The sequence below is a fragment of the Zosterops lateralis genome (assembly GCF_965231275.1).
Source record: "Zosterops lateralis genome assembly, chromosome: 2".
Lineage (NCBI taxonomy): Eukaryota > Metazoa > Chordata > Aves > Passeriformes > Zosteropidae > Zosterops > Zosterops lateralis.
The window spans coordinates 74,740,103-74,862,270 of record NC_139763.1 but is presented as its reverse complement, the minus strand read 5'-3'; the positions used below and the strand labels follow the sequence as shown (position 1 = coordinate 74,862,270).

At 41.7% G+C, this 122,168-nt stretch overlaps 2 protein-coding genes across 6 annotated transcripts; one reads left to right on the top strand and one right to left on the bottom strand.

Annotated features, from left to right (window-relative positions):
* Positions 1-41,886: 41,886 nt before the first annotated feature.
* Positions 41,887-84,311, top strand: ELMOD1 (ELMO domain containing 1). Of its 5 annotated transcripts, XM_083855148.1 has the most exons (13): positions 41,893-41,977; positions 43,204-43,295; positions 57,489-57,583; positions 66,800-66,945; positions 67,097-67,125; positions 68,315-68,412; positions 73,198-73,327; positions 76,362-76,495; positions 77,705-77,773; positions 78,072-78,095; positions 80,113-80,163; positions 81,648-81,781; positions 82,594-84,310. In XM_083855148.1, exons 3-13 carry the CDS (start codon positions 57,567-57,569, stop codon positions 82,764-82,766), a joined length of 1,005 nt encoding a protein of 334 aa, XP_083711274.1. In that variant the 5' UTR covers positions 41,893-41,977; positions 43,204-43,295; positions 57,489-57,566; the 3' UTR covers positions 82,767-84,310. The 5 variants fall into 5 exon arrangements, with proteins under 5 accessions (XP_083711273.1, XP_083711277.1, XP_083711274.1 ...); XM_083855147.1 differs by lacking the exon at positions 43,204-43,295 and having other exon boundaries at positions 41,887-41,977; XM_083855151.1 differs by lacking the exons at positions 43,204-43,295; positions 78,072-78,095 and having other exon boundaries at positions 41,887-41,977; positions 82,594-84,309.
* Positions 84,312-103,019: 18,708 nt separating this feature from the next.
* SLN (sarcolipin) lies at positions 103,020-104,847 on the bottom strand. The gene is made up of 2 exons (XM_083881695.1): positions 104,736-104,847; positions 103,020-103,669 (listed from the first exon to the last, which is right to left on the bottom strand). The coding sequence occupies exon 2, from the start codon at positions 103,560-103,562 to the stop codon at positions 103,467-103,469; it is 96 nt and encodes a 31-aa protein (XP_083737821.1). The 5' UTR covers positions 103,563-103,669; positions 104,736-104,847; the 3' UTR covers positions 103,020-103,466.
* Positions 104,848-122,168: the final 17,321 nt, after the last annotated feature.

Genomic DNA, 122,168 nt, shown 5'->3' with positions numbered 1-122,168 from the left:
TTCTTCATAGGCTAACCAAGCTTCATGCTATGCCCCTAGACATAACTCTTCTCTCTTCTTTATCCAAAATGCTGGAATTTGGGAATGCCTACTTTTTGTTTAGCTGACAAATATTCTACTTCTAACTGCATCTTATTACCTAAAGCCTAACACTTTTTTTCTCTCTCTCTATTTAAGTACCAAACTGATTTTTATTTTTCCTCCCTCAGCCTCCTGTGGGTATGTAACCTTTCTCAGCATCAATGATGTGTGGGATTCCCAGGCAGGTGGTATTTAAGGTGACTGATGAGCCTGTAAAGCTGTAGACTCAAGCCAGCTCCTCAAATTTTTCCCAGATGCACACTCTGGAGAAATCTATCCATGGCTGTGCTTACCCAGAAGAAAACAACAAAAAATCCAACCAACCAAAAAATGACACCAAAAATATCCTTTCCCTTGGAATGTACACCATACTCCATGACAGGGACACAGCTATTCCATGTACAGAAGGTACAAGTGCACTAAGCATGTGAGACTGACAGGGCATATCCACCAGCCTGCAATATTTGGGAGGTAGGACATACTTGGTCAGAAGAATGGTTCCACTTATTTTCCTTCACCACAATCTGTGCTATTAAATCACAGACTCTGTCCTTGACCCACACAGTGGATAACAAAATTTTGTGATAGCACAGATCTTCTGCCTAAGTTTTCTTATATTTAAAGTATTAATATTTTACCTACCTAGTAAGAGTATAGCATAGAGCTTGTTAACATTTGTGAACACTAAGCTTTAGTATCATCTGCTCTTCTTGTAAACCAGAATGAATGGAGAAAGAACAACCAGGCTGCATCAACAGCTGCTGTCTCTATTAAAATATTCTCCAAGGCTCTCAGCCCTGGAAACCACCCAACCCTGAAAGCTACTGAAAAGATGATCCTAATGATACCAGTTTGTAATTCATTACCAATTTGTTCTGACATGTGGAAAATACCTGCCCAAAGATTGTTTAAGTGTCCACATTCCAGATTCTGTGCGCTCTCCATTCTACGTACACGTCCATGTGTGTTCTCTGGGGGAGAACAAACTCACTGTGAGGGTTTTTTTCAAGTATCTCTGTATGATTAGCATTGGTCAAGAATTTTTCATGCATATTGTAATAGGTTTTCCTCTGATAACAAATCAAGGTTTTTTTTCTATAAACAACATTCTCACATAGGAAATTTCCACCATTTAAAAGGAAAACAGTTAAAGGCTGTTAGGGGGTTAATACAAGCTTATTTCAAACCAGAACTGTTATGCCCTTCACGATTTAAGCCCAGAAGCTTCAACTGTGCATTCTCCTCCCATGCTAGACAAGATGGGTACAGGCTCCTCCTACAGATACCACAGTGCTTACTGACAAGTAAAAATACATCTCCATTAACAACATTATCACTGACTAACCCACAAAAGAGTTCACAGAAGTGAGCATTCAAACACATTTACCTTTGATGTTAATATAATCTCTGATTTAAAGTGCTTTTGCAGAAAACTCACTAGTTCTTTTAAAAAATCCCTTTTTTATAATTTTAATATTTTGGTTTTAAATGTCAGCAAATATTCTAGTTTGCTATTAAGTCTTAACAGTTTTCTTAAGAAAAAAGAAGGTTTATATCAGAAAATCTTGGCTCTGGCTCTATCTTTTAATTGATAATGAGGAAGGATGTCTTCTAAAGCAGAGTATCATGCTCCCATTTAGTCACAGGTGAAAAATAAAATCTTACTGACTTTCCTCAGGAACAAATTACATTATTTGCCATGCTGTTAGTTATTTTACCTTGGCCACGTTCCCAGAGAGAATCAAGGCATTTGTCAGTCCCTGGGAATCAACTTCATGGGATAACAAGTAAACACTTCTATTTCCTTCAACAAATAAGAGGTTACTGGTCCGTAGGTGGAAAGACAATCTTACTCCCTTTTATAGCAAAGCAAGCCAAACCATGCTTTAGCCTAATGTGATCACACTGGATTTACATTAATTTCAAACCCAATTAAAAGGGAATCGCAAGAAGATAGGATTTGCTGTATCAAATCTCTTGGTATAAGAAACTGCAGTTTAAGAATCATGACAAATAGGATATATTTCAGGATAGCAGTTTGTTACAGAAATAAGAAGAAATCTCTTAGCACAAAATCCAGCTCAAAATCACCCGTGACTACTCCTGTAGAGAAGTACTATAATAAAGATAAGATTAATTGTTTTAGGATAGCATTCATGTAATGGTTCAGTATTTGGACAAATATGTGTTGACCTAAATTCAGAATGTGCAACTGCTGCTGCTTGCAATAATAAAACTCTCCATAAAAAAACCTCTGCAATGCCAAGGGCTTATATTTTTCAGGAAGAAGGCAAGGCTGGCTCTGTGCTGCATGTCATTTTTATTCTGCGTTTGTGCTGCTCAATGCTAGATTTCATATTTCTTTCTAAAAAAGAAAAACAGAAAAGCCACAACTTTTAGAAGTTTGTTAGCAATTGCATAAGAGTGAAAGAGACATGAGAAGTCTGGGTCCTGTTAAAATCAGTGGCATTTTCAAATTCTGGTGATCAAAATGCTTGTATTCTCAAGAGACTTAAAATGTCAAGTAGTATCAGTATGCTTTCTGATTTCTAAGCTTTAGCCTACATTCTGTTCATACCTCCAAACTTTTTCAAGCTTTTTCCACAAATACAAGATTTTAGAGTACTTTTTTTTCCCCTTTCCTTTAATAAAAAAGCTGCACCTTTCCTGAAATCTCAAGACTCAGTGTACTGGCACTTTAAAAATACACTAAATAGCATAAATCTTGCAGAAAAAATGTAATATTTGGCAACACCATGTTTCTGGCAGAAATACATGATTATTGGCAGGTTCAGTTCCACTGTTGCCAGGTGTGATCCTCTTGTGGAGCAAGCTTCTTTAGCACGATGACACAGCTTTTTCTGAGCAGGGAGATTCCAGTTCCCTACTGGGACAGCTATAGATTTTGTCATCTACAGAACCAAATTGCTCAGGGAATGTTTAGGATTGGACAGGGGTTAGCTAAACTGAGCACTTCTGCTGTGCCATGAGATTGCACTAGTGAAGCTCAAGACTGTTTATTAGAGACAGGGAGGAATAGCTTTAGCTTCTATTATCAGACACACTGCAAAAGCATGTCTACACTGCTGGGTGGCCATTAATATTGCACTTGAAATGGGAGCACAATCTATAAGCCCCAATAAACATAAAATCTTTGATCCTCTTCTGGTGAATCTTCAGAAAATTCCTGTGAACTTTCAGACATAAGACAGAAATTACGGTAATTATGATGTACATGCTGCAAGTCCAAAGGTATTTCATTATATGAACTGCCGGTGCAAAGAATCAGCTTTTGAGAGGTTCCTGCAATGTGTGGACGCAGATGTCAAAAACCAGATAATTTCTTGATTTCATTAAGGAAGACCCCAAGAGATATAAATTCCCTAGACATAACTACTGGAAAGCATAATATTTGAAGTTAATTCAAAAATTCCCAGTGAAGCTCCTACTAGCTTTTTCTGCTCAAATAAAACCTCTCAGTGAATGGCTCTCAGCCTTCAAAGTCTCACATGCACCAATACTAAACAAACCATACATTGCATTAAATTGTTTTGTTCTCCGTTTTCATTTTCTCTTGCCATAAACAATCTTGGCAACTTAGGGCTTTAAATCTTTCCAATGCCATGCAAGCTTTAAAGAAAAGATAATTCTCTACTGAATGGGAATTGTTGCTTTCACTGCCACTGTGACTCTATCTCTGCAGTTCAGGCAAAGTTTAGGTGACACCTTTCACCAGTTTACTACATGTTCTGAAGTGTCACAAAAATAATATGGAGTACTGAAAGAACCATCACAAAATATTGATTTCCCTCTAAATCAACACATGGTGTAGTTTAGCCTTGAAGGCAATGTTGTTAAAAAGAGTCTCACAAAATGTTTGTTTTCTCTGACACAAAGACTGAAAATTGTCAACCCTTCAAAATCTGCATGCACCTTACATTCTTTTCTGTCTCTTTATGAGACAGAAAATTTGTTAATGTTGTGTATTGCATTTTGACCTTACCCACCTGGCTTTGTTTCATTGGTCTTGTAACTTGTGTCCACCCCCGAGATTTTGGGGGAACAAAAACCCCCTGTAACCGAGGCCGGGGGTCACTCCCCAGAGGCACAGGCCTGGAACCAGGGACTGCCCCTGAGTTACCCGAATAAAACCTTTCTCCCTGAGCCTCCGGAGTGTCCCCTCTTTCGAACCACGGCCGAGACAGCCAAGGCAAAGGGGCTGCGGAGCCAAAGACCCACGCAAAGGTACTGTTGGGCGTATCAGAGCTAGCAGGGTGGCCCAGCCGACGCTGAGCTGACCTGAGAGACAGATACGCGAAGCAACAACAGCGTACAGATTTGGTGAGCTGAAGGAGTCCCTGCAATGCAGTGGAGCAGCCGAGCATGTCTGTGTTCAGATTTCCTTCTTAGATGGCCAACTCATAGTTCAAATGGCTTGGCTTCTCCTGTGTACCATCAGTCATGAGCTGTTCAAGCACCACTGGCTCATCAGAACACCAGGTTCCTGGAACAAAAGCAACTGTCCACTCAAGACTTTTTGCCTCAAGCTTACCTTCCCTCCCCCATTACATGGTTGCTTTTTTATTGTTTTGTTTCAGCCTCCTCTCTGGCTATTCCGAATTAGAAGTCACTCTTGCAAAATTAGCAAGAGGAGAACTACCAATCTGGCAGTGTCAAGACAATGGAGCAGCAGGGTAACTTCACTGATCTGTTGGGTTTCTTTATTGAAGAGCTTAAAACAGGTTCTTATGAATTAAGGTAATAGATCAAGGTATTCTTTTTTTAAAAATTGCTTTTTAAAAAGTTTGTCACAGTTTTTAAGAACTGTCAGCCAGATTTAAGGAAAAGTTACCTATAAGAGGGTATGAACACTCACTGACTGAGGTTTCCACTACACCCCTGGAGTGTTACAAGTTTTATCTTGGTCATTCCTAACAGATGAATGTGAATCACATCACCCCTGTGAATTTGGTGGGTTTTTTTTGAAAACTGTCCCTGGATTCTTTGCTATCACTGTTTTTCTTGTATACCAGTCTATTTTAAATCGTTAAAACCACATGAAAAGACATTTCCAAGGAATTTATCATATTCCATTCTTGCAGTTTGTAATTCCCAAAAGTTTACTGTAGTAAAGCATGTAATGTTAATGAAAACCACTGTTTCTGGTTTTGGATTTCTAAGCAAAACCTTGTTTATGGTAATGCAAATTAAAATAAACTTTTAAATAGATGTACTCCTTCAGTAAGTGAATCACAGAACTGAATTGATACAGCTCTATTGAAATTCAAGGCGTTATTTTATTTATGTGACCCAAGAACCTTACCTTAACCAAAAATTTCAAACCATATTATCTTTTTAATTCCTCTTACCACCTAAAAATGATATCAGAAGACAAGTAAACAGAGTGAAGTTGAGTAGAAAAATTTCTGAGTTAGTGAAGAGCTGGCATGTATTAAAGACATTGTACAAGAAAGTCTGGATCACCTCCTACCTGAAGTCTACATATTTATCACTATTGTGAATATGAAATTGTGCTGCACCCTTGTAAGCCTTCCCTGTAAATTGAAATTAGAGATTTCAGCTCGTTGTTTTTTAAATGCAGCTATAGTATTTACAGGACTAAGTTGCCACAAAGATGAAGTATTTTGGAATCATCACAAAATGTTTTTGTACACAGCTATATGGATGTGCCTGAAGCATGTATGGTTTGAACTTCAGTGTTATTTTTACACACTTCCATATAATGAAGAGTGTCGGGGTTGTATAAACAACTATCTAATGAAATATTCTTGGCTGAAAAATAACTTTAGAGCATGTAAAAAACATCGTGCTCCTATGCCGGATGGTGAAATCTATGTCATATAATACTCTATTTAACTGTGTGTTATATTGCAGCTTTGAATAACCTGGCGTGCGGGAGGCTGGTTGAAGCCCATCATCCATAAATACAAAACCAGTTATTTTGGGGAAGTGTTATGGGAAAAACTATTGAATGTTTCTCAAAACATAAAGGTTAAAACTGTCAGTTATTTGCAACAGGTTGACAGTATCATTAGAACTCTATAGTGATGTCTTAGAGATATTTTGGCAGTATATCAAAGAGTGAAGAAATAGTGATTGAATATGCAGATTTTTGGAAACTGTCTACAGCCTAAGCTGCTGTATTGAAAACAACTTCAATGTGCCTGCCAGCATTTAAAAAAGAAGTATTGTGAAGAACTAAACTGCAGTCATTGATGAAACAGTCTGAAGTAGTTACAGGGTGTTGCAGCATTACAGAGCAAACTTGTGCAGTTTAAAGATTTCAGACTCTCTAGTTGCAGTGGACATCAAATACAGCATTACAGCAAAGTACACTTTACAGACCTTCGATCATATGTACTTCAAAATGGTGCTGACTTATCGCTTGATATTAAGGATTCCATACCCTGAAAGAGAATTAAAATTTTTTTAAAAAACTGAAATAGGTCAACTTTTGGAATGTTTCTAGTTGTAGTATACTCTAGTAATTCATCAAAGTGGAAGAATAATAATAGTTTGCAATTCTGGATGGAGCTATAAAAACAAAATATAACTTTGTTCGTTATTACAGTGTTTTTATCTCCATATTAAATTTTGGATATATTTCTACCTATTATTTATAATGGAGGTGGATCAAAACTTTAATGCGGACCCATGGAATACTCCAGTATGTGCATGCAGTATGCTATTTCTTTGACCAGACAATCCTTTTTATGCATCAGGCTGGAAGGACACTTCCCAAACTTGCAGTTTAACACTATTTGAAATGTTCTTTGACAAGCTGTGGTTCTAGTAGACATCATCATTTAGCACTATGGTATTTAACTCTTCTTGTGGGTATATGAGCAAGTTATTAAGCTTGCAGCCATGCTATTTCTAGAAAGTTTTTTGCTTACCTAAACCTTCCAAGTGAAAAAACAATTTAGGAGAGTAGAAGAAAGAACTTTTACTGTGTGGTTCAAGCCATTTTTTCAGCCTTTTTGTTTGAGAATGAAATGCTTATGCTGTACTTAGTTCCCCGAAGAAGTGTCTTATGTACTCTATGGTATTTGATTCTCTCATTTCAGGAGTAAAGACTTCAATATAGGAAGGTAACCTCAGTTAGAAACAGACCTTTGCCACATCCTTCGCAGTATTAAAACAGGAACCATAGTAATGGCTTACTTTTGATTTGAAATAGTATGCATAGTCAAATGACTACAGAAATAACTGAAGAAATTAAGTCAAGTCAATGCTATATTAAATGAAATTAACACCACTTGTAATAAAATTTATAAATTAACTTCATTGTTTTGTTTTCTTCAATCAAAAGACTAAAACTTTTATTTTTCATGGCATTTAAAATCATATTTATGAAGAATTTTTTAATTTTCATTCTTTTCATTCCCTTTTTTATTTCTTTTTCCTTTGTAAATGATCTGGAGGCTGGAGTCGAATGTATATTAAGGAAGTTTGCTGATGATACTAAATTAGGAGGAGCTATGGATTCCCTCAAGGGTAAAGTGGCCTTGTGGAGAGGTCTGGATAGAATAGAGAATTGAGCAATGATATCATCTAGTGGGTGGTATTTCTACCTGTATCAGGGTGGTTGGAATTAGATGACATATAAGTTCCCTTCCAGCCCAAACCATTCTGTGATTCTGCGATTCTATTATTCTATTATTCTATGACCAGCTGAAATTCAACAAGAGAAAATGCCAGATTCTGCACCTTGTATACAGATTCTGTACCTTCTGTCCATTCAGTTTGGGGGATGACAGGCTGGAGAGCAGCTCCGCTGCAAGGAGCAGATCCTTTCAACCTGTGATAGTCTGATTGATACTAGGTCTAGTTTCCTTTTCTTGTTAAAGAATACATATTTACTTGGAGAAACTCTATCCTGTGCTGAGCAGGAAAGGTGACTACATTAAGCTTAGAAATAGATTTTTAGCTCCTGGCTGCTTCCCCCTCCCTCCCTCCTCTCCCTGCCCTTCCATTTCTGATAATACTTAGCTAGATGTAGGTAAATAATTGCAACACTGAGGAAGAGAATTCAGTGTTTGAGCTAGAAAATTCAGCTTCTTTCTACATTCTGTTCACTGCTGTATAATCTGATATATTCTTGTTGTAACAGATAGGTGAAAATGATTTGAGTCCCAAAAAATATTATGGCCAGTGATATTAGCTTAGCCAACTCATATCAGGAGTTTTACCCCATAAAATTGACATTATTCAGTGAATTATCTTCATTGTTTTGTCTCGGGGTTTAGTCCGGTTGTTTCCACCCGAGATTCCAAGGCTGGCTGGTGGTTCGTGTGGGCACGAAGGGAGTGATTTTCCCTCTTGACCTCTGAAGGATTTAGGGTCTGTTGTCTGACTCTGTGTCTCTGTGTTCTGTGCTGAGCTCGGTGCTCGGTGTTCGGCGCGAGAATGATGAGGAGTCTCAAGGTCTTGCTTTTCTGGTTTCTCGCGTTGTTTATTAGTTCTTATCTTACAATTCTCTGTGTCCGGCCATGGTGTTCACAGCAGCTCGGACACAAGGCGACTCCCCCCGTGATGGGAGGTCGCTACCTCTTATACAGATAACTACGTACCCATTGTTTACAATTCTGTGCCAATGCCTATCACCTATACTAACACGGTCATTTCTACTTTGATCCAATCCATTGAAACTATTTTGTGCCCACGTCACTGCAGAAGATGGATGCCAAGGGAGAAGAAGAAGAACCCAGGGCACTGCCCTAAAATCACCATCTTGTCCCTTTGCATCTACATTCTAAAAATCCATAACTACAAAATCTTCTGCACAGTGATAACTACACTACTCTCAGTAACACCTTTGTGACTTGCAATTCTTCTCTCTGTTGGATGTTTTTCTCATGGACCAAAATCAAAGCCTGTGTCTTCCTGGGCTCTGTGCCAGGCAAATCCCCCTGCACAGACCCCAGACCCTCTTTTTTGGGTCCCAGGCCTCTCTACCGAGGTCTGTGACTTCCCAGGGCGCCCAGAGGGATGCCCTGGACTCCAACAGTTTTGTTATCAAAATTTTTTATTATTTGAATAGATATTAAGAATTGGTCTTTCCAGAAGTGGTAAACAGTATGTTGTTTACATGTGCAGTGACTCAACAGTAGTCAGCAAGTGATGATTTGTTACCATATGCATATGCGATTAATAGTTGTGAATTTTGATCCAATCTTAAAACACAACTTATGAGTTTGTGAATATTCTGAAGGCGAAGACCTCAGGCAGGATTCATCTTACTTGGCTTTAGGCATTTGCAGTGGGGATGTCTGCCCTTAGCTCCGTTTCTGTTCAACTGAGAGAAATACATGCATCTGTTGCATAGTTCATCTGATCAAATTTAGCTGATCCCTCTAAAATGAGATGAGTTGTACTGTAGAAGTTGTAATTGCTTCCCATGTTCTCTAAAAGGGAATCTACACAGACGATCTGAGATGCACTGTCTGCACTAAAATGCAAATAGAAACTCTCCTACATCTCCCACTACAAAGCTCATCAGTTTGCCCTTTCAGTTCACAAACACTGAGAGAGAGACTATCTCCTCCAATTCAGGCTTCCCTCATTAATTTTCTCTTAGATGGTTCAAAGCCACAACTTGGAAACTGCCTCATACATGGAGATGCTAACACTTCAGTGATGAACACACCTTATAGATCAGTTTTTAGTCTTTGGCCTGTGTCTGATGAAGATGTCTCTATAGTTCTGCTGGAGAAGAATAAATATTTTTGAAGATATTTCTAGGCTATGAGGATGGAGTGTACTTGATCTGTCCAAAAGTATGTGAGGTAGTAGCATTTAAATCCACAGAAACTCTGCCCTTTTTATTCATGTGCTGATACGCTGGAAGTTGCTAGCACGCAACTGTGGGAAGACAGAGATAGTGCCAAAGGCAATCCTGCCTCTGATACATTGCAGCTGTGTTAATTACCAAGAGTGGGAACAGCCTTGCCCTCACAGCTGGGTGTGATAAAAGAGCGAGTTAGTTGGTAGAGAGTCAGTTGGAGTCTGCTGGTCGAGGTGTGAGGAGGAAGGGACAGGAGGTGGTGTGAGGGACAGAGAAGGTCAGCCACTGTATGAGGGACAGACAGGGTCAGGTGGCTGAGCCAGGGACAGGAAGCAGCGAGCTGGGACTGAAGAAGGAGAGAAAGAACTAAAGCTACGTGGAGCCGCCCATAGGATTGCTCCATAGAAAAGGTATGAAAGATGTCCAGATAACAAGGTGCTGATACTTGAAACCCTCTGATGTTTTTATTGAAACACTCTGAGTGCATGGCCATCTTGGCTCTGACACACAACCTTTTATTTCTCTTATTTCAATTGTACTGAGTCTGTCTGGGAAGGAGTTAACTTTCCTCATAGCAGCACTTACACTGCTGTGCTTTGTGCTAGTTACCAACTAGAACAATGTTGGTAACACTCTGGTGTTTTGGAGACTGCTGAGCAGTGTTGCACATAGCAACATGCATGCTGTCTCTCCTAACTTGCCCTCCAATGGCCCGTAGGCTGAGGGTGAGCAAGGCTGAGAGGGAACACAGCTGGAACAGCTGACCCAAGCTGACCAGAGAAGTGCTCCTTATCACACAACATCGTGCCCAGAATGAAGCATTAAGAGAAAGAATGAATAGATGGGGAATTTAAGTAAGGCATTTGTCATTAAGGTATTTGTCTTCTGGAGCAACTGCTATGCATATTGAGGCCCTGCTTCCCAGGAAGTGACTGGGGAAACAGAGAATTAATCTCTTTCTCCTTTGCTTCTCAGCACTGCTTTTTCTTTACTTTGTTAAGCTGCATTTCCCTCAAGGTTTTTTTTTTTTCTCCTTCATCCTGCTGAGAAGGTGGAGGGATAGAGTAGTTTGGTGAACACCTGGAATCCCATCAAGATCAACTTACTGCAGAATCCAGAAATTGTTATAAAATTTTCAGAGAGAAGAGGATGATTTTGCTAGGAAAAGAAAATATTAGCTGCAAATTGTTTATTCAACTTTAATTTTCAGATGAAACAGGAATTAATCTTTTAAGCTCACACAAATTTTAACCTGTCTTGAAGACATGGACACTCAAAAGTTTGTTCTTTTTAAATATCTATATTTAATTAATAATCATTTTTTACATATATATCATAAATGGCTAGCTTTTTATTTGAAACTATGCCCAAAGTTTCTTTCTAGTGAAAAAGTGAAAGATTATTTTTCATATGTTAAAATAAACTGAAATTGATGACCCCAAGACATATAAATGGAAGCGGAACAGAAAACCTAGTTCTGAAAGTTGCTTCATAAATAATTCATGTCTTTTCTAGAAATAGTCCATGAGCTTTTTATGACATTTTGCAAGCCCTAAAGTTTTTATTATCACAAGTTCTATACTGCTGCAGTTGTAAACTACTTCTGCAAATATATAAAACATACAGTTGGAAGAGCAGTAAAATCTGGCATTTTTGCCCCACAATGCACATTTTCTTATTTTTAGGTTGTATGCTCAGGCATTTTTAATTAGCTGAAACATTCAACATGGCACCTGATATATTTGCTAACTAAGTAATTAGGAAAAAACACAAACCAAACAAAAACAACAACAAAAAAACCCTAGCCAAAACTCAAAAAAAAAAGGTAGCCTGCATCTTGAGAAAGGATTAGAGCTGATAGATTTTCACTAAGAATTCACAAGAATTAATAAATTCAATTTTTTTTATTCTTTCTCATTATGTAGCCTATCTAAAGTCATGGCATAATTTTGGGGACTGATTGCCCACTTTGTGTTTTACGTCTTTCCATTGATTGTGATGATTCAAAGCTTAGTTTTTGTTTCACAGTTATAACTGAGAAGATAAATACTTTCTGACATATATGACACAGTACTCATATCAATTTAAAATGAAATGACAAAAAAAGCTTCACACAAGAATTCATTGTCTCTCAGTAATTTAACTAGAGAAATCTTGCCAGAGTATTTTCAGAAATCAAACTTATAGGAGGGGAAGAGAAAATTCATGATGTTGAGATTTTTGTTATTTTCTATTTTTGATTGTTGTTGTTTCTGTTGTTTTTAAAGAAAGCTTTTCTTCCCCCTTTATTTCCAAGTTCTGGCTTACAGGAGAAAAGTTAAAAAAAAAAAAATACCCCAGAAATATTAGTGCTTTTTAGAAGCAGTAGTAATAACATGAAACATCATACTCACTTTTGATACATGCAAAACTGGGAATTCCACTTAATCAGGGTTTCAAATTTAAATTGAACAATACTGGGGCACATGTGCAAGTCACATGAAGATTCAGGAACAATACTTCAATGTCTTTCCAAATACGTTTAACTTGGCAATCTAGTTTTTGCATGTTCAAACTTACAGAAGATGTCCCGTATTTTCAGATAGAAAGTTATAATTTTTTTTTTTTCATAGTCTTGTCAGAGAGTAAGCCAAACTTTCCACTTTAAGAGAGTAAGATGGAATTGTGTAGTCAATAAACAAGGAAAAAAAAAAGGAAGGAAAAAATAGTTCTATGAAAAAACAGATTTTTATCCTATATTTTCCTTATATAAGGTTGTGTCCTAGATCTCAAAGTCAGTCTTCACTGGGTTATGTAGCGGCAGCCTTGTTTTTGTAGTTTCTTTTTACAGTCTCCCTTTACTTCTATTTCAATTATATTTTTTTTATCTCCCCTTTGCCCAATCCCTTCTGCTTTGACAATATTTCACTTCAGAGCATTCAGGTTTTTTTTTTATTTTTGACTTATACATAGAGACAATTGAGACATGCGCAGTCTGCCATTATCAGAGTAATGTCTATCATTTTTAATAGTGAAACACAAAGAGAATTTTTGAATCAATCTTGGACCTCAGTTCACTCATATCTTTTAAACATATTCTTATATTCATCTTTATTAAGTAAAACAAAATAACCAAATGCTAAGGTGCTGCTGGTTTCACAAGAGATTGAGTACACACCCCAAACAAAAGGTAAAACTAATGCTTAAACTTCTGCATTATGATATTAACAGAATCACATGAGCACAGAATTGCTAGGGTTGGAAGACAATTCTGGAGCACACTCACTCAAACCCTCTCTGCCAGGGCAGGGTCTCCTAGAGAAGGGGCCATAGGAATGTGCTCAAGTGGGTTTTGCACGTCCAGAGAAGAGAGACTATTGCCTCCCTGGGCAGCCTTTCCAAGCTTTGCCATCCTCAATGTAAAAAAGTTCTTCCTTGGGTCGAGGTGAAACTCCCTCTGTTTCAGTTCATGGCCATTGCTCCTCATCCTGTCTCTGGGCACCACTGAAAAGAGTCTGGCATGATATTTTTGGCACACACTTTTGAGATATATATGTTTTATTTTGTTGTTGTCCTAGGGTGACTATGATGCCGGTATCCCCAGTCGTCTGTTCTGTGTGTGCTGTGTGTTCTGTACCTTTAAGACTGGTTCTGAGAGTGAGAAGGGAAAGAAGAAGCGTGCGGTTTGTTTTGAAAAACTGTTCGCTCCTCTGCATCCTCTCTTCATCCTTGGACTGTGTGTTCATCAGATGCACGGGCAGTGGCCAGAGAGCTTTTTTTCCCTTTTAGTTAGTCTAGCTAGCTGGGGCAAAAAGCTTCCTGGATTTTTTTTTTTTTTTTTTTTTATCCCTCTCTCCTTTTTCTTAGGACTGTTTAGATCTGCTCTGGACTGAAAAAACCCAGAGGAGCACCAGGAGCTGCACCTGTGGCCCACCGGGGCCTGGACCTTGGCGTTTTCCAGTGCCAAAGGGACGGGAACTGATAAGAGGCTGAGAGAGCTGAGTTAACTCACGGCAAGGACTTCTCTCAGTTTTGCCATCTCTCTTTGGAGCAGCGAGAGGTTTTATTGTTTCATATTATTTATTTCTTATGCTTGTGGGCAGTTTGTTTGTTAAATAAATAGTTTTTTCCACTTTTCTCTGAGGAAGTTCTTTCCCAGACTGGCTTGGGGGGACAGGCCATTTGGTTTTGCTCTCCAGAGGAACCCCATTAGGAGGTTTCCTCCCAAATTTGCCCTAAGCCAGGACGGTTGTGCATAGAACAAGAGTTGACATGTTAGATGGTGAAAGCAGGAAAAATGGAAGGTGACAAGAATGGGAATCAGTATGTATGCCATTCGGGTTCATAGACATGCTAGATTAAAAAAAAAAAATCACGAACAAAGAGTAGAAATTGCAGTAAAATCTGTAAATGAGAAAGAAATACAAAGATCAAAGCAATATGAGCCTTCAAGTGTAGAAACATGTAGAGCATATTGTGTTTTAGTTGGAGATACTGGGAAGTGAATATAGAGAAAAGATGGGAAAACTGTGAATGAGGAGAATAAAGCAGACTGAACCAATGTGTATTTTTAATTCCTTCCACCTGACAGTCCAAGCTCAGCATAGGCAAAATATGATCAAATCCTCACTCTTAGTAAGTATTCACACCATCCTGCAGAGAGACCTGGCAAATTAGAGAACAGGACAATCACCAATCATATGAAGTTCAACAAGGGAAAATGCCAGATTCCGCACCTGGGATGAAGCAACTCTGGATGTACAGACTGGGGAATGCGATGCTGGAAAGGAGTGCTGCTGAAAGGGACCTGGGAGTTCTGGTCAGCGGAAAGTTGAAGGTAAGTCAGCAGTGCCCTGGCAGCCAGGAGGACCAAGCCTGTCTTGGGGGGCATCAGGCCCAGCATGGCCAGGCAGGCAAGGGAGGGGATTGTCCTACTCTGCTCTGAGCTGAGGGAGCCTCACCTCAAGCACTGTGTGCAGGTTTTGGTGTCACAGTATAAGAAAGACATTAAACTATTAGACAGCATCCGAAGGAGGGCAGCAAACATGGTAAAGGGCCTTGAGGAAAAGCTGTATGACAAGAGGGTGAGGTCACTTGGTCTGTTCAGCCTGGAAAAGAGGAGACAGAGCAGAGACCTCATTGCAATCTCCAACTTCCTCGTGAAGAGAAGAGGAGGGGCAGACGCTGATATCTTGTCTGTGGTGACCAGTGACAGGACTTGAGGGAATGGCCTGAAGCTGTGTCAGAGGAGGTTTAGACTAGATATTAGAAGAAAGTTCTTTACTGTGGGGGTGGCTGGGCACTGGAACAGGCTCCCCAGGGAAGTGTCACAGCACCAAGCCTGACAGAGCTCAAGACGTGTTTGGACAATGCTCTCAGGCACATGGTGTGACTCTTGGGGATGTTGCTGTGCAGGGCCGGGAGTTGGACTTCGATGATTCTTCCAACTCAGTTTTTTCTGTGATTCTGTGACTGAGAGCTACATGGTCTAATTTCATACTCTTCAATGTGAAGAACTGTCAGGAGATTACTTTATAGGTTGTCTGCCTCGCCCTCTTGATAATTCCTCAGGCTAAACTTCTACGCTTTCTCATAATATTCAATATCAGAGCAGCTGATTCAGAACATCTATAGAGACATCTTACTACTCTCCCAAAAGAAGCTCCGAACCATTAAAGTCTCCTTTACCATATATGGGAACAAAAAAGATGACACATTTGCAGATACAGAAAAACAGGGCTTCTCCTCTTCATTATTATAATCAAAGTGATTGTTTGTGCTTCCCTTTTGGCTTGGTATAGTCACTATTACCTCTTCCACTTCTAAGCAAAAAAATTAGTAGTCATTTTCTGATCATAGATGTATTGGAAAAATACAAGGAAATTTTTTATCAACTCCCAATTACTGAGCTAGAGAGAATGAATGATACTTATCCACAAATGGCATCTCCAGAAGACTTTTTCTGTACTATCTCATTGGTAATGCAAATAATGATAAAATCAGTGCTCTTTCTCCTTGCTTTAAAATAAGTGACATTTAATCATGTGGCTATGGTATTGACCTGAGAGTTTATGGCTAATTTAGGTATTTCCAGGGTATATACTCCATTAGCTGACATTAGTTCTGAAATATTATTGCTTTGTACCTGATCTTCTGGAATTAATTTTGTTTGAAGAGTGAAAATTTGTTTAAATTCATTCAGTCTGACTTTTCTGTTCTTTTGCTCTTTACCTTTCTTATCAGCGTTTTACCATCAGAAAGTTTATTGTTACTGTGTTTTCTTCCTTGACAACAGTGAAAATGTATTTACTGCTCTGGAACCCAGGGAAACCACCCACTGATGAAGATTTTGCATGGGTGTCCATTGTGGAGACAGCAGCCAGTTCTCAAAACTTTTTCACACGATGAATACTGTATTTTTACTTTGAAATAGTTTTTAAGTAAGTAAAATGTTCTCTACTAAGCTTTATCAATGCCTTTAAAGGTCTTAGTGTATCTTTGCTATATGAGAAGCTTTTAATGCTTCTGAAAAATACAATATTATGGAAATCCCTCCAAAAATAAAATTTCAAGAGATGAGACAGAAAGCAAAGAATGAGTCTAAATAGCAGGTAGCAGTAAAAATAGACTGGATCTGAAAAAGAAAAATATTATTGAAAGCTAAATTAATATATTTTACAGTGATCTAGAGAGGAAAGGGTTAAGTAATGTCCAGGAAGAAGACAAGAACAGAGGGTCAATATCACGGTATATTCCAGGCAACTTACAGAGTAGCCTGAAAAAAAGATGGTCTTTTTTAATATATGATATTTATCCTCTGGAAAATATGTTCAAGTTTTCTTCCACAGAAATTAAGGTGCAGAAAGAGTCTGCAAGGACTTGTCTTTCCCTGTTGTGAAGCCAGTATCCCTATGGGACAAATACTGAAGAACTAAAAAAGCAACCCTAATTCTGGTGGTAAGATGTTTATTTCCACATGCTATAGAAAGAGCAGACAAGTGTATATAAGAAAGCAAGAACAAGCGAAATCATAGAAGGCAACGAGATCATGTTTATCCGAATGCTTTTAACAAAGCAGGAGTCCCCAAATACTAATATTTTAATTTTCACTGATGTCCTGGGTTGCAGTGTAGGATGTACACAAAGTATTTATTCCATCACCATCTTCATGAACTGTTGAAGCCAGGTGGGCTAGTGTTTTCCCAAGCCCCCTGCCTTTTCTGCTAATGACTTTTGGGGTGTCTCCTGCTAATGGCCCATGAGTCACAGGTAACTCCCTCCAGGGGTTATCTCTGTTAATGGGCCATCAAGGACCCACTTCACAACTCCTCGTCCGTTGTCCTCATCTGTCAGAGTCTGTCCGAGGATGTGTTATGCCTCACAACTGTCTCCGATGGTTGAAGACCAAGACCCCCGGAGAGACTGGGGAGAGCCCCTGGCCTGGCTGAGGTGGGGCGCCTGCCGAGGACTGATACGCATCTCCACGAGAACAGAATGCAACAACAATAGTAGCTCGTTACAGTGGACTGAGCTGGTTATACTGACCGTGCTAGAAGGGTACAGCTTGCCGCTTGTTCCTGAGCACCCAACTTTGACGCAGGTGCCTGCCTTGGCCCTGTGCCCTCTTTGGCTCCATTCCACTCGCCTTGGTCCTCTTCCTGACCAGCCTATAAAGACTCTGAGGATCCCGTGCACCCTGTGTGTACACCCCACTGGAGAAGATTGCGTCTATGGGCATCTCTACGTCTTGAGGACCTCCGACTCTCCACGTGGTAGCTATAATCCCCCTTCCCCTCTTTCTCTATCTTTCTCACTAGTCTCTATTTTCTCTCCCTACTATCGCATTGTGGGCACTAAATAAAAGTGCATTTTTTTGTTTAAGCAAACTGGTTTGTCCCCTGTTGTGTCTTTTGCGCTTTGAGATCTCCAAAACGAACCATCAGGTTCCCCGCATATGTTTGCGGACCCTGACATTAAATTGGCGTCACGGACAGGATCTAGATAGACTGTGGAGTTGCGGGTTTTATATAGTTTGTAGAAGGGGAAGGACCCTCGTCTCAGCCGCACCTAGCACGCCACTTCGGTGAGCGCTGTTAGAAAGCAAGGGGGGCGAGGGAAAATTCCCGCAAACTGTATACACCCAGGCTAATGAGCACTCCCTGTCATCAGGATATTTCAGAAACGATCTCACTGTGCAAAAGATGGGACTCTGTGTGTTTTGAGCTGCTTGGTGTAGTTGAGGAGACAACAGGTTTTTTTGTGAAGAAGTGCCTCCCAAGCAGCTGGGTCTCTTCTCCCATTCCAGGGAAGCGAAGGGAAACACAGTATTAGCTGTGCCATTGTTTGTAACTTTAAGAATACCTCCCTGAGAGTGGTTTTGTCCCTTCACAAAAAAATGAGTGAAAATTCTAGTACAAAAGATAAGGATATTCTTTTTGCTTTGTTAACAAAGCATGGTGCTAGACCTTCTCCAGCCGGAGAAGAGTGGGCACAAGATAATTGGTTTAAGTGTGAAAACATTGTAGATAGAATATATTCTTTGCAACATGATGCTAAGTATAAACTGGGCAGAAATAAAACCATTCTTTGCTCAGTTTTGGGGGCCTGCCTTTCGGCAGCCATAGAAACCCATTTTAAATGGGTAAGTGAAGAGAGGGCAGAAATAGAATCCCTGCAAAAACAATTGGAACAGGGAAGAAATCGAGAGGGAGAAATAATAGAATCCCTGCAAGATTTGGTAGAAGCTTTGCAAAAACAATTAGAACAGGAAAGAAGTCAGAACTATTTGCTGGAGATTTCCCTTGCAGAAGAGCGTAGCAAAAATTCAAAACTTGTAGATTCACCAAAGGAAACAGGAGGAAAGGAGACATACAACATTAAACAGATATACCCTCAGAATTAGTACGCATGCAAAATTGTGGGGAACTCTGTTGCTCCAACTTGAGACCTCTTGTCAAAACAGAATTTAGTTATATAAATGCAGAGGTTCATAACCACCAAAGAAACACCAAACACAGCCACTGAATTAGCTAAATTAAAGAAAGAATACTCCCGACTTCCTAGCGAATCAGAGACGGAGTATGTCTTTAGAGTTTCACTTACTGGGGGTGACCAAATTAAATTAAGTGAACAAGAAGCAAGTGGCTATTGGGGACAAGGAGTTTTCTTAACAACAGGGAATACACATGCTCCATGGTCCCTGACACAGCGTGCAGCTCACTGGGCAGGGGGACTAAGCCCCCTTGAAAGGGGCGACCCTCTGGCAATAGTCGGCACCCCGGACCAACTCCTAGAGAACATTCACAAAGCTGCATGCTTGCAAATGATACATGAAAGAAAATTGATCTCCGACTATGAGTCACCCATGCAACAGCCTGTCAGACCCGAGATTATGACCCCCCTAATTCGAGGTTTGCTGGAGTCTCTTAAACCAACAGTAATTCTTTTTCAAAAAACAATAGCATCTATCACCCCGGTAGACAGGCTTGAAAGATTTCTTGGACACACAAGTGATCAAACCGGTTCCACTGACTCCACTGACTTCTCACCTTTTGCTACTCCTAGCACACAATCTAACAGCAGTCATAGCAGTGGAAAATACGGACCAGTGAAGCACTCAGAGGACAAACCCGAAAAACCCAGAGAAGTCAGGCACACTGCTTCTCCTAAGGAAAAACCAGAAAAGGGAGAACAAATCTCTAACCGGCAGCAGTTGTGGTTGCTAGGGCTGAAAAGGGGACTACCTCGAGAAGTAATGGACAGATTGCCTTATGATAAATTGGTTAAAATTGCTGCTTTTTGAAGCAACTGTCCATCAAGCCCTTGGCCCTATTCATCCTACAGATCCTTTTCAGGTAGAATGGGGATTTGCCACCTCAGGATTGTCGTTATATATATGGCAAAGGGGTCCTGAAGGCCCGATCAGATCTGTCAGCTTTTACTCCCGTGGTTTTAAAGATGCTGAAAAGAGGTACACAACTTGGGAGAAAGGCTTGTTTGTGGTTAGCTTAGCTCTCATAGAAGTGGAGAAAATTGCACAGCAACAACCAATTGTTTTGAGAGACCCCTCCAAAGCTAAGTCATTCACTGCTGGGACCCCCCCACCTGCCGGGGTGGCCCAGAGGGCCTCAGTAAGACAGTGGTCTGCTCAGATTGAACATTATTGTAACATCTTCTCAATGACTGAAGGAGCTGTGAAAAATCTAGCACTACAAGAAGCAGAAAACTTGGATAGCACCCAAGACAAACCTGCCTCAGCCATCACCCCTCCCTTTTCCCCCAAACAGCCAGCAAATCCTTGGTTTACTGATCCTTCTGCCTTTTGCCTGACAGCTCCGAGCATAATTCCCTCACTATGGGGACCAAGGGATTCCAACAATCCAGCACGTCACCCTGGACAGTCTGTTTTGGTGGACCTCCCTACTGTAGGGGAAGTACCACTAGTGCAGAAAACCCCTCTGAATAAATATACATGGGCAGCCTTTGATGCTCTAGGGAAAGAGCATCGAATAAATACAGGATGGGCAATTTTCATCATTCTAACCTTCTGCCTCCTCGTGGCAGATTCTGTTGTGCTTACTTTCCACAGGAGAACTCCGAGGGACATGAAGGCCATATAAACCATGATAAATATTTTAAACAGAAATTTTAAATAGCATTGATTTAGAAATATTAATGAATAAATTGGTTGCCACAATTAGAGATTTGACCAAATTACAACAATTATTATAATTGTCCTTATTGGCTTTGAGGACACTTTAGTGATTGCTATTAAACATATTACCAAATTGTGAAAAGATAAATGTGAATGATAGCAAATTGGTAATTGATACACCTGATGCTACACAAAACAATATTTATTTGGCCCTTAGCTGCATCCAGGCACAGCTTTGGATGCAAATGGTTGTTGCCTTAATTATAAGGCAAGAAGAAGAAAGAATTCTTCCTACTGAAATTTGGAAAATAATTTGGAACAGTTCAAATTATTTTCAAAGAGAATTCCAATCCTGGTGGAAATTAGTGAACTTTACCTATAACCCCAATACAAACACAGTTACAGCCTTTGTGTTAACAGTAGGTAATGCTTCAGTGCATTTGATATTCCTTATCATTGCATTAGGTATAAACCATGATGGAGCTATTCTCTGTCCTTCCGAGCATAGAGAATGGGCCCGTCAAACTGGTGAGAAATGGCAAACTGTCAGTTTAGAATCTTGTGTTGTTAGGGAGCAGCAAGGTTTCATTTGTGAAAGTAATGCAATCATAGCTCAGGACATTTGTTTGGACACTGAGCAAAATATTTGTCATTTTGAAGTACATCCTAAGGAAGCTCCTGGAACAGTGCTGGTGTATATAGGCAATGGGTGTGCATGCTTTAGGACTGTCTGTGATGTGGTAGTTGTAGAAAATGTAGTGGTAGATACTAAAAATCACTCTAATTTTTGTGTCTGTAATTTTACCACAATTACAGGATGTGACTTCTCTTATAAAGCCCCAGTCACGTCCTACCATCTTTTACAATCCAATTTCACACTGATTCACCAGATAATGCCTGCCCGCATTGGAATGAACCTGACCTTAGTTAAGCAATTGTTGCTTCACCAGGACTTAAAAAAATTTTTGAAAAATATCAAGGAAAATGGACAGAAAACTTTGGTAACAGTCCATCATGATGTGAAGGAAATACATCGTGTTATGGAAAGGGTAAAAAAGGATGCTGAATACAGGTGGTGGGATACCCTTTTTGGGTGGTCACCTACTGCTACAGGTATCCTGAACAAAGTGTGTCATCCTATTGTTGTCCTTCTGATTTTGGTTTTGTTTGGCCTTGTTTTATCAATCATTTTATACATCCTAAATTGGAAAATGATGAAGCAGTTGACACATTTGGCATCTATAATGAGAACATATGGTTTAGTTAACATCCCTTTTGCAAAGGACACTCCTAAAGATACTGACGTAAAATACACTACCCAGACAGCGAAAGTTAAGCCCGTAACAGCAGTTTGATTAGAAATGGTTTGTTGTTTTGATTAATATTGCTTTATCTTAGTCATGTTAATTAAAAATTAAGGTTTGTTTTGTTTTGTTTTCTTTTTTGTTTGTTTAGAAATTATTATCATTTCAAAAAAATGAAAGAATTTTGTGAAAGAAATTGTTTTAAATTAAGTATTTGATTGAAAATTGTAATTGTTGATTTTAATAGATAGTATTATGTTAATTATTTAGTATTTTGAGTTAATATTTTGAAAAATTGTTATATTAATTATTTGGTGATTTATGTTGATTATTTTGAAAAAAAATTAAAATTGTTAAATCAATTTTTTTTTTTTTAATTTTTGTTTCATTTTTTGCTTCTATTCCCTTTCCGTATTTTTCCTTCTTACTCTGTCTCTGTCTCTCTCTCTCTCACTCTCTATCTCTCCTACACCCTCTCTATTGTCTCTGTTTTTCTGGGATATGCTGCCAATGTGGATGAGTCCTGAAGACTTCACGAGTCACGAGACTCATCCTCATCCTCATCCTCATCCTCATCCTCATCCTCATCCTCATCCCCATCCCCATCCCCATCCCCATCCCCATCCCCATCCCCATCCCCATCCCCATCCCCATCCCCATCCCCATCCCCATCCCCATCCCCATCCCCATCCCCATCCCCATCCCCATCCCCATCCCCATCCCCATCCCCATCCCCATCCCCATCCCCATCCCCATCCCCATCCCCATCCCCATCCCCATCCCCATCCCCATCCCCATCCCCATCCCCATCCCCATCCCCATCCCCATCCCCATCCCCATCCCCATCCCCATCCTCTGCAGACATTGATCAGAACCTTCAGAAACTTGATTTATTTGGAACTGTTATTACAGATTGAACAAAATGTGTGAGACCTTTCAGGCATCAGTGGTACAATAGCAGTGGAATGCATGAGGTGATTCGGTGAGTCTTTTATGTTTCTCTCTTATTGTTGTTATATCACCTCACTCTCTCTTTACAATAATATGTTTTCCAAGATAAAATACTCTTCATTATTACATATAATTCATTATGGATAATCACAGAAGAGAATGATAAAATAATAAGCCATATCTATGTGTTCTATTGTAATTTAAACATAAAGTTGCCTTGTGAAATCTACTAGTTACCAGAAGTGGCCCATGCATTTTTATAGTATTAAAAAACCACCCTAACAAATTATTTCATCTTCAATGAAATTCACTGTATCTGGTTACCTATAAATTCCTGTTATTTGTTTTCTAGAAACATACTGATATCCTCAGGCTTATCCGTTTGTAACGGTCCATTGTCAATGTCTATAACTGTTCTCTTGTCAGTTTTAATTTTGCCTCCTTCTGGCCCGTTCCTCTGGTGTGCCTTTGTGACATCTGGTCCAGCTGATAATCCGTGATCAGGAAGAAGCTCTTCAAAGGGTTATGAGACACTGAAGGAGGGCATCAGAAGCTGGAAGTGCTCAAGGCTGGCTGGGATGGGGCCCTGAGCCACCTGATCTAGCATCGTGGAGAGGTTGGAACTGATTTTTAAGGACCTTTCTGAGCCAAACCACTCTATCTTCCTGTCATCATATTCCTTGGGTTCCTATCTTTTCTTCCAATCTTTCCTTCATGTCCTGTCCAATATTAAACCGCTCTCAAACCCAGTATACCATTCACCTCCCAGTATACCCTACCCTAACTGGAGACTTCTTGAATGGCCAAAAAACACTGTAGAAAGTGTGGATATTTTGCAGCTTTGCCACGGTTGGACAGCTGGAACAAAGGGGTTCATCTTGTTCACTTGTATGCCCTCCATGAAAGCAGAGATTATCGCATGGAAACATATGCTGCTTAAGAGCCATGTTTCCTCATTGCTTTTTTTTCCTTTGGCAAATACTGTGTTTAGTGAGTTAGCTCTGGTATTATCTGCAGGAATAGGAGTTATTTCCATTAGGACTAAAGATTGGCTCACTAGAATCTTTTTCTCACCTTTGAACTATATGTTTGCCACACTGTAAGCAATGTCACATAAGGAATACTACAGGTGCCTTTCTTCCTTCTGCCCCTCCCTCCCTCCCTGTCCTAAACAGCTGTAAAGACAGACTCCATCTCTGATTGTCAGAGAGGACTGCCAGACTCACTAGCTGGACCGATGTATATACTATCAATGTATCAGTCAAGGCTGCTGACCCACCCGGATTTAAAAAAAGGAAACTATAATTCATGAAGATAACATTTTATTTTCTAATTCTGCAAAACAGTTTCTTTCTGTTTATTGACAGGTATGACAACTTAATATAGATTCATAGGAGGTGATAAACCCTTCATTGCGTTTCTGTAATTATTTAAAAGTTGCTTTGCTCACTTTCAGACTAGGGAGATACTCCTTACAAAACCTATGCTGAAATGAAACCAAAGGCTTTGTTGGAACTTGAATCCATTTAACGGTGTGTATATATATATAGCTATAGTGTTTTTGGTGCTATTTACTAATTCTTTATGTAGCTGTGGTGAGGGTGGTTGGAATGCTATATAACAGCCATTGAAACTTTTAAAATTGGGATTTTGAAGCCCAGACACATTTACTGGATCAAGAGTTCAGACAGGCCGCTGACTAAACCAATGCACATTATTTAATTGATTCCCTATTTAGCTGAGCACTTCGATGGAAAATTTCTCCTTATCTTTTTGTATGGTGAAACCATGTTCAGACTTATTAACCATATTCAAATTAAAAAGTCTGTAGTCCTTCTACATTTCCCATATTTAATCATAAATGGTTTTCTAGGAGAAAAGAGTAGTTTTTTTCCTACAAGCCAGACCAGAAACAAATCAAAGGAAGCTGAATTTATACATCTTTAAAGACAGAACATTTTGTGTTGTAGCTGGTGTTTTTTTACTGTAACTGTGTTCAAAACTGGGCTGGGCACCCTGAGGCAAGCAGAAGAAAGAGATTTCATTAGTTGATACTTTAGCTGATAGTCTCTAAGAGGCCAAATAAATTTTACATTATTTGTGAAGTCTTGATACCAGCCTGAATTAAGAAAAGGGCTTATTTGCAGACTTGTAAAGTCCTTTCTCATGAGGAGATAAATGATGCTTCTTGTGTGCATATAAATTCTAAGTATCTATTTGAAATGAAGAAAAAGCTCACCTATCAGTGTTTGCTGAATAACGTCTCCTTTTTCATGAATGATATGTGCAAATCACCATTATGATCAGATGTTGTTAAAATTTTGGAGTTTTTTTAAGACCAGCTTCCATTGATTCTCAAAAATTGTAAGGATTTGTAGTAGATCTTACCTTTATTTTACGGATGCACAATGGTAAATTTTAATATCAATATATTTATATTAAAATTTAGTATTTTTAATCCTAATTTTTATAGAAATTCAGAGTATTGAGCTACTTGGTATGTTATTCAGGAGTGGCAAATACCTGATAAAGGATTTTTTTTTTCTTTGTTCCTGCTGTTCTCTTGTCTACAATTTGAGCAACATATGAATGAAAGACAGGAAGGCACTTCAAGATATTATCTAACAGAAGCCCAGGCAGTAATTCTGGATCACTACAGTCACTGTCAGAGACGTTTGACTTATCTGGGCCTTAAAAACGTCTTGTAAAGAAGATTGAGATTGGCTCTACCAGTAGTACTTCAGTACCCTTTCCATCATATAGTTTTTTCCTGTAGTTTTCCATAAGCCTTCACTACTATCTGTCATCAGAACACAGGTGTTGTCAGCCTGTGCTCAGAAAAAGTATGGATTGACTCCTCATGCTCCAATATCTCTTTGAAAACAGTATGAGCATGGGAATGAGATTTTCAGCCAGAATAATAGAGTTCATATCCAGATAGCCTTATGAGGGATTCACCTGTCTAAGCATATCTGTCTAGTATCATTATTGATACCCTAATAGTTCTCAGGCACCTGTAGACATCTGAAAGATAAAACACAGACCTTGGGGAAGACCTGTGGCTTTCTTGGTGGCAGCTAGAGACCAGCTGGGATGCAATAAGGTGCACAAAATGTATAAGAAATCAATTTTTTGAGAACTGAGTCTTGCCTAAAATATCTAAAAATATCTCCCTGTGGGGCTGGGAATCCAGTTTAATGGAGCTTAGAGATGTGTCTGTCACGAGGCTGGTCTACGCTGGGTGCATTGGTGATCTTCACTAATTATAGTGCACATCTACATGCTGAGGTCACATGTAGGTACAACTATTGAATTCTGTGTGATTGTACTGAATTGAACTGGAAAGCCAATATTTAGAACCCGATGAAAGGGCTTTCATAGGCTCTGCCTATGAGAGATTATGAACATGGATGTATGTTTTCTGAGAAAAAACACATAAATAATACCAATAGAAATCACAACTATTCCAATGAAGTTTTTTGTCCATCATCTGACATAAGAGATGTAAGTTTAAATGATTGCTACAAATCACCTGAAATGAAAAACATTGAGGTGAAAATAATATCCCTAAAGCCCGGTCTGTATGTGCTACTGAACAACTGGTGCCTAAAGAAAAAATTGAATTATACAAAATAACAGGTTATTTTGTCTTGACTATGGTAACTGTTACAAAACTGCTCTAATAATATTACAACAATCCTCTCCTACTCTCCTGAGCAAATGTAATTGTCATTTCAAGGTAGAAGAGATACCTACTGTAATAAGCAGGTGCTTATTTTGTGTCTTCTACAGTAAGAGAGTCCTGTTTTTCAGGAGAAAAAAATCCGGAGGGGAAAAAAAGAAAGAATAAAAAAACCCAGAACAAAACAAAAAAAACCCAAACCAAATCAAACCAAACCCCCCAAATAAACAAACAAAACACCCCGCCTTCCCCCAAACAAACAACAACAAAAAACCCAGCAAAAATTCAACTGAGGTTCTTTAGAAACTGCCTGGAATAAATAATAAAGAAAATCCTCGTAATTTTATGAAGCTTTTGCAGTTTAATACACTCAATTGTTCTTAAATTACATGGAAGTGTGTATTGAAGGGCTCTAAATAACACATAATAATTTAAGATGTAATTGATGCAGGACTGTTTGTGCTTGACTGATAAGGGAATTACAGGATTGATAAATTTACAGGACACGTGCTCTTTAAGCGAAACACATCTTATGGGAAAAAAAAAAAGACTTTATGGTTAAAAGAGCCCTAAACAAAACAAAACAATTATTAAGCCTAGTAAAAGCAGTTTTGCTCCACTAAATAATATGAAAACTAATAACCCCACCTACTCCACTTTATCTGAGGTGTGAAATATTACTGTAGACTTAACTCCAGACATGTACAACCATTACCTGCCCTGAAGGAGTGGCTAGAGATGTGAGGAAACTGAGATCTGTCTGTGAGTAACTATGCTTAGCAACTAATAATTACTAGTCTTCACACTTACAAATCAATTAAAAATCTGTAATGACTGCAAGCTAGAGAGATAAAGATGTCAGGAGGTTTTTAGCACTAGAAGTTCTTACTGTAATCATTCTCAATAAATTTGACATTACATGGATGACTATATATGAAATTCTCTTTGATATCTGATACAGGTAAATCTTGGATACCTTCAATATATGCTTTTCATATTTAAAGGCATCTCAAGGCTAGCTAACTTCACAGAATTCAGTTCAATAATTTTAGACAATTTTCACAATTTTTTAAGTTTTTCACAATTTTTAAAGTTTTTAAAAGTACTGTTTTTTATAAAGTTTCTAAAAGCATTACTTGAATTACTATCAAGAACATTGGAAAGACATGAGAAGATTATTTTTGTTGAAGTCCTTGGAGTCACTAAAATAAATAAATAAATAAATAAATTTTTAAAAGCTCAAAAGAGTGAGAAGGGAATCAGAAACACAGCAAGCTGGTCAAGATCACATCTTAGGACAATGACAAAATGTTGCCTAGGCCAGGGACTTGCAGACCCTCATACTGACTGTGAAATCAGTGGATGAAACAAGACATTTTGGCCTCATACTACAAGTAGCATCAGAAGATGCTGAAAGACTGACTGCTTCTAAGCACTAATTCTACACCCACAGGTACCTTTTCATTTACAAAATTCTTTTTCTTCTACTTTTCTATTATAAGAGCCACTGTTTCTTGTCTCTTGTAGAATATCAGTTACTAAACACTCTTAGAAGCAACAGGTTTTTATTCAAGCCATATCATATATTAATTGACTTTCTCACATTGCTTGTCAATAAGTTCTAATTTCCAGTGCAAAGAAGAGAAACAATATAAAATGTTTTCACTGAAAGAATGAAACTTCTTCCAAATTACGGTAGTATAATCAAAAACCTAGCCTTGGGTGTTACCTTGGGGTCAAACAGGACACACAGACCAGCCTCTCTCAGTTTCTGTACTTTTCAATTAACAGAGTGCAAAAATGTAGGTCTTGCTCTTGTCAGTACTATGCAGGCACTGAGGTTTGTCTTACATAATGAGAATGAGTGGCCTGCTCCATACAGTTTAGAAATTAAAGAACACAAGGCAAGAAATAGAAAAAAATATGGTTTTGTAACAGTTAAAAGAAAAAGGAACAAAAATACAAAATCAAAGTAATTCCATGAATTTGGAATTATTTTTAGCTGCACAGATTTTTGGCAGAAGAAAATGAGCCAACCAGCTAAGCCCTCATTTCATCAGTTAGAAAGAATACAAGCTAATTGTCCTCAAGCATACACTAGTCCCGAGACAGTGATGGGTCACAGCACTTTGGTCTGACTATGAGGTGCCTCGAAGGCCAGCAGCTCCCCCTGGGAGATATGAAATAGACTTGTAGCTTTGGCCTGGTAATTAGAAAGCAGGTGTAGATGCCACCATTGATACCAATAGTAATACTTGAGGCAAGTAGAAAGACTCAAATATTATGGTAGAGGGTGTTTAAAACCTTTATAAGTAGTCAAAGACTTCTTGATGTCCTCAAGCTTGCAAACTTGAGTAGGACAAGTGACACTGCACTCCTACACAGCTAATTGGAGTGTACCAAATTAATTACATGTGTGCTTTAGAACGGCATAAATAAATCTCACATCACTACTGATGTTAAAAGTAATTACTCATGTTATTTAATACTTCTAAAGTATCTAGTTCAGGACACTGGTAAAAACTGGCATGACTGCTCTCAAAAATAAAAGGAACGTAAACTACTGTAATAAGAAAAATAGAGACCAAAACAAGAGTTAGGAAGTGTGGGGGTGCTGAAATTGTCTCATAGGTTTTTTAGTTGTAAGTTTGATGTGATTTGGACTTTAACCCTAGCCAGGTAAAGTTCTTGTCTTGGATTGTTCTTATCAGAAGTTGATAAGAGTTACTAAGGCAACCTAATCCTCTGCCCAGAGTTTCGGTCATCCTATTGTATTCTCCCCCCCATGTCCATCATCCCCCAGGCCCCAAAACCTTCAGGAGAGGTGTCTGACAGTGATTGGCGGGTCTCCCAGGACCACATCCCAAATTCACCTGATTTGTTAATGTTGTGTATTGCATTTTGGCCTTACCCACCTGGCTTTGTTTCATTGGTCTTGTGCCCACCCCGGAGATTTTGGGGGAACAAAAACCCCCTGGAAACGAGGCCGGGGGTCACTCCCCAGAGGCACAGGCCTGGAACCTGGGGCTGCCCCTGAGTTACCCGAATAAAACCTTTCTCCCTGAGCCTCCAGAGTGTCCCCTCTTTCAAACCACGGCCGAGACAGCCAAGGCAAAGGGGCTGCGGAGCCAAAGACCCACGCAAAGGTACTGTTGGGCGTATCAGAGCTAGCAGGGTGGCCCAGCCGACGCTGAGCTGACCTGAGAGACAGATACGCGAAGCAACAGATTGGCGCGCCAACTGTGGGGCCTGCAGACGCCTTTTGACCCGCTGTGCCGTGGGGGCTGACACGGAGGCCCGAGGAAGACTCGGACCCTGTGACCCAGAGACCTTCTGAGAGGACGTCGCCTTGTCGTGTCCCGAGGCCTTCAGCATTTCACGGAGCCACTGGGGTTGCTAAAAAGCACCCCTGGTGGAAGAAGGGAACAGCTCCTGCCCAGAGGAGTCCCCTTCTGGCTTGTGGTTGCCCCAGCAACGTCTCCAGTGTCCCGAGGGCTTGGTGAGTATTGTTCCTCTAAGGGAGGGGAGAATACCCACCACAGAGGCTTGGGGAAGCCTCAGGGAACCCTAGGAGGGACGGGACAGGGGGGGACCGGGGGTCCGCCCTTGAGGAAGCCCTTACCCCTAGGAAAGGACGCCCACAGGGATTTGGAGGGTGGTTTTGCTGGGAAGGGGTGGTGGAAAAGGATAACAGCTAGTCAGAATGGGAAACGGACTAAACACCACCCAGAAAGAGGTTTTTGAAAGTTTAATTGGAGTTTTAATTGTTGCCAAAGTTAAATACTCAAAAAAGGAACTGAAAAAATTTATTAGGTATTTGTTTTTGCATTTTCCGAATGTTAATTCGGACCAAGTGAACAGCATTTGGTTTTGGGAAAATGCTTCTAAAAAGTTGGAGCAGTTAGGGAAGTCAGGAGATGTCCTAGCTTCAAAATTTGCATTCTGGCTGTGGCAGATAAAGGCTGCTTTAAAAGAGATCACAGGAATGCAAGATAACAAAGTTGCATTCTTTCAGAGCATTCCCTCAGTCCCTTCCCCCCATCCCCCTCCCCCTGCCTCTCCCGAGTCCCCCCAGCCCCCCCGGTCCCATCCCCCGGCCTCCCCGAAATCTCCCAAACCCCCCAGGTCTCCCCTTCTCCCCTCCTCCAGGTCACCCAAGCCCCCCAAGTCCCCTAAAACCCCCAAACCACCCCCAGGTATTTTAAAAAATGCTCCGGCCCCCCAGGGGTCCCCCTCTCCGAGCATTTTGAGAATTCCTGGATCCCCCGCCCCCCGCAGCCACGGCCAGGCTGTTCGGGGCTCCCGGGGCAGTCTGGCTGGCCAGAACGCCCAAACCCCCCCGACTACCCCCCCGATTTCCCCAGCCAACAAACCCAGAGTCCGTTTCTCATTCGCCGAGGAGGAAAAACAGTCCCCAACCCGCCCGGTTGGGTCCGGCAGCGAGGGCGGCTGTGGGAAACCGCCAAAGGGAGACACGGAGGGTCCCCCCTCTTCAGAAAACAAAGGAAAATGCCCCGGTAATGGCGGCAGCCACGAGGTGCAGCCATTGCCTCTTTATGCCCTTCCCACCTCGTCTTCTTGTTCCCAGAATCCCTTTCACCCCCTTCCCCCGCCCCTTCTCCCGCCCCTTTCCCCGCCCCTTTCCCCGCCCCTTCCCCCGCCCCTTCTCCCGCCCCTTTCCCCGCCCCTTCCCCCGCCCCTTCCCCCGCCCCTTCCCCCGCCCCTTCCCCCGCCCCTTCCCCCGCCCCTTCCCCCGCCCCTTCCCCCGCCCCTTTCCCCGCCCCTTCCCCCGCCCCTTTCCCCGCCCCTTCCCCCGCCCCTTCCCCCGCCCCTTCCCCCGCCCCTTCTCCCGCCCCCGCAGAGCCAGGGGTGGGGTTTACCCGTCTCCTACTGTGAGGGCACCGCCCCAACTCCGCCCAGAACCTTCCCCCTGCCCGCCCCACCCCCAGAATAGGCGGCTCCTGCTCCGGGACGGGCGGGGGAGGCTCCTTACCCGCTCCACCCCCTTTTCCCTCAGCCCACTTTCCCAGAGCCGAGCTATCCCGAGCCACGTGGTCCCGGGGAAGCCCTGCACCCCCCACCACCCCTGCCTAACCCGGTCCCGCTCCTGGGACCGGGAGGGGATCACAGCACAGCCCGAACAGCGTGGGGCTCGCCGCTGCCCCCGGCGCTGCCAGTCCCCCCTCCCCTGCCGGAGCTGCGACCGCCGCTCCCGGAGCTGGGAGCGCCCGCTGCCTGGGCTGCTGCCCCTCCCCCCCCCGGCGCCGCGGCCGCCCGCTCCCCCCCCGCCCCCGAACGCCGGCGCTGCCGCTGCTTTTGCCGGTTTCTCGGAGCCGTGGCCGGGTGGAGCAGAGCCGCGTGGCCCCCCTCCCCCTCCCCCCGCCGCGGCAGCACCCCACGGCGCTGTGGAGCCCCTTCCCCACCCCCCGCGGCACGGCCGGGGCGCCCCTGCCCCAGCCCGCCCCCCTGCAGCCCCCGCGCGGCGTGGACGGGGTTTCTGTTCCCCCCCTAATGCCGTGCGGCGTGGCCCCTACCCCGGCGCCGCCCCCCCACCAGCTGCTGCCGATGCCGATCGGAACATGGGCCCCACAGCCCCCTCCCACGGGGGGAGCCCCGCCGGCACCGCCCCCGCCCTACCCCCCACTCGGGAACACGGTGTCCCCAACTGCACCTCCTTTGGGGAATGCTTTTCCAAGCTTCCAACGGCCACAGCCGCCCGTGCCACAGGCAGGCTGGGAGCCACCCCCAGCTTACAACTGGGAATCTGAGACGTGCTGCAAAGCGGCAGCTGTCCCAGGACCCGCAGCTGAGGCTGCGGCTGGGGTCCGAGAGGGAGAGAAGCAGGAGCTCGGGGGTGCAAACACAGGCGGGGTGCCCACAGTTACTCCGGTGACATACCGAAGGAGCAGGGGGCAGGGAACCACGGTAGCCACCTGGAAAGCGTTGTCACAGATGCTTGTTAAAGACCTCATGAAGGCATTAAAGGAGTATGGGCGAAATAGCCCTTACTTTGAAGGCATGTTGTTTACTTCCTTTGGTGGAATCACAGTTGTCCCTTCTGATTTGAGGCAGATTTTCAAGTGCCTCTCAAGCAAAATGGAGTTTGAGCTATGGGAGGTCACTTGGGGAAAACTGCTGAAAGCTGCACTGCCAGGTTTGCTGGAGGATCCAACCACAGCGACTGACAATGCGGGCAATCCTATTACCCTAAACCACCTCTTAGGTGAAGGTGATTGGAAAGCAGCCTCAGATCAGGCCACTAACATTCCCCAAAATGTCCTAGAGTTTGTAGCTAATCAAGCATGCAAAGCCTTTCTGAAAATGCAACCAGATGGCCCCTCACAATATTACTTAGACATTTTTCAGGAACCACAAGAACCCTATGTCAAGTTTGTGGAGCGAGTTGCATCAGCTGTGGAACAGCAGTTTGCTGGAGAAGAGGGACAGAAACAAGTGATTCAGCAGTTGGCTTTCTCTCATGCGAACGAGGAGTGCACTGCTGTAATAAATCTGATACCCAGAGAACCAGGCTCGACACCTCCTCTCAAGGAGATGCTGCAAGCCGTGAGTGCCGTCGTCCCACGCTGCAGAAAACCAGCCCTTAGAGAGGGAAAATCACGCCAGAAAATCACCGCTGCTGCTGTGGAGACACCTAAAACACCAGAACCACACAAGAAGAACGCTCCTGCACGAGCTAACAGCCAGTGTTTTCTGTGTGGAAAAAGCGGTCACTGGATCAATCAGTGTCCAATGAAGGGACAATTTGACAATTTCTTAAAACAGCAAAGGGAACATGAGGGGAGGGAGAACAAAAGGAACACCAGGGGGTCAAAAAACTGATTGGGGAGCGCGGGACTGCCCAGCGTGAGGACCCCAATCGGGCAGCCCAAATAACCCAAAAAGAAAAAAGGTCACCTAAATCAGATTTGTCTCTCTCTTCACAGGACCTGACAAAACAAGGGAAACCGAGGCACATAGTATTGCCTGAGCCATCAGGATCCTTGACAACAAAGGACAGGTATGAGCCCTTTCGGCTCCAGTTGGCTGAGCCTCTTCACCTGCAGGACAGTCAGTGGCAAACAGCCATGGTCTCAAAGGAACCCGGCACGTGGCACATGGTGGAGACAAAATTTGTGGTCATTGGGGACTGTAAGTTCACCCCCTCAGACATACAGATCGCCCCTGGGACAATCACAACTGACCCAGAGAGATTTGTTGTGTGGCTCCGCAGTGAAAACCCACCCACCTTCCTACCAAAAGGGCAAATTATTGCCCAGGCCATCCCTGCAGTACAAGGACTTGCAGTAAAAGCAAGTCCAGAGGAAAGTGCCACAGAGAGTGGCAAAGGAGAAAGCGACAAAGACACCACTGTCGCTGTGGTAAAAAAGATAGGCTCAAACAGGCCAAAAGATTTCTGTAAGCTTTCTATGGGTGGGGAATCCAAACTCCTTCAAGGAGCTTGGGACACAGCTGCTGATGTGACGGTCGTCCCAGAAAGGATGTGGCCATCACATTGGGAACTGCAGGACATTGCCAAACATGTAAATGGTATTGGAGGCTTGCAATTAGCCAAGCAGTCAAAAAAGGCAGTGACAATTGAAGGGCCAAACGGGCAAATGCCCACGCTATGCCCATTCGTTTTGGATTTTGACGAACCTCTGTGGGGAAGAGATTTGATGTCCCAATGGGGAGTCACAATTAACATTCCTGACCCTCCAAAGGTTTTTCGGGCAGTGGTCACTGAGGAGCGCCCTATACAGAAACTGAATTGGCTGTCAGATGAACCAGTCTGGATAGAGCAGTGGCCACTTTCTAAACAAAAGTTAAAGGCGCTCAATGAGCTTGTGGAAGAACAGCTGAAAAAGGGCCACATTGAAGAGACCACTTCACCGTGGAACTCTCCAGTGTTTGTCATTCAGAAAGCCGATAAGACCAGGTGGAGGCTCCTACACGACCTCCGCAAAATTAATGAGGTAATTGAGGACATGGGATCCCTGCAACCAGGTTTTGAACTACAGGAATCCAAAATTCAAAAGACGCCACCCTGGAAATACCTAGGGCTGGAAATTGGGAAGAGGACTATTGTTCCTCAAAAATTGGAAATCAAGACCCAAATTCAGACCCTTGCAGATGTCCATCAGCTGTGTGGAGCTTTGAATTGGGTGAGACCTTGGCTGGGTCTTTCTACCAAAGACCTGGCCCCCCTTTTCAATTTGTTAAAAGGGGGAGCTGAACTGAGTTCACCCAGGGCCCTCACCCCAGAGGCAAAGATTGCACTGGATAACATTCAACACACATTGTCCACCAGACAGGCCAACAGATGTAAACCTGACCTGCCTTTTCATTTCATCATCTTAGGAAAGCTGCCACATCTCCATGGGATGATTTTCCAGTGGAACAACAAAACCCTCAAAAAATCAAGAAAGGTCCAAGGCAAAGAAGATCCTCTCTCTGTTATAGAGTGGGTCTTTCTGAGCCACCACAGGACCAAAAGAATGACAAAGCCACAAGAATTGATGGCTGACCTGATCCGGAAAGCCAGAGTTCGCCTTAGGGAACTGTCTGGTTGTGACTTTGAGTGCATTCACATGCCAATCAAATTAAAATCGGGTCAAATTACAAAAGCAATGTTAGAGCATCTGCTTCAAGAGAATGAAGCACTGCAGTTTGCCCTAGATAACTACCCTGGTCAAATTTCTATTCATCGGCCTGCCCACAAAATTTTCAATTCGGATGCCCAATTTCGATTGGAGTTAAAAAGTGTCCAAAGCAAGGAGCCTCTTAAGGCTCTAACCGTCTTCACTGACGCGTCCGGAAAGTCCCACAAATCAGTTATGACTTGGGGGGACCCTCTCACCCAGAGGTGGGAATCAGAGGTGGTTGAGGTGGAAGGATCACCTCAGGTTGCCGAGCTGGCCGCAGTCGTTAGAGCATTTGAGACGTTCCCTGGACCTTTCAATTTGGTAACAGATTCAAGTTATGTTGCAGGGATAGTTTCTAGAGCAGAACATTCTGTGCTGCAGGAGGTTTCCAACGTCACTCTGTTTAAGTTGCTTTCCAAGCTGGTCAAACTGATTTCCCACAGGAAGCAACCCTTTTATGTGATGCACACCAGGTCACACACAGAGCTCCCAGGTTTCATAGCAGAGGGAAACAGGAGAGCCGATGCTCTCGCTGCCCCTGTGGAGGTGGCCCCTCTGCCAAACCGTTTTGAGCAAGCCAGAATCAGTCATCAGCTTCACCATCAAAACGCGCCAGGTCTGGTCAGGCAGTTTAACTTAACCCGTGACCAGGCCAAAGCGATTGTGACTGGCTGTCCGCAATGTCACAGGTATGCCATCTCATCCATGCCCACAGGCGTGAATCCCCGTGGTTTGTCCAGTTGTGAAGTGTGGCAGACAGACGTCACGCACTTTGTCCCCTTTGGGAGGCAGAAATACGTGCACGTCTCTGTGGACACGTTCTCAGGAGCTGTTTTTGCTTCTGCCCACACAGGGGAGAAGGCTGGGGATGCTATCAAGCATCTCATCCAGGCTTTCTCTGTCCTGGGCATCCCAAAGTCCCTGAAAACAGACAATGGTCCAGCATACAGGTCCAAAGAATTCTGCAGTTTCCTGCAGCAATGGGGGGTGGAACACAAGACTGGGATCCCCCACTCTCCGACAGGTCAGGCGATTGTAGAAAGGACTCATCAGAACCTCAAGAGAGTCCTCAGCCAGCAGCAACCGATCCTCAAGATTGAGCCACCGTCTGTAAGACTAGCCCGTGCCTTGTTCACGTTGAATTTTCTTAACTGTTCCTTTGAAACCATGAACCTGCCGGTGACAATGCACTTCCGTGGGAGCTCACAGTTGGAGCCCCGGGAAAGGCCAAAGGTCCTTGTCAAGGATCCAGAAACTTTGAGGATACAGGGTCCCCATGATTTGGTCACCTGGGGGCGCGGGTACGCCTGCGTCTCCACTCCCACCGGTTTGCGGTGGATCCCCTCCAGAAATGTGAGACCCCATGTCCCCAAGGCTTCAGAAACGAAAGTACCCCAGGTCACTGTGGCCTCCTGGAGAAGGAGGAAAAAGGAGGAAGAGGAAGCGGGCCCAGAGGCAAATCCTCCCAGCCCAATTACTCTTCCCTCCTGGGTTTTCTGTCATGAAAAGGAAGCAGAAGAGCTGTTTCCTCCAGCTGAATGTTTTCAGTGGTTGTTTTACTAACCCCTTTTTTCTGAGTTCTATCATCTAAGGCTGAGAACATCAAAACATCAATCCAGCAGCTGCGAGGAATGGTCGATTCCATCAAGCAAGAAACAGGGGACTGGTTTGACAACCTCTTCAAAGGTGTTGGACTCTCTAACATTGCCAGCTTGTGGATCAAAACCGGACTGTTGTTCCTGTTCATCATTTTAATTGTAGCCATTGCTTCTGGTTTGGTCAAAAGCCTGATCATGAATGCAATTTTCCCCACTACTACCCCCTCAGTGCATTCAGTGACACCTGCCATCGAATTCCCACCAGACTCTGACTCCAGCAGCGAGTGTGACTCAGATATATACACTCCAGACCAGTGACACAAATAAAAGAAAAAGGGGGAGGTGTGGGGGTGCTGAAATTGTATCATAGGGTTTTTTTAGTTGTAAGTTTGATGTGATTTGGACTTTAACCCTAGCCAAGTAAAGTTCTTGTCTTGGATTGTTCTTATCAGAAGTTGATAAGAGTTACTAAGGCAACCTAATCCTCTGCCCAGAGTTTCGGTCATCCTATTGTATTTTCCCCCATCACATTGTATTCTCCCCCACATGCCCATCATACCCCAGACCCCAAAACCTTCAGGAGAGGTGTCTGACAGTGATTGGTGGATCTCCCAGGACCACATCCCAAATTCACCCTGTTTTACATAAAAAAAATCAGAAATATATTTTTTAAAAAATACTGAACTATATTGTACTCTTCTGGCCCTACGGTCAAAATCTTATGGTAACCTGGGAAAATTCAGTTGTGTCACAAGAAATTAGGATTTGGCCGGCATGCAGGAAGCGATGTGACCGACCTTGCACAGGGATCCTCCCTGATATCTACACTAGGCAGGCAGTCTGCTTTCCTGCATGTCCTTGGGAACCATCATTTCTCACAGTTATAACTTCAGGGCATAAATGTATCATAAGGACAATCATGGAGTATCAGGCTCTGATTCTGTCTACTTGAGCAATCAATACATTTTTAAGGACGCAGTGTTTGCAGTTCAGACACAGTCTGTGAAGTTAATTTTTAAAGATACAGTACTGTTTACATAAGAGAACTAAATGTTAACATTTCCATGGTAGGTGAGATCCTTGGTGCCCCCACTGACTGGAGAGAATATTGCAATGTATTCCTTGAACTGGAACTCCATCCTTTCATCTCCTTCCAGGCATCATCTCAGGAGAACTCATGCAACATATTTACTTTATAAGAAGAATAGCTGTTCAACCATAAGTTAAAATTTGCTAAACAAAAACATGGTCAGATGCTTGGGACACCACGTTTGCTGCTCTTGTAATCTAGTTTTCATTACTTCTCTGGATCTTTGTGCACACTCGAAATATCTGGAAAACAGGAATTGTAAACTTTTAAAGTGAAAAGCAAAAGAAAAAAAAATAAGATGCATCCAAACTTAGTGCTTTTTTTGTTTTACAAACACCACTTGTCTGTGAGTCAATTTGCTGATCTGTATGACATTTACATAAATATTTACCCAAATCACCAGGGGCTGTGAATCTTCATGAATCATTGTTGGTGAACACTTTGTAATCTTTGCATGAAGTGTAGCACATGCATTAAGAGAATGGATCTAATTAATTGCAGAAGATGAATGAAAACAATAGATTAAAAAAACCCAAACATATCACCTTTTTTATTTTAAATTTATTTAATTTTTTTCTCTTATAAATGGAAATCTTTCTTTTTCACACAAACATAATATGGTTGGCACACATCTTGGTGATGATTAGGACACAGTTTCAGCATATTTGAGTTTGTTCCCTTTTATTAAGAGAAAAAAGCAGGTCTTGCTAGCATACAGTATTTGAAATTCATGTCCACCAGAATTATATAAATTAAAATATTATAACATTAAATGCTCTTAATTCATATATGGGCAAAGTCTTTTCTGACAAAATTCTTTGCTTCAAGAAATGGGTAAACTAAATGAGCATACTGGCTGCTTCACTTAGCTGTCATCTTTCTAAAGGCTCTGTGAGTAAGCCTGACACACTTCATCTCTCATGTTACCATCATCTACATGCTTCTGTTAGTGTCTCCCATGTTAAATTTTATGGCATCTTCAGTCAAAAATACAAGTGAGGCGAAGTGTGGGACTGGAAATTAACAAAATAACTAGGAGATTGATTTGAAAAATTGTCCTGAAGCTTGTGTGCACACAGCCCTAGTTGATATAATATCAGTGCATGAGAGCCATATATTTCACCACCTCAGGACAATCTGTATTTAATGCTTGTCCTAAGCCAGGCACAAAGAATTGCCAGGTGACAAGAAGCGCCTCAAAAGGGGCAAGTGAGGAAATTTGATAACAGCCTGAGAAGCTTGTCATTTATGGAGAGAGTAGTTTATGTCATACTGAGTGAAAACTAGTGGGGTTGATAATCTGAACTACAGATTTTGAAAATTGAGCTAAGAAAGTTCCTTACGTAAATAGGGAGAGTTTTCCTATTCCTTCCTTATCCTTTTTATACTACAACTTTTAAGATTATTCCAGCAGTACTAGGATTGTTAGGTAAAATACAGTCTTTCTCTTGTCGATTTTAGGTCAAAGAATACAAGCGTAGCTAAAGTATTTCTGCCATCTCTATATTATCACAAAATGAAAAATGTTACTTGCTAAAAAGGAAACAAATTAATACTACAAAACCATTAACTAAAATCTAACTCCTTAAGGTGCATTTAATAGTGCTTGGGTGGCACATTGTCTGAGAAAAGTGCTAGGTGGTGTCAAAATAGTTAGGCTCTTCACAAGGACACAACACATGTCCTTGTTATCAATTTTTTCTTTATCAGTAATTTCTGTAACAGCAAGAGCTTCTATCCAAAATAATAAGGGACTTGAGCTTTTGATTTTTCACCAATATCTGAGTGAGGTAGGTTGTTATCTGGCTTTTCTGCTGCTTCTGTCACCTTCTTTCCAATGCTAAATTAATCATGCAGGTGACCTTGCTGGTTTTTATTAAGCACAGCAGGCTGTATGAGCTATTGCTGGAAAAGTGTGACATTGCTCAACTAGTGGGGTCCTACATCTATTTTTTTCTAATATGGTTTCACTGCCACTTGTAAGTACAGGCTATATTTCTGCTGTCATGCACAGTTTCTTTCATTTGCTGTAAATTAAAAATAATTATGCTGTTAAAAGGAAAGTACAGCTTGATAAAATATTTTGTAACTGCTTATAAACAAAAAAGCTTTTTACAAAATGCTGGGTTGCCTCAACTTTCCATGAAACAATGATGCTGAACATAGGAATCATAGTAACCTGGGTAGCTTCCATACCAACATAGAGCAAATGTTTACATCAAACTGAAATTTGACAACAAGGGTCTCAAAAAAATTCAGACAAATCTGAAATGGCACTGCATGACTACAGTACAGCCATTTACCACTGCATGATTCCAGAGAATGGGCACGAGGCCATCTGGAAACTCCAAATATATTGGTGTGATCCCCTAAATTTGCCACAACAGTAAGGGGACAAGTCAATAAGGCTTTCTAGTTCACAATTTGAATTCCTTAATATTTGCGAACAAGAGCATGTCATCTGGGAAAGTAAGGCTACTTGTGTAGCAGAGCTCTGGCTTTTCATGCTCATGATTCATCTTGCATTATTATGAATGAATTGTCTTACATATCTCTGTTTCTAGATTTATTTTGGGAAGCATAACCGAACTCTGCTCCTGAAGCCCCTGAAAAGACCCCCAGTTTAGAATTTATTCTGTTCAGACATTTGCAGACCGGCAGTGGATCCTCTGGCCTGGTGCTAGAGAAGTTTCTGACAGGCACAGGACCTAAGAGCAAGGATCTGGTGTGTTGGGGGTGAGCATCGTTGTGATATAGTAATTAGAAACACTGCTGTAATGCAAAAGATGAGAGAAAGGACTACTTTTCTAGTTGCATTGATGCATGGAATTAAGCTTGAAAGATTACTTCAATGGCAAGGATGATGCAAATAAGAGATGAGGTGGTAAAGGTGTAGTCTGATACCGACCATTCACTTGTTGCACTGAGCGTCGGACTTCATTTGCTGATGGAGCACACAGCTGCAGGGGAGGCTGCTGGGACCTCCTCCATCCCTGTCACTCCATTAGCTCTGCAGGACACAGCACCTGCCAGCCAGGGACATCAGGCATGCTGATGGCAGGTGGAAGAGAGACTACAGAGCTCTATCTAGGAGGAGAATTAAACGCCAGTCTGCTTTGCCTTAAGACATGAACCGTGTTTCCTAGTCATTAAATGTTTAACACAACCACCCAAGTATTTTCACCATACTTCTTGAGTGTGACAGTTGATTATGGGATCAAAATTACTGAAAAGGGAGATTCAGAAGAAATTAAACCATGTCCCTGAAACAGGCATGCAGAAAGCTATTTTCAAATTAGGCATAGAGAACATTTAGAAAAATAGGTTAATTAGCATTTTCAAAAGACTTCTAAAAACATGAGAACTACTGGCTAATGTTGGGATGCCAGTGTGGCCTGACAGGCTGCTTACAGCTTCAAAGGAACATCTGGAGAGATGCATGAAGCAGTAAGGATGAATGAAACACAGACTACTTGCCTATTGGCAGTAGATACTGCACTGGGCAACTTTAAATGATTCTGAGGATGCTGCAGACAAGAGCTGTTATTCTCCTAGAGGGGAGAGCTATATAAATAGAACGACATGCCTATGAGCCCCATTAGCTGACTTTAAACTTTGAAGATCAAAAGCCTTCAGGATATAGTGCTGGGGAAGAAAGGATACTGATCTCCTTGACAGGAGATGGGATGGGATATGGAGGAAGGATACTGAGTACTGGTTCGATGAGTACCCCCCCATCTAGCCGGGACCTTAACGCCTTGGAGATGTTTCCAGCTTTCCTGCAGGACCTTATCCGTACCACGGTGGCCGGACTCCCCTGAAGGGCAGACAGGTATCGCCTTTCCCTGGCAAGAGCTGGGCCAGCGGGGTGGGGAGAAGGTCTGGAAGTCCAGGGATGAGCGGCGCATCCCGCGCTGGGGGCCAGGGACCGAATGCGGGCGGCGCGGAGAGAGCGCCCCGGCGGGTCCCCGGCGCCTTCCCCTCCCTGCGGGGCGGGTTCGAGCCCCGCCGCAGCCTCCCCCCGCGCTCGCCGGTAGGCGGCACCGCCGCCCGCCTTCCTCCGCCTCCTCCTCCTCCTCCTCACCTTCGCCGGGTGACCCAGATCGCGTCGCGTCGCTGGCGGCGGCTCCGTGTCCCTCCCGGCTGGAAGGAGGGCTGGGGACGGCGGGGATGGAGCGGCGCGGAGCGGTGAGTGCGCGGCGGCGGCGGCCCCCAGGGTCGCTTAGCGACGGGAAGGCGGCTCCGGGCATCGCATGGCAGCTCCCTGCGCCGCTTCCCTCCCCCGCTCACCGCCCGCCGGTGGGAGAGAAGTTTTGCCCCTCTGAATGCGGGACGCTTTTTGAAAGGACCTTGCGGCGTAAGGAAATTTGTAGACTGAGTGACTTGCGCTTTTGGGGCATTTGTAGTTAATTTTAATTTTTTTTTTATTTATTATTTTTTTCTGAGAGCCCCATCGTTTATAATTGCACGGGAGGAGGCGGGCGCTGGGCGGCCGCCAGGCGCAGGGCTCTGCGGCTCCGCAGTGGGCTCTGCGCCCTGCCCTGTCCTGTCCTGTCCTGTCCTGCCCTGCTCGGCCCCTGCCCTGCCCCGCCCATCCCTGCCCTGCCCAGCCCTGCCCCTGCCCTGCCTTGCCCCTGCCCTGCCCATCCCTGCCCTGCCCTGCCCTGCCCTGCCCTGCCCCTGCCCTGCCCTGCCCTGCCCCTGCCCTGCCCAGCCCTGCCCTGCCCTGCCCAGCCCTGCCCCTGCCCAGCCCTGCCCCTGCCCTGCCCTGCCCAGCCCTGCCCCTGCCTCTGTGCACCTCAGCTACACCAGCCTGTGCACAGGAGAATGAGGAGTTCTTCTTTCCATAGCACTCTCTTCTTGCCCACCTCCCCTTCATCCCCCCACATGGTCATTGTGTATTGAAGTTACACTTGCTCCGAGTTTATTCCAGGATTGATGTCTTCAATGTTTTTCCTTTGTCCTCACCATTTCTGGTTTTCGTACAGTTTCCTTTAAAATGGCAAAAAGAGGGTAGAGAAAGTGTATGTCAGAATGAGGGCTGTGGGGGAGAGGGATAAACAACACCTTTGTCCCAATTCAATCAACTCAACAGTCAGATCACAACAAGCTGGGGTTTTTTTGTGACAAAGGCATTTGAAACAAAGAAGCCATTTTAGAAACTGAAAGAAATTTATTTTGTGGCTTGCATGCTTTAGTAAATCCAGGTTTTCATTCTTTTCTGCTGCCTCCCTGGCCCCCCTCCTCCACTCCCCGTTATTCTAATTTATCCTCAAATGAAATAGAATAGAATAGAAAAAATAGCATTTCTAAAATCCCACATCATCCCTGTGCTCTACAATAAGCTTACTGATTGCCTTCTGTTCCAATCGTTTTATTGCACATTTTTAAAGAATGTTATTTTGTACTCATAGGCCGATGAATAGTTGAATCAGTTGAGTGTGATAAGAGCATCTCATCTCCCTGGGAACAGAACAGCAAAAGCCTCATTATGTGTAGTAATTTGATAGGTGTTGCATACTTACATCTATTTATCAAAGTGCAGGTTCAGATGAGACTTACTGATTGATTCTTAGGAAAGCCTGCTTTTCTCTGACTGTCTTAAAAAATGTGGGCCACGGTATTGCCAAGCTGAACAGGTGGAGTTAGATCTAGAATACCCTTTGACTTGTTCAGTTCTCATAATTTGCGTATCATTTTGAGAAATATTTCAACTAAAACTAATGCAAAACTACATTTGCTGCAGCAAATGACTTATCATCAAGGCTAATAGAAGCTTGGAGACAGGAAGCCTATGATTTTTCAAGAGTGAAATCATGTGACAGCATCAGATGCTGTATATATCACTCTAAACAGAAAATGGGCAGAAGATGATTCCGGGAAAGCAGCAAACAATGGAAAAATCGTGCGATGGAGTAGCATCTGTTAACTTTCCTACTGGCTCACTGATACACAGTAAAACATGTTCTGCTGATATGAAAACCTGCTGTGGCTGAGCGCATAACCAAAGTGTGTATGAACCCTTAGCCAGCTCAAGTTCTGAGACAGGGCTTTATTAACCATGGGACAGCATCACATTCGCTTCACTGACATGTTTGAACCCAAGAATTTCCTGTGATCAAACATCTCCCTGTCGCTCTTGACAGGGAATTGCAGCCCCCTGAGCTAAGCTATACTTAAGTGGTAAACTTCAAGGCTGTTGAATTATTTTGTTATCTATCATCTTCCCTGCACAAACAGACTTGCTGCTGGCTGCAGAGAAAATGCTGTTGCACAAATGTTGGCATTTGTAGGGCTGCAGACTGCTGCTAGTATTTAAATAATCTTGTATTTTAAAGTTAAGCTGTGATCAGCTATAAACCAATTTTTATGTTCAGTTGTACAGCCAGGGCATTATAACTATACAGAGCCAGGCAAGCTTTATTTTTCCCAAGGGGTCATTTGAAGTGTTAGCAGAAAATTGCAAGAAGAACAAGCTTGGGTTGCCTGGAGATCAAATCTTGTTGGATTTAATGCCCTCTGGCTCATAAGACTACATTTTAATTTTTTCTTATGAACATCTGCTCAGCTTTCTTGATTGGAAAGCTTCTTTCATTTGACATTCTTTTTTAATCCTTTGCTTGGTAATGCAGGGCAAAAGACTGCATGAAATATGTTACTCTTTGAATACAAGCCTTGGGAAGGAGGCCTGAAAAGTAAACTCTATAGGAGAGCTTACTGGAATACTGAGAAGGGAATGCAGGTGGTAAGATTCCAAACAGGCAAGAAGGATAAAGTAAGGAAAAATAAAATGAGAGATGAGACTGATGTAAAAAGACGTGAAGAATGTTTGCAGTCGTGCAGGAGTGTGGCTGTGGTTCAGGCTTAGCATCCTCAGCATCCATCTAACATGATACGGGCTCAACTGCCTAACTGAGCTCGAGTGCTAAGCTGTGCTGTACCACAGGATTTGCCAAGCCTAGCTGGAGGTGGAAATGTTACTTGTTCCTGCCAGGCAGTGGAAAGGGAAGTATGACAGCAGAACCTGTGGGAGCAGCTTCTTGAGTCACTGCTTAGTGGTACGTGGATCTGTGTGAGCACTCCTTTTCAAGGCAAAGGAAGTATTTTGGGGGCAAACTGACCTGTCTGACTTGCCTTGAGACACATTATGGATATGTTTACACTAGTAATTTGGCTTGCGTCCAGCTTAAGTATCTGACACATCCTCCAAAGACCTTCTCTGGTTGCCTTGCAGTGGTTCAGGTTCAGAGCAGTCTGGCTGCAAGAGACCTGAACTATCCCATTGAAACTATACCAGGACTTCGCATTGGGAGTGTTGCCTTTCAATTACTGAGCCTCTCATGAAAGATGTTGGTTTCTTTAAAGTACCTCCCTGCTCTAGTCTAGTGAGCAGTTCTCATTCACTTCAGCATAAAACCAATGAAGAGCCCCACACCAACTTCATCAGCTTCAAGTGTTTCTGGCAGTTTGTTCTGAAGTGTAGTGTCCTACTCCTCTGCAAAGTCTGAGCAAACATTTCTCAGCTTACTGTTACTTCTCAGTTAAGAGGCCCTTCAAGAGGATAGTTTCTAATCCTTCCAATAGTTAAAGTAGCTGAGTGGAGTGGAGGAGTTTGGCATAGTGTTTTTACCTCATCCTAATTTGTCTGCAGATCTGCAGGCTGAGCACTCCATTCTAGTTCAGACAGATACAGCCACAGACATCAAAAGGAGCCTGGGGAACAGAAGTATAGGAGCAAACAGTTGACAATATAAGCAGGTGAAATTGCAACATGTTAGAGCAAAGTTAGGAGGTGCAGCAGTGGTCCTCAGGACTGTGTCTATAGGAAACTGTGTGCCTGTGAGTTCTTCTGTCTCTGGTAGGAAATTATTTCACAGGCATTTTTAGTCTAAATATAGATGTCTACACTAATGTTTTCCAGGCAAATCGCCTGGCTTTTGTTCTTCACCTTTCTTTGTGGAATAGTCTTGGAGCACCTGAAAATAAATAGGTGAAAATGTTTTGGGAGGATACCACCTACAACCTGGTATTCAGCCCCAAGGACCTGGTTGGAGCTACTCCAGCATCTGTATAGGGTGTTTTGTTTAAAAGCAAACTGTCTTTCTCCATCCTATGCAGTTTCAATTTCAAGTGCTTGGCAGCAGCATTTCTGTTTGTCTATGCTCTGCACTGATGTAGCTGTAGCTTCTGTAATAGCTATGTATTTTACTTTTCTAGGGAAGGATACTCAAATAAACTAAGGAACAAGACCAAACCCAAAACAATTAGTTATACAAAGTCCCGTCTCCACAGCTCTGTTATCATCCTTCAAACTTGGCCATGGTTAACCAATGTTTTCTGATGGTACATAAGAAGGAAAGGCAGTTTCTGCAAAGAAAGCTTGTTTAGGACTCTGTACAGCTGGTTGTCAATTTCACAGACATAGGAGTTATTCCTTTATATATATATATTCACCACCTGCCATTTAAGGCCCTATTGTATGTCTGTGCCCATGCCAAAAGTGAATCAGTAAGTGTCCTAGTACCCCAAAACTGATACTATTATACTTGCTCAACTGAGCAAGGATTTCTGTGGCTAGTTACAGATTGCACTAATGATTGAAAGAAATTTTCTAATTATTTTTATTACTTCTTTTTTTTTAGTAGTCTTATTCATATATTTAAAAAATAGAATTACATCGCACATTTCATTATCTTCCAGGATGACTTGAATGTTGAGACTCGTCCATGGCGTAGCAACGATTTGTTACTACACTGATCATACTTGCACAGTCATGTTGTGTGCAGTAAAATTTGGGCCCCTTAGTACAAAGCTGTCCTGTGGTCATGGAAAATACAGTCCTCTTCTGGTAGGCAGTTATAAGAGCAAGTCTCTTATTCCTTCTCCCACTCTGCTCTCACAAAGCCATATCCATATCAACATTGGCTTGGATGTGTGCCATCAAACACATGTTCCTCTGAAACACTAAAATCAATGTGGGGTTTGTTAATTTTGGGCTTGCTAGGCCCTCACACTGTCAGTGTTAAAGCAGCCTGAGGAGAACAGATGGGTTGAAGGAGGAAAAAAGGAGTTCTTGCTGAACTGAGTGAGGAAGGGAAAGAAATGGTGCTCCCAGAAGGTGACATGGAAAACAGGATATACCATAAGCACAAATTAGAAAAAGGCCACACAACCTACTCCCCACTTTCTCAAGTAGGACTACAACAGTATCTCCAATGGTCTGAGACAGTGATGTTCTTCTTTGAACCTCGTTTGTCCTGACCAACGTGTGCTATTTTGTACAGTTACTATCTCAAGGAAGAGATCAGTCATACTACTGAATTATTATGGATGTATCTGCTGCAAGGGTTCTGGAAACTTGTTTATTGTAATTCCTTTTAGTTTTTCTATCAGTTTACACTTACAAGGTTAAGAGTAAGACTATAAGAAATAAAAGTATGCTAACTTTTCCAAGTAGAAAGAGACACTGAAGGAAGAAGATTTTCAGTGTTGCAGTGTGTTAAGAATAAATTCTTTGTAGCAATCCTGTCAATCATGCTGTCCTAGTCTGTATTCCTCTTGGCTCCACTTTGTTCCTCTTCCCCCTCGGTAATGTTGTTGCAGGAACAGTTTTCAATGGTCTTCATGTTTCTTTTTTCTCTTTTCTTCCCACATGGTCTTCTCCCATATTTCCAGTTTTCTACTATCAATTCTTTGCCAGCATCCTTTTCTGTCTGAGAGTGGGCACCCAAAAGAAATTAAAGGTCTGGTTGAACCAAGAAGGAAGTGGCAGACGGAGGAAGAGCCCCATAGCACCTCGCACTTCCCTTATCACTCACTTTTTTTTCCTGCTTGGTTGAGAAAATAGATTTTGTGCAGTTACCACATAAGAATGGTTCCTACACCATGCTTTAAAGTGTGTTTCATAAGTCTTGCTTAACGGCTGGTGTAAGTTCATTGACCTTCAAACCATTCTTTCCCATCTTTACCTTTTGCAAATCTTCATTGCCTTTTCCTCTTATTTTGTCAGTGTGGTGTTTGTGTTGATTTAGCCCTCATTTTTATGAATGCCCTTGGCTCCAAAGTCCATCATACCTTTCTTTCCCCACTGCTTATAGAAGCAGTGTTTGACTTTGATGCTCCTTAGAGGTATTTTAAGCTACAGAAGGGTGAAGGGAGTCTTAGTGTGGTAATTTTTACAGTTGTTCACAGCTCTTGTTAATAGAAATAAAAATTTAGTAAGATACTTATGACTCTTCCAAGTTGAGCTGATACTGGCTGGTACATAGGCCTGTCTGGAAAACAGATTTGGATAGATGTCCTGGAGTGATTTTTTTGGGGGGATGTTTTATTGGTTTGGGGGAGGGGGGTTGTTTTGTTTTTGTTTGGGGTTTTTTTTTGGTTTTGTTTTTGGTTTTTTGGGGGTTTTTTTGCATTGTCGTTCAAAATTTTTCCTTAAAGAAGGGCTTAAACCTGGTTCAACCAGAGCATGGAGTTTGCAATACATATTAAAGAAACTTTAGAAAGTCTCTCGTTTCTGTGATAAAACAGATGGTTTCTTCCACTTCTCCTCACTTCAGACATTGGTATAACCAGAGCAATCTACCCTGCACATGTCCTTCTGGGCAGCAAATGCATAACCAGAGCTTCCAACAAGGTCATGTACTTGGAGTTGTCCTGATTTCCTACCTCCTGGGATGCAGAACATCTCATTGAGCAGCAGCCAGGAGATTAAATTGTAGGCCATGAAGTTTGCAGAATAACTGCAGTGGAATTTTAGATCCTCCTATCTGCTGAATAAGTTTGTTCCTCTTTTATTGTGGTCCCCCTGTAGGCTGCAGGACTGCAGGCAGCAAACAGCTGGTGCATAACACTTACTATAGGATGCTTATGGTGTCACAAGTGTGGTGCTTCATGACATCTTCTAACTGGCTGACAGCATGGGAGGTCATTATTCTTGAATCCTGTCTTAGTAAAATTGCAGAAAGAAATGCAGAAACTCTCATGGATCCTACTTGCTCTACTCCTGCATGTCTGTCTCTCAGAGCTCTGTGGAAAAGTTGCCAAAGTAATCTGATTAAATGATGGGAAAATAGCACTACATGGAACAATTTCTGTTAGATCAGTATGAATTGTGTCTGATCTTCACCAAATTCCTGCATAAATAAATTGATTTATTCTGCTCTAGCTCGAAAGCTGAGTTTGGCTTTTGTCCTGACACCTCTGGTATCCTTAAATTTTTAGGGGGAAGAGTCAGTCAACAAACTAAATCTCACTCCTTAGTTTTACATGCTTTCAGACTGCTACTTGGTGTGAGGTTGTATTAATCTCATGGCTGAGTAAACTCTGCTTGGTCCCAGAACATATAATAGATATTGGAAATGTGGGGGAATGGATAGAACAAGACTCTCTGGTGTAAATCTATTAACATTGCAGATCTGTAGGTAACCTGTTGACAAAATGATGTTTCTTCCCCACAAACTACTGTTTGTTAGGAATTGATTGGACTCTAAAGCAAATCTAGACTTCAGTTAATTTTGATGGCAAGGGAATACTTCATCTTTGCATTTTAACTTGCACCCTCCACTCATCTCTAGGCAATGGAGTGGAAACCAAGAAGGGAGGGAGAGCAAAAGCACATCAGCCATTCACTTTTAGAAATAGTATTTTTGTTTTTTTTTTTTTTCCCTGAGACTTCTGCAGTAATTAGTCTGGGAGGTAGCCAGAAAGCCTCTTTGGATTTTATGCATCTAGCCTTGTAGGATTTATTCTAAACTTGAAGGATTTTTGCTACGAAGTGTGATGTTTTATTTAGAACACACTTCCTTGCAATACAAGCTGTCGTACAGTGTGTCTGGCAACAGAGCAAGTGGGCCAGAAACATTCCACTGCAAACCATGTAGACACATGTGAGCCACCCTGATGAAGCTGCTGTTCTCCTGGGTGAACTCATGAGTGGTCAAGTGGAAGTTCATGAGAAGTGACTGAAAATTATGCATTTTTATAATGTATAAAGGGGGGGGGTGGAGGAAGTTGCTATACTTTGAAGACTGTTTTCAAGCTTGAGAACTCCATTTTTAGCTGATATGTCATTTTACTCAGTGCCCTTCTGGATAAAATACACTTTCCTCAATATGTAGAGTGAGCTTAAGGACGGACACATTATAGACAGAGACAAGACTTGGGTACTTTAATTCCTTTTGAATGTAGGCATCTGATTACATCTCTAGAAATTTGTGGTATTCTGGGTTGTGGAGAGCTTCCTCTAGTTTTACCTTTGTATTTACTATTAGAAATAGACTTTTTATTAGAAATAGAATTATTAGTACCCAGTAAAGTCTTCACCTGAAGTGACTTCATTTAGTTTTGTCCTTTCTTTCCATCTTTCAACATTGTAATAGAGCAGAGCTAATAGAAATTGAAAAAAGTAGATGAGTGTCCCAGTTCTGCATGCAAAGTGTGTCCAGATGCATGAACATTTCCTTTGTTGGATTTCTGGGAGTTAGTTTGCTTTGAACAGTCAGGTAGAGAACCCCAGCCTTTTTCTTTTAAAGGGCAGAGATCTACAATGAAAGGTGGAGATGCTTCTACGATGCTGAATTCTGGTTTGATGTTACTTTCATCAAACTCTGGGTTGTCACTGAGCCAAAATCTGCAGAGGAATTACAGCATGTAGGCTGAATTGAGTGGTGTTAGAGGTAGCTTGCCATGTGAGATTTGACAAGTAAGTTCTCTTGAACCCAAATGCAATCCTACATGACTGTCTCTTAGGAGAATTGTAAGACCCTCTTGATCCTTCCTGATACTCGTAATGCTTTGAAGAGGCAGTAATGGACTGAAATGCCAAGTTAGAACTACAAAATTGGAGACTTTCAAAGCACTATTCTGTAGCTTGAGAGAAGCTGGGGGTTTTGTGCCCTCTGACTCCCCAACTCTGCTGTGATTTTAACTTTTTATTCAGGGCTCTTTTTTCTTTTTATTACTTAATTGTGTGGTATGTGCTTATGCTCACAGAACTGAAGTTCTGTTAAATTTTACTTCATATCTAGCCTTGCCCTCACTCTCCTAGTGAAATACAGAAATGTAAAATGTCAATGTGTGATGGAGATTAGAAGTGGAAATAATCTTATTACCTGTGACAGTGTGACTGAAGTCAAGTCTTGCTTATTAGGGTCATCAATCAAGTGTGACATTTTGTTCCAAGTTTTTCCTCTAAAGAATGCTTGACATTGAGTACAGCCTCATCTTGGGCACATAGAAATGAAAATACCCTTCTGTACTGAGATGGGAAACTGAACTCACACAAAACAGGCATCCACTTTTGATCTCTAAGGTGTCTCCTGCCAGCAGCTGTATCCATTGGAGTTAGTCAAAGCCACTTCTGAGCCAACACAAAACTTTTGAGCTGCATGGAACAGGTGACCTGTTCTTGAGACCTTTTCTGGCAATAGAGCTGTTTCCCAGGATGAATTGGAGAGGTCTGAGCAATGTTGTTGCTGTAACATTCAAAGACCCATAAATGATTATGCAGTTATTGAGATGAAGATCCCCTGGTTTTACTAGTTTGTTTAATACACTTGAAGTGATTTTTATGCCACTTTTGGGCATGAGTGCAAGATGGAAGATGCAAGTAGATATGTGTCTATTCCATGGGATAGCTGGATAAACAATACTTGCTTAGAATTAGAATGGCTTGACCCCAAGCAGGGGTCCTAGAGCTGTTGGGGTTTTATTTGTATTTGAGGTTTGTGTGTGTTGTTTTTGTCATTGGCATGACTCTTGTAGACTCTCATTCTTGAATTGTAGGACCATAATATGACTTGTTTATGGTCAAATTTCATGGTGGAGGCTTTTGGTGGGAGTGGTGAGAAGAGATGAGAAAGGGAATGATTTTGTTCTGTCCTAAAGCTAAGATATCTCTTGGGAAACATTGCAAAGTATATTGAGAGATGAGTAGCTCTTAAACTGATAAAATAGCAGGCATTTGGACACCCTGTCAGTAGTATCTCTATATCACTATAGTACTAAGAGTATTTGGGTATAATGCAGGATATTTGAGATCAGCCTGTGAGAGTGACTGCAGGGAAGCAGAGAATCAAAGCCTGGAAGGGATCTCAGAGTATCTGTAGCCCAACCTCCTACCCTCCTACCCATAGGGTCAGCTTTGAGGTTGGGCTTCTCAAGGCTTCATTTGTTTGGGGCTTGAAACCTCAAAGTGTCTCTGAGCAACCTGCACCATTGCCTGACTGTCCTCTTGGGAAAAAGATTTTGCTTTGTATCCAGGCTTTACCTCTCCTGTTTAAGTTTTTGCCTGTTGTTTTTCCCCTTCTTGTCCTGCACTGCTGTAAAGACTCCATCTCTTGACTTTTCAGTGACATCCCCATAGGCACTGGATGTGCTGTTATGTCCATCCAAAGCTGTCCCTGCCTGGAGCTGAACAAATTTGTCTCCACCAGCCTCAGCCCCATCATGCCAATGGCCTCTGCTTAACTGTCTTACATTTGTTGGTGTCTTTTGTGTATTGCTGGGGCCCCAAACTAGGCAGTGGCTAAATATGGCCCAGAGTGCTGAGTAGAGGAAGATAATCTCTTCCCTCAATCTACTTACTGGCTCTGCTCTGTTCATGTAGCCCAGAGTGCTGTTGTCTGTTTTTGCCTCCTGCTGGCTTCCAGCCAGCTTGCTGTACTCCAGGACCTCAAGGGACATTTCATAATGTGTATCCACTGTTCTTCCCCTTTCCAATTCTAGTTATCTCAGATTGGTGTTTGAGATACAGAAACTCTAACATTCCCATCAGCAAAAGAAAAAGGAATATACAGTAGCAAAACACTTGGTGACATAAGGCTCAAGCCTACTGTCCCTCAGAAATAAATAAATGTAGGGTTTTGAAGTGAATGAGAAGTAGATGCCAACCCAGGATACCACTGGAAAGAGAAGTGGCAACCTGAAATTGACATCACGATGGTGACATTCAGAAGAATGTACTTTAAAACATGCTTTAAACTGCAACAACTAAACTTGAAAATATATCACTTGGTTTTTTGGGGGGTTTTTTTGTTTGGTTTTTTTTTTTTTTTTTTTTTTTGTGTGTGTGTGTGGTTTTTTTGTTTTGTTTTGGTTTTGGTTTTGGTTTTTTTTGTTTGTTTTTGTTTTTGTTTTGTTTTGTTTTGTTTTTTCGTTTTTGGGGGTTTTTTTGGGTTTTTTTGTAATCTAATGATCCACATAAACAAAGTATTGTATCCAGCCTGTTCGCATTAATGTTTATGATTTTTTTTTCTTCAGCACACCTATTCTTTCTTTATAATTGGAATATACATTTAAAAGTGTTTGCAATATACCAGGTTGCAAATACCCATTAGCTTGCAAAACAAAGATTGTGAAGGGAGCTACCTTGGGTTTATATTTTATTCTGAAAGTATGATGATTTATATTAAATAACACAACTTCGCCCTGCAGCTGTATCTGCAGCTTTATTGAAGACAAACAAAGCAAACCCTCAGCTTTAGATAAAGAGGTGACATTTAAGGCTTACTCTTGATTTCTTTAAGCCTCCAGCAACTGTTAACCTTTCAGATTGATGCATGTTTTGCTATATGACTAAAAAGATCATAGAGTCACAAGAAATTCAAATAGTTGATGTTTATTTAAGGAAAGCTTCATTTATATTTTGAGACAGATCTTGCAATAGTTTTGCTGTTGTATGCAATTATAGTAGTACTGCTTCTCTTCCAAGGAAAGCTGTGGTTAGTTTTAGGAGGGGAAGCTGCTGTCTAGTTTAAAATAAACTGGATGAAACAATTGGCAGTGAATGGGTATGTGGGTGTGTTATTGGAGGGAGTAGGAAGCTGCTTTGTGGAAGTGATGTGGTATGGGATAAAATCCTCCAAGCTGAGAACATGGGCATGTGGGAAACCCAAACTTCATCCTCACCCCATCATTCTCAATATAGAGCCTTTTAGAACATGAATGAGTCTTTTCATGTCAAAGAGCAAACTTCAAACATTGAGTCTAGGGGCTTTCTGTAGTTGTAGGTTCAAGCTACTTCTAGGGAGATAATGGCAGATTGCTAACAAATTCAAATCTATTTGTCATTAGACTTGTATCAGCTGCATGACTTAAAATCAGGAAAAGCTGAAAAACTAACTACAGAAGAAAAGTGTTTTGAGGGTTCCTCAGTGAGAAAATGTGCGTATAGCATAAAGCTGGAACATTTTCTAAAGCTGTAAAAAACCCCACAGCTACAAGTTCACATGAATAAAACCATGTAAAAACACAAATTCCGGCTCTGAGCAGTGGATGGATGCTGTGGCCAGCTGGCTGCTCCCCAGCACCTGCTGGCTCTGGGTGTCGTGCTGTCAAGTCTTAAGAATTTTGTATTTCAGTCTCTCCAAATCCATAACTGCTGTCAACTTCTCAACTGAATTGTGTCATTGTTGTGCCCTTTCTTTTAACAGATTCATGCACATTTATTACCAAGATTATCACTTGTAGATGAGAATCTTTTTCTCATCTGTCTTTCTTGCCTACAAGTGGACCTTGAAAGCCTTCCTGATCTGCAGACATCCAATTTGCTGAGGAAGGTCTTTCCTAAATAAAATAGGAGGCTGGAAGTCAAGTCCTTCTCCCTAAATAAAAATGAGTATGTGACTTCTTTGTTTGGATTGGGTTTTTTTCTAAGCACACGTAATGGCAAATGAGATTTTTGTAAATTCTGAATTGTTGATGGAACATATCATCCTAAGCGAGGGCTGTTCTTCCTGTTCACTGAGATGCGATAGCAACCTCGCTGGAAGTAAAGTTCCACGTATGAGAAATCTACTACATTTTGAGATAAAAAGGGATTGGCAGAAATTAGGTCTTCTGTACCTACAAGTTTATGAGTTGTTGATCTTAGTTGTAAATTGTGGAAATAATCTTTTTTAAGAGTTTAAATACTGTTTTCTTCACAGAAAATCTTTACTGAGCTCCTCTAGAGGATCACTTATGGAGGTATATGGAAACAGAGAATTCTGCCCTCCAGTCCTACTTGTTTAAGGATGACTGTAAATTCTCACCTGATTCAGCTTCTCGGTTTATCCTGGATGTAAATAGGTTAATGCCATCTGTGTGTCCACAGAAGTGAACTGTTGCAAGAACCACAGAGAATAGTGCTGATTTCTATCCCTGTAATTAGAAGATTACAGCATTTAGAAAGGCTGCCATACACAAAAATTAAACCTTTTACCTTATGAACCAAGAGAGCAGCATAGATTCCCTATACTTTTGTTTGAGCTGGAAGTCTTACCTCTTGCCTTAAAGCCCTCTTGGTAATGGAGTCAGGTGGGATTTGGTTGCTTTGTGCCTCTGTGGAATAAATTGCTTTTGAGGCCATGGCCTTCCCCTATGGACCCAGTTATTAGCTGGGCCTGTACTGTAGGGAACTGGTTGTTGAACTTGCAGGATGGACTTTTTCTTTCCATGCTGAAGGGCTTTGATATTGACTTCTATAGCATCAGGTCGTCAGCTGTAAAGTTTCTTTCTATAGACTTCCCCACACACATTTTAATTAAAAGGGAAGGAGCAAGCAAATTTTATTCTTGTAATTTCAAGTGTGGGCTTTTGAAGACATTCAAAATAGGCACTTTTAAACACTTGTCATGCTTGTTGTGTCACTTAGTTTTTCTTTTTTTTTTTTTTAATCAACTATTAGCTTCCTGCATAGAAGACAAGGGTCTCTGAACAGCTACAGTGATGCTCTAATTTTTAATGAGCATTGAAAACAGATTTATAATTTATAATTGGCTGGAGCTGGTAACTATTCTTGAAGAGACAGTATCTTGAAGTTCCTACCATGCCATGCTTGTATGAGCCATTTCTGGAGTTGGGGCAAGTGGAATTTCTCTTCACTTAAAAGCAGTAATAATGAAGCAGCATAATTTTCAGCAAGGACCTTGGTCAGAATCAGGAAGGAGCTGACCTCAGAGGCTGAGACTAGCATGCACTTTTAGAGGAGGTTGATTTGACAGCTTCTGGCACTTCTGGTGTGTTCCTTACGCTGATGCCCTTATGGGTCAAATTTTGTGGTGGAGCTTCCTTTGTTCAAGTTGATGTTAAAATGCTGAGACTCAACTGTGAGAATCTTTCACAAACTATATCTTTTAAACAGCAAATTATTAGACTGGAGAAGGGGAGCAGATTACATCCCCTCCAGTTTTTGCCTATCTCCTGTGCTCACTGCCATAGAAGACCTATCAAAAGCTGTAGCAGGAAGTGTTTGGAGCCTGCCTCTTGTGTTCATTAGTAAACCAAAGTTACCATCTCTCTGCCCTTGCAAGCAGGTGTCACTGGAGCCAGCACCAATTACAGCTGTATTCAGGGGACAGCAACATGATTCAGCCAGTCAAAAACAATATAGGTGAAGGAAGATTTCACAGTTCAGGGATTATATATTTTTAGCAAGCTGTATGTGATATAATCCAACAAGATAGCTGCATTTTTCTGAACTTAAATGCTTGTTCTGTTCCTGTCAGCAGGCAATAGCACAATATAAAACTTACAGATTACAAAGAGGAAAGAATATGAGAACATGGTAGGAAAAGGAGATTTTTATCCCATCGTTGCTGATGGGTCGCACAGAAGAAAATAGGTTTGAAGTTCTCTAGATTTCTAAATTTATGACAAAAGAGGTCAGATTTCTTAAGGCCTTCAGTACTTTTCAGCATGCAGTGCTAAGGAAAAAATGGACTCTTATATGATTTCTTAACAACAGAACTTTAATTCAGGCCTTTGTGTGTGGTTTGTACCAGTACAGAGCTTGAAACCATGATCTTGTTCCCTTTAAGTGTTGGATTAAGTTGTCCCAGTAGCAGATCTGTCTAGCAGTGCCCTGTTTTCTGGCAGCAAGTAAAAATGTTTTACTGCCTTTTACAGAACATGAAGTACAGTACTTTGAGAAGTCTGCATCTTTTAGTCAAGTATCACTTGTATTGTATATGAATACTTAATTTTAGAAACTTAAAGAGGTGGTGACTGGGAACAGTCTACAGTGCACAGGCAGGGTTATATTTATAAATTTTCTTCATTAATTCTTCCTGTTCTCTGCTGGAACTATCTAGTAATCATAATGAACATTAACCATAGGACACGAGATCACAGGACCAATGGGCAGCTTGGTCAACTGTATTTTAGGAACTTTGCATTCAAGAAATGTTTGGGCAATGCTCTCAGGCACAGGGTGTGACTCTTGGGGTGTCCTGCACAGCACCAGGAGTTGGACCCAATGATCTTTGTTGGTTTCTTCCAACTCAGCAGATTTTATTATTCTATAATATGTATTATGCAAATTATGATGAAGAGAGGACTTCCAATGGCAGAGTGAACCGAGTGTCTTTTGAAGCTGCTGCTTGGGAGTTGCTGTGAACCAGACAGGTGTTTGAAGAACACAAGGAGCTTTTGAAAATGTCTAGATACTTTTTCAAGCTTTCTCACATATTTCTGTATTCTCATTCAAGTTTTTTACATCTCTGAAAAAAGACATGGGTAGCATGGTCTGGTCGAAGTATCTGCTCAGGCTGAAGTGTGAACTCTTAAGATTTTCCTTTTGTTTTTATTGACATGAGATTTTTTTCTTAATATATTTCCCTTATATTTCCATAGATGTTTACTTCGAAAACAATTTTAAAAAATTGAAGTATCCCTTTTTTTTTCTATCTGTAAAAAAGTCTCAATTCTATTTCTACAGCACTAATATCACCTGTGAAGAAGAGGTCACCAGTGATCAATATATTACGGCTCTAGCAGCACAAACCAAACCATCACCATGAAACACTTCCTGAGGTAACTGTTCTGTATTTTCTCAAAAGTGTTGAATTATTCTAATTACTTTTATGCTGCAGCGAGCTAAGTGATTTAGCTGTTACAAGTATTACAGAAGGTGTAAACTAGTTTATACTAGACTGCTTTCTGTTCACCTAGATTTCACTATTTAATTAAAGTTATTTTAATTTAAATTTTCTTTTGAGGTTCTTTATAGAAGCAAAGAATGTGGGAACTGTCTTGTGGGATTGGAGCAGTAATGTATCAAATCAGTAGTGCCTGATATGTCAGGGGAAAAGAGAAGAAATAGTAAGAAAGAACAATGCTTGAAAAATGTTGGTTTTTTCCTTCCTGCTCTTGTCCACTCTGGATTTTTGGTGTGTTGTTTGTGAAAGCAGAGATGCTTGCTGAAGATGTGCAAGTGTTTTTAAAACTGATCATGCTCAATTTGCAGGAGAAATGTCGATTTCTCCTACATATGACTTGCAGTTTTTCCTCTATAAGCCAAGTATAGGATGGGTGACTTGCAGACAACAGATGTAGGTGCAGAAAGCCCATGTTGTGATTGTTCTGTAGTCGGTGGAGGGAGCTGAGCACTTCTCAAAACTAATACAGATCAAGAGCTCAATTTGTGTATAAACCAAAGGAATCATATTCTGTCTGTATGGGAAGAACTTTTTCAAGAGGACTAAAACATATGCTTCTATATAGAGCATCTGTCACTATATTTTTCTCCCTTTTTAGACTGTTTATAGCAAAGAATCTTACACACTTTGGGTATCAGCATCATTACCTCTAGGCTGATCATCTGCAATGATTTTGCTGCCAAGACAGACATAGCTTAAGCATTTCTGTGGAGTGTTTGGGCCATGTATCTTGAACCAGCTGCAAAAGGGCTCTGTAAGCAGGACGTAGGCAGATCAAAAGTATAAAGCAACTATTTGTTTGCTAACATCCACAAAACACAGCTAAGGCTGAATTGAGCCTTAATTTAAGCATTAGTGTGCTCACCACCTGGTAGGCACCAGCCAGGAAGGAAAGAATTGACCCTTGCAGCTCTGTGGCCCAGGTCCTGGTTGGTCCAAAGTCTTCCACCAATTCCATTTCTATTGATCCACTGACCTGAAAGTTCACAACTAGCCTGACTAACATCCCTGCACTGCTTTTTCCCTTTACAATTTTGTAACACCTCATGCCAGAGCCTTTGTTCTGGAATCCTGCTAATTATTTCCTTCTCAATAGTCCTGCCTCTATAATTTTTACCTTTTTTCTCTTTAAAGAAACCTTTTCCCCTTCTTTCTTCTTCTGACCCAAGGTCACAAATCAATGCCATATGGGATTTAGTTCATGAGTCCTTCATAAAGTGGACTCTCATCCTGTGAGAGGGGTGGGAGCCTCTGGCTGGGATCGCAGAGGGTGTTACACTTGCCCCCATAATGGTCTGGTATTTTCTGAACATAAAGTAATTTTGCTCCCTCCTGATGGAGAAGCTGAGCTGTTGACAATTTTTAAGCTGCAGCTCTCTTCCTGTTAAACTACCTGTTCTGCTCCCCTTTGGTCTCCTGGCCCCTTGATGATTCTTCCATGTTGGAGAAAGAGTGCTGTTTTGAATATATGTGTTCCTGAGGCTCTAATGGGGAAATTACCTTCTACTTGTCTTCATGTTATTCCTGAAGTCAGTGAATACTAAAAGATTTTAAAAGTCTCAATGATGCTAGATTCTCTTAAACAATCAAGGTAGATCTTGTGAAAAACAGTTGCCTATCTAAACAGGACAGTCTAGGACTTTGTAATGGAAAGTCCAGTATTCCAAGTGTTGCAAAGAAAGTTGGATTAAGGGATGGGGGTGGGGGCAGAGTACAGATCACCAAAAATACGAACGCAGTGTTGAAATAGGAAAGCTATTTTTATTTACTTCCAAGCATCTGGATTTTCTTATATTATGTTAATCCTTTGACATGAACTGATAAGAGTACTATCCTTCCCATATTTTGTAAATAGAGAAGTAAACCAAAGAGATGAAGAAGGAAAAATTTTCCAAGGAGGGCATTAACTGGAGATAATGAGTTCTGCTCTATGTGTTGCAACCTGCAGTTACAGGTTTGTGTGATGGGGAATAAGATAGTGAAGTGTGGAACTGCAGGGACAGACATGTGCAAGACAAGGATATTAAGTCTTCCAGCTTGGAAATTGGTTGGAAAATAAATTTATATATATTGTGTCTTCATGTTTGTTATCAATAGCAGCACCACCTAGGAGCTTAAATCATCTTTAACTGTTTGTGAAGATTAAATGCAGAGCTGAAATGTAGAATTCTGATGGCAGGGACTGCTCAGAGGCACAGTGTTTTCCTTGTTGCACAGCGTGGAACAAACACCAGAACAGCTGATGCTGATGACATAGATTATCTCTGTGTTTAAAACCAAGGACTTAAGTCTGCACAAATTACAGGTCATTTTGTTGATTGCAATGTGAAAAATGCCATAAAACAGACATCAAGAGGAACAGAGCTTTCATCTCTGAATTTACCTTGACTTTGCTTTCTAAGTAGTGACAATACTTTACCTGTAGCAACTTCATGCAGCAGATATTCACCCAGAGACCCAAGGAGGACTTTGAAGAGTGGATTTCAAATCCAGCTTGTTGTAAGTGTTTAGTGAGGTTCAAAGACAGCTCTGGAAATCCAGTCCTATCCCATTCCTCAGAACAGGGTCAGCTATAGCAGGCTGCTCAGGGCTGCATCCAGACACATATTGAGCACCTCTAAGGATGGAGATTTTGCAGCCTTCCTGAAAAACCTGTTCTCTTTCTTTAGAATCATAGAATTCCTTAGGTTGGAAAAGACTTTTAAGATCATTCAATCCAAGCATTAACTCAGCATACTCAAGTGTACCGTTAAACCATGTCACCTGAATGCCACATCTGTGTTTCCTGTAAGTATCTCTGGGGATGGTGATTTTACCACCTCTCTGCACAGCCTGTTCCAATTCTTGACAATTATTTTTGCGAAGAAATTTTTAATGATTTTCAATTTAAACCTTCCCTGGCACAAATTGAAGTTATTTTCTCTTGTACTGGGAAAAGAGAATGACCCCGACCTTGCTACACCCTCCTGTGAGGCAGTTACACAGAGTGATGAGGTCTCCCTTTGATCCAGTATGTCCACATGTCTCTGCAGGGCCTTCCTACCTCTAGTAGATCATCACTCCCACACAACTTGTTTGGAGAAATAGTCTGTCTATTAAACAGTCCAGTAGTTGGAGTAACCCTAAATCCTTAAATCTCTAAATTTAGACTCTTATGATCATAGTTCCAATTCAAGGTGATGTCCAAATGAAAATAGTTGGTCTTTTCTTTTTCAACTTGCTCTGATATGAATTATTTCTGACATCTGAAATATTATTTATAAAAAATAAAACTGTTTCTGAGTTAAATACTTCATCTTTCAGGGCTTTCTCTTTTTTGTTGTAAAGGGGTTCTGAAAAGTCTGTCACCAACACTTCCAGTTAGACTGTAATTTGTCTTAAACATCTGAGATAATAACAACTTAGAGAACCAACTCTAGTAGACAGGGTTTTTTCAGTAAATCCTAGAAATCTGACATCTTCTCTTGCTCTACTGCAAAGCAATCTGTAAGCTCTAGCTGATTTTAAGTATACCGGAGTTACCAGATAAAATGAAAATCAAATCGGCAAACAGCATGAGCAGTGAATGTATGGAAAGCCGCTGTTAAAAACTATTCTTATGTATTCTCCAGTTTCCACAGTGAGTTGCTCTCATGTCTAAATGGGGAGATAAATTGGATTTCAGTTGTCAAGGCTGCAAAGGCACAGAATGAAAGCAATTTCTTGTTTTTTAAAGGTCTGCCTGTGGTAGAAATGGTGATTGGTACCTCACTTCTTGGTTGACCTTGTACACATACTGTAAATTATGCAGATAAACCAAAGATAGTCAAGTTAATGAGCTCCTAACAGGGTTGTATCACTTGCTTACTCACCCATTTGGACAGCTTATCAGCCATGACTGGTGTGTCCTTGACTTCTCAAGCCATAATTAGAATTCTCAGAAAGGATGTGTAATGCACTCTTTTCTAAGATGAGTGTGTCCTTCAGGAAAAATAGCTGTGTAAAAATCTTCAGTATCTGTAGAACTTGAAACTACACACAGGGAAGAAAATTATGTGTAAGTATGCTCAGTGACTTTTATTTCATATTTTTAAACTAGTGGGTTGGGGAGGTGAGTTTCTTGTTTTGGTTTAGGGTTGGGTTTTGTGTTTATTTTGTGTTTGGGGTTTTTTTGGTAGGGCTGGGCATTTTGGCTTTGTTGTTGTTGTTTTGTGGGGTTTTTTTTGTGGGTTCATTTGTTTGGTTTTGTTTCAGGGGTTTCCTTGCTTTTGCCCCAATTTTAAGTCCAGTAACTAGCCTTGAGTATCTAGATGAAGCTTTCATTTTACCCAGAGTACCTATGTTTGTTACCAGCTCTGAAAATACAAAGGTTCTGAAATTACTGAGGGAGAGAATAAGCATTTTATTAGTTTCAGAAATGTTGCACAGTAATTAATCTCTACTTCCCTTCAGGAAGTACTTCGTGATGCATTAGACATATGTCTTGCTATTTAGGTGAACAGATTACACAGGAAAGAGCTTCACAGAAATATTAGGCAACTTTGGAAAGTTTTGCACAATTTTGCTTCTGACAGTTTGTCATGGAGAAGGCTGTACTTATCTCCTAGAGCCAGTCACTTTTAAATAAGAAGTCAGATTTCATGAAAATGTGATGCCATACTGTCATTGAAGAGAGGTGTATGGCCATTGCACTTGCCATTTTGGTCACACTGTCCCAGCATCAGCTGGGCTAGTCGAGGGCAAACCTGGAAAGCTCTTGTTCAAAACCATTTACATCCTTCCCTTTGCAGTCCAGGGTGTGAAACAACATGCTCAGTGCTCTCTGCTACTTGCTGCCACATGCTTTCTTTCCCCAGGCAGAGCAACACATGCCGTGGAAAATAGAAGCACTGTCTCTGCTGCAGCAGTACTCTTACTTTGTGCTGGCTTTGGCTCTAAATTTCTCCTTGTCTTGCAAGGATCTGAGCAATTTTAGAAACCCCTTTCTTTGTCTTCTTCATCATGGAAGAGAGCTCTCCAGAATCTTTTCTGAGCCTCATTATTGCTGATGGAGATTGGTCACTTGATTGATTTTGCCATGCAGCACCCTTGGCAAGGGACCTGAATGTTGATTTCACATCTTATTATGCAGTTTTTTCTTTGTTTTACATAATGTTCATAATGAACTGTTTTAATGCATGTATAAACACAAATATGCAGGTCTATGCAGCTGCTTGGAATACAGGAGGGGAAAGGAACTTAGACTGAAACAGGAAAGAGTAGAGTGTGAGTCCCTTGACAGCACCTTCATTTCTGTAATACTTCTGTTCTTAGACCTCACCTCAGGATCTGAAATAATGCTGTGCATGACCAAATAAACTATTTTCAGTGCTGAGAAATCTGCAAAGCCAAGCAAGTGGGGAAAAAAACCCCACAAAACAAACAAAGAAGAATAACAAACTAAAGGAGAAAAAAAAGAAAAAAACAAAACACAGAGAAGACTGAATGGAGAGGAGGTTTGGAATTTAATTCTAAAACAAACCAGAAATTAATGCCACTGTGCCACAGTCAAAGCACTTGGCTGTGCTTTTGGGGGGAGGTTCCTGTTCATGATACACTGTGTTTTGTTTAGTGCATAGGGCCTAACATAAAACTTGCCTGGCATAATCACTGGTGTGCTTTTGTTACAGGATTTCTGCAAGCAAGAATTCCCTTTTATAAACAGCTTGTGATACTTTTTGTCTTTCATGTTAAAAATGGAAGGTTTCAACTATTGTAAGCTTGAGCTGGATGAGTGGTAGGAAACTGAAGGTACCCACGAAGGCTAACTTTCTTTTATAAACTACCTAGTCAAAATTAGTGTGTGTTTGGTTTATTAGTAATAGCTGCTAAGCATATTTTAGTGAATCATAAAGGTGTGTGTTTGTTTGCTGTAGTGTCATGTTTTTAGTAGATGCATTTTTATTAATCTTTGTGCAAACCACAGCCAAAGCAGAACTTTAGTGGAGAAAGTGGTTGCAATTATGTGGTCACAGCTCTGTTCTGTTTGGAGTTTTTCTTTTGATTTGCAGATCTGTCATTGAGCCTAAGGCAAAAATATGTAATTCAAATGCACCTGATACCTTCTGTTCTCTAAGTCCCCAGAACTTATCCACAATACAGTATTCAATTATCCACAATACAGTACTCAAAACATTTTTTAGTGGTATGGATTGTCATGTTTCAGCATTGGAGACAACTAAGTATAGGCATGAACTTTCTTAAAGGACATGGTTTTTACAGGAGCTATCTTGTTCATTAGAAATCTTACATGGACTGTTAACATGAAGTAAAGTGAGTCTTTCCTCTCATCTTCCATATAAATGAGCTCTCTGTATTTTTTTTGTTTGTTTATTTGTTTTGTTTTAAGAGAGGCCTAACATTTGGAAACAAAATAGGCCAAAAGAAAGCAACTCTAATTTCTACTACAAATTTATTATGAAAATTCAGGACTTTGTTTTACCATACTCCACCTTCCAGTTTGGTGTTTTCCTGTGCTTTTAGCCTGACTACAGAACTGAGTTGTGCTAATGAAACTAAGGAATGGCTATAGGTTATATTTGATTTTTTCTTAGTATACTGGAAGGTGTCCCTGCCCATGACAAGGGTGTTTGGAACAGGATGATCTTTAAGGTCTCTTCCAGCCCAAATCATTGTGTTGATTATTCTACTTCTGACTGTTGAAAACTTAAAGAATGGCTTCTTGATGATGGCCTTGCCTCCTGGTACCTGGTGTTGTTACTAATACTGAAGGTGATAACCTGCTGTGAAGCACAGATTAACTCCTCACTGTAGCATGATGCATGTCCTGAATCCTTTTTTGGGATTTGGGAGTACCCAAATACTTTGATGTCACAGCTGAAACTTCTTTCTTGTTTAAAACTTGGTTCCATCATGGGACTGGTTCCTCATTCTTTAAGTGTCAATTTGTATCTAAAATAGAGGCTTCCTGTTGAATAAAAAACCAAGGACGTTTGCCTGCATGCAGGCATTTGGGAGTACTAAGTGAATTACCGAAAAGTCTGAAGATAAAGTGGATGCTTTTAAAGCATTTTAAATACTTGTGTGGATGTTTTCCATTTAGACATAAAATGTCTTTAGTTCCCATAGCTTAATCCCCCTTCAAAGATGATTAAGCTGAAGCCACCATAAAGCAGATTAAACTCCTGTGTGGACATTAACACGCGTTAATTCATCTTCCCTTCCTTGAACATCCTTCTACACTATGCCCTTCAGGAAGTTTTTAGGAAGTGATGGAGCTCTTAAAGCTTTACATACAGAGATATACATATTTATAACTGATTTGAGTATCTAGAATTCAGTGTTTTGAAATAATCACTGCAGTCTATTGAAAAAGATAATAGAGTCTCCTAAGAAATAACTGTCCTTTTGAAAGCATCAACAGCAGAAAATAATGGGCTAATGATGAATATGCATACACACTGGCTTAGAACATAATGGACCAAATTATCTATGAGTATTTATTGGCAAGCTAGCATATCAAAGTTGTATTGATGTTTTCATATAATATAGTCACAGAACATGATCACAGAGAGGTTGAGATTGAAAGACACCTGCAGACATCATCTAGTGCATCCCCCTGTTCTAGCAGAACCACCTGTAGCCAAGGACCACGACCAAATGGCAATGTTCCTAATGCTAGTTCTTTGCAATTTGTCTTTTATGAGATGTGTTTCTGAACCCAGGGACTGTGGGTGGATCCATGTGTACCCCAGGAGGCTAACAGTTGGGTAATGTGGCAAGATCTGTGCCATCATAGCCATAGAAACAAGAAAGATAAATTATTTCTAAATAAGTTGTTTCCCATTAAAATATGGGTTTGGGGTGTGTTATGTAATTGTGGTAGCAATATGTGGGCTTTGGTAGCAGCTGTAATGCTAACCAGGTTTAAAATATAGTGTTTCTTATGTATGCAGCCTTTTTCAGGCTTTTGTAGGATCCCAGTTGAGCCTGAGAGGGACCTTACCAGGCCTCCAGTTCAAACTCCCTCTCACAGCAGGGTTAGCTCCAAGGACAGATGGGGCTGCTCATGGCTTCTTCCAGTAAAGGATTAAAAAACTGAGGAAAGAGACTGCACAGCCTCTCTGGGCAACCTGTGCCACTACCTGACTGTCCTCAAGGGGAAAAGGTGTCTCCTTGCAAGGCTGATTCTCAGTGCTTCAGCTTAGGGCTGTTCTCCCTTGTCTGCAGGACCATCAAGACCCCAGCCCTGTTTCTATCAAGATCTTCCCACAAGCACAGGGGGTTGCTGTTAGATCCCCTTGAATCTTTATTTCAGGTGGAACAAGCCCAGCTTTCTCAGCCTCTCTTCACAGGGTTTGTGCTCCAACCCTACCATCTTCACTGAAATACATCCAGTTTGTCAGTCTGTCTTCTGTTGGTGGGGCTAAAACTAGTTGCAGTAGCTACATAAGGGCTTTCTTGGCTTACTGTCAGTTCTGTACTTTGAGAAATTGTGTAGCATCAGTGCTGTGTAACAGCTGGTCTTGGGAAGAACTGGCAGTCCTCAGGACAGGTTCTTAAAAACCTCTTCTCCTGAAAGGGGAGAAGCTTTGATTGCTTTAATTTTCCCACTTAAGGACATGACATGAATGCTGTCAGGATGTCAAGTTTCTCAGGATAACCAAGCACTCAGCTTGGAGCAGATGGTTGCTGAGGTGAAACTAAGCCAGGGTGTAACTTCTTGGATTCTCAGCATCCACTGTATCAGGGTGAGCTGTATTCCCTTCTCGTGTAATCCTGTTTCCCCAAAGCATTGGTAGGAACTACACAGCCTTTTATGTTAAGAGGACAAAGAGTTTTCTATAAGTACTCTTTTGAAAACTCTGGAGTTTACTTATTCTGTGCTTCTAGTTTTGGTGCTTTGTGTATAGGTTGTTTTGTTGGCTAATACTAAAAAGCACGACTTAACATTTACCTGCATAAATGTTTGTAGTGTGATTGCTGCTTTTGCTCTAAAAGTGCTCTTAGGCAATGGGAATTTGGGGTAAGGAAATACTTGCTGTTTGGGTGGTGACCATGTTGAAACAAACTCTGCTTCAGGCTCTTATTTTCAGGCTTCTTCTTTTGCCAGGATGTTTGTCCAGGTGTGCCTGTACTTCTACTGCAAATGCTTGTGGCGCTGCCTGAAATTCGTGGTCAGGAAACTAACAGGGCAATGTGAATTGCAAAGGATCTGTTACAATACCAAACCTGGAGCTGCCAGAACTATGAAAATAGGTAACTGCAATATACTTAGTCCTGCATGCCTTTGTAACTTTCTGCATGTGCTAAAAATTGTATGATATCGTTATTAGAAATAAGTTGTTAAATTGATCCAATGTAAACATGCTTGTTTGACATGATGCTTTCAAATACTATTCCCTTACAGAGGCATCCCTGAAAGGTTCAAAAAGTAAGGTGAGTGAAAGACCTCATTATTCACCTTTTCTATTGTGTCCTGTGCTGTTGCTTTGTTCAGTCTGCTGTTTGCTCACCCCAAAAAATCACTTTAAAGTTTGATGTGATTTTACATGAAAGCCATTTTCCACCAAGGAGGGTCTTGTGTCTGCAATAGCAGTTGATCTTGCAAAGTTGGGTAAAGTGCCCTGTGTTCCAGGGACAGGCCCACTGTGGCAATGATGGAGTGAAGGGAATAACCTGCCATGGTGGAGATGATGAGAGTGAAGTGTTGTAATTTGAGGGTTCTTGGCATGATTCCTCATCCTGTCATAGAATATCTGTAATCTGCAGTCAGTCACTTACAGATTTAGTAAAAAGAAGTCAGGTTTTTTTTGTCTGGAAAGCAACTTTCCCAGCTTTTTCCCCTCTTTTCCTTTTAAATACAGTGATGGAAAAAAGCCTCTTTCACTTCATCCTTTTACTGTACAGTGGTTGTGCTAACCTAAGTTCTTCCCTAAGGCATTTGTGTGTATGTTAAGTAACATCCTTCAGCCTTTAAATTCTGTCACAAGAGTCAATGATATTGAAAAGTTACCTCAGCATTAGCAAAAATGGTGTCATGTAGCTCTTAGTTCAGCATCGTACTTCCAAATTATTTCTATCACAAACTGAAAGGCAGAATCTTGCGTAAAAGCTTGCATTTAAGCAATTATGCAGTCTTGAGACAAAGCACAAGAAATTTCATCCTCTTTAAGTTTTCAGATGGCATGATGTCTTTTGAATACTGAACCCTCAGAGGCATTTCTACAAATAGCAACTATATGAAAGAAGAGAAAGAATGTTTTGCTGTGTTACTGCAATATGTTAGGTGAGGGAATGTCAAATGAAGGCTAGAAATTCTGGTGTAATTAGGTGGATGGTCTGAAGCTGCTTTTTGATCTGCACTGAGGCCTTTGATCACCTCCACTGACAGCTACCACAGAAACGCAATAAACTGACTACAAGGGTGAAGGGACTCGAGTCCTTACAGGGCAAGTGCTCTGAATTGAGTCAGTAGGGTTCAAGTTTGGAAAGATATGTACATATGTTGAGTTGGGTCTTCTGGGCTCTTAATGCTGAAGCTTTGGGGTGTCAAATTTACCACTGTTAATTTCTGCTGAGTAATGGCTTCCATAGGAATTAACAAGTGTTTGAAACCTCTTTTTAGCGGCTGCAAACATCAGTAAATGTTCACCCTGATGCTATTGAAAAAACGATAGATGACATCATGGAGCTGAAAAGGATTAATCCAGATAGAAATCCACAGTAAGTTCATAGTTTTTTATACAGAGCAAGTGGGAATTACTTATTTCTTCAATGCTTAGGTCCTTGGAGAACTGCTTCTCTATAGTTATTGTGGCTTATTTGAAGATGTTCTATCTTTCAGCATAAAATTCTAATTTAAACTTTGCTGTCAAAAAACTGATGTGAAAATGAATGATCTTTTATAGTGATTTAACAGGCAAATCCTGAGTCTTTTATCTGTCTTAATATATTGTCAATGCATGGATTTATGGGGATCACTTCCCCAGGGATAAAATACCCCCAAACCAGGGGTCCTGTCAGGGGCACCAATGACTTCTTAGAAAGGTTGTATATGGCCTTTTGTGTAGGGAAGAAATCATCCTGTTTTACCTGATACAGCCATATACTAGTATGCATTTTAAAACTGCCTTTAATTATCCAAACAGAAGTTTTAATGATATAACTGATATTTAATGATGTAACTGCTATTTTAAGAAGAGATTGACAACCAACCATTAAATTTACAAGTGTGTATTTCAAGAGTAGGTGATGATAACATTTTTGTGGTTGCCTTACCTTTCAGTTCCTAGCTTAAGGTACAAGGTGTCTAGGTCAGGAATCAAGTAGGAGGAAAGTTGAGAGCTATATTATTCAGGTGATCAGTCTGAGGTTCAGTCCTTTTCCCAAGCTTGAAGTTAGTATACCCAATGAAAAATGAGCATCCATCAATTGATAGCTGCTTTTCTATGAGTGGTCAGCAGCATCAACAAGTAAGGTGGTCCCAAGGTCTTGCTGCAACAACTAAACCCAAAAACTAAGTTGGAAAATTATATATATATTTTTTTGTCTCATTACAGGAATCTCCCTCCCAGCCCAACCCCCAGTAAAGAGCCCATAAACTATCTAGTCTTAAAATGAGGCTTCACTAATCCAAAAGGAAATAGAATACACTGCATCTCTCTAATTTGAGAGACAACTCTTGTGATGGTGACCACAGTCCCAAGAATTGAAAAAAAATGGTGAGAGCCCCTCATTCTCATAGGTGAGAAGCCCTGTGATTTTTTTCTGGAAGTGAGCACAGAGCTTTTCCAGGGGTGTCTCTTGACCCTGCCCAAATGCTCTTCAAGGGAAGGTGATGAAAGACCAGCTGCTTGATGCAGATGTGAGGCCTTTCTGAGAGGCTGCTGTCTGAGGAGAGTGTCAAGCACTGCTACTCCTGTGTTGCACAGGATGCTGATTGCTGAAATTCAGAAATAAAAAACCCAGCAATGGCAAAATTAGTGAAAATGACATATGAGGAAAAACTTCAGGATGTAAGTGTGCACAGCTCAGAGCCTGGCCTGCAGACATCAGTAACTGCAATGTTTAGCAATCAGGGTGATCCAAGTACTGGCTTCTCAGTGTTGGACCCTTGAGTAACTGAGTGGAATGCTTTCAGGAGAAAACAAGAAATGAATTATTATTTTGTATAACACCAGAGATCACCCTCTGATTCCCCTCATGGCATTCCTTTGGCCTTTGAAGAAGTGTTGTCCTTCAGAAGAGAGGGAGCACAGATATGCAAATAGCTTCTCCTTGCTTGAAATCAGGACCCTGAAGATTACATTGCATTTTTAGTGATCTGGTCCTTCTAGTACATGACGAGACCCTAAAAGAGAGATGGAGAGCATGCGGTGACAGGAAGAAGGAATGGATTCAAATTGAAAGAGATTAGGTTTAGATTAGATGTTAGGAAGAAATTCTTCACAGGTTGCCCCCAGGGAAGTTGTGAATGCCCCATGCCTGGAAGTGTTCAAGGCCAGGTTAAGTGGGGCTCTGAACAACCTGATCCAGTGGAAGGTGTCCCTGCCCATGGCAGTGGGGTTAGGACTGGATGAACTTTAAGGTCCCTTGCAACCCAAACCATTCTCTGATTCTATGATAATATTTTTTAAAAATACCACACAGAGGGAAAAAAGACCCAAAACAACTCAAAAAAAAAATCACCTGAATTATCTTTTTTAAATCCAGTTGGTGTTCATATCCTTAGCACAGGATAAATACTTAATTGTTTTTAGACTAGTATGCTTGCATTCAGTATTTTGATGCGTTTGAGTCTCTCATCCCCTTTCCCCCTTGCACTCCCTCCTGTTTGTTAAAATATCTTCTTAAAACAGTGAGGAATAGGGGTCCAAAATGTGCAAGATGATGTCACATTCATAGATACACACTCTGCCACTAAATTGGTCCTTCTATTAAATTAGTCATATTTCTGCTAAACTTCAGACATCTGCACTGAAGTTTTACACATAGCCATTTATTTTATACTGACATTTTCAGGAGAAATTTGAGCAAAAGCAGGTCAGCTGTTTCTTTAGCTGCAATTAAGGAAAATCCAATGCATTGCCTTCTCTTGAACATAAAAATCTGTATCCAAACTGTCTTGTTTAGAAGCTCTGGCCTTGTGTTGAATAGCAGAGACTTGAAATTTCCTGGGGTAAGGATAAGGGAATGTGTGTCATATTTATGTGTTTCTGCAAGTCTGTAGGCAGTCATTTTTCTTAATGTGGCATCTTTGCAGAGCTGAACTGGCATCTCAGGGGTGCTTGCACTGGCTGTTCTTGAGGGCTGTGGGCTGCTGTGATCTAAAGAGGAGAAGGCATCCCACAGTAATTTTCCTTTATCAATGCCTCTCAGATAAGTGTGTATCTCTAGCAGTAGGAGCAAGTAGGTTGAATAACCTGGTGGTGACATGTACTGTCTACACTAACTATGGAAGCAAACGCAGAATCACAGAAAGGTTTCGGTTGGGAGGGAACTTAACAATCATCTAGCTCCCCTGCTCCAGTTTTGGGCTTGCCTCCATCTGGTGGAGTGCCTGGAGCTGAGTAAAATGGGAGTCCAAGCCCAGGTACATTGCTCCTGTGCTCCAAGAACAGCCACAGCCAGCACCAGGGTGACATGGAGGAGGTGTGGGACATCAGCACCTCACCCACATCCTGTGTTTGGCGAGAACAACAAAGCATTGATGAAAGGGAAAGGGGGGAAGCTAATTCAGCCCCCATCCCCTCACCCAAATAACATTGCATGGAGCTTTTGACTGCCTTCACATAAAGTGCAAAAATGGTTTACTTTGAATGTGTTGTATGCCTTGGATCTTAAAAACATGTGTTTTTTAAATATAAAATTGCTCTGCTTTGCCACAGCCTGTGTTCTGCTGCTCTTAACTATTCTAAGACTATAAAGAAGTTAAAAACATTATGGCTGTGATTTAGTGATACTCTACAGCAATTCACAGTCTGTCAGGGTTTTCAGCTTTCTTTGAAATGCAGCCCTTCTGTAAAATTGGAGGCTATAGCTAGTGAAACATGTAAAAAAAAAAAAAAAAAAAAAAAAAAAACCACAAAACAGCAAAGGATGGAAAATACTGTGGAGGATTTTCTGTCTGAAAGGGTTATAGCCTCAAATGGAATAAATGTGCAGCATGAGAAATGGACTAATGCTGACATCTCTGATTCTGTAGATTAACCATGGAATCATTTAGGTTAGAAAAGGTTTAAAATTCTGAAGTCCAACAGTTAACCCAGCACTGCCAAATCCACCATTATGCCATTTCCCTAAGCGCTACATCTACACATCTTTTAGATACCTCCAGGGATGGTGACTCTACTACTTTTGTGCAGTCTGTTCAAGGGCTTGACAACACTTTTGGTGAAGGAAATTCTCCCTAATATCCAATTTAAACTTTTTCTGTGGCAACTTGGAGCCATTTCCTCTCATCCTCTCACTTGTTACCTGGGAGAAGAGCCTGATCCCCACCTGGCTGCACCCTCCTGTCAGGCAGATGTAGAGAGCACTAAGGTATATCAAACACAGACAGGGAACCTGTGCAGCTTAGTATCAGTGCAGGCTGTGTTCCACAGAGGAATAAGGGCGCACACTTAGCTTGGCCTCTAAATTCATACCAGGTGTTCAAGTAATTTTAGACAGTATTAAATATTAAAGGTCTTATTCCTGTGTATAAGCAAATATTTCTATGAGCATGGCAGTAGCATACTCCATGACTTCCATTTTGTATTATAAAATCTTAATGTAAAGCTGTTGCTTGGTGCAGAGTTTTCTGGTAGTTCTTTTTTTTTTTCAAGTTTGGTTTAGGGTTTTTTGAGGGTAGTTATTTCATGTGTGTTTGATTTGTTGGTTTTTTTGGGGTTTTTTTGATGATGCACCAGAAAATGTAAAAAGGAAACACAAAAATCTGCATTATAATGAAAAAACAACCATTATGATGATTCTTAACATGAGACAAAAGCCAAATCTGCCTGGAGGCAGATCTTTGAGAATTTATTACTTCAGGCTTTTTGCTTCTTTATGCTGGCTTTTGTGGCACAGAAGCAAAACAATTATTTTTAGCTTTTTGCTGAGTTTTCTTTTCCCCCTCAGCCTTTTTCAAGTTCACATCTCTGATCTCAGAGAATTGTTTGAGAAGCTGTCTTTGGAAGGAAGAGAAAGATTCAGTAATGTGTTTGTTACAGGCATTCAATGCTGCTGTGTATAGTTATAATGGGATTTCAGTGTAAAAAATCACTGTTCACGGTTTTAAAAAAATCCCAAATATTATCATCTAAGGAAGGCACTAAATGAGACTATGCCTTTCACAATGTTTAATGTAATATTGATCTCTTGGAAATTTTCATGTTGCGACTGAAGTGTTAGACTATAAATTCATGGATGTAACACCAGTCGTGTATCAGTTGTGTCTGTACATGGTAGTGCTGTTTCATGCCTGTACATGACTGAGTTGGAATATGTTGCTCCCCCCACCCTCAGGCTGGGAGTATCTCTTCAGGCGTGCCTGCTGCAGATTGTGGGGTACAGAAATCTCATTGCAGAGGTTGAGAAGCTGCGCCGGGAGCCATACGATTCGGAGAATCCACAACACGAGGAGATGCTGCTGAAGGTGGGTGCTGAAGAGGTACTTAGAGGGCATCCTTTATTCATGTCAGCTCCCAAGCCTGCTTCACAAACTCTTTGAAACATCACTTTCCTCCATCATGTACCTGTTTTAAGATAAGACTACCCAGCATTATAGTCTGGTCTGGGTGTAACACCTGCCAAGCAAGCAGGTCACTCCCTGGTTGATCAACGCACTTCCCTTGGCTGGACTATATCTAGTCACTGGGTAACACAGGTCTTAGAGCACAGAGCTGTTATCTGCAGGGAGCTCTGGAAAAGCAGCTTTATGTCCTGCTTTAGTACACCTTTCTCCAATACAAGAAGGGTATTTTTCTCTATTAACCAAATTACAAATTTATTTCTTCAATTTCTTGTATTTTTTGCAGGCAATGTCAATGTATACCAATGGCAAACATCTATTTTTTACTGTGTGGAATGGAAGAGTGGGAGTTGATGACTTACACTGGTAACTTTATAGTTGCCAAATGTATTTCCAAGTGAAAACAAAATTAAACTATGCTTTAGATAATACATGCAAAGTTATGAAAACCATACCAGTTGGGTTTTACTTCCTTCATGCTTTCAGGAAAGCCTTGCACTGGAGCAGATAATAAAAGCATTTTTTCTATATTGAAGCCATAAACACAGGAAGAGCTAGAGATTTCTTAGAAAGAAATTGAGGAAAGAATAAAGGTTCTGAAAAACAGTCTAATAGCAAGCCATGGTCCTGATCCTGGTTTTAACCATAGCTATTGCTAGATGCTTCAGAGAAATGCCAAGAAACATAGAATAAGTGATAGTGAGCTTATTGGCTACAAGCAAATGCCTTCTTAGAGAACTTTTCTTATAAAAACATACTACCTGTTTGGTTGTGGGGACTTTTCTTTTTCAGTTTAAGACAAAAATACTGAACATTTTAATACCAGATGATGAGGAAAATGTCTTCCATGCTGTAGCTTGCAGTGCAAGGCTTTGCACAAGTTACAGTGAGAGCTTCTGGAAATTTTACCATATTTACTTGGTCTTCCAAAAATCACACATACCAGCACTGTCAGATACAAGTAACTACTTCTGAAAATGCCTCAGGTAGTCTGTTGGTGTGTTGAAAGCTGCCTTTAAGGTTTGCCCACTGCTGGGAAGTGGGGAATGGTCCAAATCCAGACCTGCCCTGAAGGAATATTCTAATCATCAGGTAGACTTGGGCAGATGGACTCCTCTTGTTCAAGTCCTGCCCCTGTGCAGCCAAATGCACAAATTCATGAAAATAGAGTGAGTTTTAGCTAAAATGACACACAGATTTACCCATTGAGGAAGCCTGTGTCTTGCAGGTGAGACATCCAGGTGGCAGCCTACAGTGTTGGTCCCTGGAAATAGCAGGCGCCTCACTGCAGATTAAAGAGGGCCTTTGGCTCCAGGAAAGAGTCCCTAAATACCCTGGGCATCTACGTTACCCAGAGAGCAAGTAGGGTCTGGAGATGGGATCAGAGGTGAGAAGGACCAAGGAGCTGGCTGTAGTCTCTCCCCACTACCCAGCCTGTGAGGGCAAGGTCCTGAGAATTGTGTCAGCAATGATGTGTAGTCATGTAAGTGTTTTAAAAACATAATTGAATGAGCATAAAAGCAGAATGTAAAAACTAAGCATTTGTCTGAGGAGAGATTAAACAGTGCAGTTTATGCAACATTAAGCAAACTCATTATGTTGAAAAAGTTTCACTGATGTATTAGCACTTGTTTACAGCAGATGTTTTACTTTTGCAAATGTCAAATGGAAATATGTCCAAGGGTTTAATTCATTTTCCAATCCTCAGTGTGGAAGAATAGGCTGGTTGGTTTTCATTCCTTCTAGATACTCTGCTAAGTGATATCTGCAATGGGTAATTCAGGTTCCTAATGGCTATCATTTATTCATGTTTACCAGGAGAGCACTTCATGAATGAGAGAAAGATTAACTTAATGTGATTGGACTAATGATTAATACTGTATTTATTGTTGATGGATGAACATTGTTTTAAACAATGATGCTTTATGCAGTCATTACAAAGTGAAATCATTAAAGTTTTAACCTTCCCAGGGCACTTAATTTTAAATGCGGTTAGAATTGCTAAAATTAAAACAATTTCTGTTTTTATTTGGGAAATTTGCATACAGCTCTTTCCCTTGGGTAGACTTTGTCTAAGTGATTTTCTTGAGGGTGTACTCACCAACTCATAGTTGGTGATTAATACACTTTCTTAATTCTAAATTCTGATATCGTAATACACTTCAGAAAGGGTGAGTTTGTGATATGGCACATAAGGTGTGCACAAAGGTATGTCTTTGTCATATGTCAATTTAGGCTGCTTTTAGGTGCATAGCAACATGATATTTAGGCACTAAAGTTGCTGGACCAGTGCAGTTAAATGGATTTATTCCAGCTGATGATCTGGCTTGTTAAGTCACTTCAGGCATTTCTTTATGTGAGATCAATGAATGATTCTTCCCTTAGTTAAATATGATGGTGCACATGCTATCCTTGTATGGATTTCTTTTTTTTTTTTTTTTTATGTTCTCCAATTTGCTTTTCAACACTATGGTAGCCAAGTCAGCTCTCTTGATTTATAACCTTTCCAGAGACTTGCAAATGATGCCAGAGAAAAGATTGCTGCAGAGCCTCAGGGACTCAAAGCTCCTCTGCTGCTGTGTCAGTGATTTACAACCAAATTCCAGCCCATTCCTGTCTCTGTGCTTATGGAGGCAGACACCTCCTCGATGCACAAAACATGAGCAAAACAAGTCTTTGTGTGAGACGTTAAAGCAGCTGTGATAAGGTCAGAAGGGCCTTGTAGGGCTGAAATGTCTGCAATACTTCAGAGTGGTTTGGGATTTTCCCCCACAGACACACTTCCAGAGGAACTTCATTTGATTTTGTGTTTGAGTTGCTGGGATAGCAATGCAGTGATCTGTTCAGTGATCAGAACTTAGCTTGGTTTAAAAAGAGAAAAAAAAAAAAATCTGTACTGTGTGGAAACTTCATTGTGTTTTACCTGTAATCTTCCTAGTTGTGGAAATGCTTGAAGCCGAATTCACCACTGAAAGCTCGGATTTCGAAGCAATGGTGCGAAATTGGTTTCCAGGGTGACGATCCTAAAACAGACTTCAGAGGAATGGGTCTCCTGGGCTTATATAACTTGGTGTAAGTATGTCCCTCTGCAGATGGGTTTACATGCATCTGAAGTCATGAAAAGCAGCATTACTTGCAGATTTTAGCAAATCTGTGGGAATAATTTAGAAAAGTGCTAGGGACTTAACATTAAGCATTTAAGAAAGAATTTATTTGCTAGCCTAATTTTTTGAGTGTTTTTCTTCTCAAAAAGGTCTCCTTTCTTTCAGTATTCCTAACTCAACCTTGTAATATCAGTTGCTAAGCCCTTTTTTTTAGTTTCTCTGTGACACAGTAAGTTAGCACTCCCATCCTACCAGGAAGAAAGTGTAAGTATGTTTTCACCAGTATCTAGATCTCCTTAAACAAAATGCCCTGGAAGTATGTAGGTGGGAGGGTTATGTTACTGCTCAGCTGCTTTCTTGGGGAATTTCATGCTGAATTCTCGAGCAAAACACTTGATATGCAATCACCAATAGCAGACTTAGGTAGTTTGACTACTACTTCAATTTCTGTTGGTACTCAAAATTAAGCAGTGAGTTTACATCACTTTTTCCTTCCAACTCCTGCAGGCCAGGTGTTAATGTGATTGCTGTGTTTTGTAATTTAGGAATTGACTAATGCCTGTTATTTTCTCCAGCCTTTGTACTTGCTGCATGCAGTTACATAACGTAGAAACATTTGGTAAAATAACTTCTCCTTACGAGGCAAAAAATAAGTATTTTCTGCTTTTACAGATTGAAGGACATAAATCATCCTCTGTCTGTATGTTGTTCCCTAGTAAATCTCAGTTGAGGATCTGGAGTCTTGACTCTGGCTTTGAACTTCCATTTGAAATTAATCCCTACCATGTATTTAATTTCCTAGTCTTCTATGATGACTCTTATCTTGCTTAATAAATCTGCCAGATCAAGAAGCCTGAACTGCTTTCTCTTGAGCTCAGCACCCGACAGCTCTAGTCATAAACAACTGATTTTCTGTAGGGTGGGTAGAAAGGAGAATCTGGTAATGCACATTCACTAAACTTATTTAGGAGTGCACTTGTAGTTGGAGGCTGCTTTAATCTTTCAGTTTGGGGGTCTAGGTGGCAGTTTAATGAGTTTAACACATCAAATGCTACTAATACTGTGTAACACATGCACTGACTTTTAAAAAGGTGTGTGTATAGATAGCTTAGTATAATTTCAGATGCTTTTTTTGTTGGTTTTTTTAACAATTCACCCTAAACATATATGTCTCCAGGTATTTTGCTGAATGGGACACTGAGATAGCTCAGCAAGTTCTCACTGATTCTCTTCACCCTAAATACAGGTAATGCTTGAAACTAGAAATATTAACTGGAGAAAGGACTCTGCTGGTTCTGTTTGAGGAAGAGGGCTGGGTCTTTTTCTCTTTATTGGGCATATCCTTGGGTTTTGCCACATGCTGTCTGTTTTAAAGCACTGATCCTGAAAGTTGATCAGGTGCAAGAGGCAAACCTGTGTTATGAATCTGGGAAATAATTAAATTTATTGTAAAATGTTTTCACTTCTGATTTCAATTAATTTTTGTATTTTTATTTACCTTTCTTTTAATTTGTTTAATTTTATTTTTTTTTTTTGTAATAAAGGGAAGTCACTAAGAAGGAACTAAGGTATTTTTTTTCTTTTTTCTAAGTTTTCTGAGACACTACATGTAAATAAAGATCAATCTATAATTTGGTGTATTATAAACTTCAAGTCTTTGTTGCAACACCAAGAGACCCATATTCTTTTCTTTAGAGACCCAAACTGTGGGGTGGAACACTGGGTATATACAAACATGTTTATATATCAAAAATGCTTGCTTGATGTAGTTAAAGTGACTGACATGATAATCATAAGTAGTCTAGGCCAAACATTTTTTAGCAGAGCTGAAAACCCCCTTTATTTGTATCACATACTCTGTCTACCTTGACTTCTGCATGTCCAATCTGGTTACTCCATTGTCCTGACTATTGAGAGATCAAGTACCTTCAAGTGTCACAAACTGCATAGTAGGTAGTTTATCAATAGGAGACTCCATGATTACTGGGGGGGTAGAGACCTCTTAGCTAGTTACAGAGAAATCAATTGCCTTAAAAAACATTTTTCTTCTGCCAGTAATGTTAGATATCCATAAAGCTGGTTCACACCTATATCCTGGAGCTTTTGATCTCCTTGGGATTTTGGGGGGTTTTTTTGTTGAGTTCCTAACAGTAATTCTGTGACTAAAAGCCCTTGGAACATATTAGTGTTCTTTGCATGTTTGATTACCAAGGGCAGTCTTGGAGTGCTGTGTGAGCATGTGCAATTTCTATGCCTTGACAGAACATTCAGTAGAAGATGGATGCTGCAGGTGGTGCCCATGGTGATATTCCTGATGTGGTTGCTTAGCAGCTCTGCTGTTTTCTGATGGGATCGTGCTCAATGGATTTTCTGTCTCAGCTGAACTGTTTCACTTGCCCACATCCTATTGTGTGCCACCTTTGTTATTCACACCTTACCTGGGGTTTTCTAACTGTTGTTATGCCACAGCCTACAAAGATGGTTCAGATTTTAGAGGATGAGCAAAGAATAGTGTAGTCCTGTATGCAAAGCTGTACAGGAGCTGAAGTTTTATCCTCATGCATGCCACCAAGTAACCCTTAGGTCACCATGGGTGTGAACCTATTAGCATCTTAAGTACTTAATGACAACAATTTTTATATACTATATTTACATGAAGCTCAGGGAATTGTTTATAGTGTAATATATACTTATCGAAGTTCAAGAATAGTCTAAGAACAATGCTTTCATATATAACTGTCTATAATTTGGGACCTAAAGCTTGCAAATTCTGATTTGCCTTACTAAGACATGCCAAAGTTGTAGGCCTCTGGTTAAGGTCAGTTCTGTGCCTGCTTTTAGCTGGTTATAAATGCAGGCAATGATTTCTGCTAAACTTGCTCATTTCAGTAGACTCAAAACTGGTTAGTGGGATGTTGGATGACTGATTGGATCACACAGCTCTTTTAAATCATTGAAGAGCTGAAATTTAGTTTAAAATCAATGTTCCCTAACTAATTTTATTTTAAGGGAGGCGTCTTCTGTGTCCTTGAAAAGCACTGCATTATTGTGCCAAGTAATAGGAAACACTGTTCCTTATCTTTGGCTGCTGAGTGATTTCTAGTTTGGCTGGTCATAAAAACTTACTGTCAGGGGAGTATTCTCATGTTTGCTGCCTCAGGTGAATCATGCCTCCAGTGATGAGTGTCACATATATCTCTGAAAACACAAAAAAGCTAAAACCATCTTTGATTAGTTAAATGTAATTTCAACTTCTTGTATAGCTCAAGCTTAACTGAAGTGAATCACTTTTGTGATCAATTTAGAATATTATGGGCTTTTTCTGAGAGCAATGACATAGGTGCATTTTGTAATGGTGAGATGAGTTTGTTGGCAATGCTCTAAACCAGTTACCCATTTCAAGTCTGTTTATATCAATCCATTCACCCACAAGCAGTGTTAAATGGTTAAATGGGTTTAGCCATGTAAAAGAAGGTAAAATACCATATTCAGGCAATGTTATAACATCAAAGAAGTTAAAAGAAAATATTTGTCAGTTAGTAATGCTTGGCAGTATCTGGATTTTAATTATTTTTTCTTCTGCAGCCAACTTAGCAAAGCTGAATGGGAAAAGAAAAAGTTTGATAAGGCAATTGGGTAAGTTTAAAGGCTTTCTTTAATTTGCTACAAACACAGCAGGTAACAATGCTACTGTATATTTCAGGGGGAGAAAGTGTTTCCTAGTTAATTCCATGAATGTATGTACATCCACTGTCTTGACTACACCTTGGTTTTGATCAAAGATTACAGGAGAAACAGTTCAAATTATATTCAGGAAAAAATCCCCAAAAATTTTGTAGCAAGAAGAAACTTTCTCTGTGTGCTATATATAGTGTGGTGATTAATATGTGTTTATATTCTTCTTAGCACATGACATGATCAAGTTTCAATTCTTGCTGTCAAAGCCAGGTTCAGAACTGCTTTTAGGAAAATATAATAGCAAAGAAATATGCTGAGGGTTTTTTCTTCTTTGACTGTGGGTTTGGTATAACTGCATTATTCATGAGAATGGAACAGGATGTTCCTTCTGAATGTATCTAAAAATCTGTAATACAAGATTTTACTGCCTATATTTAATTTTTCTGTGAAACTTGCCATTAGGCTTCATGCTGAAGTTATCTTCTGGACTTCTGTTTTTTTCCCCCCTGAAATGCAAAAAAAGGTTAAAGGAAAAGAAAATATTTCGATTTGCTTGATAGAGGTAGTTGAAGAAGTACCCAAGACAGTCTAGAGAGGACAGCTGTCTTTAGCTGAGAAAAAAATCCAATCACTGAATATCCAAACATGTTTGCTTTTATCACTAAGTGTCCATGTGAGTCTTTATGTGCTTTCTTGGGAAATAGTCACTGCTAGAACTGTCAAGTTCTTTATGCACCAGCCTCACAAATTAACTTCCAGTTTTGGAGTTGTGTTGTGCTTAAATATACTTCACTTGTTGGTGTCTCTTAGCAGGACAGTTTGGTTAATGAGTCTCATTTTCTTGTGTCTGTTTCCAGCATGCTCTGATTTAAGTTTTTGCCTGTTTTCTGGCCTTTATCTCTAGTTCTCTTTTAGGAAGAAATTAGAGGTGACTCGACTGGATCTTTTTCACGAGTTTTTTAGCTATATGAATGTCTTTATAGGACAGGTTGATGAAACCTGATGTTCCTAACTATGGGTAATGAGTTCCAGTGGGAACTCCAGCAGTTAAAAATAACAAATGATGGGTCACCCTGCAGCCATGGCCACCGTGTGGAGTCCTTGCCCTGTTTCAGAGGCGAGTGCAGGAGCACTGGGACGTCTGTGCTTGTTCCTATTTTGTAGGAATTAATCAGTGCTGTTCCACTGAAAAGGCTGGCACGGTGATGAAACTCCTGTTTTTACTGTGACCGTGTATTTCCCAAGGGAAATGCTGTACAAAGCATTCAGGATAAATGTTTTCCTTGCTTTCCACCCCCCCACACACCTCGGAAACTCACAAAGGAGAGAATTGATACATCTCAGTAACACACAAAAATCTGCAATGTCAGGGTCATCAGTGTTTCATGAAATGTGCTGAAAGAAGGTGAGCTCTCAACAAAAGTTGCTGCTTTTCCTTACAGCTACTCTTTTGCTATCGTGGGCATTAACATAACAGACCTTGCATACAACCTGCTCGTGAGTGGGGCTCTGAAGACCCATTTCTACAATGTTGCTCCAGAGGCACCAACGCTCACTCACTTTCAGCAGACGTTCTGTAAGTGCTGGGTGTGAGTGTGGGGCAAGGTGTGAAAATGCATAATTGGTGCACTGCTAACATAATACTGCCCAAAGTTAAAAAAAAAAGAAATAAAGTTTTCTGAAACAGCACAGAGACTGTGTTCTCCTGTCTAGGATGATTGGATATGGCTCTTAAGCTGTGATGGAGGCATCTACTAAACCAAGGTGTAAAATAAATGCAAACAAAAAAATGCACTAAGCACCTTAACAAGTGACCTTCCTGTTTTTTAAATAACAAGAAGAAAGCAAATGTGCTTTAAGGAGTATTGTTTCCCCTCAAATCCAACTGTCATGCATCTACATTCTAGTGTTACTCCCCATCCTTCAGCAGAGTTGCAGCTCCACTGCCAAAATAATTCTTTGACAGCTCTTTCCCCTATATTTGAGTATCCCTTCTACAGCAGAGGCCTGCTGTTCATCTTTGCACAGTGGGAGTAACACTTCTAATATTTTTCGATGTGTAGGCAAAGAGCTGATAATAAGCACCTGCAGCATCTTTCCCTGGTTTTATACTCCCTGGTTTTATATTTCAATTTGTGAATCCATATGTCAACATGACTAGTTACTTCTTGTGTTTATTGTGAGAAACTCTGTGTGTAATATTCATCCAATTTTGGGATTGTCCAGAATAGCTTTAGTCTTGTTCCTGCCCAGTGCCATGAAGTGTCAGATCTCAGTGACCAGAATTCTCTGTGCAGATCATAATTATTAATTCCAGGCTACTTTCTAATTTTATATGTCATATTTACATGCTGTATTTATCTCTTCTTCCTTCTTATGATTTTGTAGGCTACTTAATGCATGAATTCCACAAATTCTGGATTGATGAGGATCCACTGGACATAATGGAATTCAATCGTGTCAGAGAGAAATTTTACAAGCGAATCTTGAGACAGCTCCAGAACCCAGAGATGGCTCTGTGTCCTCATTTTGCTGCATCAGAAAGTTTAATCAATATGTAGTTACTCAACTGATTTTATTTGGAGGCACTGTCTCACTCTTGGTTTAGATCACTGTTAGACCATCACTAGCATACTGAATGACCATGGCAATCGTGTGCATGTTTTTGGCGCAGTGTTCATCTATTTTTGTCACACGATCCCCTTCTGCTTCTCTCATTGGGGATTCTTCATTTTAAATGGGTGCTCATATTGCCTCATTATGCAGTGTTACCTTCTGAATTGATGTCCAGATATCAGAGGTTTTCTATTTTTTTAGACTTTCCTCATAATTAAGCATTGACAATTGAATTGTATTTCTCTAGCAGTGTTTTTGTATATGTGGAATAAGTAGCCGGATCTTGTATTGTGAAAGCTTTTTAACTTCTCGGTATGTTTTAAGATATCTACTGGCATTTCAAGCAAAATATATGTTTGGACCTCATCTAGAAGATAATGTAATTTAATCTAATGCAGACAAACACATTAACGTCCAATTTTCTCCATGCAGCCATTATATGCTTAATGCAAAATTAATGAGGCTTATGAGATACAAGTTTCAGTGAGAAGTTTATGCAGAATTACAATCAAATGCATGAATACCAAATGGTCTGGTGATGCTAACACAGTGAACTGTGAACACATTCAGAAATAACAGATACTGGCAGGGGCCAAAAATTATAACATCAGGCTGTTGTCACCAACACCGCCATGCTGAAGCATGGTCTAGATTCTTGCACATTCCTTTGGATATACAGAGGTTACTGTTTTGTGTCACATGGTGGAAGACAACATGATTTGGTCACGTGAATTCAGGGGTGAAAAAATATATATCTTTTCTTTGAACTACTGAAAATGTTGCTTTGGTTGTTAATTCAGTTCCTAAGAGCTGGGAGAAATAATTGATTAGAAGGTTTAGAACAAAACTGCTTGTGTTTCCCAGACTACTTATAATAAAAAATTTAAAATGGCAAACTGCCTTTTTTCTAAAACCGTAAATGAATAAAAGTGTTTGACACTAAGACTGTGTAGTATACTGAACAACATCTACCATGGCATTTCATACCCATGGTATTTTTTACCTTCTAAGCAATCAATTTTAGTATTATATGTTTGTGTAAATCACTTGCATATGGAGATTAAATTGAGTAGTGTCCTACTACTTGTGAATTATATGAATAAATTATACATCATTCTAAACTGAAGCACTGTGGGTTTTATTTTTGAGATATGCAGTAATACAGAGGAAAAATGTTTTATTTAATGGATCAGGTAAAATGGGTTTTAACAGCTCTGTGGTATTCCCAAGGCTGAAGTGTGATTGCAACTTCTTCAGATAAGGTCCTTTATATCATTTTAGCTACTGCTTGGGCCATCACTTTATTTAAGAAAAATAAAAATAAAGAAATGGGAGTACTTCAACTTTCTAGGAAGTCCCTTGGGTTTGAGCCATCTCACTTCTTTGCTAAAATGTAAGCTGAGGGTCAGGACTTCTCTACGTGACTGGAAACTTGCACTCATGGAGTTAGCAGAATTTTATGGGTGTTGCAATAATTAGTGTTCTCCAATGAATTTGGAAATATGGAACTGGAAATATTAACATTTGCATATTTTGCATGAGAATACAAGGAATAAAAGCTATGCATGTTTAACTTAATACTATTGATTTTGGAAAGTGGTTATTTATAGCCATTAGGTCTCGAGGACTTTTTTGTGTGACTCTTAAAGCTTCTAAAATAGGTTTCTAGTAACGGCTTTTATTGTTTCAAATTTTAGGCTCCTTTTTTTTCTGGCCCCACTCTGACTTAAATATCTTCTGCAATTTATTAGGGTACACTGGTTTATTTTTAATACTCTACAGTGGAGTTCATGGAGTTGTGGGAGAGGAAGGGAAGGTTCCTGCTACCTTCTTACTTCTCTGATCCCCTCAGTTATGCCTTGTCTTAAGGTGTTAACTTCAAACAAAATCAGAAAATGTCATCTGGCTGTGTGTCAGATTGTATCACTGTAATCTAACTGGTTTGGGTGATTATTTTTCCTGTCTTGCAGGAAGATAGATTTAATGAAGCTAAGTGTGAAATCCTTTCTCCTGTGGAGCCCTTCAAATCTTATCATCCTGCCCGCTCATGCTTCAGCTTTGTCCTGTGGCATGCTTGTTCCCAAAATCTTTGTCAGACCTGGGGCAGAGGATATCCCTGGTGGGTGCCTAAATCTGGCTGGACACTGCTAAGGGAGGATGTCTGTTGGGCATTGCCTTCCTTCCTTCCCCAAGAATGACTTCTTACCATGATGCAAACCTAAGCATTTTTTTTTAAAGTTAGAATTTACACTATCACTAGTACAGATCCAAACTGACCTGAGAGCAACAGGAAGGATGTTGCTTTCCCTAGGGAGGAGAAATTTAAAGAAATGGAGGGAGGAAAGTATTAAAAAGTTGCTTCAATAAAGAATAATAAATATTTATACTCACTGCAGGGTACAGAATTTGGTTTAAGTATAGAGAAGGTTTAGGTTGGATCTTTCAAAAAACTTTCCACAGCTTCCAAATGCAATGGTTGTTGCATTTCACCAGCCATCCCTCTCTCAGGCTTGTGCCTGGCCATGTGCATCTCAGGCAGCGCTTCCTGCCCAGGCTGTAAAGTAAATGGTCACCTTCTTTCTTAACAGGTAATTTTTCCCAGTCAAATAATTTACATTGGCAATGCCACACAGCCCAAGTGTCATTTTATAAAGGCACAGCCATGTTGTAAGTCTAAGCTGCTACTTTACTCTGTAAAATTCAAGACAGTGTGCTGAAGCTATGCAGGATATGCATTGCTTAGAATATATATTGCTTTGGGCTGGCAGATGAGAATATAATTGATGAAAGGATAATATTGGGAGACTGAATGTGTTAAAATGCAAAAATGTTTACCTCGATCCATTTAAAGACGCGGGGGAAAAGGGCTATGTAGTACAGGAGTTCTTTAATACCGTATGCATCCTTTTGTAATGGTGCCTATACTCCTCCCTGTTACAGATTCAGGCACAGCATTTTCCCATGGCACAGCATTTTCTTATCCCAGCTTATGTGTATTTAAATTGTTACCAGGGCTCCTTCAACAACATAGGTGGACGCTGACTTGTCTTCACTAACCTTGGTGCTGGGCCAGCATCTGTGGAGCTGGGGCTGTGAGAGCCAACAGGATCTGTGCCTGGTGGGTTGGTTACAGCCAGGAGGAGGAGAGCAAATGCTGCTCCAGCTTCCTGACACTTTTTGGCTTGTAGCTTTTTTTTTTTCTTCTTTTTTGAGGCAACGAGAAATATTTTTGCTGCACTTCTAATTGGCTCTTTTGGAAGGTAGTTTTTCAAATGCCGGTGCTGGCGGTATTTGTATGTACTATTTTTAGAAGCAAACAAGGTCTTATCTATATGATTTGTCTTGGACAATTGTATCTCCTGACTGTTTCCTGAAGCAGCACTGAAGCTCAACTGAAAAATTTACTGTCATGTAGAGGGTAAAGGAGATTCATTTATCGTCCTTTTTAATTAAAGAGCAATCTTTAAATGCACCTGTGCCCACTGTGTGCCCTATGGGACACAGACTGCTGGTGATGGCTTAGCAGGCTGAAGTACTTTGCTGCAAGCAGGGCATTTTCAGCATGTCCCCAGCTGAAATAAGTGCTGTTAGGTGGAACAGGATGTATGTGAACAGAGTGCTGATACTCAGGTTAATAAGCCCAGATCCACCTCTACTGGCCCAAAGAATCACTGGTAGCATCGTAACACATTGGCTTCCATTATAAGGGGTCATAATTTCCTTCTTAATCTGTTCCTTCATGGATTGTGGTTGGCTTTTAACATGCCATTTACTGACCTGTCCCTTTTTGTCAGAATGTGACCAGAGATTTTTGACCTTTCCAAAGAAGTGACCACCATTGCAGGGTTGTCCCCTGGTGTGGTATTGCAGATTTTAGTCATTCCTCATGCCTGAGCTCTAGGGGAAACCTCAATCTGCATCTCCACCACTTGGATGGATCTGACTGAGGCAGGAATCAGTTACAGCCTGCAATAGTAGCTGGAGTGCAATTCTATAACTGTTAAGTTCATGTCTTTGGCAAGTGCTCTCAGGGAAACTCTGTATACACGTTGGGAAATATGAGAACTCCAATGATACTTCCTTCTGTCCCCTAGCTGGCTGTTAACCAGCTTGACATCATCAACATATGACTATTTCATCACAGAAAGACTCTTCTGGAACTCCGATTTTCAGACAATTGTTCTACTTTGAATCTTGTTAACTACCCTGATTTCTACCTTTCACTCCTCATTTGGAACTTGGTCCGGTGGGAGCTCAGATTTTGCACTAATGAATCCTCTCGGCTGCACTGAGACAAACAGTAGGGTTCCCCTCTGTACTCTTACATCTGCAGCATGGTGCAGCTAAAAATCACATAAATTCTTAAAATAGGTATTTTGCAGAAAACAATCCTGAAACGGATAAGGAAATGAATTATTCATTGTTTTCCTTAGTTTGCGGCAGTGCAGGTTTTCTGTGAGACTTGCCAAAGATTAGACAGGACTCTTCCTACCAGATGCTGTAGGAATATAGCAGGACAGGCTTTGTGCTTTCCCCTGTGAGCAGTGCACACAGAAATCAGGTCATTACTTCTTCTAGTAAAGGAAACTGTTCTACTCTATATAGAACTATAATTAGAAAAGAGATTTAGTTCTAAAACCTCCAAGCAAGAACTGAGTACAGCAGCTTAACTCCAAAGGAGCTATGAGGAAGGTCAGAGGGCTGGTTACTGGGCCTGGGCTCCACTGTGCTGAAGGGCTGTCAAAACTCTAAGTGGTGTATTCCCCAGAGAGCTTACAGCTTTTGGGGAATGAAGGAGCATGATGGGGAAGCACAAGGCAAACACACACCAGCACAGCTGGCAGCTCAGCAAAGCAGAGCAGCACAAGAGGAGCTGGAAAAAGAGACATGAGGTTGCCTGTTGTATGATTGCAGGCAGTGTCACCCAACTGAAAGGGTAACCAAAGAAGGCATGTGCAGGTAACTGAAAAACCTAACTCATGGATAACAGGGCATGGCACTGTCACACTGGAAATGATGACAGACACACATAGGAGACCCCAGCTTGAGCAGTGCATTGAGTTCTGGGGTCCTCAACACAAGGAGGACATGGACCTGTTGGAGCAAGTTCATAGGAGGGACACCAGGATGATTAAAGGGATGGAGCTCCTCTCCTATGAAGAAAGGCTGAGAGAATTGGGATTGTTCTGCCTGGAAAAGAGTAGCCTTGGGGTGACCTAATTGCAGCCTTCCTGAAGGGGTCTACAGGATGGAGAGGCTATTCACAAGAGCATGTAGTGACAGGACAAGGGGGAATGGTTTACAGCTAAAAGAGGGAAGGTTTAGATTGAATATTGGGAATAAATTTTTACTGAGAGGGTAATGAGACATTGGAGCAGATTCCTCAGAGAATTTGTGGATGCCCCATCCCTGGAAGTGTTCAAGGCAAGTGGGCTGTGCCTCTGAGCAACCTGGTATAGTGAAAGATGTCTCTGCCCAAGGCAAGCAATTAGAACCAGATGAATTTTAAGGCCCTTTCAAATCCAAGCCATTCTATTATTCTGTGACCCCTGGTGCCTACCACATGGATGAGAAGAAAGTTTGTGGTTCTCAAAAGAGACCAGTCAGGAAGTATCAACAAGATGTAGATACAGCCTAGAGGTAAAACCTTGAGGGGAGGCTAAGGGTCAAAGTGGCACCCTTGGTCATGGTCCAGAGACAAGATAGGATTGTTCTCCAAAGTTAGAAAGTGCTTCTTGGCACATCAGCCTATGAAATCTGCCTGCTCACCCCTGAAAATCAGCCTCTGCTTGATGTGCTGGATGGGGGAGCACCAAAGGGGCAGGATACAGAAGACCCAAAGATACAGTTTGCTGTTTCTTTGGTAGGAGAATTTGTGATGCTGACTTGCCTCTGGATTGTCTCACGTGTTCCTTTAAGCAGTTATGATTAGCCATAATTTGCCTCTTCATTCTCAGTTTCCCATTCTACATTCTCAGTTTCCCATTCCTATTCAACATTGGCTGGTTGGTTTGAATTTAGGCCAACTGGGAAACACTTCACCTCCAGTTTTCATGCCTCTGGCCCCATTGGCCATTCTTCTCACACATTTGTCAGCAAGCCATTTTGCAGAGGATGTGAGTGTCACTTCACAACTCTGTGGCCAAAAAAGAGCAGAAAAAGAACAGTGGGAGCAGAAGTCTGATCAGGCTGCTCTGAAATGTCCTAACCTAGTGAGCCTCCTCCTCCTGCCATGCCCTGGCCCAGGAGGCCACTGTGACACCAGGGGTACTAGGAGAGCTGCTCTGGGCTGGGCTGTCTCCAGGCCACTGTCTCCAACTGCATTGTGCCTTTCTTGAGGGCTGTGGGAAAGGAACATGAGCATGTGGCTGCATGGACACCCCAGGGCTTCTCTACCTCAGCTGCTGACAGTGCATGGGGTTGTTCTGCCTCTCAAGCACCCTCAACCTCCCACCAGCCTCTCTCCAGGGAGAAACAGCTTCTTCCATCTTGCAGAATAGAACGGGGGTTTTCAGGTTGTTTTTTGTCCATGCCTGAGACAGGCCTCAGTTACTGTAAGTCATGCCTGTCTGCTGTGAAACTCAGCAAATTTACACTGGTTCCAAATCTGACTGGAATAAATGAATCCAGTAACAGCAAAGAACAGGGGATCCTGAGCCCTGGCAAGAAGTTATAATCCCAGCACTGTATTCTCCTTCATTTGCTGGATAAAAAGGCAGGTCTGAGGGAGATGTGAACATCAACTATCTAGCTGTAACCAAGCATCAGTAAAAATAAAATAAACACCAATGTAATATTAAGAATCAGGTGCTCTTTAATTGTCTGGAGGCATAAAGGAATATCTCCTCCAAAATACTGTGCATGCTCAGTACAGGAAAGCTGCTGTTTATATACTGTATTTTGCAAACATATTCACTGATTGTCCCAGAATACACATACATATATGATAGTCATTTCCCTGAAATCATTGACATATTTTCCCTCCCTTTACACTTGTGTTCTTCTGTGCTGAGGGTCTCTTTGGTGGTCTGTGGTGGTCAACACAAAGTCACACCTGCATGATTGGTGAACTAGTAAAATTTGGCAGAACTGGGGCTGATTGCTTTCCAGTTCTCCTTCTTACACAATGGGCATTGTGCAGTTCCACAGGCCAGTGGATTTTGAAGAATAAGCATTGTGTTAGCTCTCCAGGTGTAGATGATTTTTCATCTGGCAACACAGAGAGTGGGTCAGAAAGCCTTCGTTGATGGCTGGTGTGAGTGCCCTTGTATTAATGGGTAGACTAAGCATTCTTATCCTTATAGACCATTTAAAAAGCTTGCCAGTGACTTTCTCTTTGTGTGAAATATCAGTGCTTTTGGAGCGTTAAACTAATTTCTAATTCCAGTGGAATTCTGAAAGCTACAAGAGATGGTGGGAACCTGCATTTTGGAGCTGTCTGAACTGCAGATCAGGTGGAGATGCTGGCACTTCATTTTGCATGTATAGGTGCAAGAATAGAGAATGAAATATTAAACATCACTGTCTAGAAATGGTATTTTTTGTGATCCTCTTCAATTTATTATGGATGTCTATAATCACTGCCTATGAGTCTTATACACAAAAGTGATTAACTTCTATGTCACAGTTCTATACCATTACTTTTTAGGCACAGCAATGACAGCTCCTAGACATCTGAGTGATGAGAATTAGAAACTCTCTTCCCCAAAAGAGAGAGAAATGCCTTTGGGGTAGATCACCATGTCAGGCAATGCTGCCTGTGTCATTTGGGTTAGGTCATCTGTGATGCTATGGAAAATTTAATCAATATAACCCTAATATCAAGTGCCTAAACTTCAGAGAGGGATACAAGCACAAATGAAATACCCATTGCAGTTGGTGACTGCAGAGTGATGAATTACCTGCACTAGCAGTGAGACTTCTACATTGGTCTTGCACTGTGCCAGGAGTTAATTCTAGGACACCTTAGCTCACTGCTGCTCTTGGGATCAAAGCACTTGCAATAGTTTTATTTTTTCATGTTAAATTTTCTGTAACAAATACTGCAATGGGAGAAATATTGTGGTTTAGAGAGAAAAAAAATTTTGTTAACAAGCTCCCATAATAAGAGTATCTCAGCAGACTGCTGTCAGATGACCAAGTCTCAATAATCATGCTCCAGCAAGGACAAGTAATGCTTTGCCCATCTTAAGGAATTCAGTTTCACAAAATCCCTGTACCTGGATGAATAACACCTACTTGTCACATTTGAAGAAAAGGAGGTGCAATGCAAAATAATTTAGGTTTCAAGACAAATAGGATACCCCCTGAGAATGAAATATCTTGGTTTGTATTTTGCAAATACAGTTTTTGGATATGATCTCATTGTTTTATCTCAGCTGCTGTAGCAGCCAGTTCTCTTGCATGGTTGAATTTCATGTTTTTCCATGTATTTATATACTCTGAGCATGGAACACAGTGTCTCATCTTGCTGAAAGCTATCACATCACCATCATCCTGCAACATTTGAAATCTGTCCTTTAAACAACATCTGTCCCGATTTTGGCTGAGGTAATTTTCTTCATATTAGCTACTATGGGGCTATGTTTTGGATCTGTGCTGGAAACAGTGTTGATTATACAGAGATATTTTTGTTATTGCTGAGAAGGGCTTACACCAAGCCAGCAGTGAGTAGGCTGAGGGTGCACAAGAAGTTGAAGGGGACAGAGTTGGGACCAACGAGATATTCCAGATAATATGGAATCATAATCAGCATATAAAGCTGGGAGAAGAAGGAGGAAATGGGGATGCTTGGAGTAATGGTATTTGTCTTCCCAAATAATCAGTAAAAGTAATGTATCCCTTCCCTGGAGATGACTAAACACCTACTTGTCCATAGGAAGTGGTGAATTAATTCCTCATTTTGTTTTGTTTGTATGCGAGGCTTTGCTTTTCCTATTGAACTATCTTTATCTCAGCCCGTGACTTTTCTTGCGTCTACCCTTCTGATTCCCTCCTCCATCCCTCTTTTGGGTGGTGAAGGAGTGGCTGGAGGTGCTGAGTTGCCACCTGGGGCTAAAGCACAACACCTAAATGCAGAAAGTCAGATATCCCTGGCAGAGGGGGCAGCTTCCTCTGTTTAGTGCTTGGCACTTTTTCTAGTTTTGAATGAGTTAACCGTTGACAGCTTTGGGTTTTGCCTCCTTGCCTATTTTTTCACCTTATTAAAAACTTTTTCTAGTTTTGAATGAGTTAACCATTGACAGCTTTGGGTTTTGCCTCCTTGCCTATTTTTTCACCTGCATTCTTATCTCCTCAATACCAAAGTCTTGCTCTCCCTTCAAAACTCATCTTCTTGCAAGACCTCTACAACCTAAGTATTCACCACTGATGTCTGACTATACAATGAATTTGAACTAATAAGAGAAAAAAAACAATAACAAAACCAAAGAAGTCCACTTCAAAGACATAAGCACCAACATTTTTTTATGAGCAGCCTCACATTACAGTGAGGGAAGAGCCATTATGATGGTGAAAGGTCTAGGGAGGGAGCTGTATGAAGAGCCACAGGGATTGCTTGGTGTGTTCAGCCTAGAGAAGAGGAGACTGAGAGGAGACTTCATTGCAGTCTGCAGCTTCCTTCTGAGGGGAAGAGGAGGGACAGGCACTGATCTCTTCTCTGTGGTGACCAGTGACAGGACCCAAGGGAATGGCCTGAAGCTGTGTCAGGGGAGGTTTAGGTTGGACATTAGTAAAAGGTTCTTCTCCCAGAGGGTGGTTGGGCACTGGAACAGCTCCCCAGGAAGGTTGTCACAACACCAAGCCTGACAGAGTTAAAGAAGGACTTGTAAAACGCTCTGAGGCACATGGTGTGATTCCTGGGATCGTCCTGTGCAGGGACAGAAGTTGGACTTGGGTGATCTTCGTGGATCCCTTCCCACTCAAGTGATTCTATTATTAATTGCCTCCCCGCTGACCCATCTGTGTTATCACCAAGGACCTTTCTGGCATAAAAGCACGAGATTTCTCTTCCTGTTCTAAAAAGCAACCAGAGGTTGTGGACAACTCTCTTCCCCCGGTGCCAGGGTACCTCCCGACCCCGACTCTGCCACCGCCTCCCTCCAGGCAGAGCCTCCCCGGAGGGTGAAGCGCCGCCGGTTCAGGACCCTGGACAGCGCCCGGGCCGGCTCAGCCCTCGGGTCTATGGACTGGGTGTCCTGGACCTCCGAGGGAAAAGGAATAACCCAACCCTCTCCGCCAGCTCGTGGTAATTCCCGTGTTGCAGCCCTTTGCTGCCGCTGAGTGCTGGAACAATAGCAGCGGGGATGCTTGGTAGCTATCCCCATGAAAGCCCTGTTAATCAAATTAGGTAAAGTATAGTTGAGTTTCTGACAGAATTCAGAGCTTGGCAGTCGTGCTGAGGCCATGGCCTTCAGGGCTTTGGATCTGTATTGGGTGATTTTTCGCTCAGTTTGCCTGTCAGAGTTCATGGAGAGGCTGGACAATGCTCTTGGCCATGTGGCTTAGTTTTACATCTTGCTGCGAGGAGCAGGGTGTTGGACTCAATGATCCTGATGGGTTGCCTTCCAACTTGAGATGATTTATGATTCTATTCTGTCAAGAGTTTCCTGAATTTGGGTTAGCTGTTGTGAATTCCCTCACCTTGGGGATGGTCTGCCAAGGATCCTGCACTTCAGACCTGAGAGATCCCAAAGAGACAGGAGCAGCCTGGAGGAAATAAAATCAGTGCAGCATTTGTCTTCACTGAGACAAGCATTTTCCAGGCTGTGAAACACTGCTCTGAGTCACCTAAACACTTCCTAAATTTCATCAAGGCAAGTCCAGATAGGCCTAGACACATGTTTCTTGTTTGTTCCTGTAAGAAAATTACACAATTTTCTATTAGCATTTCTCTTCATTGTAAAAAATGTCCTCCTTTTCACTGAGCTAGGCTGGGAAGGCTGAGGTGTCTTAAATCCTGGAAGAAGCCTTTGATATTTGCTTTCATAGGAATGCCTCAAGAGGTAGTATCCCTCTCCAAGCAAGGACAGTTGTTATAAAGTATTTCTGATGGATTTTTGAAGCCATGGCCTGGGAGCACTGGCAGCAGCATCTCTTGACATTGGTAGCCCCACGTCTCAGCACCGTCACATAGTAATCAATTACACCACCCATTAGTTAGACTAAGGAAACTGCTCTTAAGTCTCCATTGCTAACATCCAAACCCATTACTTTGTGTGCAATGAAAGGAGGTTTTTTGCTTTCTTCTTTGCTGCTATATGTATCTATTTTAAGGCTGTTAACAAACTTCTTTTGTCTTATTTGGTCCATCGCCTTTCCCAGTGAGATGCCTGGTGCCTGCTGCTGGGACTGGTCACATTGGTGCCCTGATGATGGGTGAAACAAGGTGCAATAACTCTTCAAAATACCTGCTGAGATTTAGCAGTCTGTGGGGTAAGCTTCCTATGGACCCAGCAATTCTATCTTCATGCTTGCCAGGACTCAATGTCTTTTTTTTCCTTCTGCAGATTTGTCTAAACATTTTTTAAACATATCTGTTCTGTTTTCTTTCAAAACATCTTGTACTTTTGAGTTTTACATTTCAGCTTTGCTTTGTGAAATGTCTTTCTTCATTTTATATGTCACTATTATGTTCGCTATTTATTTGATATACTGAAAGACTGCAAATAGCCAGTCTTTTTGCCCTTATTTGCTGTTACTCATGTCTTTTCTTCAGCTACCTTTTTTTTTTTTTCCAAGGTAAAGGGATCTATGTCTACTTAGTTTATTCTCAAGTAGAAACTGCTACAATGCTTTTTATGATTTTGTTGCCCTTGGTAATTTTTCCAACACTGACCATGGAGCTGATGTGTTCAAGGAACTCTCTGCCATAATTTCTAGATTTTTACTGTATGCTGGTTTCTGCTGAGCTCATTATTTTTTGTGTTAGAATGTTCTTTCTCCCTGTGTATCCTCCTTCACATTTGTCAATTTTTATCTACCATTTTATCACTTATGATTTGGCATTCAGATGATTTTCTGCAACCTTTCATCTGTGACATTTATACCACCAGAAAATTTTGCAATCTTTCTGTTTTTCCTGTAATTATGTTAAACAATGCAGTCTCTTTGGACCTCCTTTTATTATGCAGTATCACTGTTCACTGCCACTCTCTTTCCATCATTCACCCAGTTAAAGGGAGAACTCCCCTTTCTCTCCCATCACAGTTTGTGGTTTTAAAAACTTATTGATTGGCTCGCTTTTACTGTTTCAGAATTGTAATAGATACCAAGAGCAGGATTTCCCTTTGCAGAAGCCTTGCCAACTTTTCCACTTAGATTCATAGAGGTGTAGAATTCTTGAGATTGGAAAAGGCTCTTACAATCATTGGCTCCAACTATTAACCTGGCACTGCCAAGTCCACCCCTAAATCATGTCCCTGAGTGCCGCATCTACACATCTTTTAAATACCTCCAGAGGTGTTGATTCCACCACTTCCCTGGGAAGCCTGTTCCAATGCTTGACAACCCACAGCAATTATATGCCTTTGAATCCTGTCTGATTTTCTCTGGTTTGGCTTTTTTTTTTTTTTTTTTTTTTTTTTTTTTTTTTTTTTTTTTTTTTTTTTTAATATGGAAATGGAGCTTCCTGGTCTGTAACTGCCCAGTTGTCCTCTGCAGTCTTCTTAAAAACTGATACTTCATCTGCCACCTCCCATTCCTCTGGTGCCAGTCTGATGTGAGCAATAAGTTACACTCCACAGTAACTTGGCAGGCAACTTCATATCCAAGCTCCTTTAAAATCACCGGGTGAACATCATCTGGTCCTGCTGATATATCACCATTCATGCTATTGGCTTCTGGCCCACCAGTTGAGGCCATTACTCATCACCTGCAGATAAAAGTTCTAGCATGGAAACTCTCCTAATCCCTTCTACAGTGAGCACTGCTGCAGGCAATTAATATACCTTTCCTATATCAAACATAATTTCTGAGCACTCCTGCTCTGTATCTATCATCTTCAAACCCTGCAGTCTCCTGGCAGGTTGCCTGCTTCTGATGTATTTTATTTTTAGCTTTTAATGTATCTGCCCTGGTGTTAATCAACAGTTTTCTTGCCCTCCTCACAACCTTTTATTTAACCTTTCTGAGCTCTTTTCAGTTTTGCTAATGTAGATACATTTTCTGTGTTTTGAGCTGTAGTATTTTATTAATAACTCCTCCCTGTGCTTTGCTGATCCTTCTTTCAGCCTTCCTAGTTCCATAAGGAAGTTTCCCTCATGCACATTGTGTTCACTGTCATCATTTTACAAAGGTAACATTTGATCCTGATCCTGTGTTCTGATAGTGGCTGCACGGCTTCTCCTTCTGTGATGTCTGACTGCCCAGGGAGAAATAATTTATGTTGCTAAAAAATGTAGCAGGAATTAGAGTCCAGTTTGACATTTTCCCACTTTATGCAGGCAGTGTGAAACTAGAGTTTTCTATAGCCACTGTGCTTTTTGCCTTACAGCCTCCTTAGTCTCTTATTCTGGTTGACACTTTTGTCCTAATTGCACTTTTCCTATTTTTGAAATGTCAGGCTAGAGGGTTATTATTTTCTTTTTAACAGCGAGTTTATTTTGATAAAGATTTCTTTAATATATGCTGCATCTTCCTTACTGATACTGTTGTCTTTGTCTTTCTGATATTTGCATTAACAAATGTGATCTTTTTCTGTTTCTGGCTAAATGGGCCTTTATTTGCTGAAATTGCTGATTGTTTTGTTTCCTATCTGAATTTTGTTGACATTCACTCTGTTCTATGTCAGGGGATGCAGTGTGGCATTATTTAAATTTAGAAGCTGAGCACTACACATTTGGAGCTAGCTGTTAATGCAGACAATCCTTCCCCAAGGCTGAAAGGGAGTTTTCAGTAATTTCAGTGCTCAGGTGAGTGCAGCCTCAGAAGAGAGAAGAGCCAAAATTCACAACCAAGGCTGCAAAGGGAGTGTGGCTCTGGGACAATGGGTGTAAGTTCCCACTTATTAATCTTACAGGAGATTTTATTTGGCCTCATTATGACATGAAATTGATTGTATCTGATGAGACAGTTTCAGTTTAACAGTTTTCATGATACACAAATGAAAATGCAGCTGAAGTACTCAGAGCTATCATTAAGTAGAGAAGTATCCCAGACTGAAAAAAGATTAAAACAACCAAGGCTTTGTGTTTTCAATTCTTATTATCTTCTGACTTCACTTATATTTAAACTGCTAAAAAAAAAGGACTAGATTTAAAATTCTTCCAGGATTGTAAAATAAATTTGTTGCAAAAGAAGTCTATTAAAGTCAGTTAATTGTTATTATTTACTTTGTCGCAAGCCAAATAAGCTTTAGAACCCAGCAGTTCGAAAGCATAGTTTGGAATGCAGGTATTACAGATTTAAAGACTATTTCCATATCATAGCTTCATTAAAGTTTTAATTAATATTGCTTATTGTGAAATTCTCTTATTGAATATTGCGTTGAAGTGAAAGATCTAAAGTTACTTCTGGCATATCTCTTCCAGGGGATGCTAAAACAGAACTTTGTGGAGGGCAGATCAGAACCAGAGAGACACAGAGGGGCAGATCTTCGTCTGATATAACCAGGCCCAGCTCCACTGGGGCACACTGGGGAAATGGCTTGCAGCAAGCAGGAACAGATCCTGCTCAACATGGTAACAAGGCTTGGGTCAATTCTATTGGAACTGGCAGTCACCAGTGAAACTGTGCTGCAAGTATTAAAAAATTATGTCCTTGCTTTTAGCTATGCCAAGAGACGTCTGTGAACAACAAGCTGAACAGCAAAAGGGTTGAATACAACAGGGAAAAGAGGTACATGCAAAATCCATTCTAGATTATTTATTGCTCAATGTGTCCCATAGTTTTGATTAAGGAATTGAGTCACTCCCACTCGATATTTTGGGTGATGCATCTGGGTCAGGCTGTCACAGTGATGTGCAAGCCCACATACACGCCATGTGCATGTAGAAATATGCAGATTTCTATGAGCACAAGGTAGAGCCCTCCTCTCAAGGCACACATCCATGAGGGATTAAGTCCCTCCTGAGCAACTTAGATACCTGGATCACCATGAATATCCTGGCCCCATCAATTTGATCTTCAGGTCATCTGAGCCATACTTGTCCCAGTGTGGCAGAGAAAGCAGGGTGGAGCAGACATGAACAGGGTGTGACATTATTCTGGTAGACTGTACATCTCTGGCCAGAAGGCTGAGACAAAACCCACTGCCTGTTTCCCAAGAGGGCAGAGTTGAAACACAAGGAAAACAGTAATCTGGAAGAAAGACACAGCTCTGGCTCCTCCTCTGGGTACACCAATAGGCATAAATGCAAAGCCAGAAGATTAAGGCACATCCAAGCACGTATAAAAACCTTCCTGTGCCCTGCCATACAAGCTGCAGTTAGAAGGAAGCATGAGTCTACTTTTACCTAACAACGGCTGCCAAAACCAAATTATTACTCATCTCCCTCATCCACCCACTGCAGCCAAGAACTGGCAAGTGCAAGTGGAATACAGCACAAAGGGTGGGGATGATCACCTCTGTTCGTTCCATATATGAATTTGTGCTTCATTGCACTCCCTCACAGATCAGCCCAGTGTGAGTAGAGATTGGCATTAGCTGATAAGCATAGCAGAGCCTGCTTCAAAATGCTGTCATCTCTCTGCAGAAGCTGACTGCTGAACTGTTAAGCTGGGAGGTCAGAGTTGATTGGCTTGAGCAGCAGCTGTATGTGGCCCTGAGAAACGTGCCAAAGGCTTTTCCAGCTCAGACCCAAGAGATGTTAATCTGTGGGTAAACCCAGCACACAGGGAGCAAACCAGCTCAGCTGTGCAGGTGAAGAGTGATTAAGAAGCCCCCACAATGGCAACCCTGGGAGTCAGCACCTGTCAGTCTTCTTGATCCCTTCCAGCTCACTGCACCAGCAAAATATAGATTATGATTGTGCCAAGTTCTTCTTGAGTTGCAAGGGCATCTATTGCCTCTGGCATGCTTCCAAATGCAGTTGTATAAATAGAACTGTGCTGGACTTGCTACATAGTGAGGAAGTTATTTATGCTTCACATTTTTGTTGGCATGACCCAGAGAAAGATTCTGTGCATACACAGGAATGCTGCCTTGATAAGGCGAGAACCCCAGGTTCTGCATTTTATTCTTCATTTTCTTAGTCATCTGCTGAACACATACACAGAACTTACACATTTCATGTTATATATTCCCATCTGTGAAACACAGAGATTACACGGTGTGCCATTTTTTTCCCCACAGAAAACTGAATTTTAAGTGAATCTTTGCAAACTAAAAAATGTCACTAAGAAAATGTTTGTAATCAATCCACTTAGGAAGGCAGCATGTGCAGTTCCTTGGTGTCAACCACTTTTTTTTGCCATACTCACCTCTCTCTCATTGCATGACAATTTCCTACCTTGCAACTTGGAGGTACCACATGAGAGTGGTTGGTTATGTTACGTGGGATAGAGAACCTGCCTGGCCTGGAGCCTGGGCAATAAAGGAGAAGGGGGCATGGGTCACACAGCCTACAGCAGCCTTGACACATCATTCAAAAGCAAAATGAACACAGTTGGTTTTCATACATTATATTTGTCTTTGACAAATTTTATTTTTCTTTGCTAAAAATAATTTTCTTGAAAAAAATATAGAGAATCTGGTGGTTTCAACTGAAAACACACTGGATTGATAAAAGCATTCTGGTAACCCCCACTGAACAATTTTCTAATGGTTAGCCAAAGTTTCAAATTTTGGTGCCTAAATTTGTTCTAGCTTGGTATCCAGGCCCATAAACTAGTCTGGTTTTTCCCAAAAGCATGCTGAAGATCCTATGTCTTGAGTTTCTCTGAAATGAGATGCTAAGAGCTTAGAAATTCCAAATTACCAGGCCTAGAATCAAGCTTCTGAAATCTGAACATCTACAGTTAGGTAGCTATGGTCTGATCCAAAGCCCAGTAAGGTGAACAGAGAGACTGCTTCTGGACTTCTGGTTCTGTGTGGGGTTGATTATTCTATGCTTAGGTGTCAGAGTGAAAATTACCTCGTTTGGGCCAGGTCAGTCCTGAGCAACCACTGTTTTGCTTGTCGTGAGCAGTTCCTGTTACACAGAGTTCTGCATCAGGCAGAACATTGCCAGTAGACTGAGGGAGGTGATCCTTCCTTTCTGCTCAGCACTGGAGACCTGTCTGGAATGCTGTGTCCAGACCTGCACTTTCCAGTACAAGACAGACATGCAGGGAATCTAGCAAAGGGTAATGAAGATGAGGAAACATCTGACATATAGAAAAAGGCTAAAGGAGCTGGGACTGCTCACCCTGGACAAAGCTTAGAGGGGTTTTCTCAGTGTATGTAAAGACCTGATGGGTGAGAATGAATAAGACAGAGCCAGACCCTTCGCAGTGGTGCCCAACAACAAGACAAGAGGAAATGGGAACTAACTCAAAGGCAGGAAAGACATTTAAACATAAGAAAAGCTTTTTTTGCTGTGAGAACAGTCAAGCACTGGAACACTTTACCCAGAGAACCTGGAGGGGATAGAGCAGCTACTTACACCAAAATATTGTTTTAATGAAATTTTTGCCTAAAATAATTTGGCTGATAAACTAAAGACAAATAACTGTTAGCCCAGAAGTCCTCTGATGTTCATCTCCTTTATACTGCAAAGGGATGGGAAATCTTGACAACATGCATCTCCACAAAGCCATCTCTCATCCAGGGATTCTTTGCTGAGCAAGAAGGTAGCGGAGAGAGTTTGAGCCTTAAGGGTCACACCAAACACCTACATTAAGGTCCCTCAAACTAGGAAAATTTGGTTTTATATGTCTGTATTTGGTTGAAGTTCTTTGACATTAATGTGCCTGTACATCTACAAAATGCTGGCTCTCCACAGCATCTGGCACCAAGTGTTGAATTTCCTTTTTCCTCAGTTTCAGGCAAATTACCCAGGCAAGTAATTTATCTCATTAAAAATCTGCTTGAAAACTAGAAATGCCTGAAAAGAGAACCACTTATGTTGGTATTGTCACTTTTAGGAACTTGTTCAAGGTGATTTACTTTAATCATATTGTCAAAGTCAGAGGCATGTCGACTCTGAAAAGATTGGTGACTAAAAGTTGTGGATGACCCAAACTCTCCAGAATATTCTCTTAGCATATTTCAGCACAAATACACGCTGGGTGGAGAATGGATTGACAGCAGCCCTAAGGAGAAGGACTTGGAGGCATTGGATACTGAGAACTGAACACGACCCAGCCATATGCACTCACAGCCCAGGAAGCCAAACGTGTCCTGGGCTGCACCCAAAGCAGTGTGGGCAGCAGGGCCAGGGAGGGGATTCTGCCCCTCTGCTCTGCTCTGCTGAGACCCCACCTGCAGTGCTGCATCCAGCTCTGGGGTTCCAGTACAGGGAGGATGTGGATCTGTTGGAGAACATCCAGAGGAGGCCACAAAGACGATCAGCAGCCTGGAGCACCTCTCCTATGAAGACTGGCTGAGAGAGATGTTTAGCCTGGAGAAGAAAAGGCTTTGGGAACACCACCTACAGCCTTCCAGTACCTAAAGGGGTCTGCAGGAGAGCTGGAGAGGAATATTTTACGAGGCCATGTAGTGATAGGACAAGGGGCATGGATCTAAAGCAAAAGAGTGGGTTAGTGGAAAGTGTCCCTGTCCTTGGCAGGGGGAATTGGAACTAGATGATCTTAAAGGTCTCTTGCAAACCAAACCATGCTGTGATTCTTCCTATCTGAAAACTGCTAGGATCACTTTGAACTGTTTCTGCTGGTTCAGACAGTGAAGCCCATACCTCTGGTTTTTCCATTGCTAGACTGAGATGAGCCCAAAAATGTCAATTCACTCATGGTATTGCTCTCTTCTGGGAGTTACAGCCAGTGAAAGATTCTCATCTTTCATACTGAATTATCAAGTATTCATGGTATTTAAAAATAGATTTTCCATGTCCTTCTCCAGCCATTCCTTGCATGTCTCAGCCAAGCCTATGAACACAAACAGACAGTGTGCAATACTGATAAAAGAGTGCAAGGTGGGCTGCAGAGAAAGGCTGTGTCCATTGCTGACAGAAGTTCATTTCAATGTCTCAGTGGTCTTTTTCAGAAAATTTGCCACCCCTAGAGGTGCTGGAGGCAACTTTGCTCATTTGCAGCCAAGAATAAACAAGAGGTAACTTTTCAGCATTGCACCACAGTGGGGATTCCTTGACTGGGAGAACAAGAGGCACAAACTGCAAGACTGCAAACCCAGACTGCAATACAAATAACACAGGGCAAGGGCTCATTTATAAGCAAATTTTAAGCAACACAAACCCTTAATAAGTGGTGCTACCATAAATATTTGCTCTTTCCTTAAAGTCCAGGCCCAAATCTCACCCATGAGGGCCAGCTCTGCCTCACCATCAAAGACCTGGGTAGCCCAGCACAGCCCTGCACTGTTGCCTGCTCCTTCCAGGCTCCTGGAAGGAAAAGAGATGTGTATCAGCAGCATTGCACATACTTAACTGCCTTCCTACAGGAAGCTGTGCTTTGTTGAAGATCCCAATTCTCTGAAGCCGTTAAAATGACAAGTGGGGAATTCCTAGGAGGAGTTTGATTACTGATTTCACAAGCCCAGGAACTGTGGGCTCTTCAAGCTGGCTCAAGATTTTTTAGCAGGTGACAACACCATCAAGGCAACCCAGACTCAGTCACGCCTCAGCCTGGGGCAGCTGGGCACAGCTGTGCCACACTGGACCCAGAGGGAATTCTGCTCTGGGCAAGGCTCATGGCAGGGCTGGGGTGCCAGCAGGAGCCTACAGTTGGCCAGGCTCATCCTTCCAGCCACTGCTCCAAAAATAGCTTGGCCCAAAATAGAACTGTGGGAATCCCTGCCCAAAATCAAGCTTCAGAAAACTCAATTATTGACAGTGTCCCAATGAAGTCTGTGTCCACAGGCACCAAGTGTGCAAGACCCTCTGGACAGTAAAGTCACCCAAGCAGGTCATATATTTGGTTACATGTCTGTTATGCTGCAGGATTTCCATTCTACAGCACTTTCTAAAAAATACAAATTAAAATGTAACTAGGAGGAACAAGCAAACAACCCTACTTTTGTATCACATTATAACACACCTATTATCAGCTTAGGTCAGGAGAGGGATGAAGAATGCTCAAAAAAAAAAGGGTTTATGTGGTCTTTATTTAAACAAAATGTGCAAGTGAAAGCAGAGGTTTCACATCCCTTTTTGCTAAGCAAGTTTATGCCTTTTACATTGGATAATACAGGCTCTTACATCACACACTGCAGTTTTACATTCTCCAGAACCCAACACTGATGCCAAACAAGCCAGCATGGTGGGCTGGGAGTACAACACTCAGATAAACTACCAGGAGACAGCCACATCAAACTGTTCCTAAACATCTTACATTTTACAGCTGGATCACTGCAGACTGAAAGAATTACACCATCACAGACACATTACAAACATTAGCTCAGGCAACAGATAGGAGAGAGTAAAAAATAAAGGTTCACTTGACTGAAAGCTAATTGCTGTGGCATGCTGTGAGTGTTACTGATGTCTGTGGAGGCACACACTGAAATCACCTCCAGAGTTCCTGAGAGTCTTTCAATCCTGATAAGACTTCACAAGGAGCCACATGAGGATCACAGTAATCAGGACAATCATGAAGTTGAGGCAAATTTCTCGTGTGGAACGTTCCATTTTTTGGGAGTGAAGAGGAGAGAGCAGAGGTCAGCAGGAAGAGCAAAGGGAAAACTCTGGTGACTTGCTTGGATGTGTCCTTGAGCTCAACCTTCAGGTCACAGGCTCTTTAAAAAAAAAAAAAAAAAAAAAAAAAAACAACCATGTAAAGGACAGATGCATGAAGGTGGCAGATTCAGTAGAGCTTTTTATGTCAGTCTAAATAAATGTTGTTGCAGTGGCCAGGCATCCCTAAGCACTGGGAGGCTAAGAATTAAAAGCCATCTTTGGCAGCTTATCACCTTCTTTGATTTACAGTGTTTGACAAGGATACTCCCAGTGCCACTCCAAAATACAGTACACAGGGGTGAGCAGTCTGTGAAAGTCAATGCTACTTTCTGCAAGTATTTTCAAATAAATAGTGCCCCAAGTCCCATTCAACACTTTCAACAAGTATATATGTAAATACACTACTAAGAGTTTTTAAATTCCTATATTTGTTGCTGTATTGTTTTTGAGAAACTGAGTGCAAGCTATTATTTTATAGAGAAAGACTAATAAATCTGAATTATTTGTTACTATTAAAAGTACGAGGAGAACCTAAGGTTAGACATTTTCGTTTCTGAAGAACTTCACATATTTTGTTAGTCATTTCCACAGATGAAATAGTTTATTCTTAAGAAACTTCTGCCTTTCCTGAAATTTCAAGGAATTGAAATTTAATTGAAAAATGCTAAAAATCTCATATTTCAAAAATCCCATTCAAGTTGTCATCTAAAACTTTTGTGTTGGTTATTGTTTTTATTTACTTTACAGCCATTTTTGAATTTTATATGATTTTGGAGTACATGCAGAAAAAAGAGAATACTTTATCACTAATATCATGCACTAATCTCTGCATATCATATAAATAAAATAGGAACCCTTTAACAAATGAAGCATTAAGTCTAGACAAAGAATTTCAGCTACACAACGAGATTAGGCTGTAACATCTCTAGTGCAAATGAGAAGCCTTGGGACCATACCAGCATGAAGACAGAGAGTTTCAATTGAAATTACTTTAGTCTACAGGTTAAATATTAAAAGCCTAGTGCATGCAGTTAACAAATTCCTACATTTTCAGGTTGTTTTGCCAGCCTCCTATGTCCTTGCACACAAGAAAATCTGACCTAATAAGTAAGCCAGTTCTTTTACCTTGAGGAGGTAAATGGAGCCCAGTGGTTCTGCCTCTGGACTTTGGGTCACTGCAGATAATTTTTCCCTCCAAGCTTCTGCCTATCTCCCACTCGGTCTGGATGCTTTGTCCCTGTGTGGGAACTAAAGTAGGATGAGGGTGGAGACCAACAAGTGTATTGGCAATCCAGGTGCTGACATCACTCCCCCCAAATATTTTTAAAGGGCTAAGCTGGGCTGCAAATTTGGTTAAGGCTGTTTGTGCAGTGGACTCTGCGGGTTGATTTGCTTCTTTCACCATGGTGCTGTACTAACAGCAGAACTGTGTGCACCCCTTGGGAATGAACTGGATCTGATAAAGAATTTCATACAATCATAGAATAGGTTTGGTTGAAAGGAACCTTAAAAATTATCTATTTCCAACTCCACTGCCATGGGCAGGGACACCTTCCACTAGGCCAGGTTGCTCAAAGCCCCATCCAACCCAGCCTTGAACACTTCTGGGAACTGGGGCACCCAGCTTCTCTGGGCAACCTATTCCAGTGTTTCACCTCTCTCACAGTGGAGAATTTCTTCCTAATATCTAATCTAAATCTACTCTTTGAGCTGGAAGCCATTCCCCCAAGTCCTTGGCCTATTGGTGTCTTCCCCAATGTAAAGAAAGGGAAAGAAAGAGCCACTTGAAGAGTTCTGTGTGCAGAGCTAAGGATATCAAGACCATTTCCAGTAGCCTGTCTCTATATCTACCCTTTGAATACAGTACAGCTGTTGCTATTCTACATACCTGTGTTTGCACAGCTCAATTGAGTTCATATGCATTTAAAAGAAAGTGAATAGGAGCAAAATATATTTTTTCATTTCAATACAAATAAGTGAAACAGGATCCTTTCCTGGATAGAAAAGTTTGGGACTAGTTTGTGCTGAAAAATACAAAGCATTTCTTTAAAGAACTGCTGACATTCTTGCAAGGTCTTTCCCCATTGAATTTCAGTGCTGGTGTGAATGCTTCACTTATCTGAGCATACAGAGAAGTATTTCTGCCACCACGCAGTGTTTCACCCCAGAAAGATACTGCTCTGTGGCCTAGAGAGCTATAAACCCCACATTCCCTTATCTTTGTTTAAGGCAGTACTAGAACTTGTTGTAAACATGAACAAGAAAAAGTGGCTATTTGCTCCCTTTGAATTGACACAGCAGAGCCAGCTGGAGTGAGCTGGGAGTAGACAGTGCCATGGGTTTCCTCCAACTTGGAAAATACAAGCATTTCCACTGAAGTCAGAGGGGTCACTTGTGCAAAACAGTACTGCCAGAGGAGTGGGGGGATCCTGCTTGAGTGTGTAAGGCTATCCACAACACCGACCTTATTCTCACTGCCAAACCCCATGTGTGATACATAGCATGCAAATAATTTATTGATTCTGATGCCTTTTTTATATTTATATTCAGGCATGCTGGGACATACTTTAGCTCAGAGTGTCTGAGCTTGTTTGTCCCTGTCCCTGAGCTCCCAGGTTTCTCCCTGTGCACCATCGCTGGCACTCACATCACAGACCATGGCCCGGTGAGGGGCCAGCTGGCTGGAAACCTACCCGGTGGAAAACACAACAAAACAAATAGCTGTGGGTAACCAGGGGGGTGGAGGGGAGTGTTGCTTGGATTTTGCTGGATGATCTCCCTAAATAGGCTTCCCATGGGATCAGTGGAGGTAGGAGGGGGATTGGAACAGTAGAAGCCTTCCTTTTCATTGGTTTGACTGCCTTGCCACTGCCCTCCTACACAAGCAGGCAGCATGTTCAAAAAAGCCACTGTGCTGTGTGGGAGCCTTGTGCTAAAGTACACACATCAAACAGCAAAGGCTTTAACCCATGCCTCATTCAGGAATTACATGCCTAAGTAGGTTTGCAGGGTCCTGTTATGATGCTAGCTCTGCAGAGCCATCCTTTTAGGGAGAACCTGGGCAAACATTCCACACTTACAGGGATTTGGGAAATCCAGGTTGAAAATGCTCCTTTAAGCCAGAGGGAAGCAAGATTATGACTACCATGAGCCTACCCTAGACTATTTCCTCCCTTGGCATGTTCTGAAGCAGAAATCTGTGGATTTCTCATGCTATACCTCATCTACTTCACCTTGAATCACATAAGTCTTCACCAGAAAAATAGTGAAACATTTGAATGCCATTCACCCTAATTATTAAATGTTACACAGCATTGCCCAAGTATTCCCCTTGGGCTATGGAAACCTTGGATTTATTTAACTCTCTGCTAACAGAAAACTCAAAAGTGTGTGTTTTAACCTAGAACCCATCAGCTCTGATCCCCAGGCTCAGGTCCCCTGCACTTCCACACTGCCAGAGAGCTCCTTCCTCCTCTCTCCTAGCTCATCTCCTTCCTCTTTAATGTCCTGCATGACAGCTACAAAATTTTCCTTCTTCAAAGCAGGGAAACAGCACTATAAATGTCATTAGTCACAATACACACAATACACACAGTGAGCACCCTAACTCATCTCTACAGGCACAGATGTTTCTCTCATTTTTTGTGCTGAAGAACTTGCAGTAGACCATCGATGAGTCTATAGGATCACAAGTATTCATTGTTGAATGAGAACAAAGTTCATCTAACCCAACACACTGACTGGTAGGGAAATCCAGGGAAAGTATGTAGAAACACAGCTAATATAATGTCATCTTTGCCTAAACATCCTCAAATATCTGGGATTCAGTCTACTGGGATTCAGACTCTAGATAGGGACTACAAACAGGCTGGATTTATGGTTTCCTCTTGCTCATTCCATGAGTAATTCTAGATCAGGCAACTTGTTCATAGTTGAGCTTTACCTACATATTACATATGTACACATACACACTCATACAGACTTGTAAAAATAAAAGGGCTTAGCACTGACCAGGAGGTCCAATAAACACCCCTGAATGTGGAATGTGCCTGGATGCTAACAGTGAATCCCACCAAAGTCTGAACATCTGACTTCAATTCGCCACAGATTAGAGTCTGTGGTTGGCAGAGGCTGCAAATTCTGCTCCCTCCACCCCCAAAAAAGCCCACTTATTCTTGCTCTTTATGAACTAAAAGCATTAGGGCCTTAAATACTGTTTCTTTTGAAAGTTGGTTTATTTATCCAAGTGATTCAGTACTGATTAGGAAAGCAAAAAAGGAGAGGAAGAGAATTAACGTAGGGATTTTACTTCAAATGCTAATCCAGAGGTTTAGATAGAGTGTTGAATATTTTTCTCATTGTCACTTTTTCTTCTTTTTTTCTGACAGATCTGGATGTTCTCAGCTTTCATATGGCCATGCCAAAGCTCCATTTTCATGCCATGCATACTCAAACTTAAGGCTCCAGTCTATATTTAAAGTTGCTGTGACTATCTCACGTTCTTCCCAGCTACTAATCAAGTGCCTTATAATCTTTCAAAGCCATTCTTACACAATTAGAGGATATTGTGTTCATTTTTGTTCTCAGCATTACCTTTCTTACCAAATACAGTATATGTGTGTATAAGTACGGGCCATGAGTCACACAGGTGTTCACAATTGTTACCAGCATAATTCCTCATTCTCTGTCAGACCTCATGTCTTTTTATAATATTTTCTTCTTACAATATTTTTGTTAGGTTTTGGGTAATTTTAGATTTCAGAAGATACTCCTTTTATTTCTCTACAACATTTTCAACTAGACAAATGTTGCAATACTGTAAGACAAACTACAACCCTCTGTGGCAAGGTACTCAGGCCAATAAAAGACCACGTTCAACCCTGAACACAGAGGAGAAAGAAGAAAACTTGAAATTACTTCTAAAGCACCACAAATTAGAAGTAAGATAAGAAAGATAAAGCAAAGGAGGCCTTAATTTTAATCTTTTATAGCTGGCTGTCTCAAAGAAAAAAAAATAAATGTCAAGTCAAGAGTGAAGAAAACATCAATTCACCTTCAACAGCAGTGATCCAGTCACTCCAGGGACAATCAAGCAGTGGATAGCATTAGGAGATTAAATATCACAGATGGAATTGTGCAAAAAAATTCTGTGTAGACAAAAATGGGTGTATTTTACATCCTGGCTCCTACATTCTTACATCCCACTTGTTCTGAATGGAGTTGAATTCTGGGACACAGCCCTTGTCTTTTACAGGGCTTTACAGAAAACCATTAAAAGCCAGTTTCTTTCTGTGATGGTAAATGTCAGGCCTTGAAGTTAATGAGTTTCTCCAGGAAGAATACTAAAAGCTGGTAGGGAATTCATGGCTATGCACTAGGATAGCTATGGCTGTGCTTCCTTGTCTTGACAGTACTGATGAAAGCTATGGAGAGGGTTTTGAGCTTAAATGCTTTTAAAGCTAATTTCAGCAATCAGGATCAAGGTCACAGACATGTGGATTACTGAGGCCACACTCTTCCATACCACCTTAAAATGTGCTGCCAGACAGAGCTGCAGTTTGGGCAGGCAGAATAGGCAGGAGCACATTAAATCCCTGATAATATGAACCCCTGCATTGGCAACATACTCAGAAGCACAATAGTTGTGACCTTTGCCACATCTGTCTTCTGACAAATGCCATTTATGAGGTTTATGTTTGAACCAGCAGAACAGCTTCTGTTCACAAGCATAAGGTGTTAGCAGAACAGATCAAAAATCTAGTCAGCACTGGTTCAAAGAAAAAACAATCTGCATACTAGTAAGGAAACACATGGGAGGGATTGATGGCAGAAGATGCAGTGGAAGAAGAACATATTCAAATCGGAAAAAAAATCAATCTCTTTCAGTGATTTCTGAGTAATGCAGGAAATTTCTACAGGTGGTGGTGCAGCAGGGTCTAGTGCAGACACTGGTGCAGCAGGGTCAAAGGCACAGGCAGAGAAATGCAGATTTCTATACCCAGGCCATGGTGTTCAGTGCTTTTGCATCAAGGATTATTGATGCCCTTGTAGCTATCCACATGTCACAAGTCTCCTGAAGAAGGTTCAGCTATCCCAGAACAGGTGTGGACGCAGAGCAACAAAGTGGCTGTGAACTTACAACCTGTTGGTTGCATCCTGGTAAATGGGCATATAGGCAAAGACAAAAATCTCTGAAAAAAACAGGGGCAGCTTTGTAAGTAACTGTAAAATAACTTCTGAGTAGGAGTTTGGCCACAAGTTTCCACTGATGTCAGTCAGGTTCTCCCCTTACTCTAGCACAGAGTGAGGCATCCATGCACTTATAGCCTGGTTTGATCTCTTCCATGGAAAGAAGTGTCTCTTCAATAAACTATGTCCTGGCACCATGTAGAAATACAATTTTTATCTCAGTGAACAACAATATCAGCACTACTGGTATGTGAAAAGCTTTCAGCATAACCCATACAGCTGTTGTGTGAATTCTCACATCTCTGAAGTCACTTTCAAGGCAGCCCGTAACCCCTCCCTGAGAAGGAGATTTGCCTTTAGTTACTAAATAGCCACCAGCTGTTGTGCCAACACGTTCTGGTACTTCCAGCCAACAGTGTTTGTGTTGTTTTGCAGGGCTGTGGGCTGAGCCTCTGAAGGCTCCCAGCCCAGCTCTGCTGCAGCATGCAAACCCCAGGGCTGCCCTTACCCCGGGTGTGCTGCGTGGCCCCTCCACCTCTGTCACAGTTACCACAGAACAGCAAACACAGATGCCACAGAGCACATGCTGCAGTTCAAGAAAGTAGCACTATTCCTCCTCACACAGACAACATCCTGCCTAAATCCTCATGACAAAGCTGTGGCAGCCACAGGTGAGTCTGGAACACCCCTGGCTGGCTATAAGAATACAAAGAGGGGCGATGAGGGCTGTCCTGAAGGATTTGCACTGCTGAAGAATGCAGCAGAAGCAACTTGTGCATGCAAAATCAGAAAGGAGTCCACGGGACCACTCTCTGTGCACTGGGAAACAAATCCTTGGGCAGCCCCACCTGAGTCCAAAAGACAGTCCCACCTGAACCTAACAAGGAAAAACCCTGAAATTCTGACTAAACCTTGGCCAAACTGGGTTGTCAAATACCACTCCAAGAAGCAAGAAATTCTGGGTATGCCCTACTTGTTAGTACAAGCTTTCATTCCCTCCCATTCTCACTATTTTACAAACACCACCAGCAAACTCTGACAGAATAGTGCACTTGTTTCAATGAGGAAAAAAAACCCAACAAACCAAAAAGCACCATGTTAGGGCCTCACCCTCAGCCAGGAGATCATCAGGAGGTAACTACCAGCAGCAGGCATTTTATATAGTCTGGCATCCACAGTAAGAAGATGGAGACCCCATTCCTGGGAACATGGAAGGTAACTGTCCATCCCTAGGGACACTCAGAGAAGCATGTGAACAGAACCAGCAAGCTAAATCCTTAGCCTGGAACTTGTCAAGGGGTGAAAAATGGAAAAAGAAAACCAAACCACAAGCAAAAACAAACAAAACAGAACACCAAAAAACCAACCAAACAAACAACCACCCCACCCAAAAAAAACCCAAACTCCACCAAGAAAACAAATAGAAAGCAACTGTCCTGCTCCTGGAGTTATGGAGCTCAGAGATACGTAGCAAACCACACACTTTCATCGAGAAATCAAGAAAAAGAAGCATAAGGGTCTGCCAAAGAGAATGTGTGGGATGACCTCTGGGTCCAGCTCAGGACTGGTAGAGAGGAAACCACACTAATCTGGGTATCTGTATAAGAACCAGGAATATTGTTGAATTTAAACCACAATAAAAGCTTATCTCTAGAAATGCTTCATGACATGAGCCTTAGAAAAGCACAGTTTAGCACTCACCATCAATTAGATGCTGGGTTTTACAGCAGTCTGAGTTTCTGGATGCTGTAGACAAGAGCCCTCAGACAATGCCTGGAATGGGGGGGAAGCCAACAGGCCTGGAAGACCTAAAACGCTTTTGCAAGATTTAGGTGCCCTCTACAAATATAAATGCATGTGATGAATGGATAAATTGCCACTAAATAGGACCTAAAACATTTCTTCTGGCCCACCACTACCTCAAATACCCCTTGAAGAGATGTTGACACTCACGTTTCAGTATTATCCATTGAGACAAATCCAAAGCCAGTATTATTTAGCAAGAAAAGCTCATGAAGGATCTCATCCTTCTCTCACTGAATTCCAGAGGAATCTTGCTAAGGGTTTTAGCAGGGGCTGAGCTGAACCCAAAGCTTTGGGTTGCATTGCTTTGTGTTCATTAGGAAAAACAGAGCTAATAAGGGCTGGATTGACTTGGTGGAGGGGAAGGCAAGAGCAGATCGTCTCTCAGCATGGATTCACCCTTCATTTTTGAGGTGTTTATACACAGCCAAAGAGAGTCAAGAGGTCTCTAATGACTTCCTAATCACAGCAGTCATTGATCCTGTGTGAGTGTGAGGGATGAAATCTAATATAAAGCTTATTTCAAGACAATGCAGACCAGAGTTTGCAACAACTAATGAAAAAAAAAGTTATTCTTTCTCAGAGCAATGTACTTTTCTGGGATAAATGAGAAGAAGTAAAACATGGCTACCATCAACAATCCAGTAACACCTTCCTTGTCTGGTACCCAGACTCTTACTCCAGGCTTTGAAATGCACCTGAAAAACTTTTGAGACTGTCAGGATTTAGTACAGAAAAAAAGTTTGAACAGCTGCACTAGTGGAGCAGTATAAAACAGCACCCTCAGCCTGGACCCCACCAGTGCTTCTTCTTTCCACTTAGTCAAAATCCACATCTGTTATAATTAGCCATTTGGAGATTGCTCTCCCAGTCTGTTTTGCTGGACATACAATTCTGGGTCTTGGAAAGACAAATGTTTAGAGTGAACAATAACTTTTAACAGCACTACTGACCAGTCATGTATTGGGAGCAAAGTCTTTTAACACTAGATAGCTGCATCACTAAGGTTAAGCTTCCTCCGTTGTTTGCGATAAATGTTCTTTGCCCTCTTCTTGTCTTAGTAATCACAGTCTGTGCATCACTGATGAATAGTTAAATCCACTTTTTGCTTTCTACAAAATCAATTCACACATCTCTGTGTGAGCAGATGGAGGTTTCATTACCTGAGGGTGTACAACTGCAGAGAGAAGCAAGTGAGCAGCACACAGACACCCACGCTTACGCCCACAGGCTTAAGTGTTATGTGGCTTAGGGGCAAATAGGAGACCCATTCCCTGCTCAGCTATCATACCTTTCCTTTCCTTCCTCTATTAATACATTATGTTTCATTCCCTGCCCTGGAATAGGAAACTACTTGTTTTGCCCTCCCAGGGCTTAATTAGGCAACTGCTAATATCAAACCTGTGCACTACCAAACCAGCTGTCAGCATGGCTCTCTTTGGATCAGGTCATGTACATAATCCTGCAGCAGTAAAGCTGGCCTGCTAGTGTGCACTCAGTGTTTATGGCAGCTGGAGCCAGGCACCCCACCTTCCCTTCACCCTTGAGTGTGCCCCTCAATGCTACCCATTTTGCACAGTGCAAACACTTCCTGGATGGTTACAAGGTACTCTGCTTAAAAGTGCTCTGTTGAAAGCATGGTCTCAATGCATCTCTGGCAGCTGCCCCTCTGAAGTATCTTCAAGTTCTTTGTTGGAAGATATATTATCTGCCATCTTCCAGACCTCCCTGCATCACAGGAGAAACTTTCCAGGTAGGTGCTCTGGCTAAACTGTGGAGAAGAATGAATTCAGAACATGCCCAGGTGGCCAAGAAGGCCGATGGCATCCCGGCCTGGATCAGCCATGGTGTGGCCAGCAGGACCAGGGCAGTGACCGTCCCCCTGTCCTGGGCACTGCTGAGGCCACACCTCAAATCCTGTGCTCAGTTCTGGGCCCCTCCCTGCAGGAAAGACATTGAGGGGCTGGAGCGTGTCCAGAGAAGGGCAGCGGAGCTGGGGAAGGGTCTGGAGCACAAGTGCTGTGAGGAGCAGCTGAGGGAGCTGGGGGTGTTTAGCCTGGAGAAAAGGAGGCTCAGGGGGGACCTTAGTGCTCTATACAACTGCCTGAAAGGAGGGTGCAGCCAGGTGAGGATCAACCTCTTCTGCCAGGTAACAAGTGACAGAACAAGAAGAAATGGCCTCAAGTTGCACTGGGGAGGTTTAGATTTTATCAGGAAAAAATTCTTCACCAAAAGGATTACCAAGCATTGGAACAGGCTGCCCAAGAAAGTGGTGAAGTTGTCATCCCTGGAGGTGTCTGAAAATGTGTAGATATGTCACCAGGGGTTGGAGTGACATGGTTAATGGTGAACACAGCAGTGCAGGGTTAACAGTTGGACTCAGTGACCTTAGAGGTCTTTTCCAACCTAAATGATTGTGATTGTAACTCTTCCCTGCAAGAGAGAGCCAGAGGTGCAAGTCAGTGCACTCTTTGGCTTGATTTGATAATATCAACAAGATCAGTACTTTGCCCTTAAGACCTAAGCAACCATCTGACACCTAATAGACTACTCGGGCTGGATGACATGACACTGACCTGTGCCAACCCTGGATAATAGAAGTATTTCTTAATCCAGCAAGAGCAGCCAGGGAACCACACTCTGATCCTCAGCAGAGATCCTGTGGGACTTGTTATGCTTTTGGAGAGAAGCAGCAATCTATGCCAGGTCAGACAAGAAACTCGTTATTCAAGGAATCATTAGAGGAATGTTGCTTCATTAGCTTGAGCTAAAGTTCAGTTTTTCCACCCTGACACATTGACAAGGGTTGAAGTTGTTGATGATTACCTGGGCAATAAGGGCATGAGAACCTTGCTATCCTGTGCTGTTTTCTATGTGCAATCCTCCTTGTAAAAAGTTATTGGTTCTGTGCCAATTACTTTCAGAGGTTTGCCAGCACATGGCTTGGGTATGACCAGCCTGAGAGGATGGAAGGCACTGGGGGAATGTCAGGAGTAATGGAGAAGTGTGTGTGGTATAGAAGGGGGGCAGATGCAGGGGATACCCTGAGCCAAGGAGCCTGCTGGCTCCCCACCCCCAGAGGCATGTCTGTGTGCCTTTGCCTGCTTACTGTCCCCCAAGCCATTTGACTTAGAAGAAAAAGAAAGCCTTGCCCTGTGAGTGCTCTCAAGAAATACAGCCTATTAAACTTGGTTGGAGGGAAAAGTGGCCATGCAGAGCCCTGTTCAAATTCAGGGAAATTGGTGACAGACAAGTCACAGTGGCTTAGGAAGTGCTGTTGGGCCCCAAGTACTTGCAGTGAGGTTGGCAGGACTCAGAGACCACATTCAGACAGAAGAGGGCTGAACACAGCTGGAGACAGATGTAGGGCACAGAGCTTTCTGTATCCAGCAACAAATATTTTTGAGCATGATTGACCCCACCATCAGTTTTTACTTGGCCAGCAGTGGTACACAGAATGGGACTTTCTGTGACTAATGGCCAAGGCTGGTGCTTCTGGCTTTACTGCATTAACCAGGCATAACAGAGCTGGTTTAGAAGTGTCAGGGAAATATATCTTATTTTGGGCAGAAAACTGCAAATAAAAACATGACTGTATGTTGGTAAAACTGGGTTTTACCAACTAACCTTAAAATCCCTTCTTCAGCAGAAATTCAGACAATTACAGATTTAAAAATGCAGTAGGCAAGAGCACAGAAATCTCATCCCAGTTTCATTAATAAGAGATTGTTTCTAAAATCAGGTTATGTGGGCTGCTTTCCTTCCCTCACAACAGTCCTCTGTTCTTCAATCCATAACCACTCAGCTCAGATCCAGGTAATCTTAATTGTTCAAGCTACTAATTTCATAAACACCTTTGGCACTTTAGCAGGTTGATGCCTGTAAAATAACCATAATCTCAGGAAGAAATATTGCTGATCCCACCTACAAATTCAGCCTTGGGGTTGAGTTGCAGTCCCATTAGTGCATGTCTTGTCCAAAACACATCACAGGAGTCATGCAGGAGGTGATGAGTTTTCTGACTGACCTTCTGAGTGCACAACAGGGACAAAAATTGCAGCCATCTGTCCGCAGTAGCCCTGAGGGACTTCGTGACGTACTTGGTACCCACTGAGCCCTCTTCCCATGGAGGAAATTTGTTCTTCCAAAATCAGACCCAATGCCCACCAGCTCTGCATGTCTGTCACATTCACTGCTCTGTATTTTGTATTCTCTTTCTGTGGTGTTTTATTCAGAAGTTTCAGATTCCCATCGCAGGTTATCAGGTTGCACATGACATAGCAAGAGAGGAAAAAGGCGTGTTGTATTATTTGATCTCAGTCCCACCAGGTTTGCCCTAAACCCAAAAGCATCCCCTGTAGGAGGCAAGCCCTTTTACTGAACGATGCACAGCTTCCACACTTCACACATGGCTAGGTGCAAATCCTTATTTACTGGGTTGCTGAATATTTAGGTAAGCTCCAGTCTGAAAAAAAAAATATGCGACAGTATTCACCTACCCATAAATTTGTCAGGACCTTGTTTCTGCTGCTCCTTGTCTTTTCAGCAGTGTCCAGGCACAAAGGAGTGGAGGGCTCTGCTCCCCTCTAAACCCCAGAGATTCTCTCCTTTGCCATACAGATGGCCCCACCTCTGTGCTTCCCACTAGTCCCAAAGATACCATTTGTCCACCCAGGACCCACAGGTGAGCCCCACTGAGGCATGTGCCCAAGCATGGCTTCTGCAGCATGTTATTGGGACAGTCTGGATATGATCATCCCATCTTAAGAGGGAAGAGAGCTATGGGCAGGGCAGCTGGGACATACCTCCCCCTCTCAGGGCAAATAATGACCCTGGTTTGTTTTATTCAGCAGCACAGGCAGAGCTGTGCCAGGCTGGTCAGCCTCAGTGTAGCCTGACTTGCCCTCACTTCCTTTCCCTTGCCCAGTCTCCAAGCCTCCTTATCTGGTACACCTTGTTGGACCTTCATTTGAGTTCTTTTGGTCTGAGATTAAAAGCAAAGTGTTAAACTGAGCCTGGGAAAGGACCAGCAGCTCCAGGACTCCTGACAAAGGGGATCTATGCCATTAACAGTGTCACAGGGGAACAGCTGACCCAATTACAGTCCACGAAATATTTCTGAAATAAACTTCTGGAATGTGATAAGAAGGTCTGATAGGATGTCACCTCCTGGAATTAACGAAGCACTAGGAGTACTGTAAGGTCACAGTCCTGCTGCAAAGAGCAGCTCTGAAGGAAAGCCACTGCCCTCCTCTGCTGCTTGGATTTGTAGGATGTAGGCACGTAATCAAGAGGCCCCTGGTGCCAAGGGCCACTCAGGCACAGGATTAGCCATGACCACATGTGCAGCCCTGGAAGGAGGTGCCAAACCCAAGCAGGCATCATGACACAGAAGGAAAGACAAAGGCTTGTCTTCTCTGTGGAATTCATTAGGCACTTGACTGCATCTGGCTTTTGTACATCCATGCAGACAAGAACATTCCCTCCCTAAGCTGGACTGTGGATCTGTCCAGCCTCTCATGCTGTCCAGGCTCTCACTTCCCAGGGGAGGAAGTGACAAGCCTGGCAGCTGGGGCAGCTGGGCAGGCCAAGGTGGAGCAAGACTCAGCTCTGCGGTGCAGGGAGTGCAGGCAGCAGCGCTGAACACAGGCAGAGCAGCACAGCACCAGTGCTGCACCCATGCTGTGAACACAACACCCCAATGCAGGAGACTGTTCAGGAGCTCCAGTGTCATTGCAGTGCCCTCTGGAAGCACCATGCAAATGGGACCCAGGGGAATTGCCCAGTACCCATGGAGCCTATGCTATCATCTCATGGTATTGTAAAAGTCAAAGCCAAGTCAGGCAACTTCAGAAAGCCAAATTATGGCATTTTCCTGCTTACATTCTAGGTACACTAATCAATACATATCAGAGGAGGTAAATAATTAATAGCTACCCTCCTAATTTCAGATATTTCTAAAGGGTGGTATGCTATACAGGTGGGAATTGCTGATAGGAGGCACAGCTCACCACAGGAATATCCTAGTTTCTGCCATAGAAAGACAATGCAAGCAGACTGGCAACCCCTAATTTCTCACCAACCTTTCAGCCTAGCTAGCACATTATAACCTAAAACCAGCCTGATGACAAGAAGGCAGTAAGAGGAGGCAGATCTGTGTACTTCAACAGCTTTTACCTGACTCATGCTGCATAATTTCCTCATTCTGCATAATCCCAGCTACCAGAAAATGTCAGAAGTATTAAATTAGTTGCACTGGGGTTTGTATGCACCTTTTTCCATTAGTAACATCCCCTGAAAACTTCTGATAAAGACTTTTTTAAACAGCTTTCTTTTATTATTATTTTGCTAAAAAAAAAAAATTTGAGATAAAAAAAGCCTGGAGAAAATCACTTACACTTTGAGTGAGATTTTAAAATGCTTCTTCTCCCATCTTCCTCTTGGTAGGACTGGGGAGGAATTATTCACAGTTTATTTCTCACTATCTTTCCTGAGAATGGTTCACTGAGGTGATGAATTTACATAAATTCATCTGATATGTAAATGCTGTACTATTTCTTAGTTTTCCTATAATATGTTCCTGGACAAATGTGAAAAATTCAGTAGAGAAGGAGTTAATGTTTACTGCAAATTGGTTTTTTTAATGTTTACTGCAGTGAGCTCAGGGAGAAACAGCACAGCTGGCAAAACAACCTCCCTCTAGGGCCTGATTTAGACCCCAGGAAATCCAGAGAGACTCTGTCATGTTTTCAGTTCAAGCAATACTTATTCTGTCCATCTCTTGGACCTTTGACACTCTTGTGAAAATTGGAATCGGATGGACCTGCAGGGCAAGCTACTGAAAAAAAAAATTGAAAATATTTTCAGGTCTACTTATTTCATTTGGACAAAAAATTCTTTGAAAAAATGAAAAAATGTTGGATGTTTCATTCAAGAGACAGAAATAGGAAAGCCTGAAAACATTACTTATACAAAAAAAAAAAAAAAAAAAATTAAAAAGTTGGGGTTTTTTCCCCATTCAAAAGCACTATTTGTTTAGTTTATAAACAGCAGATCCTTTTCTTTCAATTTCAAAGCTGAGGATCACTAAAGATCAAACTATAGTCTTTCCATTTGAAAAAGGGCATACTGGAAAGCTGTTTGCCGTAAGTAGTTCATGGACAATGAAACTATTGCATTGAATCTTTTTTATTCCTGGATAAACCCAGAGGAGAGAACAGGGGTGGGAGCAAAAAAGATGAGAAAGACATATACAGAAAGCCAGCATGATTTTTTTTTTGCTCACCTCTTTGTATGATGAAGACATAGGCCAATGCACAACTTCAGCTCAACAAGACCAATGTTGCTGAGATGCCCCAGCAGCCAGTGGAGAGAAAGGCAAAACTCAGCACCCCTGGAGACCCTTCCATGGGACGTCAGCCAGGGCAGGCCACTGTGGACAGCGGCGTGGTGCTGGGGCAGATGTCTGCCTTGGTTCCAACCACCCCTTGTGGGGAGGGTCTGACCTGCAGCCCCCCAGGAATGGGGAGGAGCCTTCCCGAGCCAACTTCATGAGATTGGTGCCAAGCCTTTCACAGGAGCACAAGGATCCCTGCATGTCCAGCAGCTTCAAGCAAGAGTTGTGCTGCAGTTCAGCTCTACATGGGACTGGGACAGCTTTGGTGGAATCTGCAGAGGCCAGAAAACCAAAGAAGAAATTCTGGACACTCCTGAAGGACTGGGGCAACTTTTCCTTAATACAGCTTGAGTTCTCCAACTTTCACAGGCCACCTGCTTCAATCTCAGGTGGAGATGAGCAGAGAAAAAGCAGCTGTGTAGATATGTATGAGCATAAGATATTTACATTTCTTTCTACCATAGTCCAAAGAACTAGACAGGTAACTTCTTCTGCTGTTCTTGGAGATGGAGAAGAACCAGAAAGAATATTTTCATAACTAGACACCATTAAGGATGCCAAAATAACCCTCATCTGTTACAAGCATTTAATTCCAACACAAACCTGCTTCCTGAGAACAGAAAGAACACATCCATGGCACAAGATGCTCTCAGCAAGGAGGAAAGGGAGTCTAGATGTGAAGCCTGGAGTTCATGCAGGATTCACCACTAACCCCTATATTGCAACTGAAATAAATTGGCTTAAAAATTGCAATCCAAACCCAGCTGGAATCAGTCTCACTTGTCAAAGCTATACATCTGAAAGTATTTGTATTGTTCATGTTTATGTGCTGTAAATATCTTCTGTAACAATCTAGGAAAGTTGGTTTTTTTACAGTCTATTTCAAAAATTATTTTTTCAAAAAGAAACATACCAACCACAAATTCCTTGTTCTTGCTCTAGGTAGCAAGATTTCCCTGTTGGTACAGTGACTTTTTTATGATTGTAAATATGGGTTTTTACCACACCTGTGGAGCTTATCATTCCTGTGAGGAGATAATCCGAAGGCCTTCATGTTTATGGACAGGCAAAGGACAGATTCTGATGGTTTATAGAGGGCTGAAAGTTAATCTTCACAGACACTGAATTTCAAACAGAGTTTGCCTCTCCAGTCATTAGTCCTTGCTGCAGCAGCATCTGAAGTATTCCTTACAGTTCACAGTCCCATATATCCTGTTCCAAGGCGGTCTTGAGGCCTGGCAGGTTTCCTGGGACAAGCTGTGTGGTCTCTAACAACCAAGGCACAATGTACAGCCAGAGCCTGATGTTGACAACAGGCTGTGGCCAAAGCAACATCATGCCACTGCTGCCATGGGCCTGGGGCTCCAAAGCTCCCCCCACAGCTATCCCTGGAATGTGCATCCATCCCTGCCACAGGACACCTGTCAGCTCTTGCTTCAAAATCTCATTAAGGAACAGCTGGGCATTATCTAATCCCAGCAGGACTTGTTTGGATGAATTATTTCTACAGTGAGAATCCTGCAGTATAATGTTTCAGCTAAAGTTTGGTGCTCTTACTCTTCCAGGCGTGAAAATCAAGAGAACACAAGGAGAAAAGGATTAGGAGGACTGGATAACTCTTCACTGAGGGCACTGGTTAAATAATCCACTGCCACCTTCAGCCTTTGTCTGACAACTAAGAGGCAATCCCAAAATGGACACAGCTGATGAAATCAAAGTAAGCAACAAAAACTCTGTAAGTGTTCTCAACCTCTTCACATACAAGCAAAGTGTTTTAAGACATTTAAATAAGTGTCTTAGTTATACAGGGGAAGGAATGTGGGCATGCAGTTAACTTGCTGGGTGCTGCCCAGCTGACACCACAGGAGGGGACCTTGACCTCAGGGCCTCCTGACAGTCACACTCTGATGTGGAACTGAAGGGAGCCAGGACAGGGAAGGAAAAACTCACCAGTGCCATTCGCTCTTAAATCCCAACCTCTTTTCTGCCTAGTGACACAAAAAAAGTGACAATAAAATAAATGTACAACTCGGGAGTGGGAGGTGTCCATTCCCTCCATCCCCAGCCTGGCTGGGTGCTGAGCTCCCCAGGCAAGGAGCCATGCTGCAGCATCCCAACAAGGCTTAAGTGCCTGTTTAGCTGTTGGTGAGTCAGCTGCTGATTTCAGAAGAGCTCTTCTCACTCAGAGCTGAGTGCACTTGAGGAGCTTTGCTGAATCAGGCCACGGGCAAATTGTTACACAGACGTGTTATATTCAAATGGTGATGTCCTTAATGAAAAAATGTATCTAGTCTTGTTCCAGCCATTTGAGATTTTGCCACTGACCAATAGAGGGCCTTTCTGTAGTGCAAGAAATATCATGGAAATCCCAATACAGCTGAAGTGTAACCAGCTTCAGCTTTTTAGAAGCTTTCCATTCCATTAGCCAGAGGCCACGTGTTCAGGCAGCACATGAAATGGTAATGATGGGTACATAACCCTTGCTCTGGGTGTAGCAGAGTGATACCATGTACCATGGCCCACAGAGACAAAGGGGGAGACCATGGAGCAGTGTTCCCACAGTCTGGTCCCACATATTCAGCCAAGCCAGGCTAAGGACACTTTGTACCTCAGCTACTGTCCCCATTTTCCCAAAACTCAAGTCCCTATCATCCCATGAGCTTTCAATGCTGCGTATTACAGCACTGGGTGAAAAATATCTCCCACAAGTTGTACTGGGAGAAGCAAACCTGTTCTTCTCTAGGCTGAGGGAACTGACTCCACATCTTTAATTTCCCATGTAAATGCTGCAGTCCTTTCTCATTACACTCCAGGCAAGCAGCTGTCACAACAGCCACCACAGCCACCACTGAATTTAGTGAGGACCCTATTCCTGGAGGTGTGGGGACACAAGTGTAGAAACCAATATATGGGCTCCAAGAGAACCAGGTGGCACCTCTGAAGACCTCTGAGTGAGATGTGATGCCAACCCATGCTCCATGCTCAGACCCTGGAGCCAAACATCAGAGCATTATGAGTGTGGGAAACATGCAGGAAGATTCTGTTGCTTGGCTTGAATCATTGGAAGGGATACATTGGATCTGGGGAAACTCAGTTCTGTCTCAATCCCTTTTCAGATCCCAATGATCATTACCACAGCTGGCCTACCAGGCCTAATTTTGGGATCACTG

What these genes read in the sequence shown, in the direction of transcription:
- SLN (XM_083881695.1), bottom strand. Translation starts at nt 103,562, where the DNA reads ATGGAACGTTCCACACGAGAAATTTGCCTCAACTTCATGATTGTCCTG.
- ELMOD1 (XM_083855147.1), top strand. An exon ending in TGAAAGGTTCAAAAAGTAAG is followed by an intron (nt 67,126 to 68,314) that starts GTGAGTGAAAGA and finishes ACCTCTTTTTAG; the next exon opens with CGGCTGCAAACATCAGTAAA. An exon ending in GTCACTAAGAAGGAACTAAG is followed by an intron (nt 78,096 to 80,112) that starts GTATTTTTTTTC and finishes TTTCTTCTGCAG; the next exon opens with CCAACTTAGCAAAGCTGAAT.